The sequence below is a fragment of the Cornus florida genome, unplaced genomic scaffold (genome assembly GCF_030987335.1).
Source record: "Cornus florida cultivar Cherokee Brave unplaced genomic scaffold, ASM3098733v1 CherokeeBrave_3.0.0_Hap2_Chr04, whole genome shotgun sequence".
Lineage (NCBI taxonomy): Eukaryota > Viridiplantae > Streptophyta > Magnoliopsida > Cornales > Cornaceae > Cornus > Cornus florida.
This window is the reverse complement of record NW_026775574.1, coordinates 96,396,388-96,540,566: the sequence shown is the minus strand read 5'-3', so window position 1 is coordinate 96,540,566 and position 144,179 is coordinate 96,396,388. Positions and strand designations below refer to the sequence as shown.

The 144,179-nt window shown below is 34.1% G+C and overlaps 12 protein-coding genes across 20 annotated transcripts; 6 read left to right on the top strand and 6 right to left on the bottom strand.

Annotated features, from left to right (window-relative positions):
- Positions 1-33,082: 33,082 nt before the first annotated feature.
- LOC132304073 (metalloendoproteinase 1-MMP-like) lies at positions 33,083-34,651 on the top strand. Its single transcript, XM_059801584.1, has one exon. It carries the CDS (start codon positions 33,332-33,334, stop codon positions 34,388-34,390), a length of 1,059 nt encoding a protein of 352 aa, XP_059657567.1. The 5' UTR covers positions 33,083-33,331; the 3' UTR covers positions 34,391-34,651.
- A 1,614-nt stretch (positions 34,652-36,265) lies between these two features.
- LOC132302360 (uncharacterized) lies at positions 36,266-38,707 on the bottom strand. The gene is made up of 2 exons (XM_059799197.1): positions 38,099-38,707; positions 36,266-37,788 (listed from the first exon to the last, which is right to left on the bottom strand). The coding sequence occupies exons 1-2, from the start codon at positions 38,323-38,325 to the stop codon at positions 37,698-37,700; spliced, it is 318 nt and encodes a 105-aa protein (XP_059655180.1). The 5' UTR covers positions 38,326-38,707; the 3' UTR covers positions 36,266-37,697.
- Positions 38,708-40,689: 1,982 nt separating this feature from the next.
- Positions 40,690-47,270, top strand: LOC132304072 (protein NONRESPONDING TO OXYLIPINS 2, mitochondrial-like). 8 transcript variants are annotated; one of them, XM_059801576.1, is made up of 5 exons: positions 40,691-42,442; positions 43,621-43,790; positions 44,247-44,329; positions 46,688-46,728; positions 47,020-47,270. In XM_059801576.1, exons 1-2 carry the CDS (start codon positions 42,261-42,263, stop codon positions 43,769-43,771), a joined length of 333 nt encoding a protein of 110 aa, XP_059657559.1. In that variant the 5' UTR covers positions 40,691-42,260; the 3' UTR covers positions 43,772-43,790; positions 44,247-44,329; positions 46,688-46,728; positions 47,020-47,270. The 8 variants fall into 8 exon arrangements, with proteins under 8 accessions (XP_059657564.1, XP_059657562.1, XP_059657563.1 ...); XM_059801582.1 differs by having other exon boundaries at positions 40,693-42,442; positions 43,621-43,739; XM_059801581.1 differs by lacking the exon at positions 44,247-44,329 and having other exon boundaries at positions 40,690-42,442; positions 43,621-43,739.
- Positions 47,271-50,542: 3,272 nt separating this feature from the next.
- LOC132302359 (WAT1-related protein At5g47470-like) lies at positions 50,543-53,587 on the top strand. The gene is made up of 7 exons (XM_059799196.1): positions 50,543-50,745; positions 50,870-50,935; positions 51,536-51,652; positions 52,118-52,358; positions 52,454-52,615; positions 53,000-53,151; positions 53,242-53,587. Exons 1-7 carry the CDS (start codon positions 50,543-50,545, stop codon positions 53,372-53,374), a joined length of 1,074 nt encoding a protein of 357 aa, XP_059655179.1. The 3' UTR covers positions 53,375-53,587.
- A 4,372-nt stretch (positions 53,588-57,959) lies between these two features.
- On the top strand, positions 57,960-59,418 carry LOC132304071 (zinc finger protein ZAT9-like). Its single transcript, XM_059801575.1, has one exon. It carries the CDS (start codon positions 58,114-58,116, stop codon positions 59,113-59,115), a length of 1,002 nt encoding a protein of 333 aa, XP_059657558.1. The 5' UTR covers positions 57,960-58,113; the 3' UTR covers positions 59,116-59,418.
- A 13,200-nt stretch (positions 59,419-72,618) lies between these two features.
- LOC132304069 (protein transport protein SEC16B homolog) lies at positions 72,619-84,371 on the top strand. Of its 2 annotated transcripts, none has more exons than XM_059801573.1 (13): positions 72,619-75,034; positions 75,135-75,455; positions 76,569-76,688; positions 77,588-77,710; positions 77,837-78,007; positions 78,300-78,425; positions 78,561-78,695; positions 81,022-81,149; positions 81,231-81,339; positions 81,423-81,740; positions 81,857-82,003; positions 82,127-82,422; positions 83,381-84,371. In XM_059801573.1, the coding sequence occupies exons 1-13, from the start codon at positions 73,142-73,144 to the stop codon at positions 83,895-83,897; spliced, it is 4,404 nt and encodes a 1,467-aa protein (XP_059657556.1). In that variant the 5' UTR covers positions 72,619-73,141; the 3' UTR covers positions 83,898-84,371. The 2 variants fall into 2 exon arrangements, with proteins under 2 accessions (XP_059657556.1, XP_059657555.1); XM_059801572.1 differs by having other exon boundaries at positions 81,851-82,003.
- A 1,006-nt stretch (positions 84,372-85,377) lies between these two features.
- Positions 85,378-100,679, bottom strand: LOC132304070 (asparagine--tRNA ligase, chloroplastic/mitochondrial). Its single transcript, XM_059801574.1, has 15 exons — positions 100,201-100,679; positions 99,979-100,047; positions 96,750-96,860; positions 94,386-94,490; positions 91,887-92,024; positions 90,821-90,901; positions 89,280-89,357; positions 89,105-89,173; positions 88,875-88,949; positions 88,662-88,745; positions 88,398-88,484; positions 87,936-88,031; positions 87,778-87,852; positions 86,198-86,324; positions 85,378-85,747 (listed from the first exon to the last, which is right to left on the bottom strand). The coding sequence occupies exons 1-15, from the start codon at positions 100,612-100,614 to the stop codon at positions 85,632-85,634; spliced, it is 1,725 nt and encodes a 574-aa protein (XP_059657557.1). The 5' UTR covers positions 100,615-100,679; the 3' UTR covers positions 85,378-85,631.
- A 6,729-nt stretch (positions 100,680-107,408) lies between these two features.
- LOC132304067 (F-box/kelch-repeat protein At3g06240-like) lies at positions 107,409-111,476 on the bottom strand. Its single transcript, XM_059801571.1, has 2 exons — positions 109,930-111,476; positions 107,409-107,856 (listed from the first exon to the last, which is right to left on the bottom strand). The coding sequence occupies exon 1, from the start codon at positions 111,075-111,077 to the stop codon at positions 109,956-109,958; it is 1,122 nt and encodes a 373-aa protein (XP_059657554.1). The 5' UTR covers positions 111,078-111,476; the 3' UTR covers positions 107,409-107,856; positions 109,930-109,955.
- A 2,025-nt stretch (positions 111,477-113,501) lies between these two features.
- On the bottom strand, positions 113,502-115,324 carry LOC132304066 (F-box protein At3g07870-like). Its single transcript, XM_059801570.1, has one exon. It carries the CDS (start codon positions 115,052-115,054, stop codon positions 113,903-113,905), a length of 1,152 nt encoding a protein of 383 aa, XP_059657553.1. The 5' UTR covers positions 115,055-115,324; the 3' UTR covers positions 113,502-113,902.
- An 865-nt stretch (positions 115,325-116,189) lies between these two features.
- LOC132304065 (peroxisome biogenesis protein 19-2-like) lies at positions 116,190-123,749 on the top strand. Its single transcript, XM_059801569.1, has 5 exons — positions 116,190-116,423; positions 116,497-116,545; positions 116,677-116,962; positions 122,506-122,822; positions 123,360-123,749. Exons 1-5 carry the CDS (start codon positions 116,384-116,386, stop codon positions 123,403-123,405), a joined length of 738 nt encoding a protein of 245 aa, XP_059657552.1. The 5' UTR covers positions 116,190-116,383; the 3' UTR covers positions 123,406-123,749.
- A 742-nt stretch (positions 123,750-124,491) lies between these two features.
- Positions 124,492-129,796, bottom strand: LOC132304064 (probable pectinesterase 68). The gene is made up of 5 exons (XM_059801568.1): positions 129,393-129,796; positions 128,320-128,509; positions 127,694-127,900; positions 126,400-126,638; positions 124,492-124,925 (listed from the first exon to the last, which is right to left on the bottom strand). Exons 1-5 carry the CDS (start codon positions 129,686-129,688, stop codon positions 124,769-124,771), a joined length of 1,089 nt encoding a protein of 362 aa, XP_059657551.1. The 5' UTR covers positions 129,689-129,796; the 3' UTR covers positions 124,492-124,768.
- Positions 129,797-136,837: 7,041 nt separating this feature from the next.
- Positions 136,838-142,949, bottom strand: LOC132304063 (putative glucuronosyltransferase PGSIP8). The gene is made up of 5 exons (XM_059801567.1): positions 142,332-142,949; positions 139,497-139,755; positions 138,546-138,747; positions 138,209-138,356; positions 136,838-137,654 (listed from the first exon to the last, which is right to left on the bottom strand). Exons 1-5 carry the CDS (start codon positions 142,592-142,594, stop codon positions 137,114-137,116), a joined length of 1,413 nt encoding a protein of 470 aa, XP_059657550.1. The 5' UTR covers positions 142,595-142,949; the 3' UTR covers positions 136,838-137,113.
- Between the last annotated feature and the right edge of the window lie 1,230 nt (positions 142,950-144,179).

Here is a 144,179-nt window from a genome sequence, read left to right as displayed (position 1 = left end):
ATTGGCAACACATTTGTTTATATTTGAAGTTTTCATCAAGTTGTCATTTGCAACCTCAAATAGAAACAAACATTTTCTTTGTCACACTCTCAATCATCATACATTTGCTCATACCAACTCTGATTTGTGTATCTTGCATTAAAGTGCAAAACTCAAAGACAATTCTCATAAATATAAAACGAGAAAAAGAAAGTGATTCTGAAATCTTACCCTCCTTGTGAAACACCCTGTACTCCATATATAAGCGATTGAGGGAGATTTCTTTTACCGCCATCCATATCAGGATATGCTCATTGCCAAAATTAATTCAGATATATGATTCACTAGAATCTTATAACAATTACCGGGGGCGGGGGTGGGAGGGGGGGGGGGGGAATTTTAAAAATATATAAATAACATGAAACACAATACTTAAACAAAAAATATAATGATGGTATAAATCAGCAATGAAAAGACGAATTTGTCAAAATTTGCTCTTAGGAGGATGATAATGTAACATAGTAAAGCTCCAATTTTGCTTGTTGCCTGCAAATTAAAGGGGTTTCAGAATTCGTGGAACTTCACGAAACCTTGTTTGCCTATTTTTGGTTTGTTGCTTGAGTGCATATTTGCACATTGCAACTTATATCATTAACTACAAGCAGTGATGTCGCAAAGACAGATCTTGATTACCAGATCTAAAAATGCACAGTCCCTAAGGAAGAACAAATTATAAAGCACACATTTAAAACAAAATATATATATATATATGTTATCTTGTCATTTCTATCTTAAAACCTGGTAGTTTCAAGCATACATACTTTACATGATAACTTAAAGCTCCGTATATATTATTTGGATGTTTACTTAAGTTGCCTAAATCTTGTGAACATTATAACCTGCGTCCTCTGACATCAAATTCTCCTTCCAGTTTTCAAATTCAGATCCACCAAACACCACTTGTTTAATTCAAACATAGCTGTTAAGTAAAAATCAAAATATGCTCAATTTATATTTGTGTTACGTTTGTATTTGTGTTGTGTTGTGTTTGTATTTGTGTTGTTTTGTGTTGTGGTGTGTTGTGTTTGTATTTGTATTTATATTTGCGTTGTGTTGTGTTTGTGTTTGTGTTTGTGTTTGTGTTGTATTTGTTTTTGTTTTTGTGTTTGTGGTTGTGTTTGATGTTGTGATTGTATTTGTGTATTTTTTTTTTTTTTTTTGTGTAGTTGGTGTTATGTTTGTATTTGTGTTGTGGTTGTATTTGTGTCAGTGTTTGTGTTATGTTGTTTTATGTTTATATTGTGTTTGTTGTATTGTATTGTGTTTTTGTTTCTATTTGTATTTTGTGTTTGTGTTATTTTGTGTTTATATTGTATTTGTTGTTTTATGTTATATTTGTGTTTTATTTGTTGTGTTGTGTTGTGTATCGTTTATGTTTTGTATTTATATTGTATTTGTTGTGTTGTGTTGTGTTTGTTTTATATTTATTGAGATGTGTCTTGTGTTTGTGTTGTATTGTATTTTGTACTGTGATATGTCGTGTTTGTGTTTGTATTTTGTTGTGATGTATTGTATTTACGTTTGTGTTTTGCTTATATTATGTTTGTATTTCTATTATTGTTTGTGATGTGCTGTTTTGTGTTTGTGTTGTGTTATTTTGTATTTATATTGTGTTTTGTTGTATTTATATTGTGTTTTGTTGTATTTGTATTTTATGTCTATATTTGTGTTTGTGTTTATTTTGTTATGTTGTGTTGTATTTGTATTTGTGTAGTGTTTGTTATGTTGTGTTATGTTGCGTTTTTGTTGTGTTGTGTTTGTGTTGTTTTGTGTTGTGATGTGTTACGTTGTGTTGTGTTGTATTTGTATTTGTATTTGTATTTGTAGTTGTAGTTGTAATTGTTTTTGTTTTTGTATTCGTGTTTGTGTTGTATTTGTACTTGTATTTGTGTTTGGTGTTGTTGTGTGGTTGTGTTGGTGTTTTGTGTGTTGTGTTTGTACTTATGTTTTGTGTTGTATTTATGTTTTGTGCATTGTGATATATTGTGTTATGATGTGTTGTGTTGTATTTGTATCTGTGTTGTGTTGTGTTTGTTTTATATTTATGTTTGTGTTGTGTTATTTTGTATTTGTGTGTTGTATTGCGTTGTGTTGTGTTTGTGTTACGTTTGCGTTTATTTTTTTGTTTGTTTTGTGTTGTGATGTGTTGTGGTTATGTTATTTTATGTTTGTGTTTGTGTTATGTTATTTTCTGTTTATATTGTGTTATGTTGTGTTTTTTTTTATTTGTATTTTGTGTTTTCGTTTGTCATACTAAAATCACAATTTCATCAGAAACATACATACCATTTAAATATATCAAAACAAAACACTATCACATCACTCACTTACCATGTGATGTTGAACAAGATAGCGAACCGTGTCTCAATCACCAGACGATATGAGATTGGAAGTAAAACCCAGAAAAACCTTGCACTTCACCGACTCTTTATATGCCGGGTCTCTCTCCTCCTCGCTACAATCTTCCGTCACATCAGCAAGTCTCCACTCTAACTTTAAAAATTAGAGAAATAAATTCAAAAAAAAAAACCCCAATTTGGGGGATTTTCTTAAAATTAAAACTAACCATTTGATTAACGATGTCAATGGCCTCTCCGAGTTTGGAAGCTTGAAAACTAGTAGAGACCATGGACCTGAGAAGTTCAGAATAGTTCACCCCTCGGGAAATCATAGCCCTCGATCTTAAGATAAGAGCATTTCAGAGTCTCTGATTCTTTGAAAACCACCGAGCGTACACTCTCTAGAAGATGTTTTTCCATTGCTTCAATTACTTCTTTAGCTGTACTGCGAATACAAAGTGATTTGGTGATGTAAAATGGTGCTTCTTTTGTTTCTTTCTTGTCATTTCCCAGCCACCAAATGGGAACTGATGTACCGTTTGATTACCGAGAAAGTGTAAGAAAAATAGGAGAGGAAGAGATAAACTAACCTGGGTTCGGAGCGCAATACCGAAATTGGGGCCTTAATCGGCGACTCAATTGAGAAACACCTTTGATGTTCTCCGCTACACTTGAACTTTTTCCTTTATAACTTTATTTTTTCTACATAAAGTGACCAAATAGCCCTTCTGGGTCATGGTTTGTTAGCCGGTTGAACACCTCTATCCAAGTAAGTATTCGATGAATCTAGTGCATCGTGCATTAGACTAATCTCAGTTGTATGTGCACAACAAATACCAACTCATGCACATCACAGATGGTTCAAATTAATCGAAGCATGATGCTCTCAGTGCACTGAATATTTCTTCCCTCTCCACACCGGATCTATATAAGAAGACCATGACGGCCAACTCATGCACTACAATCCGTTTTGGGCCAAATTTTCTTGTTTGAAATATGCAAATTTCTTGATATGTGTGTAGATTGTAAAGATAGATAAAAGAGAAACACAGAGCAGTGGTTGGTCGAGCCCAACTCCCAAAAAAATATATAGTATATTATATGTATGTTTTTTTTTTCCCAAGTATATTGTAGGTGTAACAGAGCTTATTTCACATGTATCTTTTGTACCTTAAAATGAACCGTAATATAATAACATAATTAGTATATAAAAAAAAAAATACATTAAATTATGAATAATGATGCCTGTTTTATATTTTGTGAAACACTCTTACAATATATTAAAGATTACATTTAAAATCATAATATTTTTTAATTACGGTATATTAATGATAATAAAAATATAATTTTTTAACTGTCATACTAGTATCCAATCGTCGTATCAGTGCATAAAGGGAAACGATATGTTTAGCCTAATTTGTATATAAAATTGGCTACACATTTGTTTATATTTGAAGTTTTCATCAAGTTGTTATTTGCAACCTCAAATAGAAACAAACATTTTCTTTGTCACACTCTCAATCATCATACATTTGCTCATACCAACTCTGATTTGTGCATCTTGCATTAAAGTGCAAAACTCAAAGACAATTCTCATAAAATATAAAACGAGAAAAAGAAAGTGATTCTGAAATCTTACCCGCCTTGTGAAACACCCTGTACTCCATATCTAAGCGATTGAGGGAGATTTCTTTTACCGCAATCCATATCAGGATATGCTCATTGCCAAAATTAATTCAGATATATGATTTACTAGAATCTTATAATAATTGCGGGGGGAAAAAATTTTAAAAATATATAAATAACATGAAACACAATACTTAAACAAAAAATATAATGATGGTATAAATCAGTAATGAAAAGATGAATTTGTCAAAATTTGCTCTTAGGAGGATGACAATGTAACATAGTAAAGCTCTAATTTTGCTTTTTGCCTGCAAATTAAAGGGGTTTCAAAATTCGTGGAACTTCACGAAACCTTGTTTGCCTATTTTTGGTTTGTTGCTCGAGTGCATATTTGCACATTACAACTTATCTCATTAACTACAAGCAGTGATGCCGTAAAGACAGATCTTGATTACCAGATCCAAAAGTGCACATTCCCTTAGAAAGAACAAATTATAAAGTGCACATTTGAAAGAAAAAAAATATATATGTTATCTTACCACTTCTATCTTAAAACCTAATGTTATAATGGTTCTTTTGAGAAGCTATTCTTAAATAAATTACATTGAGATTCCTTCTACAACTTATAATCATGAACTTAGGAAGATCATCTTATAATTGTGTAAGAAACTAAAAATCGATATTAACATCTACTAACTAAATTTTACAACGGAAGCTTGACACGAGAGAAATTCAAAACCCTAGTATTCTCCACTATTTTTAATATCCGCAAACCCTAAGCAAGGTGTTTCAGTCGCATAGTAGCCATCGAATTTTTTTGGACTAGATCTTATCAATGTCAAAGATCCTCTTAACCATGGTTATTCCCTATTACACATAAAGCATGAAGTTAGTTTTATAATCATGTGGCCGGTTTGAACCATGTGCACAAATAATAGAGGCCAGCTCCAATATAGCATTATTGTTATTTCATTAAGAAAATCTCGAAACAAAAACCAGAACTTGAATATTTACCTCTAGAAGTACCTTTGTTTGTGCTTTTGTGGCTTTTGTCATGTGAAATAATAGGAATCTTTGAGATGATGAGTGAACTTTCTAATCCTTCCAATAACTGTAGGCAACAAAATTAATCACTCATTTTTACTCCAAATAGTGGGGATAAGACTTAAGTTGTATGTGTATAGAGTATCATCACAACAACTGTTTGTCAACCATTAAATTGGTAGGTCGTATCAATCACTCACCTATACACTATATTTAACAATGTATTGTAGAATATAGAAAATCACTAAGATGTGCAACGAAGTTCAGTATCAGGAACAAGGAGATAATCAAGGTACACCATCCTTTCAGACAATCAAACAAAAAGATGGGGTGTGATTACAAACAGTCCGCATAATGTCAATCTTCCATCTTCTCATTTTAGGTTTGGTTTATGAATTTAGCGTGGAAAAGGAAAATGCAAGGTTTTCAATTTTCATAACTAGTTAGCAATTGCCATGGAAAACAAGGAACAACAAAATACAAGTGTAAGTAAGAAACTTCGAAACTTCTTTTTATATTTTCTCATTCTATATCATTTTGAGAAATAGTATGGTATACAAGTCAAATTTAGTTTCTTGGCATTTGCAAGTGTTAACCTTGAATAAGTTTGACCATGTTCAGTTAAATTTAGCTTTATCCTAATCCTATATGTCACTAGATTCTTTATATTTCTTTACCTTGGTTTCTAATTATTTACTGAGGGGAGAATCTTATTGGTGAGATCTTTTCAATTGCATAGTTGGTGTGAGGGCTCTATTGTTTGAGCTACATTCTCAAATATGCTTAGGTAAACTTGTACCTGAATGCACAATTCTTATGTTTGTTTGTTATGAATTTTCTATATGTATCTTTTCTTTAGGCTTATTCCATATGTTTCTTATATTTGTTCTAGGGTTATTCTACATTACTTTAACTTAAAATCTAGTATTTTTTTATTAATCGCTTTGTAGGATCTTAAAATTTAATCCCATAGACCCCCTCTTCGATCCAACATAGGATTCCAATCTTGACAACCATGTTGGCCATGAAAAAACTACCATTCTCTGCTTTTTGTTTAATTGAGCAGATAGTAAAGGAGTGTTGCACTCATATTCTTACATATTAAAGGAATAATGTTATTTCAAGGACAAAAACGTAAAAGAAAAGTAAAACTAACAAAAATGGCTCATTCCTTTCCGCAATCATTATTATGGAATCTACCACCAATAACAGTATGAAACTTACGTGGTTACAAGATGCATGAAACTTCGGTATCCTAATCCGAATTTGGGTTCATGGCAGGAAGGTTGAACATGAGACTTGTACAGATAACTGGTAAATTCTTAGAAATAAATATCCTATATAGAGCTATTGCTATAAAGACAATGGAAGCAAGATAAAAGTTTTCTCATTAATAATAAGAGTGCAAGTTGGAAATGTTTGTTCAAGCTAGGGGTCAAGCTAGGCCCTGCTTGAGATCTGGTAGGTTCTGCCCGAGCTTTGGCAGGTTTTGCCCACACCCAACTAAATCCAACCTTCAGCTGTAGGAGTTCAACCTCTCACGCAAGATCAACTTTATCCTATATAAAGCTTGGTTTCATTCAGGAAAGGGAACATAATAAAAAATTTCAAATTCAACAACATATAACTGTTATTCACTTGTAGTTTTAATTTGGGAACATGTAACTTTGAGAAATTGAGGAGTCAAAAAAGACATGAAATAACAGATCAATCAGCAGAATTCCAAGGATGTTGCACTGTGCTTGATAGAGATTGGGGAATATGGTTTCATCTCATGTATTTAAGCTTTATATTTATCCTATGTCAAAGGCTATCGTTTGTTATTAAAATTACTTTGAAAAATAATCATGTGGTTGAGGAGATATATAAACAAGATAATTAGATTATATCCTTCATAAACATATATACACGCATATATTTTAAAATTCATATTTATATTTTCATATATAAGGTTGGATTCGGGTAGGTGAATGCCGAGGCCTCTGGCCAAAGCTGTGTGGGTCAAGTTAAAATTTTCATCCCGGGCCCAATATAGAGAAGGGTAAGCATGAAAAAACTACCCTTCTCTGCTTTTTGTTTAATTCACTTAGTATAATTTTTTAATTATTTATTCTTTATGATATCGTGTTTATTATGTGGTTTTGAATTAGACAAACAAGGGAGCGGTTGTACAGCTCAGGCCAGTTTCTAGTTTAAGCGATACTATGCAATTGGTCAAGGAGTATAATGGAACGACAATTACTCAAGCTCTGGTTTCACCATGTCTAACCCCGAACACAATATGAGGTCGTTCGCCACCATTTGTGGCATCATGGAGTTTCAATTAGAAATGAAAGACCGCTGCATTGCATGCCCTCTACCATTACTTTATATGCAAGTTCAGTAAGCGAAATCAGAGATTTTAGTGCACCCCCACAAACCCGTGTTGCGGTTCATATTGCAAATATGCAGTTGTATGATTCCATGGCTGCTACATCTTTCAAGCTTGGTTTTGACATCGTCAATGGACGACATACCTCTATCCGAGCACAAAATACGAAAGGCAGAAATGGTGATGTTCTTTTCTATCATCTAGTTTAGATTTGGAAATTTGTTTTTTTTTTTTTTTTTTTTTTGTGTACCATTGGTAGTAAAATGATTAAGTGCTGTAAATTGATTACTAATAGTTCTTTCTTTTATTATTGTTAAAAATAGATGAAGTGGAGTTTCTACCTCTTTGTGTTGTCTTAACCGAGGGACTGCTTTTAGCTAGGATGGAGTAAAAGCCAATATCTAGTCCTCTCATCAGTGGACCCCTTGTTTCTATCAATATTGAGACTTTCAAAGCATTTTTCAAAGTGGAGAAATTTGTTATTCGGTATTTGTCATTTTTTCTCTCCTTAGTTAATAAAGAAATATTGTCAGTTATTATTTATCTAAAGATGTTTCTCTTTATATATTTGTTATGTTTATGTTTTTGATGTTTTACAGTTGAAGCATGTGAAGAGTTTCAACTTGAAGCGTCTAATCCCTATGGCAAGAATCTCAAAGGAATAATTTTAAACTGGAATTTTTTTTTTGAGTGGTGCAGAGTGTCATCTAACCATTTAATATTGCAGAATTTTAAATCTCAAAAGGGCTTAGGTAGAAACTAATTGGGTTTATTAGTTCGTGCTTGAATCTTTGGGGTTTTAATTATATGAATGTTATTAGCTAATGGCTACTATTACAATCATACAAAGCATGCCTTGGTCTGTGCTTTAGAAGTAAAAAGGAAACAGTATGGTGTAGCCAATTTCTTCTTCAAATGTTATTATAATAATAATAATTATTATTATTATTATTGTGGTTGTTTTCCATTTTGCCCTGCTTTCCATTTTGTTTTCCATTTTGCCCTGCGTCTCGAATAGGCTGATGAAATGTTCACGTCTACTCTTTTAAGTGGTGGGTCTATTCATTCTTGGACTTATTTATATAATCAAGAGGATTGGGAGATGACTGAAATACAGATCTAATCTTTTGTAATTTTCATATTTGAACTATTGTTTTCATTTTAAGCGATTCAAATTTTTTTATTGTACGAATCAATTGTTTGTTGTTATTATTTGTTAGCTATCTTACTAAAATTTGTTATATTGTCGACAAAAAAATAAACAAATAAATAGTGATATAAATTTATTAATCAATTACTCTAAGCGAGGAAGTATATCGAAGTATATCAACTTAGATAAGGGTTTTTTTTGGCTTGAGTGGTATAGAAGTGTGTGTGTACACAGATGTGTGTGTAATATTTCTGAATTTCGTCATTTTTCATTTTTTTAGAATTTTTCGTTTACGTATAGGCATTTTCGTCTTTTCTCGTTTTGCGTACCAGACATTGTGGAGTGTGCCGGTTATGTACTCTTTGAAATGCAAGGTTTTTCATTTTTGCATTTTTCTATTTTTCGGATCGGACGGTTCCATGTGAGACCTGTTACCGAAATTGTTGCATCCGGGGATTTTGGTTGGATTCATTTGCATCATATTTATTATTATATTTAATGTGATTTAGATGATTGTGAATTAAATGTGCATAAATATGTATTTGGTGTAAAATAAAAACAAAAGAAAAAGGAAAAAAAATAAAAGAAAAATAGGTGTGACCCACTATTGACACACAAAAGGCTATGAGAGCATAATTTTAGTCTCATTTTCCTCTCTTTTCTCGGCTAGCTCTCTTTCACACCATTGCCTTGCATTTTTCTTTTCTTTTTCCATTTAAACTTTGAATCTTGATCTCTTTTTCAATTCTTTGAATTTCTGAGTGCCGTTTGCAGTAAATTGAAGAGCATGAAGAGATCTACGGTTTGATCGAAGCTAATTTTCATTTGGCCACTAAATTGAGGATCTCAAAATTCTAGGGTTTGAAGTAGATTTGGGGCTTTTCTTCAATTGAGGTAGGGGATTCCTAATCCACAACTTCTTAGACATTTTGTGAGTCAATTCTCTATGGATTGTTGATTAACATGTTTAAATTGTGTTAATTTCTTGATGATGGTTTATTTGTTGTCCATGAACCATATGTCTATGTATACTAAGTGATTTTGTGTAAAAGAGCATGCTTATGTGATAAATTATATGCTTATTATGTATAAATTGTTGAAATTTTGAAATATGGAAGCATGTTGGTTTGTGAGTTATGAATTTTTTTTTTATTGGCATATTATTGGAAAGCATGAGACATCCATGCACATCGTGGGGTATGAAATGGGAAAACTTTGATTTAAATGAAAACACAAACAATATTGGGAAAATGGTTTGAGGAAAGGTTTGCGAGAATCCGGACACCTAGGAGGTGCCTAGTGGTCCGTGTTGTTAATGTAATCTAGAGGAAAGTTGAGCTATCTAGACCCAGACGACGCCATGGAGGTGCCATGTGGTCGGGGATTGCTAGCTTACTCTTTCCTCGTGACGCCATAGAGGTGCTATAGGTTGGGTTACATTAACGGTTTTGGAATGATAATTTGTTTTGGAAATGGGGGAGAGACCTATCATGACATTGCATCCCATAGTGTGACATGTTTCATTTGTGATTAAAATTACTGCCATTGTTGTTATGGTTGTTATTCTCCCGGAATTAACATGACCCCATTTTCTTTACTTCTATTCATTATCAGATTCACGGGGTTTTAAGAGGTGTGTCTTAGGCACTTCCTACTGAGCCATTGCATTCATCCCATTGTTATTTAACATTTTTCAAGGCTCGGGAAGAAAGTGGCGGATGATAATCCACCACAAGCTTGAAGGAGAATAGAAGTTTATATCTAGTCGTCTTTTGTATCTTAGCCCATTCTTTTGTAAAGCTGTAACTCATGAATGTATTCATATATGAAACGTAACAGTAATTTCATAATAATACTTATTGTATGTTTGGAAATATGTAAGCATGCTATAATGAATGGGACATAATGATGTATTTTGTGGCAAGCCATTGAAGTTACAATTTTATAAAGTTGAATATTTCTGCCGTGAATTCGAAAAATTAACTTCATAACAGGTTCGGTATGGGTTAAGTATGTATAGAACACAGCCAGAATGTATTTCAGTGAATTCAGGGTTCAGGGGTCTAGTTTCGGTCGGCTGATCCTCACCATCAACCGACCGAACCCTCTCCACCAGCCGACTGATGCACCTATAGTAGAAGTCCCGAGAGTAATCAAGTTCCACCATCATTTCAGCCGGCCGACCCTGTTGGCCAGTCGGTCGACTCAAGGCCAATAGCCAGCTGACTCTTTTCTTATTGAACCTGCACATTAACTAACATAGTATGGTATTCATTACGTGTAGTTTGAACCCCTGGACCGATCCGTATAACATGTATTGATGTAGATAAGACGTTGTTGACCATCGTTAACCTCAGGTTCGGGTAGGATCCGGTTAACGGTTCGGATCTTCGGGTTCGGGTCATTACAGTGTGAGTATATTAATTATTTTGAAATTTTTTTTTACTAAACACGTAAATTCGGTTCATTCAATTGGTTGAACTACTCTTTAATGCCTATAGTTTAAAAAAAAAAAAAAAAACCAAAGGAATTGTTTTTAATTCAATATCCTACCTAAACAACTAAATCTGGTTAAAATGTTGCATGTAGATACGCATACTCAATGTTATATAAATGTGTAATTAAAAACACCAAGTGTAACAGGTGAGTGCTTTGCAATACGATCCAAAAATTTAAACTATTAAATGGGGTTAACACCCAATCCATTTATACTCATTTCACTTTCTATTTGAATTCGATGTGTGATAAGTTTTCTCTTGTAACATTCTACCCCACCCGAACTCATAACGTCCTCGCTGGGTTCGGGCCACCATGCCTACCCGAATAGCTCACCCGGACGCCTTCCTAACAGAGTGCTTGGCGTGACACCGAATTAAGGTTTGGGTCTGGTTCTGATACCAACTATGACTGGTAAGTACTTTACGATCCGACTAAAAAATTTAAGCTATTAGGTGGAGCTAACACCTAATCCATTTATACTCATTTCACTTTCCATTCATATTCGATGTAGGACAAGTATCCCCTTGTGACACAAGGACATTAACTCATCCTCGGTTTATTATACACCAGTAAAGGTCAATTTATTATTTAATTTTTTTTTTAAAAAAAAAAAAAAAAGAAGAAAAAAAGCAATGCGTTTTCCAAAACCATGTTTAATGTCCAAAAATATATAGAACAAATCCACCTGCAGCTAAGAGTAAAATTCATTGATGTTCTCTGAATTTTTTCGTAAATTTATTAACTTTTCTTATATTTAAAAAATGATACAGATCTTATCACGTCATGTCACCTACTGATATCTCATCTTCTTCCAAAATAGAAGGTAGGAAATTCGAGTCGTGTTAACAGTATTTGCGAGACTTACTGACTTAATATATAAATTATCCCTTTTATCTTTAGACTTTTCTTATAATTAAATAAACAAATGAAAGCTAAAGGCAAAATAGTAAAATGAAAGGTTTTCCAAACAAAAATGTATGACCAGAAAATGTGTCATTTTAAAAACTAGATCGAAGAGATGATGCACGTGTACTTTAATATTATCATTATTATTATAATAACGTCATCATCATTTTTGTTACTATCTCCGTCCTATTATAGATGACCGCTTGGAGAATTGTAACTCATAAAAATATGAGTCATAGTTTTTAAAGTAGTCATGTATTTTGAGACGAATGGAGTATTATATATTAAAACTAGAACTAGTGCTTTATTGCCGGGCTAATAGCTATTTTTAGTGGTCTTTGTTCTCAATTTTGTTTTGGATTAAGGTCATTGGCAGCTGGCTATTTTTATGGTTTTCCCCCGCGGAGCCAATTAAGGGTCAGAGGGGGCACGTGCCCCCTCTCACCTTGCTCCAACCTACTATACATAGGTACATATTTTTGCTATATACATGTGCTTATATGGTAATTTTAAATTGTGCCCCCCCTAAAATTTTCAAATTCTTTTAATTTCCTTTTGAAAAAAAAAAGTTACATATATGTCCTTCTTCAAGTATACCCTATATTTTTCCTTTTCTAATTTTTGTTTACTTTTTCAAAAAATTTCATTTTTCACTTATGTACAATTATGTATTTTTTTTTTCCACTTATTTCTTTTTATGGATGCATTTGTGATTATATTTAATTAAAATATTATTAATCAATATTTTGATTTTTATATTTGTAATTATATTTTTTTTACAGTATTTATTTAACATATTATTTTACAACTATTTTTTTCTTGTTTGCCTTTTGATTTAAAAAATTATACTTCATATTTGTCATATTTATTGATTTCTTTTTTCAACAAGTGCATTGTGCCCCCTCTGGAATAAAATCCTGGCTCCGTTCCTAATCACTTTCCCCAATAGCTTTGTAAGATCCCAACATATATATCATTCTTTGTCAGTAGATTCTTCGTCATTTGACATGAGCGGTTCGAGATAAGCTGAAGGATTGTGCATCAAAATATTGTCGTTTTAGTGAACAGATCATAGTTTAACGTAGAATTTTAATACAAGATTCTGCATATGCACACCAAAAAATAATAATTTCAATGTATGTCCGATGTTCACCATAATATTTAGAGATTGTACCATATCATTTTAACGTACAGTTCACAATTTAACGCATAGAACTTTAATATAGGATACCGCCTATGTGCACAAAAAAATATAATTTCGATGCCAATTCATGTCTACCATAATATTTATATTTTTATATTCATGTATATATATATATATATATAAAGTACATATTTTTTCCAAAAGTAAGATCCAAGATGGAATGACATCCAGTGAAAACTTTTTGGAATTTTCATCATCGAAGGGGGTAGACCAATTTGTTAGGAATTATGTTTCAAATTCCCATTATTATTAGTTTCTATTTTAGGGTGTATTTTTTATGGTAATTTCTTATAGAGACATGAATTGGGCTCTAATAAATTGTAATCCTTATCCACAAAGGAATTGGGTATGTGTAATACCCATAATTTTAAAAGGATAGTCTCGGTATTTATTTATTTATTTTTATTGTATTTTTTAATTGTTTAATTGATTATTTGACTAATTGTTTATGTGTTTAATTGCATTAAGTGTTACTTGATTAATTGGCTACTTATCTATGTGTTATTTGTATTTTGTCTAGGTGTTATTTGTATTATTTGTTTAATTAGATTGTGTGCTTAAATGATGTATTTGATTAATTGTAAATTAAATGATTAAATGTTTTATTTTATTTTATTTTATGGTTATGGTTAGTGGGAATGGGCTAACTAATTGGGTCCCATGAACTACTTGGATAGGAGGTTGGATGGATATGAATAATTACCCATGGATAGTTGTATATGTATATATATAGATATATATGTATATACATATATATAAAAAGGAAAGTAATTTATTAATATTATAGTAACTTTAGTATTAATAAATAATCTGATGTATATATTTTATATATTTATATAATAAGGATATACATATATTTTATACGTAACATGTTTTAAGTTACCTTTTTAATATTATGGTAAGTTTAGTATAAATAAATAATATGATGTATATATTTTATTTATTTAATGAGGATATAGATAGATTATATACGTAACATGTTTTAAGTTACCTTTTAATATTACGGTAACTTTAGTATTAATAAATAATCTAATGTATATATTTTATTTAATTAATAAGGATATACATAGATTATATACGTAACATATTTTAAGTTACCTTTTTAATATTTTCATTTTTTTTATTTTTCTTTATTAAGTTGACTTGGATTGGAAAAAGGAATAGGGTTATTATTTAGCCTATAAATACACAACTATAGGTTGAAAAAGGAGTGAAAATATATCACGTAATATATTCTAGAGAGAGAGTTAGAGAGAGAAGGAAAAAGAGGAAGGAATGAGGAGAAAACCCTTTAGAGAGAAGATCAAGGAAGAAGAAGTTAATTTTCAGTCCGAAAATTTAAGGCAAGTTCTTCTTCTATCTCTTTCCCTTTGATTCGTGTTTCTATACATGCCTAGGAAATTTCAGGATTTATTAAACACATAAAATTAAATAATTATGCATGTTTAATTGGATTAGAACATAGGTTTTATGAATTTGGTTCATATTTGTTCTTATGTTATGAATTGATAAATGCATGATTTTGATTTGATTTCCGGTTTGAATTTTTACATGTTTAAATTATGTATATTTCATATTTGTGGAATGATGGAACGTAGAAACATGCCTAGGATTCCTGAACATTAAATAGGAACTAGGTTTGGGTTTAAATAAATTTAAATAGACTCAATCATAATGATGCTTGCTATTTGAATGTTTTAAACAAACGAATGAATTTAATCTTTTAATATGTTTTGACAATTGAGATTAAATGTGTAGGATGAATTGGATATAGAGAATGCTTATTTGATGGTATAATAAAATATCATTGTAACACCCCCACATTTCCCACGCATAAGTTGATCAGGCTTATACACGAAAAACGAGGGATATCAAAAACAATTGGCAATATACAAGCATGGAATACAAAATGATGGAAATAAAAGAATTTAGACAGGAAAGAAACATTAAATAATACAACATCCATCCATCCTTTATTTGATACAGTACTTCATTACAACTTGGAAATCCTACATCAGGGATCCCTAAATATAACCCTGAGAGTTCAACGTCAAAAGTAAATAAAAACTGAAACTGAAGTACTACATAAAACTTCTACCCTGCACTGGATCGTAGGAGTAGATGAGTTCGGATGATGGTCCCACACTGCTAACCTCAGCCTTGAAACGGATACTGACCGTATCCTGAAATAACAACAATGGTGGGTCAACCCCACGAGCAAGTCCTCTCTACTATGACCCAAATCAGAGAATCAAATAAATTAATCATTATGAATCGGATGAGTGCTATATCTGTATACATCCTACGGGAACTATCCGATGTATAACATGACCTCAACCAGAATAGACGGTGATCACTTAGACTCACACTAGGTGGTCAAGTGTCGCCTTTCCCTACCCGGGAAATCAGCTATTATACATGGTGCACGGTACTGACAACACAGACTATAACGAACTGCACAGTGATAACACCTCGCAAAGTACTGATGAATATACTGAGCATATAAATTAGGCAACACATGCCAACAATATTAATAAATATACCGAGAATGTCAATTTAGGCAACACATGCCAATAATATTAATAAATATACCGAGTATGTCAATTAGGCAACACATGCCAATAATATTAAACCACATACCCCGACAGCCACACATCTGTCTATCGCAACGAATGCATAAGGTATAAATGAGTCTAAACTTATTAGTCAGCTCACATGGTTCTATATGGCAACACATCCATATAATATAAATGCGACATAATAAACAGTCCATTTATTCCCTGAAATGCACACAGCATAATAATCATGGTTTATATACGATTAACAGTATAAATATTCCATAATATATAATGGGTTATTTATATGAAGAAAACCAAGCACTAATTAATTTAACATTAATGGTTATTACAGTTTAATAAAATAATACCATTAATAGTCGTTAAATCAATTACATATGTTTACTAGCGATTCGCACTTTAACTGATACAATTAATATTTAGAAATATTAATCGGACAATTATAATAATTAACGAGAAATAAAATAATATTATAATGTCCCGTTAATTCCAAAAATGCCAACCCGAGGCCCCAAAATGTATAGTGAAGGTCCTGGTAATGACAAAACAGTCCCTAGGGGTATTCTGGACTTTTCCAGCAGCCGCAGAGGCCCTTCACGCGCCCCCACGCGCCTCCCAGAGCTCCCCACACGCGCCGCCAAGCTTTCCCACTCTCCCACGCGCGTCTGGCGTCAGCCACGCGCGCACACGCGCTCCCACGCGCGTTTGGAGAGTCCCACGCGCGCGCACGCGCTGCCACGCGCGCGTTGATGGCTTCCTGCTGACGTGGCGTTCTCCGGTTGGTTGGCTGCATCATCCTTCCTACATGCGCGCCACACCGGATCATCTCACCCTATCTTCCCTCCATCCAACGCCCACAGATCCGGGTGTACCGCGGTATCATGGACCGCGATGCACCGGATCAATCAGACTCCACTAATGGCCAGGATGCGCGCGTACACCCTCCTATGGTGCGCCGCGTTGCACCGGATCACTCCGGTTGTCTCCCCCACTGCCGGCGACCGGAAAACTCGCCGGAAGGTCGCCGGAAATTGCAGAAAATGCCCGGAAAAATCTAGAAAATTTCTAGAAAAATCCCTAAAGTCTTATTTAATTATTTTTAGCCATTATTAATTTCATAGGACATTAAATAAATATATACCATCCTATATAATTAAAATTCCATTAATTAAATAAAATAAAATTAATAATTTATTAACCTCCAAACCTTGGCTCTATGCATAAAAATAAGCTAAACAATTAATTTATTAATTCAAAGGGGAAAAGTAGATAATAACTTGCCTTTTTGGATTTAAAATAAATCCGCCGGTCTGCGCGTAGTCGGGTAAAATTGCCTACACCGGTCCAAGCTTCTTTCTCTTTCTCTTTTCCTTTCACTCTTATAAAATAGCTCTCTAGAATTTATACTTTGCTTCTAACTCCCTTTTATTTTTTTCTAAGGCAAGCTAGTTAATTTATACACAAAATATATAATATAAATATTACAAATATCTAATTTATAATAACTTCTCACCCATTTCTCATATTCCTACCTATATGGCTTTAATTCCAACCATAACCATTGATGCAATCCTATCCTAATCTCTAATTTCATCATGACTTTGGTTTAATACTATTATTATTATTATAAATATTATTATTATTATTACTAATATTATTATTAATAAACTTTTATAATAATAATTATTATTATTATATTATTATTATTAAACTAATATAATTATTATTATTACAAAATAATACATTATATCATCATAATACTATATAACACAAATATAATACTTTAATTAACTAATAATGATTAATATAAGCATAACCAACAAATAAAATTATTATTAATAATACATGCATAATTAAATGAATAAATTTACTATTTTAACATACACAATCACTTTACATGCACAATTAAATGAACATAATATAATAATGTAGTATGCACAAATAAATAAAATTAATTAACCTAACACAAAATTAATTTAAATACATTCTTTAAAATTACGGGGTATTACATTCTCCCCCCCTAATAAAGGAATTTCGTCCCCGAAATTCACTACATACCTGTATTAAAAAGTCCTGGATACTTGGCACGGATAATATCTTCCCGTTCCCAAGTAGACTCTGTAGCATTATGATGACTCCACTGTACACGTACTAATGGAATAGTCTTCGTGCGCAGTATCTGATTCCTACGATCAAGAATACAGTAAGGTTGTTCCAAATAGGTTGCATCGGGTTGCAACTCAATCTCACCCACATCAATGTGTTGGTATCGATCTTCATCCCGTAGAAATTTTCGCAGCATAGATACATGAAAAACATTATGTACCCTATGAAGATTATCTGGTAGAGCCAGACGATAAGCTACTGCCCCAATCCGATCTGTAATCATAAAAGGACCCACAAAACGAGGCGATAACTTACCCTTTGACCCAAACCGCATTACTCCCTTCATAGGAGAAACCTTAAGCAAAACCTGATCACCAACCTTAAACTCCAAAGCACGAGTTCGACGGTCAGCATAACTTTTCTGTCTGCTTTGAGCTGTACGCATCCGATCCCTAATAATAGCGATCTTTTCTGACGTGTCCTTAATAAATTCAGGACCCAAAAAGCTGTTCTCACCAACTCCAAGCCAACAGACAGGAGACCTACACGGTCTACCGTACAAAGCCTCAAATGGTGCCATACCAATAGTTTTCTGATAACTATTGTTATAAGCAAACTCTGAAAGCGGCAAATATTCCTCCCAATTGCCCTTAAAATCAAGAACACATGCCCGCAACATGTCTTCTAAAATCTGATTAACTCGCTCAGTCTGTCCATCTGTTTGAGGATGATAAGCAGTGCTAAGATATAGTTCTGTACCCAAAGCCTGCTGAAAGCTCCTCCAAAATCCTGATACAAACTTCGGATCCCTATCTGATACGATGGACAATGGTACACCATGAAGTTTCACCATTTCTGCAATATACAGCTTAGCATACTGTTCTGACGTAAAGTTTGACCGAACAGGCAGAAAGTGAGCGGACTTGGTCAATCTATCAACAATGACCCAAATAGAGTTGTGATTATGCTGTGAAGTAGGTAATCCCTCTATGAAGTCCATGGAAATACTCTCCCATTTCCACTCTGGTATGGGAAGTGGCTGTAACGATCCTGGCGGTCTCTGATGATCAATTTTAATCATCTGACAGGTGCTACATTTAGAGACAAAGATAGCTATATCTCTTTTCATGCCGGCCCACCAAAACTGGCGTTTCATGTCCTGATACATCTTATCTCCCCCTGGATGTACCGAGAACTGAGAAGTGTGTGTCTCTCTCATCACAACATTTCTCAAATTGTCAGCTGAAGGCACAATTAAACGTCCCTTGTACCTCAATCCTCCATCAGTCCCTATAGAATAAAAAGGAACATCTCCGGAGGCTAACTCCGAAACCCGATCAATACACTGTTGATCTGAGAGTTGCGCTTGAATGACCTGATGAATGATAGAAGGAGTTACTACCACACATGCCATAAAAGCGTCTGCTAACTCATCAACAGTCTTCAAAGCATCCCACTCTGTTGTAAACAAAGCTGAAAGGCTGACATATGGTCGGCGGCTGAGTGCGTCTGCTACAACATTCGCTTTCCCTGGATGATACTGAATAGAGAAGTGATAGTCTTTCACGAATTCCAACCATCTGCGCTGTCTCATATTCAGTTCCCTCTGTGTGAACAAATACTGTAGACTCTTATGATCGCTAAACAATCGAAAAGTCTCCCCCAAAAGATAATGTCTCCAAATACGCAAGGCAAAAACCACTGCGGCGAGCTCTAGGTCGTGAGTCGGGTAATTAAGCTCATGAGGCTTAAGCTTCCTAGACCCATAAGAAACTGGTCGCTCTTCTTGCATCAACACACAACCCAAACCCTTCAGAGAAGCGTCGGTAAATACTAAATACTCGATTCCACTCTGAGGTGTGGCTAAGACAGGTGCAGAAGTTAACTTACTCTTCAATTCAGCAAAAGCAGTCTGACAAGAATCATCCCATACAAATGGTACCTTCTTCTTAGTCAGATGAGTAAGTGGACCCGCAATTTTGGAAAATCCTTGGATGAACCTGCGATAATACCCCGCCAATCCCAGAAAACTGCGAATCTCTGTCGGTGAGGTAGGCTGTCCCCACTCCATAACGGCCGCAACCTTGGCTGGATCTACTGCTAATCCTTCTTCTGACACTACATGTCCCAGAAATTTGACCTCTTTCTGCCAAAATTCACACTTCTCAAACTTCGCAAACAACTGATGTTCTCGAAGTGTCTGCAATACTGTGCGTAAATGTCTGGCATGGTCCTTCTCCGACTTAGAGTAAACCAGAATATCATCAATGAAAACAATGACAAACTGATCTAAGTATTCTCTGAATACTCTATTCATCAAGTCCATAAAGACAGCTGGAGCGTTCGTCAAACCGAAAGGCATAACACGAAACTCATAAGATCCGTACCTCGTGAGAAATGCTGTCTTTGGAACATCTTGTTCTCTGACTCGTAGCTGATGATAACCAGACCTCAAATCGATCTTTGAAAAGTAAGTAGCTCCCTTCAACTGATCAAACAGATCATCAATTCTGGGCAACGGGTACTTGTTGCGAATAGTGACCTTGTTCAGTTCTCTGTAATCAATACAAAGACGAAGAGATCCATCCTTCTTCTTTACAAACAGTACTGGTGCTCCCCATGGTGAAGTACTCCTGCGAATAAATCCCTGGCTGAGCAACTGTTGAATTTGATCTTTCAACTCTCGCATCTCCACTGGTGCCATTCGGTACGGCGCCTTAGCAATAGGCGTAGTGCCTGGAGCTAAATCAATAACGAAATCTATCTCTCGACTCGGTGGCAAGCCTGGAATTTCCTGGAATACATCCTGGAATTCCTGTACTACCGGGATGCTGTCAAGAGATACCGCAGTCGCTTCCTGTGAGTCCTCCTCAAGAACGAATAAATAAGTGCTAGGCCCTCTATCAGGTTGTGGTACAACAAGAAGATACATCTCCTGTCCTGGTATGGAAAATACAATAGACTTTTCGTAACAGTTAACCTGAGCATGGTACTGAGATAACCAGTCCATCCCAAGTATAACATCATACGAATGCATATCTAACACTAACAAATTTGCAAGAAATCGAAGCCGGCCCATATCTATAAGGATATCACCGCTATACTCTCGTAAAATTGCGCCAACTCCCAATGGTGTATAAATATTAAGAGGTTGGTCACATAACTGAGTCGTCATACCAGATAAGATAACAAAAGATCTAGACACAAAAGAATGTGATGCACCAGTGTCAAATAGTATACGAGCAGTTCTACCATGTATAGAAAACATACCCTCAATAACCTGAGGAGCCTGCGCATTATGTGGCATGAAGTTATAAACTCTGCCATGATGCAACTGCTGTGGAGGTTGTCCCAGAGGAAATGGTGGTGCTGGAAGTGCCGGAAAATTCTGAACTTGCCCACGTGGCATCGGTGGGGCCGGTAGAGGTAATGGCTGATTAGGTCTCGGCTGCCCATACTGTCCCTGCTTAGCTTTGGGACACATCTTGGCCGGATGCCCAATCTCTCTACAGTGATAACAACGTCCCGTAAAAGGACCTGCCTGCCTTCTCTGTTGATTTCCCGACCACTGTTCCTGTCCGGTCTGAGGTATCCCACCTTGTCTACCCTGATTAGGGACTCCATCCCTCTGCACATCTAGGTTTCCTTTGTTTTTCTTCCAAGGTGGATGTCCTTGAAATCTGCCCCGATCATTGGACTTGGCACCACTGCTGCTTCCTTTCTCCACTGTCTGGTAGTCTCGGTTAGTCCGCTTATCTCCCTTGGACTTCCGGTAATCACTCCTCATCTGGCAGTGCTGTAAGGCGGCATTAACCACCTGGATATAAGTAGTATATGCCGGACTACCTAAGATCACCACTTTAATCGGCCATATTAACCCCTTCACAAAGCGGTCTCTCTTCTTTTCTTCCGTATTGACCTCCTCTGGTGCAAATAATGACAAATTTATGAACTTCTGTTCATACTCAGCCACAGTCATCTCTTCCTGTTGCAGATCCAGAAATTCGGTCTTCATCGCTGATCTTACTGACATAGGAAAATACTTGTCGTCAAAGCGAGTCTGAAATTCAGCATACGTCAATCTGGTCCTCTCATCGACAGTAGTAATAGACTCCCACCACTGCAATGCATTGCCTATCAGCATAAACGTAGCCAGCATCTGTTTCTGCACTTCGGTACAGATTACCATCCGAAGATGACGCTCGCTCTCCTGTTTCCACTGATATGCTAACAGGACATCTGTGGACCCCGCAAATGTCGGTGGATTTCCCCGGATGAACGAGTGACGAACTTTGTCCCATGACATTGGCTGTGCCACTGGTTCAGGAACAGGTACTATCGGAGGAGGTTGCTGGTTTCGTAGAGCAGATGCTACTCCTGCTGCCACAGCTCGTGCAATGATGTCAGCAACTTGAGGAGAAAATTCCTGATTCTCATTTTGAGTTGGGGAAATACTGCGATGACGGTTCGCATTCCTTGTCCCACGCCGAGACATCCTTCTTTTAAATTCAGAAAAATCTAACGTCAGTACATTATAATGGACCGACTAAAAGAATACAAAGAACCCTAATACTTAGGCTCTAATTATCAGAATACACAACGCGGAAGTATAGTAATCACAGATCCCTAAGACACTCGAACCTGGAATGCTCTGATACCAACTGTAACACCCCCACATTTCCCACGCATAAGTTGATCAGGCTTATACACGAAAAACGAGGGATATCAAAAACAATTGGCAATATACAAGCATGGAATACAAAATGATGGAAATAAAAGAATTTAGACAGGAAAGAAACATTAAATAATACAACATCCATCCATCCTTTATTTGATACAGTACTTCATTACAACTTGGAAATCCTACATCAGGGATCCCTAAATATAACCCTGAGAGTTCAACGTCAAAAGTAAATAAAAACTGAAACTGAAGTACTACATAAAACTTCTACCCTGCACTGGATCGTAGGAGTAGATGAGTTCGGATGATGGTCCCACACTGCTAACCTCAGCCTTGAAACGGATACTGACCGTATCCTGAAATAACAACAATGGTGGGTCAACCCCACGAGCAAGTCCTCTCTACTATGACCCAAATCAGAGAATCAAATAAATTAATCATTATGAATCGGATGAGTGCTATATCTGTATACATCCTACGGGAACTATCCGATGTATAACATGACCTCAACCAGAATAGACGGTGATCACTTAGACTCACACTAGGTGGTCAAGTGTCGCCTTTCCCTACCCGGGAAATCAGCTATTATACATGGTGCACGGTACTGACAACACAGACTATAACGAACTGCACAGTGATAACACCTCGCAAAGTACTGATGAATATACTGAGCATATAAATTAGGCAACACATGCCAACAATATTAATAAATATACCGAGAATGTCAATTTAGGCAACACATGCCAATAATATTAATAAATATACCGAGTATGTCAATTAGGCAACACATGCCAATAATATTAAACCACATACCCCGACAGCCACACATCTGTCTATCGCAACGAATGCATAAGGTATAAATGAGTCTAAACTTATTAGTCAGCTCACATGGTTCTATATGGCAACACATCCATATAATATAAATGCGACATAATAAACAGTCCATTTATTCCCTGAAATGCACACAGCATAATAATCATGGTTTATATACGATTAACAGTATAAATATTCCATAATATATAATGGGTTATTTATATGAAGAAAACCAAGCACTAATTAATTTAACATTAATGGTTATTACAGTTTAATAAAATAATACCATTAATAGTCGTTAAATCAATTACATATGTTTACTAGCGATTCGCACTTTAACTGATACAATTAATATTTAGAAATATTAATCGGACAATTATAATAATTAACGAGAAATAAAATAATATTATAATGTCCCGTTAATTCCAAAAATGCCAACCCGAGGCCCCAAAATGTATAGTGAAGGTCCTGGTAATGACAAAACAGTCCCTAGGGGTATTCTGGACTTTTCCAGCAGCCGCAGAGGCCCTTCACGCGCCCCCACGCGCCTCCCAGAGCTCCCCACACGCGCCGCCAAGCTTTCCCACTCTCCCACGCGCGTCTGGCGTCAGCCACGCGCGCACACGCGCTCCCACGCGCGTTTGGAGAGTCCCACGCGCGCGCACGCGCTGCCACGCGCGCGTTGATGGCTTCCTGCTGACGTGGCGTTCTCCGGTTGGTTGGCTGCATCATCCTTCCTACATGCGCGCCACACCGGATCATCTCACCCTATCTTCCCTCCATCCAACGCCCACAGATCCGGGTGTACCGCGGTATCATGGACCGCGATGCACCGGATCAATCAGACTCCACTAATGGCCAGGATGCGCGCGTACACCCTCCTATGGTGCGCCGCGTTGCACCGGATCACTCCGGTTGTCTCCCCCACTGCCGGCGACCGGAAAACTCGCCGGAAGGTCGCCGGAAATTGCAGAAAATGCCCGGAAAAATCTAGAAAATTTCTAGAAAAATCCCTAAAGTCTTATTTAATTATTTTTAGCCATTATTAATTTCATAGGACATTAAATAAATATATACCATCCTATATAATTAAAATTCCATTAATTAAATAAAATAAAATTAATAATTTATTAACCTCCAAACCTTGGCTCTATGCATAAAAATAAGCTAAACAATTAATTTATTAATTCAAAGGGGAAAAGTAGATAATAACTTGCCTTTTTGGATTTAAAATAAATCCGCCGGTCTGCGCGTAGTCGGGTAAAATTGCCTACACCGGTCCAAGCTTCTTTCTCTTTCTCTTTTCCTTTCACTCTTATAAAATAGCTCTCTAGAATTTATACTTTGCTTCTAACTCCCTTTTATTTTTTTCTAAGGCAAGCTAGTTAATTTATACACAAAATATATAATATAAATATTACAAATATCTAATTTATAATAACTTCTCACCCATTTCTCATATTCCTACCTATATGGCTTTAATTCCAACCATAACCATTGATGCAATCCTATCCTAATCTCTAATTTCATCATGACTTTGGTTTAATACTATTATTATTATTATAAATATTATTATTATTATTACTAATATTATTATTAATAAACTTTTATAATAATAATTATTATTATTATATTATTATTATTAAACTAATATAATTATTATTATTACAAAATAATACATTATATCATCATAATACTATATAACACAAATATAATACTTTAATTAACTAATAATGATTAATATAAGCATAACCAACAAATAAAATTATTATTAATAATACATGCATAATTAAATGAATAAATTTACTATTTTAACATACACAATCACTTTACATGCACAATTAAATGAACATAATATAATAATGTAGTATGCACAAATAAATAAAATTAATTAACCTAACACAAAATTAATTTAAATACATTCTTTAAAATTACGGGGTATTACAATCATCATATGTATAAGATTAAGTTTATGTAGGACATATGATATAGGAAACTTAAATAAATAATAAGTCATTCCTATTTTGTGATAACTTGATATCATATTATCATAGTTATTTCTGGATTGTTTGATGTATTTCCTTAATCGTTACATCAATTGTTGAATTGTGTGATTTAATGCACCGGTATGGGACGGTGGCATTCTAGGAACGGATTAACTTATCAGTTAAGTACTACCTATTTTATATAAGGGAATGGATTAACTAAAATGTTAAGTCCTACTTATATTCAAGTCAGGTCAGCTGAACAAGTTGAATGACTTATGGATGATTAATTTATTATATAAGGGAATGGATTAACTAAAATGTTAAGTCCTACTTATATTCAAGTCAGGTCAGCTGAACAAGTTGAATGACTTATGGAGAATTAATTTATACCGGATAGGATGGTTACTAGATTTTATATATATAAGTATGGTGTCATGATATGAGCTTGAGTCTCAGGATCAGTGGTTAGGGTGCGTATATCGCCAAGGATGTGTAGCTAGATATAGTGTAGTTGTGTACCCTGGTAGGTCTAGGTATTCATGCCCACTATATGTGCGTTTTGCATGTTGCCTACTATTCAGGTTGAGACAACCCTATAGTCTAGTAAGGTTCCTTTAGTGTGTGTATATATATATATATACGGACTACTAGTTACTGTTGGATTGACTAAGATGTATACGTGTATCGGATCTCTGCTTGGACTGTAGTAGAGTAGAACTTGTTTGTGGGCCTGACCCACCATTATTTTTCAGGTGTTCGTCACGAGTAGAGGTTGTTCGTGCTGAGCAGGGTTCAGTCTACTTCATTCTTCCGATGCTACATAGGAGTTCCTTTATGATTCAGTTTCCTGTTTTTAGATTATTGTCATTTGTTTAGTTTGGATTTTCTAGGGGTCCACACAGTATGGATTCCCGAGTTGTATTTTGGAGGATCAGTTGTATAAGAAGAGTTTATTAATTAATGGAAATATATTATAAGGTTTATTAGTAGATTATCATTTTAGTTTCTTGTCAGCATTTTATTTATTCTTCTTTATTCTTTTGTACTCTGTGTTCGTTTATTATCAATTTGTTTTGATATTCTCGGTATTCGGGCGTGGGCCTGGCCAACCCGCATTCGGAAATCCAGAGGTATCATAGTATGTGACTCTATAAATAGACATTTAGGCTATTGTTGAGAGTTATAAGTTGAGAGAGATGTAACCTCACGAGGGAGTACGTTGTTGGTAAGGGTGGGTTACGAGTTTGGTAGAGTGAACACTGATGGCGAGAGGGAGTCTCGTGGAGTACACGGAGAATTCGGTCAAGAGTTTGTGTGCATGGTCCGGTGTTGAAATTCTCTCCTATTGTAATATCTCTACATATATAGTGAATCTCTTCTCATCTGTGGATGTAACACTGATTTTGGGTGAACCACATGTATATCTTGTGTTGTGGTTTGAATTGTTGATTTCTTTCTTTCTTTTGCTTCTGATGTGCCCCAACAACTGGTATCAGAGCCAAAAGGTGAAGGAGATCCAGAAAACACAAGAAGTCTCAACATGTGCTACAACGGGCTTCAGTTGTATGTAGAGTCAATCGGCTTGGTTACATGGCATGGAGCTTGAGTAGTCAAGGTGGAGCCTTGGGGTTTTAACTGATTGAGCAACGTATAGTGAGGATAATCCGAGTTCTACAATAAGATCAAGAAGATTGAAGTGGCAGAGAATTGTCCAGATTCAATTGTCATGAAAAACGATGATTGACGTAATGAAATTTGAGCCAAGGTGGAGATTGTTAGGAATTATGTCTCAAATTCCCATTATTATTAGTTTATATTTTAGAGTGTATTTTTTATGGTAATTTCTTATAGAGACGTGAATTGGGCTCTAAGAAATTATAATCCTTGTCTACAAAGGAATTAGGTATGTGACTCTATAAATAGACACTTAGGTTATTGTTGAGAGTTATGAGTTGAGAGAGATGTAGCCTCACAAGGGAGTATGTTGTTGGTAAGGGTGAGTTACGGGTTTGGCTGAGTGAACACTGGTGGCGAGAGGGAGTCTCGTGAAGTACACGGAGAACTTGGTTAAGAGTTTATGTGCATGGTCTGGTGTTGAAATTTTTTACTATTGTAATATCTCTACATATATAGTGAATCTCTTCTCATCTGTTGATGTAACCCTGATTTTGGGTGAACCACGTATATATCTTGTGTTGTGGTTTGAATTATTGTTTTCTTTCTTTCTTTTGCTTCCGCTGTGCCCCAACACAATTTGGCCTATTTTAACCTTAGAAAAGCGTGTGAGAGAAGGTTATTTCCTTGAAGCCAATGAATATATATAGGGTACGCATAATACATGATGGACACTAGTTGTCCAATTAAGGTGGAGTGATTGGATGGAAAGAGTAGGAAGGGAAAGAAAAGAGTGGAATAAAGGTTGTACCTTCCTTCTTGGCCCACTGCCATATTTTTTCTGCTTGGAGGTTGAAGGAAAGGATGAGGGAAAGGAAGGAGCCTTTTTTGTTAGTAAGAATACGAGTGTTACACTTATTTTCTGTACACATACAACTCAATTCTTATCCCAACTGTTTGGAGTAAAATGGAGTGATTGTTTTGTTGCTTACAGCTATTGGAAGGATTACAAATTTCACTGATCATCTCAAAGATTCCTACTAGTTCATATGATGTAAAGCCACAAGAGCACAAACAAATGTACTTCTAGAGGTAAATATTCAAGTTCTGGTTTTTGTTTCGAGATTTTCTTGATGAAATAGCAATAATGCTATGTTGGAGCTGGCCTCTATTATTTGTGCACTCGATTCAAACTGGCTATTTGTTTTGAGGGGATGATGATTATAAAACTGACTTCTTGCTTTGTGTGTAACGGGGAATAACCATGGTTGAGAGGATCTTTGACAATGATAAGATCTAGTCCAACGAAATTCGGTGGCTACTATGCGACTGAAACACCCTACTTAGGGTTTATGTATATTAAAAATAGTGGAGAATACTAGGGTTTTGAATTTCTCTCGTCCTAAGCTTTCGCTGAAAAATTTAGTTAGTAGATGTTAATATCGATTTTTAGTTTCTTACACAATTATGAGATGATCTTCCTAGGTTCATGATTATAGGTTGTAGAAGTAATTCTCAACGTAGTTTATTTAAGAACAACTTCTCAAAAGAACCATTATAACATTACATTTCGCAGCTTCAAATTTATCATTTTTACTTCTTTTGGTATATATTCTTTTTTTGCTATGTGGGTTTGGCCTTAGTTGGAGAAAACTTATTAAAGGTGTAGTTTACTGAGCGAAGCAACCCTGTTTGGTGATTCACTTACCAATTAAATATTTTTTTATGAGTAATGCTATTAAGAGCCATGAGAAGACTTGTTAAATGATTTATTTGACTTTTTGTAAATCTCAAATAAAAAAATAAAAATATATATATAAAATCTCTTGAACCAGTGGTAGCATTACTATATTTTAAATGAGTAAATAAATCTCATGTAATTTTAAAATCGTATAAAATATCATTTTATGAGAGGTTGCAAAAGTATTAGACTTGAGTACATGAAACGTGAGGCGCAACCAGTAAAATTTAAATCATACGGAGTGGGAACTAACGTGAGTATGCGGAGAGACATCAATTTTGAAGAATTGTATGATTTATGTATTAAAAATGTTTCAATTTTAATCGGTTTTTAAGTATATTAATGACATCATAAAATAAAAATAAAAATAAAAAACTCGTCATTATTAAATACATTGTAGCATAGACTAGACCATAAAGTATTTTCAACCATTTCCATATTTTGATCCAAACGGCTAAGAAAAAAAATATATATAAATTGGAGCACGTGTAGGATTTTGCGTAAATGGCTCGAATATGTACACTTAAGATTCCAAGAAGCAAAGTCATCCTCAAATTCCTCCTTGAAATCAAAAGTAGTATAGGTTGGTAAAGGACTCCACAGACTTCTCGCGGGCTTTTTAGAGTGGTACAAGTACAAAGAACAATTAGATATATAAAAAAATAAAACAAAAGAGTCCAGTGCTTCAGCGTCTTGTTGTCATGCGCTTTATTTTAAGTGTTATATTTTTATTTAAAATATAAAAGGGTTTTTTTTATAGAAATATTTTAGAAAAAAATGAAAAGTATGTTTAGAAATGATATTTTGTTGTGAAAATGTTAGAAATAAACACATAAATAGTTATGATTTTGGACCATGAACAGTTATAGTTTTGGGTCATGAACAGTTATCAAAATATAAAAAAACATTTTTTTAGTACTTTAGTTTTGAACTACTATTTACGAAGTGTTTTAGTACTGTGTAAAATAAAATAAGGACGCGCCATACATGCTTTTGTTGTCAAAATTGACAGTGTAACAGCCCAAAAACAAAAACATCAGAAACAAAACGCATGCTAAACGGGACCTTAATTTGCCCACGAGAACTAAAGAACAAAATAAAATTAATTAATCAATCGGCTCTACCCATGGTATAAACTCTTAGGGTGCACTATTCAATTCGGTACGATTCATAAATTTTTTAAATTGATACCGAAATTGTTGTGGTTTATAATCGAATCGAATCATAAACTATGTTTAAAAAAAAGAAAAAGAAAAAAAAAGAACTCAATAATTTACTACTGGATTTGATTTATCAAGACAAATACATATTTATACTGCAACAAATGAGCAAAATAGTAAACCTTCCAATCAAGAAACAAAATATATTTGTAATTTAAAACAAATGAACACTTATCCTTTTTTTGAAAACGAAACTGTAATCTAACCGAAACAATGATACGGTACAGTTCATACCTACTTCATGGTTCCAACTATATATAAGCAGTTCATTTCCATCGAACAGTGTCGAACCCTACAATGTTGCTTCCACACCCTGCAAAGTCCCGTCAAAACTACGACCAGTTTTTTAACGTGTAATTTAAAACAAGTTGTTCTTTTAACTTCATTTTTATTTTATGACTTTTCTAAAAATAACACGTGGCGTAGACCCATTTGCTGGTCAACATTTTAGGAGTGTACCTGGTAGGCTCTACTCATTTTCAGTGACATCAGCATTTCAGTCACCAATAGTTGAATGCCATCTGCTGCATTCCCTTGTTCAATTGGACCCAAGTAGTTCCCAGTGTTTCTTTTGTTGTTAAAGCTCCATCAAGGACCATGACATAGCTTCTCTATTATTATTATTATTATTATTATTTTGGCCTGCTTTAAGTGGTGGGTCTAAATTATATAAATTAATACATTATTCATTCTTGGTTTTATATTAATCCAGAGGACTGAGAGAGATGGATCAAACACAGATATATGAGCTAGTGTTTTCATGTTTAGCAATCCTAACTTTTATTATTGTACGAATCAATTGTTCAAATTTCTTTTATCCCATTTTGCTAAAATTTGTTATATTGTCGAAAAAAATATATAAATAGTGATATAACTTAGTTAAAGGGTTTGATTTGAGTGGTATGTCCTCCATTTGCCCAAAAAAAAAAAAAAAATTTGAGGCCTTGAGGGTTCAATCTTTGATAAAAGTATGTGTGTCTTAGTATATTTATTATTTTAAAAAATTGCTTTTAATAAACTAGTAAATTTCGTTCATTCAATTGGTTGAACTACTCTTTAGTTGCCCACAGTAAAAAATAATAAAATAAAATAGGTGTAAATGTGAACTTAATGCTATATAAATGTGTAACTAAAAAACGAGGGCATTAACTCTTTCTTTGTTTATTATGCACCAGTAAAGCACAGTTTTTTTTTTTTTTAGTGTGAAAGCTACAAGTTTTCCAAAACATGTTTAACGTCCAAACATATATAGAGCAAATTAATCCACCTGCAACTAAGAGTAAATTACACATATGTCCACTTTTTCGCAAATTTATTGTATTTTTTTTTTTAAATGATGCAAATTTTATCAAAGTCTGTTGCCTAGTGCTATTTCATCTACTTCCAAAGTAAAAGAGAGGGAGTTCGAGTCTCCTTAAGACGACATTTGTGAGAGTTACTAACTTGATAGATTCTCCCTTTTGTCTCTCGACTTTTCTTAGAAAAAAAAAAAGAAAAAAAAGAAAAAAGAAGTAAAACTAAAGGCAAATTAGTAAAATAAAAAGTTTTCCAAACAAAAATGTATGACAAGAAAAGGTATCATTTAAAAAACTTAAAGAGATGATGCAAGTGTAGTTTAATATTATCATTATTATTATAATAACATCATCATTATTTTTGTTATTATATGTTAAAACTAGTGCTTACCGGCCGGGGCTAAAGTTTTTTTTTTTGTTGGTCTTTGTTCTCAATTTTGTTTTGGATTAAGGTCATTGGCAGCTGGCTATTTTTATGGTTTCCCAATAGCTTCGTAAGATCCAAACATATGTTGTATCGAAAAATACAGTTCAGAGTCTAAGACAGAACGTACCAAAAAAATATAATTTCGATATAATATTATTTTAACAAACAATTCAGAGTCTAACGCATAAAACTTTAATACAGTATTCCGCATATATACACCAAAAAATTATAATTTTGATGCACATTCGATATTCACCATGATATTTAGATTTTTATATTCACGCGCGCCCGCACACACATATATATACATATATTTTTTTTTCCAAAAACTTTTTGGAATTTTTCATCATAGAAGGGTAGACCAATTTGGCCTATTTTGACCTTAGAAAACAATTGTGGTGTGTGTGAGAGAGAGAAGGTTATTTCCTTGAAGCCAATGACAATATGGGGTACGCATGATACATGATGGACTAGTGGTTTGTTTTTAATAAATTTCGAAAGCGAAATTGAGCAAGACTTGGACTGAAAAAAAAAGACTTAAACCTCTATCTTTTTCAAATTAAAGAAGTTTCATAATACCTTCTTCTAAGTGAATTGCACACTCTTTTAAAGGCTTTAATTTATTAAATAGACACCTTTGATATACCATAAAAACTACCTATATGTTTGTTGACTTCACCCAAAAGATCTATCATTACTTGTGTTTCAAAGAGTCCATATGTATTTACCCAAAATATATGTATATATATATATATATATATATATATATATATTGAAAAGCAAAAACAAGAAGGAAAAGACATTAACTTCTTAGATATTTATATCCATGCACATAAAAAGTATGCCTTTTTTCTCTCCTCCTTTATTATTCCATATATATAGAGAGAGAGATTGAGCACATATATAGACCACACACACATATGTATTTGATTGATGACCGTAGGATTTTAAATTCTGAATCATCATATCCTCTCTTTTTGTAAGCCATACCAACACGCATAGATTAGTAATGCATATATATAACTAATACTTCAGTGGAGACAGTGTGTGAATTTCAATTAGGAAAAAATAAATAAATAAATAAAATAATGCATAAATATAGTTGCATATCCTAATTCCTAACATCTAAGATCAAGTGATTATCTTGTATAACAAATTAAGTTGGACCCAAACAGACATCAATAGACAATGATATCAAATAAAATTCTAAAAATCACCTAATTTGGTCAACAAATTAAAGGTTGGTTCCATTTAACTTTAAAATCACCTAATTTGGTCAACAAACAAAGGAAGGACTATCTGAAGTTCTGAACTCTAATTATTTAAACAAAATAAACTCAAATTAATAATAAATACTCTTTGAATTAACCTCAAACCCCCAATTAGTCTTCAATTAAAATTAAAATTAATAAAAATAAACCGAAACAGAGCCAGTGGTTCACCCACCATTACACCATCAAAAGTCAGAATCTCAAATAGAAAGGTGCACACGGAAGAATCGTCTTAACTTTCTCTTCATTTCTTGTTCATCGATCTTATCTATAGCTAAGTTACAAACATATAATATATGTATATGTATATACATATATTATATAAATATATATATTTATACAGAAATATTTCTTTGTCCTAATAAAGCTTGCTCAATCACTGCAATCCCAAAGCCCCAATCCCAAAATAACTAACCTGGCCATGTTTCAGTTTATCCGTTATTACAACTCTGCCCTCTTCTTTCTCTTCCTTTTCCTTTCCCTCCCTTCCTTTCCCGCCAGAACCCTAACTGACCCGTCAACTGAATTAACCGTCGTTACCCAAAACAACACGTGGCACGATTTCACGAGGTTCCTCGATGCCGGGAAGGGCAGCCACGTCGCCGGCATGTCGGAGCTCAAGAAGTACTTCGAACGTTTCGGGTACCTCGTAATCCCCGAAACAAACTTCACCGACGTGTTCGATGGTGAATTAGAATCGGCTGTCATCGCGTACCAGAAGAAACTAGGCCTGACCGTGACAGGAAGGCTCGACTCCGATACCATGTTAACCATCATGTCGCCCAGGTGCGGTGTCTCCGACGCCGCACATGTGTTACACACGAAGCGTCACTACGCCTTCTTTTATGGTCAACCGAGGTGGTACCGATCATCGCAGTTGACTTACGCCTTCTCGCCGGTGAACACCATCGATTACATAAGCTCATCGGATATAAGGACGGTTTTTGACCGGGCTTTTACGAGGTGGTCCAGGGTTATTCCGATGAACTTCACGGAGGCCGAGGAGTACGAGTCGGCCGACATCAAGATAGGGTTTTACCACGGCGATCACGGCGACGGAGAGCCGTTTGATGGGGTGCTCGGAGTGCTTGCACATGCTTTTTCACCACAGAATGGGAGGTTCCACCTTGATGCAGCTGAAACGTGGGCCGTAGATTTTGGGTCAAGTAAGTCAAAGGTGGCCGTTGATTTGGAATCAGTGGCGACCCATGAGATTGGGCACATACTTGGGTTGGCTCACACCTCGGTTAAGGAGGCCATCATGTACCCGAGTCTGAGTCCGAGGACCAAAAAGGTGGATCTAAAGCTTGATGACGTGGAAGGGGTCCAGCTCCTGTATGGGTCAAACCCGGATTTCAAGTATAGTTCTTTGTTGGAGTCTGAGACCTCTTCAAGTTGGGCCCTTGGATTGGAAAAAAGACCATCCAAGTGGGCCCTTGATTTGGCAGTGGCGGTATTGATATTGTGTTTGTGTTTATGACCAACATTTTTTTTTGGTCCCCACAATTATTAAAAGTAGTCACACTCAAAAGGAAATATAAAATTCTTTTCATACCATTTAGATTCAGAAAGTGTTTCTGCATTTTTCATTTACTTTTAGTTCCAATTTTTTTTATTTTGGGTATTTGATCATTCCAGTTTTTGTTCTTTAGTGGTTGAATTGATAGCACTAAAATTATTGAAAGGGGTCACTGCTTTTTTGGCTACTCAATAAATAGCTGTATTTATTTATTGAGAAAAATTACAATACAACATTGATATGATATACCAACGATTAAATATTGACATGTAATATGAAATTAACTACTTATTTGATATAATAGTGAAGTTGCTCCACCAAGATTTGAGTTCGGGAACAATCTCTTGATGCGAGAAGGTGTACATTTAAATTTTCTAACTTTTAAATTTTGTGATGATGAAAATGCGATGTCCCTATTACACCAAATTTTTTCTTCTTATGATGATAACATAGGGAGATTGTTGATTTGAGTTTGGTATTTTGCATAAATGTGTCAAATAATAGGTTTATGACTAGTTTGACCCTCCCAATATTGGCTCAACAGTTAACATTTTATTACTTTGAATTTATAAAATCATTGAGATAAGACATTAATGGGAAAAAAAGCTTGAAGCAAGTCAAACATAATGATGGGTTTAGAAGTGAGTTGGGGCCACTTTTCAAGTCTTCCCAAGAGTCTAAATATTAATCTTCACCACTATGAATTGAAAGTGAAAAGACATCTAACACTTGCAAGAGATACATATGGTTGAAAACTATAGCCAATGCTACGAATCATTATAGCTAATTTTAGCACATTGGAGAAAGACCTATGACATATCCATTGTAAGCACAGTGTTCAAAGGCTGACAAGATAAATTTATCAAATGGGGAAACATAGATAAATTTATCAAATGGGGAAACATTTTTTTTTTAAGTCCAGTTTGATATCGCTGTCTTGAATTTTTAAAATTAACGTGTTGGATAAGATTTAGATTATCATTTAAAATATTATACAGTAATTTAAAATATGCCAAAATTTTAAGGCACACGAACTTTACTTGACGCTTATTTCAGAAGACAATAATAAATGATTTCAGATTTTAAAATATTTTGTTAATAACAATGTTACCCTCACATATTATATTTTTAGATTTTTCATCCCTTATTCTATTCTTGAAATTAAACGTATTGATGCTACTCTCGAAATTAAATAGATTAATGTACTTTGATTTTTTATTTTTAGTTTACTCCAATTTCTCAAATATTTCATTACACTTTTCTTCTCAAATAGTGTAAATATAAATAATATTCAACAATATATATATATATATATATATATATATATATAGTTCACTCAAGTTTATAATTAATAATCATGCAATGAAACCCTCACGCCATTGTTATGATGCAAATCTACTATATAAATAATATTCAAATAATTAGTGCGTGAATTCTGATCTCCTTCTCATAAATTTTTCATTTTCATAAGTTATTCATTTTATATGTTAATTTTGAAATTTTTATGATAATTTTGACATTAATATCCGTTGTTAAATTGATATATTTCTTTGATGAAATTCATTATTTTATATATATGTTTATATTTTAATATAGTATCTTTTATAATAATATTATGTGTAGAAGATATTCAAAGCTAAAATGTAATATATACAACATTCAGATTTCAGTTTTTGCATTTAACAAACAATCTTAATAAATTAAGTGCTTAAAATTAATACAATATCAAACAAGTTTACAGATTAATATATTCAGTACTTAAAATTTCAGAGCTTAAAATTCAGTACTTGAAATTTTCAGTACTTAATTTTCAATTTTATCAAACAGCAAAGTTAATGAGTAGTCGATAACACTATAGTTCGCAGTTGCGGTATCGATTGCAGTATCAATTGTGGTATAACAAATTTAAACGAATATCGATGTAAATTAATGAAATCAGTTAATTCATAAAAGTGTATAATAGCTTTGAATCCTTAAAAAAATATTACCAATCAATCGACAAATCATGGATAAGGCATACGGTCTTGATGAGCTCCATCTCTTTTCGGTTTTTCTTGACTGGCTGGCTACAATGACATCTCCCCTTTATCATTTTCCAACTACATTCATGACTTATATATATATTGGCTTTTGGTATATAAAGCGTAGACATAATTGTATTGAAGTGGACCGAAGTTGATTTTTTACGACTAGATGCCTTACGCTTTCCAGGCCTTTCGTATGACTTCGGACTAAGAGAATGACAAGTCAACATTATGCAAAACAATATGTTCCATGAGGTAAAAGCCCATAATCAAGGGGCCATTACGGCCCATGATTCTTAGGTACTAGATGGATGCTTGAGCCCGCTCATATTCTTAGTTTCTAGTGTCATGAAAAGTCACATAGAGCGGCTATCGGAGCGGAGTTCAAAAATGATAAAATTTAAATCACATATAATAAGATCGGGAGTAAGAGTCTATGCAGATAATAAGAGTAAGAGCGCACATAGAACGTGAGAGTGACACTCACTTAGATGAATTCTGTGACTTACGTCATGAATTCATCCAAACAAAGTAAGAAAAAATAGAATTTGGTGGTAATATTAACCACGCTTTAAAAATAGCTAAATATGAGAGTGGTACCCGTTTGACCGTCATCTAAATAAAATAAGACAAAATAAATTTTGATGATAAGTAGTAACCAAGCTAAAAAAATAATTGCCAATAAATAACCATGAAACCATATAAAATTGAATATCCAAAATAACCTTCTAATAAAATTAGGACTTTTTGAAAATTAAAATTCCTAATTTTCGTTTCTTTCTATCTTTGCAATCAACTACTGAGCAAATCATGGAAGACCCAATCAAACAGACTCTTTCACCCAATAAAAAAAATCCAAATATCATCACAAGCACTTTTCTCGACTTTATATCACTTTAGAGTAACTTTTTTATTTATTTTTTTATTTTTTATAATTTTGATCACTAAAATTTTATTTTTCTTATAAAGTAATAAAAAAACTAATTTGGTTAAGAAAAGTATAAATTCCATTGAGTTGAGAAATGGACCATTACCTCTCCTTTGCAAATACTAAATAACATACAAGATCTTTCTCTTGCAAGTCAAAATATTGGGGCAAGTGCAAGAAACACATAACTTTCATAGTACTTTTACTCCTTATTTAAAAAGGTGTGCAAAAAATACCCATATTTTTTTGAATTTGTGCAAAAAATTCTCAATTAATATAATGCCCATTTTACTCTTTTACTCTTTCAAAAATACCCCTACCATACTTTTCCCAATCCCAGAGGTGGAGGTTGGCGAACGGCCACCCAAACCATCACCGCCATTAACCCAAAAACCCGGTCCAAAGATCTGCAAATCAACCACCACCGAATTAGCTTTATGTTAGTGATTGCCCGAGATCAAGAGAAACAAAACACCAAACGTAGGTCGGCCACCCCCATTGGGGTCCTCTGACGCAAATAGGGAGAAATAAAGATCCGGAGCTATTCTCTAAGCGGAGTAAGAAGTCTACAGAAAGAGGCAATAACAAGTCTGTCGAAACAATCTTCAAAACAATCTTCAATTCTTTCTTCATATATATAATTTATAAATTTTACCTTCAATTTCAATTTTACATATATACATATAGAGAGAGAATGAAATGTAGAAAGGTACTTACTTGATGGTCTGGTTCAGAATCGGAGGCGTCTTCGTTGTCAGCGATGGTGGAAACTGGGGTAGAGCGGTGTTGGAGGGCTTTGGAGATCTTAAAGTCGATGGAGGTGGTGCTACAACGGGCGTGCTCATCGGTGACTGATTCCGAGAAGGAAGCGAAGTCCCAGGGAGATTGCGATTTACCCAGGGTTTCTTCCTATTCATCTTCTTCTTCATGATTGTATGGTTCATTATCGAGTTCGAGTTCTTCGTCACTGGGAGCTTCGAAGAAGAAATCTGAACCCATGAGAGAGAAAACACAGTCGAGCTCCTCTCTGTCCGTCACTTCGACCATTGCTGTTGGAAAATCGCATCCCTCACTGGACCCATCAAGCTCACTGCCGATTCAGTTCTTCCTTTCCTGCCGTTTCTCTCACTGCCGAGCCCTCCCTTACTCGCCGGACGCCGTTCCGCCCTCTCTGTCACGAACCGTCCTTGTCACCACCGCCCGCCAAATCCATCAACACCGAGCATCTCCTTTGCAGCTGAGACCCTCACCGCCAGCAGGATCGAGACCTTCCTCTTCGAGACTCGAGTGCATCTATATATATATATATATATATATATATATAGAGCAGTGATCTTGCTGTCCATGGAGTAAGAATTCTTCTACACTTTTTACTTTTTATTATACTAACCATTAAATCTAGTGGTCACATTCTAAACCTACTTATACGTTTTTATTTTAATACAAAATCACTATCATTATTTATAATTTTCAAATTTAATATTTACTAATACAATTAATTATAATAATAAAAAGTAAATACTAAAAAAATAAAAATAGGAATCTCTTCGCCTCTCGAAATCACGTCTCACCAATACTAAAGTTGACATTGTTTATTTGAGTGTGCAAAATAAATTAAAATTTACACTGACATACAAAACAATGAAACATCGACTAAAAAAAAATAATAATAAAATTAAAAATAAAATCTCTATTTTTTTATCCACTTGATCAACTTAGTGTAATCTATGATTTGCATAAACTTCACCCATAAAAAATTTAATAGATTATAATTTAAATTATTACATACCTCCCCAAATACATGTTATTTTAAACTAGAAATTCAATCTATTTTTCTCTGACCCATCACAAATTCTAACTACTTGTAAACACATTTCAATTACTCATCATAATAAGTCGCACAATATTTTTTTTTCTAATTATACTATAATAACAAAAATTTATTGACATAAAGACGAGATTCACGACAAAACATGCTATTATTCTATAAAATTTCATATTTCCTTTGTAAATTAGTTGTTTTTCTTAGTATTTTCTTTAATACGGCTATTAGTATACTATCATTATTTTTATTTTTTTAGTAATTATCTTTTATTGTTATAATTAATTGTATTGGTAAATATTAAATTTGGAAAGTAGAAATAATGATAGTGGTTTTATATTAAAAGGAAAGCATTTAAGTGGGTTTGGGATGTGGTTATTATAAAAAGTGCGGAAGATTTTTCTTACTCCATGGAGAGTAAGAGATCAGTACTCTATATATATATATATATGCTCGACGAGTTCTTCATCCCGCCGGAGCTCCCTCCCCTGCCCGCCGTAGCCCCGCGGGCGGCCGCCAAACACCCCAGTATGCTCCCTAAATTGTATCACACTTCTTAAACCAGTGGAAAATGAGATCAGTGAGTGTTGTGATCAGATACCCAATAAAAATACCTATCGTGAATTTGCTCACTCCATGCCCAAATTTTTTCTCCTTTGGTTTTAAAAGTTGAATTTGTAGCCATTCTTGTGAATCAACATTGGGATTGCGTACCAATCAAGCATGCAAATGTAAATGGGATAAACAGATCCTAAAATAACGTGTGTGTATATATATATACTTTATATGTATTATAAAATGTATTGCTAAAGGCATTTTAGTCCATTTTTTTTTTTATAAATATGACCTATTTGCATAAATATCATAGTTTAAGGGTATTTTTTGCACGGAAAGGGTGCAATATGCACCGTAAGCATACTATAAGGGTATTTTTTGCACTTGACCCTCAAAATATTATAACTTTATGTATGTAGTGAAAAATATTTGACCCATCACTTTTAATTAATCATGTTTAAAAAATATTAAACTAATTACTTTAATTCATTCGTTTTAAAAATACATATTCTAATCATTTATTTCCATGAGTATTTAAAAAAAAAAAAAAAAAAAAAAAGTTAACTTTAGTTATACCCCATGAGATTTGTCCAATCTTCAAGGAGACCCTCTCATGTTTGCAAAAATTCAGTCAGACCCACTACTTTTTCAGACACACATCAGTCTCCCCCTTCAGTCAACGTTCAAAGTTGGTCAAACATGCTTTTTGCTGACATCATAAAAAAGGTAAACAATAATGCCCAAATTGCCCTCCAATGATCATGTTTGGCTAAATTGTATATATCACATTTAATTTGGATATAGAATTACGCTATGCTTGTAACCAAACAGGGTTATATTTTATATAATATATATATATATATATGTTTATATTATATATATACGGTAGTTTCCAAAATAAATAAATAAATAAATATATATACATCCACCTTCTTCACCGATGACGGCGCCCAATCCCCATGCTTTACCCCTTTCAGTGCCGGGAATAAATGATTCTCAATGGCTTTGGTTTAGATGGGTGGATCAGATCCTCTGTGGACACGAGCACGGTTCGCGACTTCTCTCGCTGGAGGCGTTGATGGCTCTACTGCTGAGCATGAGATTTCGGCGACAGAGGAGTTGGCGGCGAAGACTAATTCGACGATTGTGAATTCGTTCCAGAAGATTTCTCTCCTAGTTCTTCCACGGAGAGAATCGTACGCCGATAATGATGTCAAGGCTCAGAGCTCCGGGGAGGTATCAGAGGCTCTAGGGTTTGATTTCCAACCGGAGGAGAAAAAATCGGCGAAAAAACTATCACATGAGCTCGTGGAGAGAATCATCTGTTCGTAGAGGTACGGTCGGCGACGGTCTGCATAAGTCAGCCACCCCATCTCTGTTCCCATCAATTCCTGCTCTACCGGCGGAGGAGGATGTCGTGTCGTCTTCCCTTCGGGCATCTACCTAACCTCATCATCTTCCTCATATAAACGTCGTGAGTTCAAAATTTTATTTAATTCTGATCCTAAATCCAAATCACCGTTTCGAGGCTACCAAACATTGCAAGATTTTTTTTTGCTTATCCAATAACAGTTTGCCCATGGAAGAATTTTCGTTTTATTTTGAAACCATTACCCATTAAAACGAATAAATGCAAGATCACAAACATATAATAGTCACAGGTGAAGATCCCAGTCCCAGGAACTTCAAATCAAACAAATTCTTCCCCTTCTAAATTTCAACTATCTGCAGATATGTTGTTTGGTCAAAGCGTATTCGGTGTAGACTTCAACCAAAATCGATGTCTTCACATACGAACGCAGGGTTATATCTCTCTTCACATACGAACGCAGGGTTATATCTCTCTGATATCTCCTCTCTCTGCCTCTCTATCTAGGGTTAGCCGGCAAAATGAAATTGCAAAACCTGAGTTTGGGTTGACGAAGTAAGTGGAATGAAGTGTTTGGCCACTGTGATTACACGGTGTTTGGTTCACAAGATAAAGAAAGCTTGGGTTTAAATTATACAAACTTAGGTTTGGTTAAGTATAGATAGGAAACGACAAAAGGGCAATTTAGTTATTTAATTCATTTATTTGTTTTTGTCAGTCGACAATATTTGATAGGGGGTCTGACTGAATTTTTGTAAAAGTGGAGGTGACCTTAAAAATTGAACAAACCTAAGGAGGTGTAACTTAAATTAACCCCAAAAAAAAACATATTGTTAATAAATCAAAACAGTCGTTTCTTTTAAATTTTGAATATCAGTAATTCGAATAACCAATGAATGAGTACTGCCCAGTAAAAAATTACTCAGAGAGAACAATTAAATTACTAAAAAAATAAATTAAATGGGAGCCGTAATTTAAATAAATAATATAGAGAACAAATAAAAAAGGAAAAAAATAAAAAGAAAAGAATGAGAAAGGTGGTTGGCTAAACCCTAAACCCCAAAAACACAATTGCGCCTCTCTCTCACACATTTTGCTACTCGAAACATATTTTCACACTTCGCAGTGCTTCAATGGCTTCCAAATGCAGCAGATTGGTCAACAGATCGTCTATTTCGTCTCTCAAGTCCGCCATTAAATCGAATATTCGAACAGCTTCGCCTTCAATTGACAGATCTGCTACTTCATCATCTTCAAGGTTTGCTCTTCCCACCAGATCCACCTCATCACCACTCCGCCGCTTTTCCTTGTCCAGGTTACTCTCTATCTGTATATAGTATATGCATATACATATTTATACAAATGTGCAATTTTGTTTTGTTATTATCTCTGAATTGAGCTAACTAAAATTTTGTGTGTATATATATATATGTATTTATATATTTATCTCAATTTTTTCTCCGTTATCTAGATCTGTGACTTATGTCTAACCCCTGTCACAGTCTCACTAGATTGTGATTTTTTGTTTTGGTTTCTAGTCTTGTTCCTCTCAATATATTATATGTGGTTGATTTATTTGTTTATTTATTTTTTTATCTCTGTAACTAAGTAATTAATCCATCTTTTCCTGAATAATGTGTTCAATCCAAAAGCAGAATCATCTCTCTCCGAGACTCTTTTCAATTTTGTTTTCCTATCATTTCTGCTTTGATTTATTTTATTTTTCATAGGAATTTGTGAGAGAAAGGAGAAAAAAAAAGTCAGTTAAAAGAGAAAAAAAAAAGTCAGTTAAAAGAGATAATCCTAAATCAAATAACTAATCATAGGAGAAAATTGATCTAATAAACACACCTAGGTAATGAGCACCTACTCAGATCATGAGATAGTATATGGGGGTTCGTTGAGCTTGGTGCGTGGCTATGACATGTTCCTGTGAGTATCCGGGGCACAAAGCTCAAGGGATCACAGCTGTGCTGTAGCCCAGGGATTCGACTCCGATCTAAGGAACTAGGGGATGCGTTGACCCTTCAGTTCCGGAAGTGTAGACCTGAACTCTAGATATGTTCATATTATCCTATTGTGGACTTTGCATTACAATGCAAGTGTATGCACAATAGTGATGAAGTACGCCATGAGGTAGTAACACTACAAGTGGCCTGATTTCGGGAAGCAAAGGATTCTTATGGAGTGTTGGCTTGAATCAAGGGTATGTTAAGGTGTGACTTGGGACCATGTATGGATATCAAGAATAAGGACACATGCCCTGGTTCTCACCTTTCCAAGAGATATTGGTATCCTTGATAAAGCTTAGTTGTTTGTTTTGTCAAGGTTCTCCTTCCAGATCATTACTGAACCCTCAACAGCATTTAATTTAATATGTAAAGTTTACCGAATTGAAAGCAGATCTCTCTCTTTCTTCTTTTTGATATTCTAGATTTTTAGTAGATTGTTGTGTTGTCACCAATTACTGATTTCCTTTTGTTTGGTCAATAGATCTCCATCAGAGCTTGGATGTGTTCAGTCTATGTTGCCTCTACACAGTGTGGTAGCTTCAGCAAGGATGACTTCGTGCCTGAGTACAACTTCGAGGAGTTGCAGAGCTCTTTCACAGGGTACACTTTGTTGCACCTCTCCCGGCCTCTAATATTTTTTGTTGTTTGAGTGTGAGTCACAGCTTCTCCTTCTATAAATATGATATAATCCTGATCTAGCTTGGAAAGTTTAATTTATGGTTTCATTTGTGTCTATAGTGTTTGTTTAAAACGTGTTTGAATTTAATATTTAATGGTGCAGTTAGGTGCCTAGATTCATAGGTGTAGTAGTTTGTGAAGGCTCTTAGAATATACTAGCTATATGCACTCCTGTGGCTGTTGTACACCCTAAAGTTGATGCTTAAAGTCATGTGCATGAGTCATTGTTTTCTGCGAGCCGTATTGCCTAATAATATGTGAAATGTTGTATGATAAATTTAGTAAAATCATAAAAAAAAAATCAATCATTGAAATTTTCCAGTGAGACAATGAAATGGGTATCATAATTTACTAAAAATTTGAGTGTAAAAGTAGGGAATTTTCCGGGGTGAAAGTGCATTAATCTGACTAGAATATTTGGTTCTGCAGGCACATGAGTTTCCCTTTTGTTGAAAGAAATATACTGGGATTTGACAAGACCTACCAAATATGATTCAGTTCGTCATTCTCAAGTATGAATACTCTATTAACAGCCTTAAAAGTTTTCAGTTACATGTCTGGGTAGATTAAATAAAAGACTACTATAGAGTTTCCTTCAATTTTCCATATATTTTGACTGTATACACCATTACCCACTTATTTATCTGGATGTTAATTGAGCATCCTCTAAGTTTGAGATGTTAGTTTTTTTTCTTTTCCTTTCATGGGAATTAATGAAATTTCATAAGGAATGGTACTTTACTTCATTGTTTGGGTTATCTGATTCCTGTTATACAAGCGTATTGCTACTCTGGAGTAGTTCTTTCCTTTTAGCACCTGATCAAACCATTGAACTCCTTGAATGTAGCCTAAACTTCTTTATAGACCATAACTGGATATTTCTTTTCTGATAGTATTCTGGCAGGATTATTATTTGGATGATTGTTTTTGTAGTGCTTGGATAGCAGAATCATTATTTGAAAGAAACAGGTCTAGGTGGCCAATGGATTTTCAGTGAACTCAGAATTCTTTTATAATAATAGATTATCAAGTGCCTCATCAAATCAGTTGGAATAGACCTATCTATAATAAGAAATATGTGCCTGGATCTGAATTCATGAGAAATCATAAGTTGTCTTCTATTAAAAAAGAGAGGATAGTTATAGGCTAGGAAGCACGGACACTCCAAAATGGGCGAAGAATCCGTGTCCGACACGTGTCGGACACGCCAAAAAACGTGTCTGGAATTTTTTTATTTTTTTTAATTTTCGGACACGGCTCGGACACGGCTCAGACAGCTCGGACACGGCTCGGACACACTTTTTTGGAATTTTTTTTTTTTTTTTTTAATGCTGATATGTTAATTTTTTTTTAAATTTTTTTTTTTTTTAATGCTGATATGTTCTATTTTTTGTTTTGTACTACCCTAAAGATGCTGATATATATATATACTAACCTAAAGATGCCACAATTCGCCGTGTCCATGTCCTAAAGATGCTGATATATATATATACTAACATATCAGTGATATATATATATATTCCAACCTAAACATATCAGTGTTTTTTTTTTTAAATTATTAATGCTGATATATATATACTATTCGCCGTGTCCATGTCCTAATTTTTTTGGATTTGCCGTGTCGCCGTGTCCGTGTCGTGTCGTGTCGTATCCGTGTCCCGTATCCGTGTCCGTGCTTCTTAGGTTATAGGGTTTTTTTTTTAAAAAAAAAAAAAATCTAAAATACCGTCATTGTAATTTACTAGCTATCTTATTCGTCAAAGTCCAAATGTTTTTAATTTTTACGAACTTAAATGTGCACTTAGATGTTGTTTTGGGGTTGAGAGGGCTTTAGGAGGGAAGGTAGACTGTTTCTTGACAAGCTTGCTTTGCCTACATTTTACATCATTATGTCTACAATCATTATGCACCATGTGACCTGCTTGTGGTCAGACTTGGGTATGAAGCATCCGTCATGCTCTGTTGCAGCTGATCACCAATCTTGTTCTACAAATTGTTCTTATTTTCTCAAGTTCAAGCCTTCAAGGGTATTTAAGAATTTTCAAGGCTTTAGAAATTGTGCTTCGCCTGCATTTGAGGAAAAGTCAAACAGACAAGACTGTTCCATATATCTTCAGACCAAAGTAGTAGAGTAATTTGATACTACTTTTTGAAGTCACCGAAACATCTTTAAGAAGTTTGGTCCCTTCTAGCTCCGGCGGGAAGAGCTTTCAAAAGCCAAAAGCTTTTCAACTGAGCAATCCAAACACTTTCCAAAATGGTTTTTTTGGCTCTAAAGCCTAAAGCAACGTTTGAAAAGCCATTGCAAAGAGTAACTATATAAAAGAAAGTTAGCAGTAGGGTAAACATCCCATTAGCACCTAGGAAAAAAAAGCATCACAATATCTTCCATAGCCTTTATTCACAATTGTGTAAAATGGTGTCGGCATGCCGTGAAATAAATCATCTTAGGATTATGCCTTGTTAACTGTGCACAGAGAAAAGTAGAAAACTTGATTGGGCTATCATAGTTGTCAAATACGATGCGATATGCTTGTGCCACGTATCCCAGCCAAATTCAACCTATTCCTTTGAGTTCAGGACAGCACATTATAGGTGTTAAGCTGAGTCATTTTCTCTGATGATGCCTCGATATAATCACGGAGCTGTGTGGTTTTTAAGCATTTAGTTCATCTGTATCACGTGATTTTCCTTTTAAAATTCATGATTCCTCTTAGTTGGGCTGATGGGGCATCTATACAGGAGAGAAAGAAAATGAGAGAAGCAAAACCAGATTTCTTTAAGTGTCCATTTTAGTTTAAATTTGTTGTGTTGAGTGATTATATATAGTAATAAAAATAGTATGGTAACGAGACTGCTCCTTTTCCCAGATGAAATTGATGGAACGTGAGAGATTGTGCTGTTTCTGGAGGTGGGTCACATCATCTATGCTCCAACTTGTCTTGAAAGGATTTTCACACTACTCATAGATCATGTCTCGAGATGCATCATTAATTGAATACATATTTAGCCATTTGTGCAATATCTTGGAAGCGAAATGATTTGAATGCTGATAAAATGAGGAGCGGGTTTCTATCTTTCTTTTCCTATTTTCATTGATAATTATCACATAGAAGCTGCATTTGTTGAAATTGCTTTAGTCAGAGTGGTTTTTTACTTGTATTGGTTTTCTTACACAAGTATCTTTTGTTTGATGAATCAGAGCTTGGTCTGTCAGTTCCTAGGTGATATTGTTGTTAGCAGATCATCTCATGAGGAGGAGAAATCTTCAATTGATTGGAAAATCAAGGTTTTGTAATTCGTCCCAGGAAAATTCTGTCAATTTATAGAAACTGCTCTAACATTTTACATAGCAGTAAAAGTAATGTTGATTCTTTACATCTCAGATGTTGTTTTGTGAAAATAAGTATGAAGAATTAGCTTATTATTATTAATTTTATATGCTTTCTCTTACTTCGTGGGCTATTTTTTCCTCGTCTGAAATCCTTCATTGCCTGATCACTTCAACTATTTGAATTGGCTTTCATATTTGTCTAGTGTTAATCCTGCAATGGATTAACAAACTCCATGTTAGAGATGAAATACCGGCAATACAACTGAAGTGACTTGACAATGTGAACCGTATCCATTTGGGTTTTTTTCCGGATGCATTTTACTTTTAAAAAATCCAGAGCTTCTCTCTGTTAGATACTTGTTTGCATATCTTCTAAGTATCGAATTCCATAAGGAGTGCTAAGCATTGTCGAGCAACCTTCACTGTTCGATCTTGATCGTCAGAGCATGCAGGTTTCACAACGAAGTTCATGTGATTCTGCGACTCCGATCACACAATTGCAACTTTGCTTATCATTTCTCTTTCAACATAGCCACTTTTCCTTGCATGTCAATCAAGTAATTTGTGATGAGTTATAACACAAGCGAGAGTCCTTATCATTAGATTATTTCCTCTTTGGGTTTGATAACAGGACTTTGAACTCTACTCACTAGTGTAGGGACTGTTTGGTATGTGTTTTTATTTTTGATGTTCTTACTTTTTGTCGGGTAGTGTAGCATTAAATAGTGAAAAAAATGCATTTGGTAAAAAATATTTTGTTTTGCACAATGCCGAAACGTTTCATGTTGCCAAAAATCAAAACACTAATTTTTGAATTTTTACGTGTTGAAACACGTAGCAATGGATATTGTAGTGATGAACAGTAAAAAAAATTAACCATTATATTTTTCAGACTTGCAATATTTTTTTACCAAACATATTTATCTTGCAACATACGAAGGTTGCCGAATATACTTTGGATGCCGAATATACTTTGGATTATTGTTCAAAACAATTGCAATACTTGTTTTTGTTGCTACCATCATTTTGATTGACATAACAATAGACTCTGTTTAATAGGCCCAATCTACCAATCCAGATTCCACTGTGTTGTGGGCCTAAGACAATCAGCGTACAAACTGCACAAGACATTTTCTTTTGAGATGATACGGAGGGGGTATCATTGTTTTCTTGATTAAGAAACATTTGGAGTGGAAATACTTTTCATTTTTCAGAAGTATACAACAAGATATTTTGACACGTGGTATCATCTTAATGAAAGCTCCACATTTATCTTTAAAAGGGTAAAATGTAAAAAATCCCTCTTGACCCCCCTAAATTAAAGATTGTCCCTCTAAATTATTGATTTGTTGCAATTAAGGACAAACCCATCACAAAAGCCTATTTTATCCTTTGCTATTAAATTTGCTATTTCTTATTAAATTATTTTTTATTAATTTTTTTCTTATTTAAATATTAATTATACCATTTACTTTAATTTTATAATTAGTATCAATTGATTATAAAAATGAAAAAATAAATAACTCGGTAGCTATCATTTTTTAAAATGATTAACTTATTATAATAAAACTAATTATACTCACTTTAAAAAAATTTAATATAAAAAAATATCTTCTTTTTCAAACAATATTCATGAAAAATTAATAAATTATGTAAATAAAAAATATCTTCTTTTTAATGCAATATATTCATGAAAATTAAGAAATTACTTAAATTGTTTCAAAATTTTCTATTTAAGATTTTTATTTAAATAATTAATTTAAAAAATTAAAGGCAAACTTATGCAAATTTAATGGAGAATATTTCATCAAATTAGTATGAATTTTTTTATAATTTATTTTAACAAGAAAATATATCAAGTGTAATTCAATAAGAAAGGGTATTATGGTTATTTAATGAAAAATAGATAAGACAATGTGACATTTTGCAACTAAATGTGATAGTTTAGGGGATTTTGTGCACAAAATATAGTTGAAGGAGGTTATTTAAAAATTTCGACATAGTTGAGTGAGGTTTTTTTGCACTTTACCCTCTTTAAAATCCCTACTTCCTATCACCAAGAAAATTGAGAGTCCCCGTGTCAACATACTCCCGAAATATTATATACTTTCCCCTCATTTTGTTAGTTTAAAATGGTAAGATATGCTTGTAAAGAAATTCAATAATTCCAACATCAATACCACAATTATGTTTTTCATTTCAAACTAAAGCAATTACAAAAAAATATACAATACCCCATAAATATTTTACACATGACATTCTTATTCAATAAACAATCATAGAAACTCTCAATTTACCATTTGATTTATTTATACAGGAGAGATGGTGCAATCTTTATAAGAGAGAGAGTGCAATCTTTGTATGTGTGTAAGGACTCATGCCTTGTACAACATGGACATCTTATAATTGAATTTGTTCCTTATATTTATGATTTTTTTTTTTTTTTTTTCCTTTTATCTAAATAATGTCTGATCAAGCTTTCAAGCAAAATACTTGAAAAACAGCCTCTTAGGGAAAGTGCAAGTTAACTATTGAAGAAACTATACTTTATTTTACAAGCAATACACCCAACAAACTTACAAAGTTTGGGTGTGAGTTCGATTCTCCTCTAACACTGCAAGTTTTTGACTTACTTGTTACTCGGTAGCCGGGGATTTACCTGATAGCTACAAGTCCAAAGGGCTAGTTGCGAGGGTTCCCACGTCATCACACACACACACACCAAAAAAAAAAAACTTTATATAGCTGCAAAAGCTGCAAATTGTAGCTTCCTATACACACACATTGAATGGTGGTGTGTGTTTTCGGAACAGAGTGTGTGCCTTTAATTTATAAATAACCATGTACTATTTATAGCACACAATTAGAAATTAGGAGAGATTTCCTCCGAAACTACTGGTAACTGGTGAGGGAGACAATATTGGCAGCAATTAACTAGGAGATAGACAAATTGCGTTCATGACACAGAGACAACCATTCAAGTTTTAGTCTTTCAAATCAAAGCAAAACAACCATTTAATAACCCTCTACAAAATTAATGCTGATAAAGAAGTGAAGAAAAAGAGGTTTGTAACCAACAAAATGCCTACCTTATTGACAATTGAATAACAACACATCTTTAAAGGCCAATTAAGGGTCAGTTTCCTTCTGAAAATGGCCAGCAGAAAAAAACTGGTATATAGAGAGAGGAATGAGGCTTTACCATTGGAATATAAGCTGAATTGAGGAAAAACGCACACACAAACACACACACACACACACACACACACACACACACACACAAACAGAGGAGTGAATGATATCTGAATGCAGAAAAGAGGGGAGGGAAATAAAAAGGAGAGGGAGAGAGGGTTTCATGATCATCCAAAAGCCTATCTTGGAGGAACAAATAATGGGAGGAACCTCAAAAAGTGAGGTTGTTGTTGAAAATATAGTAATAATAGGAGGATTGATAGGGGTGCAATTTATATATGCGGGGAACTCAGTATTGCTGAGTTATCTCATGTCCTTGGGCCTCAAACCCCATTCTCTCATCATTTTGACTACCTTTTCCACCTTCCTTGTTCTCTCTCCTCTCTGCTTTTATTATGAAAGGTTCTCTCTCTCTCTCTCTCTCTCTCTCTCTCTCTCTATATATATATATATATATATATATATATATCCATCTTGTTTATGGGATGGGAGACACAAAAGTTGATCATTTCTCTATGTGTTGCAGGAGTAAATGGCCCAGACAATTCACCATAAAGTTGTGGATTCAACTGGTTTTAATATCTTTTGGAGGGTAAGCAAAATTATATATATATATATATATATGTATATATTCAATATTTTAACTTAGTTTCTGTATGAATTCATTTTTATTATTCATGTTATGGAAAAAGTGGGTTAAAAAGGAATTACATTAGCTACTTGTGTTGCTTTTCTCTGTTTCGGCATAATGCATGAGTCAAAACACCTGTTGGTGCCATCATGGCTAAATATATCTGACCTATGCGCGGTGTTGGAACCTTATATTTGGTATTTATTTTGCACAAAGCGACCACTCATAAACTTGAAATCACGATCATTGCACAGCAAGACTACGTGCTATTCGTAGTAATGTTGAAGTTAATTAAGAGATCTCTTTGAAAATGAGAGAAATCAAAGAGTTGAGTAGGTAAAGAGTTAACAGCAGCTAAATGTGGAGGGCTATGGAGAATAAGAGTGCTAAGTGTAAGAAATGAAATTTTGGACGTTCTTGTGACCATCAAATGAATTTCACTAGTTATAGGATTCAAAAGTTTCAAGTGTTTCATTGTTAAATTTGACCCAAAAAAAAAGGGAATTATAAAAGATAATTAATCAATGAAGTAATATTTCTTTCATGGTGTTTGTTTCTCAGGGTAACAATGTTCCAGTCTTTGTTCGTAAAGGGGATCAGTCTAACTTCACCAGCAGTGGCAACTGCTATGCCAAACCTTGCCCCGGGGCTCATCTTCCTCATTGCCTGGACTTTTAGGTACAATGTGTTACTCTGTAGTACTCTCTCTTGTTACCAAGAAAATTAATCAATAAAGTAATATTTCAGAACCTTTAATCTAACATGCCTGATAAAATTATCTAAACTTAATAGCCCTCGTTAGGGTAATTGTATCATTCAGTTTAATCAGGATTAACTTTCAAGAAAATTTAGTGACAGTTGGAAATGTCAAATTGATTTAATTTAAAATGTTTGGCAGTTATCAAAATTCAGCTGCACATTTGGGAAGTCCTATTAGTTGGTTAATTAAAAATCAAAACAGAAAATCCAATGTGTGTTTGTGTGTGTACCAAATTCATAATTTTTTTATTTTTCAGAAAGGACTATTTTTGTTTAAGTTTAGTTTCAGAATGTCCTAATTGACAATACACTATCATTTTCTAGATGTTAATTTCCCGGGAAAGCTAAAGTCAATTCATCTATCATTTTCTTTTCCTGATGCAGATTAGAGAGAGTAAAACTAGCTTGCATGTACAGCAGAGTGAAGATTGTAGGCACACTTGTGTGTGTCATGGGTGCTATTACAATGAGCATTATGCACAGTGCCACGGACATTTCTGCAGCGAAAGAGGCTCAGTTATTGGATTCTATAGCTCGTGATGACACGTTCGACGAAGAAAAGATCATTGGCTGCGTGTATCTAATGGCAGCAGTCCTTATGTTATCGAGCAACGTGGTCTTGCAGGTAGAATCTTAAACGAAGAAGTGAAAGATCGTGGATCTTGTCTTGAAGTTTTCTTTGTTTTTCCATTGTTTTTCTCTAATTTTGATGCTTTGCAGGCTACTACACTAGGCGATTTTCCGGCACCAATGTCCTTGTGTGCAATAACATCTTTCATAGGTGTGATTTTAATTGCAATTTTACAGTGGATTCAAGAAAGGAGAATTGAAACTGGTTGGCCTATTTTGAGTGTTCCACAGTTGATTGGCTATTCTTTACTGGTACAATACCTTCCCTCCTTTTTTTTCTGTTGTTCTTTCTTTTTTTCAAAAAATTAAAAAAAAAAAAAAAAATGTAAAAGAAGAGAGTTTTTCTTGCAATAGTTGCATGAAAGTAGGAGAGAATTCATCAGATTGTGTTTGGATATAGAAATACACATTTATATACTTATACAAAGACAAAATTGCAAATATATTGTATTGTGTGTTATGTCTATTCATGGTTATTGTATGCATGAAGAAGATGGAAGCAACAAACTAAGTTTTCAAGCTAGTGTTAATTGGCATACAAATTGACAAATGAAAAGAAGTGATGAATCTAAAATGATATTTAACCAGTTATCGGTTTTATCTAATCGAAAATTCTGTAATTTTTTGGATGAACAGGGGGGCATGGTCAATGGGACTTGTGTAAGCTTCATCGGATGGGTAATGAAGAAAAGAGGACCGGTGTTTGTGTCCATGTTTAACCCCGTTGCAACTGTCATCTCTGTACTCCTCTCTCTCTTTACCTTAGGGCAATACATTTCTCTTGGAAGGTACATTAACTAGTCTTCTTACCAATACACACACACACTCCTATATGTATAACTTAGAATTCTTATGGCAATTAGCCTCTCTTAATGCAGCATTTCTGGTATTTTCCTCATGTTCACCGGTCTCTATTCCGTGCTATGGGCTAAAGGGAAAGAAGGTTACTCCATTGCAGATGAAGGTGACTTTGATAGTGAGGGCGACGTGGAGAAGCCTCTCTTGAACTAATTTAATTTGTATATATGAATTTTTGTCATTCAGTTGGTATATTCGAGAAAAAAAAAAAAAAATTTGAAAGTTAGAAGAAGCTAAATATAGCTTGTTGGAGCACATGATTTGTTTGTGTGTTGATGGTATAGCTAGTTATAGTGCACCATATAAATGGTGAATGATGCTTTTATAGAATGTCTGTAAACAAGATAGGAAATGATCTAATGAAGAGAATAGCTTTCGACAGTGACATGTTTTACTCAAACTTCCACATACTAATGATCTGTTTGGTGGTGTGGTATGGCATGCTAGATTCTAATATGAAAACTTACTTCAAAGCTATGTTTGGGACCACCGAATTCGCGCCTTGAATTTGGAATTGGAAGAATTTAGTTTAGTGCTCCCAAACGCAACATAACTGTATTTGATGACAAAGAAAAAGAAAAAAAAAAAATATATATATATATATATATATATATATATAGGGTACTTTTTGGTGGCAGAGAATTTAGGGTTACAAACCTTTTGGTTCAAAGTTGGTGCTTTCTGAACTGTATTTGTGCTTTAGGTATAAAATTGAAGCAAGAAGTTCATTTTAGAGTGTCTACGAAACTTCCTACAGTCAGAACATTTCTTATAGTTTTATAGTAAAAACTAGTAAGTGCTTCACAAGAAGTTACAACATCAAACAAGCATACACACACACACACACACACACACACACCTTGGGGGTCACTCTCAGGGATTTTTCTTAGTAATTGTCCGATATAATGTGTGACGGGGGATTGCATGTGTCCGATGGTGAATTATGGAATGCTCTAAGAGGGCCGACATCATTATAGTCCAGAAAGAATATATATATATAATCTAAGAGGCCCGACACCATTATAGTCTAGAAAGAATATATATATGTGTGTGTGTGCGTGTGTGCGCAATGCAACAAAATATATATTAGTGTTAAGGCGGTAACATGTTGAAATCTGCACATCAAATCATTGATATTGAAGTTGTATAGTTTGCTCCAAGAGGAAGAAGTCTAAAGAAGTGGAGCAACTTTTTGTTGATCGTATAAATTAAAGTTTGATTCAGAGCAAGTACTTGCATGCAGATCAATCCCCTAAGCCAGATTGTCCAAAATGGTGTTTAATGAAGAGAATAGCTTTCAACTGTGATATGTTTTACTCAAAGTTCCACGTACTAATGATCTGATTGGTGCTGTGGTGTGCCATGCTAGATTATAATCTGAAGCTATGTTTGGGAGCATGGAATCCGCGCCTTGAATTTGGAATTGAAGGAATTTAGTTTAGTGCTCCCAAACGCAACATAACTGACGAACCAAAAAATAAATGAGTACTTTTTGGTGGCAGAGGATTTAGGGTTACAAACCTTTTGTTCCAAATTTGGTGCTTAGGTTAAAATTGAAGCAAGAAGTTCATTAGAGTGTCCACGAAACTTCTTACAGTCAGAACATTTCTTAAGTTTTATAGTAAAAACTAAGAAGTGCACAAGAAGTTACAACATCAAACAAGCATACTTATACACACACACACACACATATCTTTGGGGACACTCTAAAGAAATTTTCTTAGTAATTGTCCAATATAATGTGAGATGGGATTGCATGTGTCTTGTGGTGAATTATGGGATGTTTTGAGAGGTCTGACATTATTATAATCGAAAAAAAATGTATGTGCATATATATGCAAAACTACAAAACAGATATTAATATTAAGGCAGTAACATGTTGAAATCTGCACATCAAATCATAGATGTTGAAGTTGTAGAGTTTGCTCCAAGAGGAAGAACTCTAAAGAAGTGGAGCAAAATGGTGTTTAACTGTTAAATTGGCCTGACTTCATATTTAGTTGGTCTCACAATTTTTAAGCAAGTCTAATCCAACAAAAGCAAATTACTACTGGTTTACTTTACAAGATTCTACTAGTTGAAAAGGGTTTGATTCTTCATGAATTCATCAGGTATTTTAGTTTATTCTCTAAATTGAATCAAATCAAACCATGTACTTATTATATATAACAAGTTTTTAGAAAAAGATACAACTGTTTTCTGGTTAAAACTTCGATTAATTTGATTGAACAGTGCACAATATTAAAGTAATATTTATTTTAGTGTGTGTTAAAATTTTGGTTTAATAGGTTGATCTTTCTTGAGATTTGGACAAATTGCATATGGGTATAATATTTTAAGATTATTACTTTGACGTCTATTAAAGTCGTTCGTTTACAACCGAAAAATAACTTTGATTATAAAAAGTTAATAATGTCCTTATATTATAATGATCTATTATATTGCATTTTATACGAGGGAATGACAAAATATATATATATATATATATATATATATATAAAATTTGGTCAGTTGGTTAATTGAAAGAAAACGCTAGAGGTGTCATTAAGCACGCTTGTCAAATTTTTTGGGAGATCAAAATAATAAACGCTAAATTATCCACTATATGTAATTTGTCCAAACCTTAAAGGCTCAATATAATTTACTTTAAAATGTTTGGTCAAAAAAGTGTTATTTGTAAAATCAAATAAATGTCATAAGATTTCAATTGAATACTGCAAAGAATACATTAAAAATAATAATAATAATAATAATAAATAAAAAAAATTGCTTATGAAAAAAAAAATACATAAAAATTAGTGGTTGTAACTTGTAACAAAATTAATAGAGGGAAAGGTAAATTTAGTGCACGAAATTTTTGTTGTTACAGTCTAAAGAGGGTCACAATAGAACAATTTTATCTAAAACTTACCCTCTTGTAACAAAATTAATAAAAGAGAAAATTGATTCAACTTCTCGCGGCACATGTTTTTATCATCATTTATGAATGCTCACTTACGTAATATTTCATATTAAGTTTCAAACGTCCATCAAGATCAATAGTCTAAATAATATCTCCTCAATTTTTTAAGATAGTAAAAAGCAAAAAATTCAAGTCTGGTTAAGAACAAAATATGTGTGAGAATTTCTCATTATATATATATATATATATATTTTAAAAAGAAAAGTTTCGAAACTTAATTTAAGTGGCCCTGCCTTCCCTTTTTAAAGCTCTATTCAAGCTATAAAATCCTATACTTTAGTTACAACAAACCCAACAATTTTCTTGACTTTCACTAGTCAACCAAGTAATATTTTGATGATATGAATTTATTCAATGAAATCTATCCTTCATAAATGTTATTTATTGAATTTTATTGAAAGTAATTAATTACCTGGCTGAAGATAAGGACACCTGATCTGTAAATTCCATTATTTATTTAGTACTTCAACAAGTTTGTGAAAGTGATTTAGTTTAAGCACAGTAACTAATTAATTGTTTATAAAAAATATAAATACAAAAATACATGATTTTGTAAAAAATAATAATAATAATACAAAATTGATATGCAAAGTGTTGAGTAAACACAATGCTAGAAAGAAAAAAATATTAGGTCATTGCACTAATGTTGCATTTGGTGTGCGAGATTGTTCATTTCAATCATTTCTTTATATGGTGTGTAATTTAAAGTGGGAATGACCCTTTTATTGAAATGAAAATTCATTACATAACTAAACCTATGAGATGATCATTCTATTCTTAAATAAATTTAAATCAAGTTTATGTTCTAAGTTCAAAAACCACCACCAACCTCAAAACCACTGTCACTGTCACTGCCTTTCACCACCACCGCTACCTCCATCGCCTTCCACCAACACCACTGTCGTCCACCACCACCACATACACCACTAATGCTTTCGATCTACATCTACCACTATTTTCGTCGCCATCAAGCAGCACCACCTCCTCCACCACCACCACCACCATTTCTTTTACAAAAAAAATTAAAAAAGAATGTTATTTTATTAATTTAATTTATTTATCACTAAGAGATACATTTTGAAGAATATAATTTAAATTCATTTCATTCTAAATTTTAAATTGGTACAACCAAATATTAGAATGATTATTAGAATATAATTTAATTCCTACACATTTCATATTTGCAACCAAATAATAGAAAGAGAATGATCATTCAATTCCATTTCATTCTCATTCCATTCCCACTTGTATTTTATTTCATTTCAATCATGCACACCAAACAATAATGTCCCCACAAATTAGTGATACTCCTAATTTGGAAAAGTTAAAATTTATACTTTCCTTTTATAACAAGCTTATTCTAATTTTAAATAAAGTGTTCAAAAAAAAAAATCCCATAAAATCAGTGGACTCATGAGTGTTGATTAAAAAGGCTAATTTTAGTGCCCTCATTATATTTTATTAACTATCATTATATTTATCACTCTGGAAATTGTACAAAAAAATTTGAATGAGTGAAAAGGAACACAGTACAAAGTTAGCGTCCCCATTCAAAGAGCAATAAAGCTGTGAAAAAATTTAATTAAATGGGCAAGATTTGCATGTTACTTGTCTCTCTTTCTCCGCTCATAGTCACACTTTATTAATTTTTATTTACTAGTTTGTTGTTTCTAAAATAAAAAATAAAAAAATAATTTATTATTTATTTATACATTAATTAACAACCACTATATGTACCAATTTCATGTACCAAAACGTATTTTTGGGTTGTGTGTGTCTTTTGGTGGAGGAATGCTTGTCACCTACTCCTTTCAAGTTCCCACTCCTCTGTGCTTCTCAGACTTCTTCCTAGAGAGAGAAACAGAGCTAGAGAGAGAAACAGCTTAAAGCTTTGATCTTTAGGTTGTTTAATCTTCTGGGTTGTGAGTGAATGGAGAGACACAAGTGTAAGATTTGTACTAGGAGTTTCTCTAATGGTAGAGCTTTGGGTGGTCACATGAGGTCTCACTTGACCCTCCTAACTGTACCACCAAAGATCAAGCAACACCACCACCAACTCAGTGGGTGTACTGAGTCAGCTTCATTTTTGGTATCTTCTTCAGAGGAAGAGGAGAGAGAGAGCGAAGATAAATCTTTGGCTTATGGGTTGAGAGAGAATCCAAAGAAGAGTTTTCGGGTGGTAGATCCTGAATTTTTGGATGCTGGGTTGGTTGTTCAAGACAGAGAGAGCGAGACCGAGTCAACCCGGAACCCGACTCGGCAGCGATCCAAGCGGACTCGGAAGGCGGGCGTTGAAGAAAATCAAGAATTGGAGAAACCCAAGTTGAAAAAAGTAAAACCCAGTTCAACCGAGTCAATGGCCGAGGTGGAACCGGTGAGTTCCGTCTCCGACACATCCCCTGAAGAAGATGTTGCTCTGTGCCTCATGATGCTTTCAAGGGATTCGTGGAGCTCTGACCATGACTCGGGCGAGTTGAAGCCGAGTCAGAAGCCGGCGAGTCAGGAACCGAGTCAGGGTCTGGGGAGGTACCAGTGTGAGACATGCAACAGAGTGTTCAAGTCGTTTCAAGCACTGGGTGGACACAGAACGAGTCACAAGAAAGCCAAGAATGGTGAGTCAGGGGCAGTGAGACGTGTTGGGTCAAGCAATGTGGATCAGAAAGTTCATGAGTGCCCATTTTGTGGAAAAGTATTTGGGTCAGGTCAAGCCCTAGGTGGGCACAAGAGATCACACTTCTTGGGCTCATCATCAATAACAACAGCCAAGTTTGGTGACAGTTTGGTGGTGGACACAAGTAATTCTACTAACTTTGGTGACAGCAATTTAATAGATCTCAATTTGCCAGCTCCAATGGAAGAAGATGAAGATTTTAACCAACTAGACATTTCTGCTATCTCGGATGCTGAATTCATCAATCCCAACAAACATTGACCACCCCATTGATGATTGATCGTAACCATTGACAAAGTTGAGAGGTTAAATTAGTACCCTTTTCTCTCTCTTTCTTGGTCTACACACATTGGATATGTGATTTTGGACTATTTTAGGGTATTATGGGCAATTTGGTCAATTGGGTTAATTGGGTTACCTCTATTTTATAGAATTTTTTTTTTTTTTTTTTTTTTTTGTTGAATAGATCATTCAATGTCTTGTAGCTTTTGGAGTTGTTGTTTCTTTGGTTGTTGTAATACATTGCATTGAAAATTTCACAAGTTGGTGTGTTAATAGTTAAAAGTACTAGCTGCTACAGTGGGCCGCATCTATTAGTGGAAGAGACCAATGACCAGTAGCGTAGAACTTATTCAAAGTTCACTCCATTTCTAGTAGAGTAATATATATATATATATATATATATATATATATTTGGTGACTCTGTAGATAAGGGATCTCTTACCCTAGACGAAAAATTCATATAAATTAGAGTTTTAGAATTGAAATCGAAATAGGTGAAATTAAAGAAAATGACGGGAAAGATGGCTTCTCAACAGTGCAGTTGCGGTATAGTTCTCAAGTGAATATTGGTTTAAATATAGGTCACGGATTCAAGTGAATATTGGTTTAAATTGACTTATTTATGAAAGTTTGTAAAGGTATTAAAGATTACGAATTCGTATTGGCCAATATGACGAACTATAGCAGAAACCAGATTGTATTGAAACCTGACCTGACATGGTTTGGACAAGTCTAATTGTTAAAAAAACATATCCCAGATTAAATGATATGGGTGTCAAAGTTGGTGTTCAAAGGGTTTGGATTTATATATGTGTGTGTGTGTGTGTGTGTGGATTTATGTGTTTGAATAAGTATTTCGAGCTTTGCTTGTGGCACAAGAACCTGACTCAGAAAGTACTAAAGGTTCTGTTAACAGGTTCTGTTTCCTGTCTCCAGCTTTTCTTTGTGAACTGTTTTATGTACTTGTTTCCTCTTTTATTCTCAAAAAATGCTTCAATTTATTTGTTTATTTACTTTCCTATTATCATCCCCTTTGTTTACCAGAATCTTATGAAATGACAAAAAACAACCTCAAAGGGCATCAAATTTACTGTTCTGGAGTTGGCCGGTAAATAAATAAAAAATTAATGGCCTTGAACTCAACGAAGAAACAGGCAAAAGATTGTGTCATGCAACTCTTATTGAGGAATCAGTCACTTTTATTAAATTCTCTAATGAATGAAATAAATGAATTTTCTATTATTTTCTTCAGTTCATATTTGTTGAATGGTGTTAGAAGGGCATTTTAGTAAAAAAAAAAAAATAGTTTTAGGTCGTTTTCTTTCGTACTTGTCTATTATTGTTAAAAGGCAATTTTGCTTTGTTATGGTATTGATTAGTGCTCATTAATTGTCCTCCATTCACTGTTAGGTTGGTTGTGTTTTTCTTGCCAGTATTTAAGAGTAGAAAAAAAGTGAAAATGAGATTTGACCTGAGCAGTCAATCATCACTTTTTACTACGTATAAATACTGAGACATGATTTACACTGTCACTATGTCTTTTGATTCGTAATTACGATATTCCTGATTATAATGTAACGAATTTGAATAAATATTAATATAAATTGATTCATAAAAAATTGTAATAGTATCACAAAAATATTTCGAACTCATCGATATGTCACGTATTAAATAATATGACGATTGACGAAACATGTTTCATATCAAATTTTATTTTAGATTAATTTTTCCACCTCCATTCCTCTCAAACTCATTAATAGCTTGTTTCGGTGACATATCAAGCGCCCAATCTTGAGGCGTCCCACTAAATATCTCAAAGAAGACAACAGTATAACCCAACTGTAACAAGTGCATTGCGAATTCGACAAAACAACCTTACACTTATCTCATAATAAACCTACAATAAAAATAAGTAATAAAACTTGACAAATTATAGGAACTAAATAGAAAGTCAATGTAGGGATTGGAATAATGTCCTTTTCAAACTCAATATATATATATATATATATATATATATATAAATAATTTTATTAATCTATTGAATTAAGGATAGTTTTCATCAAATTAATAATATTCAACTACATTATTTTTTACTGAACAGTGATAGGACCTATACAAAATACAAAAGTCGCCACACTAGTTTAGGCACAGTAGAGCAGCCGAGAAACCACGAGATGGTGACTTGCCTAGTTACCCGTGCTTTGGGCCTTTTGGCTGCTTGGAGAGAGAGAGATATATATATATATATATATATATACATATACAAATTCATAATTTTAAAATAACAATTACTATCATTTTAATTTAACAAGGATATTCTCATTATGAGTTCATATTGTTACGATTTGGATTAAAACTTAAACAATAAGGTCTCAAAACACTCACCGTGTACACCAACTTCTACACGCGTTCATGGACACTGTGGGAGTGCCATGTCACGAAACTATAAAAGGAGGTTAACTCACCCCCTAATGTGCATGTCAGGCCCCCAAAGTGCACAACAGCACCCCCAATGTGTGTCGCTGGAACTTTTATTTATACAGATATACTGCGTAAAATTATTATTATTTAGTTATATATTTCTAAAATATTACTATTACTCCTTGAAATTACTGTTTGTACTTTGGAACCTCCTCTTTGTAGCTTTTCCTTTATTCTTTATTGAAAGGCTACAGCTTTGAATCCATTCTTTTGAAAAATTGCAACACTGTAACATTTTTCCACTCCATTGAAAAAGACCTTATGGGACATGTAATTTGGAAACTGAAAGCGCAAGGAGGGTAAAGTGGTAAAAAACCAAACAAACCGATGCGCATGCCACTAACCACTAACAACCGGTACGTACGCAACGGCGACCTCCTCAATTACAGCCGTTAAATTTGAATTCTATTGACTCCCCACTTATCATTTTGCCCTCACTTTGATTGCTCCTCCACTACCCCACCATTTTCATGTGTTCCATTCATCAACATTAGACAAAGCAGCAGCATTGACCTATGATTCTTTTAGTGTACATTACCGTAATCACACCGGCAAGAGATATGGCAATTGTTTGGTTTGTTACTCAAAAAATTAATTTTTATATTTTTTCATATAAAGGAAAACACGGAAAACAAAATTTTTCAGTATGCCTAAGTAAAAGATCGTAAAATTACAAATATTTGATTTTTCTCATACCATGTTATTACGGAAGTATCGTGCACGGAAGTATCGTGCACTGGATTACATATTATTACGAAAGTATCGTGTATCGGATTAGTGTATTGGATTAGTTTATTTTTATAGTATAGCCGGGCTCGGATGTGGCGTCAAAGAATGGACCTAAAAGTTGAAATGGCAGTAACTTTTGGTCAACATAACCAAAGGGGTTTTTCTTGGAGACATGCCGGTGGGATGGGACCAAAGCAATCTAAAATTGCAAATTTATTCACTTTTTAGAATTTTTTTTTCTCTAAAATGAGCAAAATCTAACAAAAAGATTTCAAATTATAAGCAAGACAGCACACATCTATGATTGGCGGGTTATATGGCTTCTCAAAAAGCTAAAGTGAAGAAATAAAGCTATTTTCTAATTCCTATGGGTGGCAGTTTTTGTGAGCCAGATCTTCCAACTTATAGGCTGTAAATATGGACGGGAACGGGGTAAGGTTAGCTAAACCCTATCCTATTGGTAAGAAAATTCGTCATACCGATTCCGATTCTAATTCATAATGAATTTTTAATTGGTATATCATTTCCATCCTTACTCCGGTAGTCAAAGTACTGATTCCGCGTTTAATTGTGGGGCGGGATGGGTTTTGCAACTTTTATTATGTAGTAAAAAAAAAAACTAATTCAATGTGTTCGCTGATAAATAAACTAACCTAACTTTTAAATTACTAAGTGGTGAATAGTAATATATTAACTTACACTTTCAGCAAAGTAACATGTTTCTTAAAAAAATTAAATATATATTTTATATGAATATATTTTTTAAAAGGTAAGTATATAATAGGGGTGGGAGGGGTTCATCACTAAATTCACCCGTCGCAAATCAGTTTTGGGTTTTTAATTATTTTATCACATCCTTCCAAATTCATTTAGGGATTATCAAATTCGCCCCAAATCTATTTAGCGCTATCAAATCTGCCCCATTAGAAACTGGACGGGGTCTTGGGCAATTCCCATCCGTAGCTGTAAAGGGAAATTTATATGGGCATTTAATACATTCTTAGAATTCAGAATATCATTTTTTTTATATTTTTAAATCATTGATCTTCAGAAAAAATAAAAAATAAAAAATTGTTTAATTCTTGCACGTTCCATGATTTCTTTCTTTTTCAAAGGACATATTAGCTTCAATTTAAGGAGTCACATGAAGGATTTAATAGGACCAATAGACAACTGTGCCGTCATTTTTTTATTTTTTTTGTCTTTTGGTTAACAAGGGGGAAATTATACTCTCTTTTTTTTTTCAGAAATTGAGAGAGAATTTTTATTTAGAAAACAACTCCGTGAAGATAAGAAATGAGAATATATATATATATATATATATATATATATATATATATATATAATTTGACTGAACTTGTAATTCCGTTATGCTGGCTATGTTTAATTTTTAGTAAATCAGCAATATAATATAGACACCGACGGACTACAGTCTAGAGCTATGGTGGCATCTTATAGAGCCGGTCACGGGTCCATTTTTTTCCAATCTAAATATGTATAAATACACATATATACATATATATACACTAACGTGAATATATCAACTCTCTGGAACACCAAAATTTATATATATACACACACACTATATATATATATATATATATATATATATATATATATAAATACACACATATATATATATATATATATATATAAATACACATATATACATATATATATACACTAATGTGAATATATCAACTCTCTGGAACACCAAAATTTATATACATATACACACACACTCATATATATTTTTATAAGTGCGTGTGTATATGTATATAAATTTTGGTGTTCCAGAGAGTTGATATATTCACATTAGTACTTAAGCAGTCACAATATATATATATATATTTATAAGTGTGTGTGTATATATATAAATTTTGGTGTTCCAGAGAGTTGATATATTCACATTAGTACTTAAGCAGTCACAACCAGTCAACAAATTGGCAGGCTGAGGAGATTAGAAGAAAAGGAGCAATTAACAAAGAGTACTCAACGCCGGCTAAGACTTCAAAGTTCAAACTTCAAAGTAAATTCAAAAGGGAAGAGTCAACAAATGTAAATTCTCTAACTTGGAAAAATAAAAAAATAAAATGTAATCACTCTCTTCAAAGGCTTTACCATGATCATCATTATCATTCTTATTACTTTCTTCTCTCTCCAACTGTTTGAACTAGGAAATTTATTCAATCAATCATTCTATAATTATATTATTTGTCAATTCCATTTATACAATTCTTACAAGAAAAAAAAAAAAAAAAAATACACTGCTATTCTCCTCTAATCTCCCCACCCTCAGTAGTTTGAACTTTGAACCCTAATGTGGACAAAAAGTTTGTGTTTTTTTTTTTTGTCAAGGCATAAAAAAAAAAATTAAAAAAAAAAGGTGGAAGAAAAAACAATTAACCTATTTTTTATGACACTTATTTAAATGAATAAAAATTTAGAATTTATTGTTAGTGTCTAGATTCACCTTTCAGACTATCAAAACACCGAATGACAAAAAATTTCGGTGCAGTTTTATCGAGTTTGATTCATTCTATAGAGATCGATTTCGATTAGAAATGGTTTGTGTTTCATTATTAGAAATTGTTGTTGTAAAATTATAATATTCAACTAATTTCACCATTCATCAATAATAGAACAAAATCCTTCCTCTGAATTTTGTTGGTTCAAAATTGTTCCATATGGGAGGAATTAAAAGAATGCAACAAACCTAATCTTTGATATATATATATATATATATATATATATATATATATGATCCTTTCAATTCAAATCAACATCCTTACACTTGTTGATATGAACTAATTTTGATGAACATTGCACCCGTTTTTGTTTTTTTATACCTAATTAACCAATACTAATACCTAACATAGGAGTAGTCTAACAACCTTAAGATCATTATTGGAATACTATACAAGGCTATTGGCGTTTGCGTTTAATATGATGTCAAGAATATATGCTAATCTTGAGACCTAACCATGAGTGACTCATTCCAACCCTCCATTCTTTTGCTTTACAATTGTGGACGTCTTTTCTCACCACTTCAGTTCCCTCTCTCTCTCTCTCTCTCTCTCTCTCTCACACACACACACACACACACACACACACCCACCAATTGTTTAGACATTAGCCTTGATTCACGGTAGAAACACCATGATTCTACACCCCCAAAGTGGCTCATTGAAAATACTGATCATGGTCCAGTCATGCCAGTAAATGTTGTCTCACATGCATGTGACATAGAAATTTGACCTAAGCTCACATACCTATAATGCACTCTCCTGCTAAAACCACACACACAAAAGCTTGCCATCCACTAGATGATCCAATATTTGAACCATGCAATCATTAGGGCAAAATCAAACTAAATGATCAAGCTATCTATATCACCCTCAGTGTTTCATTCATTATAAATCATACACTAATCCCTGCCATACAAATACAACAAAATATATTTTAGGAAACTTATATACTCACATATAAAACATTTGCAACGTTAATAATAACCTATAATGTGTGTTGGGATGGAATATCTAATTCAAAAGGTTAGGTCATTAGGTGAAGTAATCCTTAATCCATATGAGTCCCATATTTTCTTCTTCACCAACCACGTGGGACTAGTTCGACTGGCCAATAATCCCCCTTAGCTAAGGGACATTGAGTCCACATGCGAATCTTTGGGACTTGGCTTTGATATGAGTTGTTAGGTTGGGGATATCCAATCAAAAAGGTTAACCCTTTAGGTAAAATGACCTGAGCACCATATAAGTCACTGATTTAATTCCTTCTTCTGATAGGGGACTTGTTGACTGAAGAGTAATTTTGTAGAGTGCAAAGATTATTTCCTAACTTACAAATTTGACTAAATTGCATTCTTATCCAATTCTAGATATGTTTGCATACTACTTGTAGCTATGATTTTATAAAAATCAGGACAAATTTAGTATTAATAACAAAACCAAAAGAATCATATCTACACTTTGTTGGAGTGAAGGCACTACATTTGTTGGCAAGTCGCTTAGAAACATTGTCATGACATATGGTTCTACTCTCTTTTCTCACACAAAGAAAAAGAGAGGGTATAATTCATAGTAGTTGGAAGCTTGTTGGGCCTAATTAGTATGATGGGCCGGCCTACTAAGATCGTAAGCCTTATAAGTGGGTCAAATGAATTGGACTAGGGTAAATATCATGGTCCTACTGAAAACTTGTTCTTTAGAAAAATAAACCGTTATATGGCCCGATCAATCACAACATAATACGCAATCAAAAATCTAAGTAAAATTAACACATTATGTTACATGTCGAGTTTGTAATCGGCCAAAAAGAGTCTCAAGGTAGAAGTGCCCATTGACCTGGTGTACACCATTTGGTTGAATACTATATAACCTTATGAGGTCTTGAGTCCGATTTCCTTTTACTAGGACTAGTCTTCTTGGACTAGAGTTATTCTCGATAATTTTTATATATTCATCGATGTAAATTACTAAAGACTTGAGAAAGTAAAGACTTGTTTGGTTCAGTTTTTTAAAAAGTAGTTATCAAAAAGTCAAAATAAAATGTTATTTTCAGATAATTATAAAAAAAAAATTATCTAAAAACAAATTTTTTAATTGAATTTTTATAAAATGGTTCTTAGAAACATTCCGTTAAACATGTCTTTGAACAAATTTTTTTTTTTTTCGATTCTTAAAAAATAGAAAACCATTCTTAGAAAACTAAATCAACACGTCCAAGATTATGATAATTTTTTGGAGAAACATATTAAACAATATAGATACATCATAAATTAGTAATTAGAATTTTTAGGTCATGTGGAATTGACTTTCATACAACCATATCAAGCATCTTGTCTAGCTCATTCTTTTGTACTTTTATTCTTTTTCCTTTCCAAAAGATAAATCCATATTTAAAAAGATTTGCAAGGCTGATTTTCTACATAGGAATAAGAAAATGCCATCCTACATAATGACAAACCCAATATCCTGCATAATTTATTGTCCAACAACTACCGTTTTTTAATTTTTATTTGTCCATAAATTTTTTTACTATATTCCAAGGAGGAACTTGTTGAATGTTGGCTCATTCATTTGGACATTAATAATAATAAATAAATAAATAAATAAAAGTCGCACCTAATTTCATTGTTTTCTAACTTGTTGCTTCCAAAAGACTTTTTTGTCAATCTAGAAGAAATTCCAACGCAATTAGAGGGAATGGCTTCAAGTTATAGCAGAACAGTAACACATTCTTGAGATACACACTTAACCAAAACTTTTTAGACATTTAGGTTGACACTTTCAAACATTTCCAACACAATTTTACCCGGTAATCTTAAGAATAATATAAACACATTCTAAAGTGCTCAATTTTTTCCTTTAAAAAAATTTGATATTATATACATATGACCACAAGAGAAGAATTAAATAATATTTGTTCATTTAAAATAAAAAACATTATTATGACAAAGTAGTGGAATAACTATATGTATGATATAAAGTCATTACAACTTTTAGTATAAAAATTAGAAATGAATTAAAATTTTATAATATTATTAATCAATACATGTGTATAAATAAAAATTCATATTTATATTTAGTGTGTTCAAATCGTATCAGTGTCTTACTTTTTAAAAATTTAACGTGTCAATGTATCCGTGTCGTGTCGTGTCGTATTCGTGTCCCGTGTACGTGCTTGACTGAGATTGAGATATATAATAATAAAAATATAGGTGCATTTTAAATGGATTTGATTTACTTGAAACCTTAGTCTAAGTTCAATGCAGAATTGATTTGTTCTAAAAATTAAAATTTTAATATAAGTTCAATGTAAGAATGATTTGTCTTGCACATGAAAGGAACGCAGCACTAGGATATAAAAATACTACTACCTTTGTTCTAAAAAGGAAGTCTTTTTTTGTGAGTCACGATTACCAAAAAGTAATTGTGAGTCACGGTTCCCAAAAAACGACATTCTTTTTAGAATAGAGGGAGTAATTTGGATAAGCAGGATGTTTTTCTGTTGGGCCTAATTTGTCATCGGGCCTTTAATCTTTGTACATTCTTCTCTTTAATTTTTCAATATAAAGGCTAAATTGCACTGACACTCCCTAAGGGCCCTCCCAAATTTTGCGAATTAACTTGTTCTATCCTCCATCTCCTCCACCACCAGTTACGTTTCATTCTATCGGCTATCGATAGCTCCTCCACCAGCGAGAAGAATGAGGAGGGGTGCAATTTACCAAATAAAAAATAATAATAACATGGTGGCTAGGTACTAAAATGAACAAAAAAAAATAATAATAATAAAAAAGTTAGAGATTAGAATAAAAAAAAAAAGACTTAATTATGATGGTAGTTTTGTGGATTAACAGGGCTCATATTTTGTTAATTAATTGAATTAAATGATCAAGGGTAAATATGATATTTGAATCAGAGGGGTGTAATTGTTAAAAAAGTCATTGACCTGCGTATAAATGACATTAACCGAAACATCATGATGTCACAATTTATCCCAAAATAAAATAAAAAATAAATTATCTACCAAAATTGAGCATACGTTAATAACACAGTACAATAAAGGGAATTTTTAATGTTCATAATTTTATCACCTGATTCTGTGAATCACACGGTTAAAGATTATCTCTATATAAAGGGATATATACAGAGTAATACTAAAACCTCTTTTATTATTATTAGTATTTAAAATAAGATATGCAAAATATAGTAGTATATTAGTTGGTCAAGGACAAATAAGATATGCAAAATATACTAAAATCTTTGGCTTTGTTTAGTTAGATAGAAACAGCTAGAAAAGAAAATAATTTTGAAATTTTTTTTTAGAATTTGGATAGATAGAAAGAGAGAACTAAAGAAAAATTAGTTTCCCTTATTGTGAAAATTTTATTTTCACGTGAAAATAACGTTTATTTATTTGCAATTCCAAAACAACTTCTATTAAACTTTTATTATGAGGTAAGTTCGTAAGGCAAATTATACAATTATATATACAGAATATCAATAATAATTTGGGTAAAATTACGTTTTTTTATTTGCAATTCCTATTTTACCCAGTAACTTAATCGTGCAAAATTTTCTCCAAAACAACTTCTATTATGAGGTAAACTTTTATTACGAGGTAAGTTCGCAAGGCAAATTATACAATTATATATACAGAATATTAATGATAATTTGGATAAAATTGCTCAAAATATATCCTGATTATTTATTTATTTTTTAATTGTTTGTTTTATGTTGCAATTCTATCAACTCATAATCCGGTATGGATGTATATTTGATTTTTCTCCTAAACAGTAGTATTGCCTCTTTATCTCTAATTTTTTTTGTTTTTTTAAATTTGTTTATCGTAAACTAATAATTAGTTTTATTTAAGGAAATATTATGAAGCCTTATTCTAAATATAAAATAAAAAAAATGAATGAAAACAACTATATATTTGAATTTAATAATCCATCACTTTCTTTTCACTTTCACGCTATTAATATCAAAACTAACAAATTAATATTTTTCTGCAATTTTCTTGAATAAATTTTCATACTAACCATATACATATTAGAAAATATCTTTTCTTTTTATTCACTTCACTTTCTATTTCTTTTCTTTTCTAACTTATTTCTATCTAACCAAACAGAATCAAGGGTTTAAATCACAAAACCCTCTAATACTATTAAATCATATAAGGTCAGATTGTAACGAAATTATTAGTTGCAATGTTAAGCGAAAAAAAAAATAATTATACTAAGGTTCCGTTTGGTTAGATAGAAATAAGCGGGAAAAGAAAAGTAATGGAAAATGAAAGAAAAGTGAAGTAAATGAAAAGAAAAATTATTTTCTATGAAACATTTGGTTAGGATGAAATTTTTTTCAGGAAAATTGTATTAAAATATTAGTTTGTTAGTTTGGATAACATGAAAATGAAAAGAAAGTGATTGTGCATACCAAAATTACCCTTTTGATTTCAAATACTAAAAAAATAAATAAATTTGTGTTTGATGATGTTTATTTTATTTAAAGTTTTAATAAAATAATGAATTATTAAATTTTAATAATATAATTATTTATATTGTTTAAATTAAAACAATACTTCAAGACTATCTATTCATTTAAGAGAAATAACGAAGCTTAAAAATAAAAATAAAAATAAAAATTTTTAAAAAATTTGGACTCATGGGCTTTCAACCAAGAACATAAAAAGAAAAAATATATATATTATTCTCTGTCTATATAATAGAGGTGTATAATATATATGATACAATGTATATATTTGGAAAAAAAAAAAAAAAATCGTCCAAATAGTATTGCAAGAGAACATATTTAGAGAGAAGTTACCTTCTAGAATCCACTAAAATATAAATTGTTAAAGAATTTGCCTCTATTAGAAAAGAAACTTAGTTAGAAAATAAATAAATTAGTTATTTTACATGGTTCAGTTATTGGACAAAATAGGAACTTTAAATAAAAAGAAACAGTTTTCACGAGAAAATATTATTGTGTGAGGAAAGTTTTGGAACAAAGTAGCCTAATGTGGGAAAGTATTTTTTCTATTACGATTCTTTTTCTATCTATCCAAACTCAAAAAAATTTAAAAATTCTCTTTCCTTTTTTTCCTTTTTTTTTTATAGTTGATTCCATCTAACCAAACGCAGCCAAGAGAGAAAAGATGAAAAAGAAACATGAAAAAAGAAGAATTTAAAGAATGACCGAATTTAGAAGGGAAAAAAATAGAGTTTAATTTAAGAAGGAGAATATAACTTTTTTAAATTAATAAATAATTTTAGAAACTAATAATTTTAGGAAGTATTACCAAATTTTCCATAATGTATATTTAAAGAATGACCGAATTTAGAAGGAAAAAAATTAGAGTTTAATTTAAGAAGGAGAATTTAACTTTTTTAAATTAATAAATAATTTTAGAAACTAATAATTTTAGGAAGTATTACCTTAAATTTTCCATATATATATATATGTTTAATGGGTGGGCCAACCGGGGGCAAGTGTTCCCTGGGCAGACACCGGACCCTCCCTGAGTGTGTGTCCACAATGCGGATCACATATTTGGAGCATGAGGCCACATTTAAAGTACCATTTAAGCAATGCGTTTTATATGAACTGTATTTTATATGAAAATGTAAGTAGCAAAGGGTCAAATTAAATGGTAACTGGTAACCATCCGTTGTGTTATATATACATATATATATATATATATATATATATATATATATATATATATATAAATTAAAGGCTAGAAGAGAGCTTTGGGCGCTGAAGGGCTAGTAAAATTTGCATGCAAGCTCGAGTGCACGTAGGGTGAGGAAAATCATACAATGGCAATAGAAAACAAATCGAATTTCTTTCGATTGGACATTTGAAGAAGACAAAGGAACGAGATGACTGTAGTGTGTGAGTACTTTACGTACCGACGGCCTGCTCTATATTTGGAATTCAAGGATATTTTGGTCATTTAAAAGTATTTTAGTCTTCATGGTTGCAATAGTTGACATGTGATATTCACATGCTACTTTAACATCATGTTTTAATGACAAACTAACAAAAATAGGTTGGTTTGTTGACTTTCATAGTTTTTCACTTTTCTTAGTACATGTGTGTAATATGTTAATTTGGAGCATAATATGACCACACTTAAAGTAATATTTTTTTTTTACAAAATTTATTTTAAATTTGTTTAAGCTTGAATTGTTTTTGCTAATATCCAACCCGATCATAACTCGGGGTAGTGTAAATTTGTGAATAATTTTTTATCATTCGTGTGACTGGAAAGGAATTGTCACATCCCAAACCGGTTTAAAAGGTTATTTATTATGAAAAAATAACAAAAATCACTTGGTACTTTTGTGGTTGGGAACAATTTTATGTGTTGTAATGTGACCATTGTATCCCATATTTAAATAGGTTTAAATGTGCTTTACTAGTGTAATAACTTACCAGAACAAATACTTTCAGGATCTACAAAACTTTTTTGTTTTTTATTTCCAAATATAAAAATCTAATTACCGATATTTTTTTTTCTAAAAATCTGAGTCTAAATGTTGTAAAATCTATAATGCTTTATTCAATAAAGACAAAATATTATTACGAAAAGCCGCGAAAGGAGCAATACAAAACAAAAAAAAAAAAAAAAAATCCATAAATACAATACTTGTCTCTGGCCGTAAAAAATAAAATTAAAAGCAATATGGTAAGAGAGAGTAAAATATATATAAATAGCAAATTAAATAACAACGATACACATATAGTCCACCATAAAAAAAAAAAAAAGAGAGAGAAAGAGATCGCGAAAACCAACATTTTGGTGGGTTGTTGGCAACTCTGGTGCGCGAAATCGAGGGCTTGTCTTTTGTTCATTCCCTCTCTCTCTTCGATTCGATTCGATTCGATTCGCTTCACAATTTGGCGATTCGATCTGTAAGTTATTAGGGTTATCCATAGTTTTTAATTCCTCTTCAATATGATGTGTTGAATTCAAGCTCAATTTTGCAAATTTTTGGGTTTTTTTTTTGGTATTTATATGGTTGTAGAATGGGGGAGATCTGAAAATCTGCAGATCTTGCTTTTTTGTGCTCTGTTCGCGGTGATCTAGGGTTAGTGTGTTAGAATTATTTTTTTTTGCTTTGGATCTCTAGTTTTTGTTACGTTACTAGCTTGAATTTCGAGGTATTGGGTTCGGGGAGGAGCGATTTTCGAAGGATTTGAGTGATTTTGGTGGTGAATTGAGTGGGATCCAGAGGGGTTGTTAGGGTTAGGCTTGGCCGATGGCTTCGAATCCTCCATTCCAGGTGGAGGATACAGATGAGGATTTCTTTGATAAATTGGTCGATGATGATGATGAGTACAAGGTCACTCCATCGTCGTCATCGGTGCCTAATTTTGCCGATGGCAATGAATCTGATGAGGCAAAAGCGTTTGCGAATTTGAGTGTCGGTGAGACTGGGTTTGAAGATTCAGGCGGCGAGGGTGGGATTGAAGCAGAAGGAGGGGCTATTACTGGGCACGGCGAAGGTGGGATTGAAGCAAAAGGAGGGGCGATTACTGGGGATGTTAATAAGGTGTCGGTGGATGCTCATGTAGAACATAATAGTTCCTTAGTATCATCCAATTCCTTTGCGTTTGATGGTATAGTTGAATCCCTCAATGATGTTAAGGAATCAGAGGTTACACCAGATTCGGCAATAAGCAAGAGTAATGGATCTGTGGGTTCAGGTGTTAAGGAGGTGCAATGGAGTGCATTTAGTTCTGATTCAGCGCAGGATGGATTTAATGGATTCGGATCGTATTCGGATTTTTTCAGTGAATTTGGAGATGGTGCTGTTGATCCTCATGGAAAGGTGGTAGATAATTTGAATAGTGAAACAAAGACTGTACCTGGCAATGAAGAACTTAAAACTGCTTATACTGACAACGCCTATAATTATGCACAATATCAGGAGAATCAAGTTTATGGTGCAGCTACAGAACAAAGTGGTGCAGCTACGGAACAAAGCACTGAGGTACAGGATCTAAATAGTAGTCAATATTGGGAGAATCTATATCCAGGGTGGAAATATGATGCAAATACTGGGCAGTGGTATCAAGTGGAGGGTTATGATGCCACAGCAAATGCACAAGGAAGCTTTGACACCAGTCTAGTTGGCGATCATGCTGTTTCTGATGGAAAGTTGGATGTTTCTTACATGCAACAAACTGCTCACTCTGTTGCGGGGGCTGTAACTGAGAGTGGTTCGACAGAAAGCGTCACTAACTGGAATCAGGTGTCACAAGAGAGTGGCATCACTGGGAGTGTTTCTAATTGGAATCAGATGTCACAAGGGAACAATGGATACCCAGAACATATGGTTTTTGATCCTCAATATCCTGGTTGGTATTATGATACAATTGCCCAAGAATGGCGCTCGTTGGAGACCTATACTCCATCTGTTCAATCAGCTGTTCAATCAACCGTTCAAGCTCATGATCAACTAAACCAAAATGGGTTTGCATCAACTGGTAACTTATCTGGCGGTAATGATCACAAAACATATGGTGAATACGGGCAAGTCAGCAATTACAGGTCTGAAGGCTTTGGTAGCCAAGGGCAAGATTACAACTGGAACGGATCCTTCAGTAATTACAATCAGCAGGGCTTAAATGTGTGGCAACCTGAGACTGTTGCCAAGAGCGGTTCGAATGTGTGGCAACCTGAGACTGTTGCCCAGAACGAGTTTAGTTCAGATTATGGTGGAAACCAACAATTGGATAATCATTATGGTTCAACTTTTTCTGTTGCTAACCATGTCAATCAATTGAAGTCTAATGATTCAAGGGGAACAGTTCCATCTTATGAGAAAGCAAGTCAGGTTCATAATGACTTTTCGACAATTTCTGGGTCACAAAGCTTTGTTCCTGGTGGGAACTTCAACCAGCAGTTTAATCAGCCAAGAATGGAGCCAAAAGAGCAAATGCATGCCTCAAGTGATTACTATGGCAATCAGAATTCAGTAAATTTTTCCCAACCATTTCAGAGTAGCCATCAATACTCTTATGCTCCCAGCGCTGGTAGGTCATCTGCAGGCCGTCCTCCACATGCTTTGGTTACTTTTGGATTTGGTGGAAAACTCATTGTGTTGAAAGACAATAGTTCTCTCAATACCTCATCATACGGAAGCCAGGTTAGATAATGAGCTCTTCTACCTAAACTTTTCCATTTTTTTTTCTTTTTTTTTCAACATCATTGTGAAAAATGTATTTTTTTCCTCTTTTCATGTGAAGGATCCTGTAGGAGGCTCAATCTCTGTTCTCAACTTGATGGAAGTTGTCACTGGCAAAACTGATGCATCAAGCACAAGATTGGGCGCTCATACTTATTTCCATACACTTTGCCGACAATCTTTTCCTGGTCCGATGGTTGGTGGTAATGTTGGTAACAAAGAGTTGAACAAGTGGATTGATGAGAGGATCACAAACTGTGGATCTACTGAAATGGATTACCGAAAGAGTGAAGTTTTGAGGTTGCTTCTCTCATTGCTCAAAATAGCTCATCAGCATTATGGAAAACTTCGATCTCCTTTTGGCACTGATACTGCATCAAAGGTAAACATTTTTTGTGTTGTAAACTTGCTTTCAATTTCAGGTTGGGCATTAATTATAATTGGCATTGTGATAACGGATAATTACCACAAGCCGAGCCTTGTTGCATCTGTTATACGTATCAAAAATTTGCATTTCAACTGATTCTGTATTTTGCTCATGGTTTTATATGGCAATTCTCATTTTTTCCGAAATTTATGGCCATGCTCCTTTGAAATTGAATATTGTTTGGAAAATGTAATTTGATTATTGCTCATATATGGCTTTCCTTTTAACTAGGGGGTAAGTTTACTTGCAACATTGTATAATATGGCATGAATGTTTTAACTGCCATTTTAACTTCATATCTGTGTGTTTGTGTTTGTGTTTGTGTGTGTGTGTGTTATATTCTGATAGGTCACGGTTTCAACTTATAGAACATAACTTGCTTTCCATACATATTCGTCTTCTTAGGCAATATACCTTGGGTTACAGTTGGAAGATTTGCTCATGAACTTTTAAGGGAAAATGGGTGTAAAATTGCCTTTCAAAGTGTAGCACTTGTACAGTTTTTGTTTTTTTCCCAGTAAGTTGTAGAGGCATTTTGTTATAGGACTTGAAACTAAAAATTATCTGTTAACAACTGATAGCAGAGAAGCAATGGCTGCTTCTTATTGTAAGAATGATGTTTAGCCTCAACATGGTGTTTAGTACGTGATGTAAGCAAGTATACACTGGAAATTTTAGGAGATGTCCACATACTCACTGAAATAAGCATGCCATGCATAAATAGTTACTTTGTGGCTACACAATTGAGAATTTTTGAGTTCATTATCGTAATATTTGTGGGAATTGTCATTCCCTTTCTGCTTGGTTCTCCTAGAAGGTCCTTACTTTCTCACCTGGTGGTCAAGTAGCTGCATTTTGTCTGATGAAGTCATCAGCCTGAAACATCCAATCATCTTAAAAGATTTTTTTTCCTGTAGCAACATCATTCATCAAGAGCTGTCTACTGATTTATTTATTTTATTTTATTTTTTGATAAGTAAGCTGTCTAATGATTTTCACTTCTGGCACTCTGTGTTTTTATTTTTTTTTTATTTTTATTATTATTTTTTATATATATTCCTGTAATAGGAAAGTGATGCTCCAGAATCAGCAGTTGCCAGACTTTTTGCATCTGCCAAGATAAATAGTGCGCAATATGGTGCTCTTGCCCACTGCTTGCAGAAGTTGCCATCAGAAGGACAGATGCAGGTATCCATAGACTTATCCTTTGCATAGTTATCTAAGGCTTAAAGTATACTAAGGCGTTAAGATTTCTTGAAATTGAAGCGCAAGCACAAAGGTGTGAGGTGCATGTGTAATATAAATGCATATCAAACACAAACTAATCGAGATCAAAATGAAGGAATTTTCCAGCATATCAATTCAATGTTTTGGCTAAATCTATGTAAATAAGTCCTTTCAGATTACATATTAATTTACTTAAACCAATATAATACTGAAGCAATTCAAAATGTGCAACATAAAACTTGTCTTTCTTTCTTTCTTTTTTCTTTTTTCATTTTTTCATTTTATTTATTTATAAAATGGATTCTTTGGCATAGCAACTTAGAGGTTCAGATAATAATAATATATATATCTTCTTCATACACTGATACATATATGCTTTGACTAAGTCAAATACCATTATGAATATGCAACAATAAAAAGTTATAATCATGTTAATTTTACACATATGCTATTTCATACATTTAAAAAAAAAAATCAAACACTGGATGCATCTAATGCAAATAGTTAAAGCTCACGAGTTCTGCGAAATACTCGATTAAATTGAATAATCTGATTTTAATAATAAAATCACGATATGATATAAAGCATGTCAATGCATGGTCATTAGAGTAAAGTAAACAAGTACGGCTTAGTAATTAGAAAATTAAAGCGCAATTTCTTTTAAATTTACAGCTTCTTAAAAAGCGTGATCCTGAATGTTTTGTGCACCTGACTGAAAGGGCCTATCCCTTTGTAAGTTGGCACTTTGTGGGCCTTGGCGAGCTTGAGGCTTTTTGCAGCCTAGGCATGCCTTTAACAACTAATTCATTGCCAATATTTCTTCTAGTAATGGGTATTGATATAAAAATATATATATTTAGGCAACTGCTGCTGAGGTACAAAGTCTTCTGGTCGCTGGTAGAAAGAAGGATGCTCTACTTTGTGCACAAAATGGTCAATTATGGGGGCCTGCACTCGTTCTTGCTGCACAACTTGGTGACCAGGTTTGTCTTGCTGTGTCTTTAATCCCTTCTATGCCGTGCCCTGTTATTTTACCTAGTGTTTGACTCTCTTTCACTATCATTTTACGATTTTTTTTTGTTTGTTCGGATGGGGGCCTGTTCATGCAGTATTATGTTGATACCGTGAAGCAAATGGCACTTTACCAGCTAGTATCAGGGTCACCTCTGCGGACATTGTGCCTACTAATTGCTGGTCAACCAGCAGATGTGTTTTCTACAGACATTACAACTGATACTGGAGTTCCTGGTGCTTTAAACATGCCTCAACAGCCTGCACAGGTGATGCGTTCCGTTCAATTTGAGATATTGATATTGTAATTTTATCTCACTAATTTGCTTGTGCTATGGTGTGAATCATCTGAAATTTTCCAAGACACAATTTTGTGGCCCTTGTTTGTAGAGTTCAAATATAGAATAAGATTCTAACCGAATCTTGTCAGTAGCGCACATTATTGATATAGTTCCTTGATCCTATTTCCATGCTTGTTTTCTGTTTCAATTTTTGAGGAATATCTTTGGCCTTGCAAGCTCAACTCTTTTTTTTTTTTTGGTTCCCTGTTAACAACTTCAGTTTGGCACTAATGGTATGCTAGACAATTGGGAAGAGAACTTGGCATTGATAACTGCTAACAGAACGAAAGATGATGAACTCGTGCTCATTCATCTTGGTGATTGCTTGTGGAAAGAAAGAAGTGAAGTATGTTCTGCATGTTATATATCTTTAAGAGTTCTTAACTGTACTGATTTCTTTTTTCTTTTTCTTTTTTTTTTTTTTTTCCTGAAATTTTTATTCAATAATTGGGTTAATGGATAAATGAAAATTATGATTCAGATTATTGCGGCACACATTTGCTACTTAGTTGCAGAGGCAAACTTTGAGCCATATTCAGACAGTGCTAGGTTGTGTCTTATTGGTGCGGACCATTGGAAATTCCCACGAACATTTGCTAGTCCAGAGGCTATTCAGGTGTTATTTTACTCCCTATGTCTGCATGCACTATTTCTTTCTAAAGAAATTAAGAAAATATTGCTACTATTAGTTCTCCTTTAGTGCATGCCTGTGTACAATTTGCGAGGTTAGTTTTAGTCTTTAGACATCCGGTAGGCTCATTGTTAAAAAATGATTTCCTTTTGGCGGTTGAACGATTTTATTTTGGTCTCCCCCCTGTTTATATTTGTACAGTGTTTCTGTGGTATTTCATTTATAGTTTCTATATGATTTTCACGTGTAACTCAATTGAGGATTGTTTAGTGGAAGTCGCCTTCAACTGCCACTGTGGGATGTTTTCTTTTGTTTTGAAATACTGAAACGTTTCCCATCTAATTCCATGCTTCTTCCCATTAATTGTTGGTATTAAAATCTACGAGGACTTTTGCATAGACTGCATTAGGTATCTCTGAAATTTGGTTGTAGAACCAAATTGGAAGTCAAGAGAATGTTGTATACTTTGTGGCCGTAGATGTTCAAAATTGGAAGCTCAAAATAATGTTATATAATGTGGTCCTAGGTGTTCATATTTTATAAGGCATTAATATATGCTTTTGTATTCATAGGAGCCTTATATAAGAGATGGACACTCTATTTGTGGATTTTTGTCATACTTGTAACGTTCAGATCAAATATAATAATGTAATCTAAGCTTATGTTTATATTATTATAATTAAGGTATTGAGATTTTTGAAAGGTTTATTAAAATTTTATAATGCTGGATTGATGTTGTTATAAATGCTCATAAATTCAATCCTATGTCAATTTAGTTATTTATTTTTTAATCTTGTGGATTTGTAATGCTTCTCGTTTCTGCTATTAACATATTTGAGCTGGAATATGCATTACCTGGTAAACTATCCCCTCTACTTATGCATGCATATATATATATTCTTTTGGGTAATAACCTTAAGGTCATCGGCATTGGGACCTACCTCCACCAGTCATCTTCGTGAAAAAATATATATGTTAGTCAGTCTTGACCTGCTCTATATTCTTGCAAAGAACGCTAGTAAAAGATTTGGTAGTCTTGGATCCATTTATTGAAACCTTAGCCAAATCTTAGTCATTATTATGATTAGTACTAGTGGTAATGCATTTTCTATTTCTGGGGAAGCCTTCTTAAAATTCGATTTGGTCTGATACCTTCTCTGAAAACCTGATGGACTCTGGGTGAGCACTTGACACTTTCAAAACATGAGAGGTAGGCCTAAAAAAATGCACTATTATAAGATAATCAACAATTATAGTGCGTACTTACATGGTGAATAATCTATTGATTATCATGTAGTTGGATGAGACTTTGTTTACTTGAGTGACAATTGACATTTATTTTTTTAGTTGTGGAGAAATAGAAAAACTAGTAAAATTACAAGTAACATTCATTTTGTTATTTACCAAGATTCACATATACATGATTATAACCAACGCTACCAAAATGACTTAAACTATATGGTTTAGGCAGTGTTGTGCACTTAAACGTGCAGAGTGGAAATTATGGTTCAAGTCGTGTTGAGCACTTAAACGCGCAGAGAGGAAATTTAAATGATTCACCTTTCTTCCTTGTTCACAAGGTTTCTTTCGGTTATAGGAGACCAGTAACTGTTAGTTTGAGTGGTATCTGCCGCCACCTCCAGAAGTAGACATTCGGGTTCAAGTCCCATTTGGGACGTGATTGTCAGAAAAACAATAAAAAGTTTCACAATAGATGGAAATGTTTGCCAAGGTTTCAATATGGTTGGGTTTCCATGCTTTGCTTCTAGTTGACAGGCTGAGCATCAGCAAACCCTCCACTATTTGGCACTTATGCGGGAAGTGATAGTGAAACATGGTTAAGAGTTAAGACCATTTAGGTAGGGTGCTTGAAAAACCTTGAATGATTAAAAAGAATCCTAATGATGAAGCTGTCTTCTGCATATACTATTTTGTGCAAAGAACATTCTGACTGCAAGTGCAAGTAGTGAAAAAACCCAGCTGAGCCTAAATTGAGTAAATTCGCATCACGAGTCGTCTAGGCTGATCCTAGCTTGGCTCCTTTACTCTCTCTATCTCTCTCTCTCTCTGTGATACTTTGGAGGAGAAAGAAAGCCAGCCATGTTGTTTTTGACAAGTGTATAAATTGAAAAGAAACAAAAAAAAAACCGCCTGTTTTTTGTTTCCCTTTGAAAGTTGTCGTCATCGTCATTTTTGCCTTAGTCCCATATGAATTCTGTTTGAAATTGATGAATGTAAATCATTCTGTGATATGTTAGTTGTAGATTGTAAAGGAACATTACTAAACTGGCCAATTGGGTATTTTGGACAGAGGACAGAGTTATATGAATACTCAAAGGTGCTTGGAAACTCTCAGTTTATCTTGTTACCTTTTCAGCCATATAAGCTTATATATGCGCACATGTTGGCTGAAGTTGGAAAAGTTTCGGAGTCATTGAAGTACGTACGTGAAACCTATCTTTTCCAATGATTAATGCTATTTAGCCTGTTGGTTCTCTTAGCATAGTGAGTTTAATTCAGGTACTGTCAAGCAGTATTAAAATCTCTAAAGACTGGTCGAGCACCTGAGGTGGAGACGTGGAGACAGTTAGTGTCATCTCTCGAGGAGAGGATCAGAACTCACCAACAGGTGTCTCTATATCCTCCAATTTGTATCTTTCTAAAAATGTTGTTACCTTTTGTTATCTTTCTAAGCAGGCTTTATGTTTGCAGGCTGGATACTCTACAAACTTGGCTCCAGCAAAATTAGTGGGTAAATTGCTCAATCTTTTTGATAGCACCGCTCACCGTGTCGTTGGGGGACTACCTCCACCTGTGCCTTCTACATCACACGGCAGTGCACAGGGTAATGACCATTATCACCAAACTATGGGACCCAGAGTATCAACTAGTCAATCAACTATGGCAATGTCATCATTAATGCCTTCATCATCGATGGAGCCCATAAGTGAATGGACAGCTGATGGCAACAGAAAAGCAAAGCATAACAGAAGTGTTTCAGAGCCAGACTTTGGTAGAACTCCAAGACAGGTTGGTGATTTCTGTCCTTACAAAGAAATACAATTCTCATCACCTATTGTTTGTTTTGTGCGGTCTCATGATCTTGGTGGAAAATATGATTTATTGCCAACTTGATATAGGATCAGGTTGATTTATCAAAAGAAGCAACCTCATCTGATGCACAAGGCAAAGCAATCTCTGGGGGAACGTCTCGCCTTGGTCGCTTTAGTTTCGGATCACAGCTCTTTCAAAAGACTGTCGGATTAGTCTTGAAGCCCCGCCAGGATAAGCAGGTCTTTTCTTTAGTAACTTCTTTACATAAGGATTTTCATTTTATTTTTGTGTCGGAAGAAATTCAAAGAGTTTCTTTTGGTTTCCCTATTCACTTTTTCTTCTTCATTGTGTTGATATTGAAGGCGAAATTGGGTGAAAAGAATAAATTTCATTATGATGAAAAGCTTAAGAGATGGGTAGAGGAAGGGGCTGAACTCCCTGCTGAAGAAACAGCCCTGCCACCTCCACCAACTACATCGTTCCAGAATGGAACATCCGATTACAACCTGAAAAGTGCGTTAAAAATTGAAGGGTCTTCTGGAAATGGAAGCCCAGAATTTAAAAGCCCAGTTCCTCTGGAACATAGTTCTGGAATCCCACCAATTCCACCCACCTCAAACCAATTCTCTTCTCGTGGACGGATGGGTCTCCAATCAAGGTAACTTCAAAGATTTTCTCTTTCTTGTGATGTCGGCATGTGACATAAGTTCTCTGCAAAATATAGGCATTGGATAGTCTGAAGAGGGTTGTGGTATAAAGTTTTGCATAATTGGCTAGTTATTGGACAGCTGGTAATGTTGCTGCGAAAAATAGTTGAGGTTTATGGGTTTGTTCTACCTAACCTTCACCTTTCCATTATCTAGAGTATAGTTAGTGATAGTAGCAGGAGGACCCGTAGTTGTAGTAATCATCTGAAGGTTGATGCATGTAATTTTAGAGGTTTCTAGGAGAAAATGGTGACAACTTGGTAGTTAGCTGACTTTCTTTTTTTGGATAAATGTAGTTAGCTGATTTTATTACTATTATTTGGGGTAAATGTAGTTAGCTGACTGACTTCAAAAAAAAAAAAAAAAACAAAATAAAATAAAATAGTGTCATAACTTCAGAAATGTGGGAAGTGATCTTTCTCCAATAGTTATATTATATATGTATAATAAGGGAAAAGGAAAGATGGGAAAGGACCTATTCAGAGACATTATGGATCATTTAATAAACCATGTTGGCATTTGGCATCAAGTCTTTGGACTTTTCTCATTGCATCATAACAATTATAATGATCGGGGGCTGTGGCAAAAGTTCTGTTATCAGCTCAGCCATTTGGACTATTTGCATGGTTTTGAATGTTGACAAGTAAATTAAGATAGATCCCTAAAAACGGGTTAGTTTGGCAGAAGTTTTTGGACAATTTAGAGCAAAATAAGGATTCAAAAAATAGACTGGTAAGGGAAGAAAAATGCATTAATTGTGTCTTCTGCATTCTGGCCAGGCTGATTCAACCACAAGGTTGGAGGACTATCTGGAGTTCACAATCTGGTCCTTGCTTGTTGCAGAAGTATTTTGGAAGTTCTATTAATATGCAAAACCTAATGACACGTTTTTGTTTAATCTTTTGGCAGGTATGTTGACACTTTCAACCAAGGTGGTGGAAATTCAACAAAATTGTTTCAATCACCTCCTGTCCCATCTGTTAAACCCGCTGGCAGTGCCAATCCAAAATTTTTTGTTCCCACACCAGTATCCTCTAGTGAACAGGCATTTGAGACTATCTCAGATAGTAGTGTGCAACAAGTTGCTGCAGTTAACGAAAATCCTTCCACATCTGTTATGAATGACTCGTTCCAGTCTCCATCACCTTCATCATCAATGACAATGCAAAGGTTTCCAAGCATGGACAACATCTCAAAGAAAGGGGTGATGACGAATGGCAATGGCCCCTTTCCATCTCATTCACGACGTACAGCGTCGTGGAGTGGAAGCATGAATGATGCATTTTCTCCTCCACAAAGGACGGAATTGAAACCTCTGGGGGAAGTATTGCGTATGCCCCCATCATCGTTAATGCCTGGTGGCACTTCCCACCTGCCAATGAATGGTGGCAGTTTTGGGGATGACCTTCATGAAGTGGAACTTTAAGTAGGTAGTAGATGTAAATGTCAAGTTTTGCTCCTCCCCCACAACTAGTATATTCAACTATCATGCCCCGGTGCCTCCCAATGCAAAGTGATGGTAAGCAACAAGATTGGTTTGAGGGAAGAAACCAAGAAATTTCTTTTTTATTTTATTTTATTTTTTATATTTCCCTTCGTTGTAATTTGAAAGGCAGTTGATTTACATAAATGTTTACTGTTAGAGATAGGTTTCGTTTAATCTTGAGGAGTTAAACACCGTCTGATGCTCAAGGAGCTGGTGTTTTTACTATAAAAACAAAGAAAGCTGAGGGTAGGCATCGATGTACAGTCATTTGTTCATTTATTGCGGAAAGTAAAATCCCTTGAAGAAGTGGAAGAAATACTTTGAAAGACTTCTAGAGGGAAAAAGAAGCAAGTGTATCAAGATGGAAAAGAATAAGATGCCTTTTTTTTTGTTTTTTTTTTTCTTTTAATTGAATTCAAGGGCTTTATAAGTTCTAATTATGTTGAGGCGGTTTTCAAGAAAATTGTATTAGCTCACTTTGCCAACATACTTCTGCCCTCTATTACGGTGTTACAAATGAATTTTTTTTTCCATTTAGACATTCCGTCTACCTTCCAGAATTTCATATTTCATATATAAATATCGTATGCATAATGTCATACAACTCTTAGAACTCTATGCTCTTCTAAACAATTCTCTACACACTACAAATATTTACAATCTATCCAATATCTTCAAAATTTTAGAACCTTCAAACTCTCTCCGGCACACTAAACACTCTCCCCATTAATCATGCAGATGCCTTCTCAGCACTAACGTGCACAATTATGCTTTTGTTGGGGAAAAATTCAATTGATTTCGTTATGATCAAAACAAAAGGATGAGTTTTCAAGAATTTTTTTTTTTTTGAGAATTTATTAATGGTTCAAGACCGCATACAACAAAATTAATCCGTTTATTTGCATATCGCATGCAATTTGTGATTGAACAAGATCATTTCAGTTCCAGACCAAAACTGATAGTGATACCACAAAAAAATAATAATAATAAATAACGGTTTTGATTTAAACGGCGGAACAACAAATTCTGAGAGAACATTGGTATGGTTGCGCATGTAAGACAATTTTAAAGCATAACTAATGCACTGCTTTGCAAAGCCCAGTCATAACTTTCAACCAGACTCCTCATCCTCATCTTCGTCTGCTCAACAATACTTTAGCTAAATCAGGAACATAAAAAAATGCTTTGATCAGACCCTTCAACCTTTGATGCCAAAATAAATAAATAAATAACTCGAACAATTGCGGAAATCTTCCTAAAGATTTCAGTGGATAAACTCAAACAATTGTATATACGTAGTTTTTTCCCCTTTGTAATGCGTATTAATGCTTCTCAAAATGCAAAATTTTATGCTGTCATGTGGAAGTTTTCAGTCGTAACCATACGGTAAATTTTGCAAACGATGTAATCCAATGTAAAGTGTACACGAAACAAAAAGTAAATTACTACCATTACATAATATACAATATTTTAATTTAATTATGAACTCTACATAAAATGTTGTGGTTCCAATTTAAGGGAAGCTAGCCACCTTGAGCCTTAAACAACTTTCACTCGCCTGAAACAAAAGCTAGGATAAAAAGAAAACCATATTGCGAGGACAAATCCAATGAGAAAAAATGAATAAGTAAAAAAAGTTGGAACGGAAATTTAGTGCACAACTGAGGTCAAGCATCAAAATTCAGCTGATCCAGGGCTCCGAGGGAAAGGTATTACATCTCTGATATTCTCTATTCCAGTCGCAAATTGCACAAGCCTTTCAAAACCTAGTCCAAAGCCCGCATGAGGCACTGGCAGAAGGAAAACAAGAGAACATAAATCATAATCGAAAAAATTCCAGGAAGTCAACTCCAGTGGAAAGAAAGGAATTTCTTTTTGACAATTTAGAGAAAAAGAAAACTACCAAATCACTTGAAATATAGAAGATCTCGCCAAACTACAGTATCTGGCTGCCTCCGTTATTGTCAGGAATTACATACAAGTTTCGAGTGTTAAATCAACTAGTAGCTTAAAAAGGCATAATATTCCTAGTTTTGAGTGTTAAATCAACTAGTAGCTTAAAAAGGCATGATTTTGCACGGAGACTATAATTTAAAGACCAGAGAAAAGGCCACATGCCATGATGGCTCTGAAAGCCATTTTGCAACTAGGCGCAAAAGGCAAGTAATGCTTCCAAACAGATTGATGTGCAGGAACTACAACATGAGAGAACAAAGTTGGGTAGCAGAAAGAAGGCTGACCTGAACCATAGCGCCGCAGGTCAATATACCACCAAAAGCTTTTCTTGTCGAGCTTTAAATCATCCAAGCGATCTTCCAAATAGTCAAGACGTTCTTCTCTTTGGCTTCCACCAATAAGTTCACCAACCTGACAAACAAGAGCAACTTTGAAGCATAAGGTATAGAGAGAGAGAGAGAGATCCATTGTGGACCCCAAGCAGTAGGATAAGGCTTTGATGAATTGGTTTCAATTGTATTAAGTTGTGGGTCAGGATAACCATGTTTCGTATGCAAAATAGTGTAGAAGTGGCTAGAACGCCATGGGATCACATCTTAGAAACATAACAAAGCAGAGAAAACATTAGAGGGCAATAGATACAACTAATTTATATACGAGAGAAAAAAGTTGATAAAGAATAGCACCAATAGATCAAAACTCCTAATTTGTAAACCCATAAGGCAAACACAAGGCACATGAACCTCAATTTATGATATCATCCCTCTTCCCTTCCCTTCATACATTTTCGGTTACCTTACCGTGAGGATCCGGAGTAACAGAACTAGTGGATGAATTAGCCAGGAATGAATTATTTGAAATTATTCTCTTCGACCGAAAAAAAAAAAAAATTTGGCATGGTTATCTATTCAATTCACCCTGTACATCCATGAGGAGAGTTCTTTAATAAATTACAGCAGATACACACACACACACACACGTTCCACAAGTGCATAACACATGCATAATTACATAATGTGTATATGCATACATATAAATCCCTTTTTTTATGTATAATTTAATTCACTATTTGTCCTTTAGTTGAGTCGGGGAAGTGATAAATAATGTGTATGCATGATGTATCATATATTTAATTGCAGATCAAATATTTGATATGATTCTACGTCCTTCTAACTTCAGCCCCACTAATAGAAATGAATCAAATAAAATTATTTAGGGAAATTATCGATACATCCTACTTTTTTCTTCTAAAGACCAATAAGTCCTATAAAGTTTCAATAACACCATTAAGTCCTACTTTCAAAACATTCTCTCACATAAACTTTAAACCTCTCAATATTCCGTTTATTCCGTTCTTAAATTACTAAATTAGAGTAAATTTGGCAACTATAATTTTTGTCCAGAAATTGATTTGTTCTTCAAGCTATTTTTTTATTTAACTATTTGAAAATGCAAAATGCTTTCTCAGCAGTTGGAATTTTTTTTTTTTTTAATCAATTTATAAATTTTTTACTTTTAAATAGTTAGTCTACTTTCCAAAAATATAAGGAATGTATTCAAATTTTTTGATAAAAATTAAGAAACTATTTTCGAGAATAAAATTGACTACGAATTTTCAATAAAAAGAAAAGTATATAAATTACAAATCATGAAGCGTAAAGTTGGAAGTTTGCGATATTTAGAACTAATATGGAAACCATTACCAAAAAGCAGGACCTAATAGTCACATTAAAAATTGATAGGATTTCTTGGTCATTAAAAAGAAAAAGTAGGACTTTCCGGCAATTTTTCCATTTATTTATTAGTCATTATCTTCTAGGCAAGTCTGAAGTGGCAACAACTTAAAAATGAATGCGGGAAGTACCCGAGGAACCAACATATCCATGGCTGCAACAGTCTTTCCATCATCATTTTGCCGCATATAAAATGCTTTGATCTCCTGAAAGTTTCATATAAAGAAACTTCAAATCATTCTGCTACCAATTTTCTATTGTCGACATAAATAAAAGTTAAAATCCATACCTTTGGATAGTCTCTTATTATTACAGGGCATCCACCAAAGGCCTGTTCAGTGATGTAACGTTCGTGCTCACTTTGCAAGTCACATCCCCATTTCACCTGTTAAATGTAAAAATCGAAAATTGAGTAGTGTAACTTTTAAATTTCTATATATTAATAACTTCATCAAGAAATTTTCAATTTAAATTCTAAAAATAAAGGCAGGCATGTAGTTCTTCTAATCGTCATAGTATCAAATATGACGATTCAGTAAAACTAGTTATTGATCATGCTGCAAGACCATTCAGTAAAACTAGATTTCCAGATAATCTGATTTTTTGAATTGATTATCACAAATTCAACAGGGAAAAAACATTTAGAATATGGCATTAATAACCCCCTGCATTTAATTCAAAAAAAAAAAAAAATTGAATAGATAACCAACTCTAGTTGTAGAGGTACGAAAAACAAGTAAAAGTCAAGTACTGGGAATTCAAACTTCTTATTTGCTCTGAGAAGAAGTTCGACTGCATCCGTGTAAGTCAACTGCACAAAGTTTTTCTCAGCCACATCCTGTTGATTGGGACACATGAATTAAGAAAAATCACAAATTCGCACACACAAAAGTATCTATGATGCTGAAAAACACGGTCTAGGGGGGAAAATAAAGACCTAGAAATAATACAAGATTGCTGGAAAATGTTTAATTATGTGACAGTGTTGAGGAAAAGTTACGCTGTAAAATCATACACTCAGTCGGTTGATAATTCCTTTCTCTATCCAAGTGTCGAAGAAAGCCATATCTTCCTTGCAGTTTTCAAGGATATATTTTACCTTCAAAGCATAAAAGTTTATATTACTCCAGGAGCCCACCATCACAAGGAAAATACACACGAAATGAGAAAACAAGTGCCAGAATATATGGCATTGTGAATTGATTAGAGAAATGAAAAGGTAACATACTACATACTGGAGATAGGCAGTTGCACAGGCCATGTCATCATTCAGGTCAGCAAATGCAAGTTCTGGTTCAATCATCTTAGATAAAAGGAAAAATAATGTGAGATTATTGTTCACGTCACATGAAACATGAAGCCCTAAATTTTAGGAAAAAAAAAAAAAAAAGGAGAGAGAGAGAAAAAAGAAAAGAATTGAATATCAAAATAATTCAACCGTTTAACAATCAACAATACCCAAAATTCAGCCAAGTGTCTAGAAGTGTGAGAATTTTCTGCTCGAAAAGTTGGACCAAAGGTATACACCTGGAAAAAGTAATCTAATCAAACATAAATACAAAGAACTAGGCTACTAGCACAATTATAGACCATTAAGTTAATTTCAAGACAAAACGGGGTTAAGAAGATATACATCAGAAAGAGCAGTAGCATATGTTTCAGCATTAAGTTGGCCAGAAACGGTTAAGAACGCTGGTTTCCCAAAAAAATCCTGGCACATGAAGAAAGAAAGGAAAATTGTATCAATAGCACTTCGCAACTACAAGTTTCGTACTCATTTTGTACAAATGATGATTTGATAAACTGAATATGCTTCAATGATGACAATAACCAGCCAAAAATAGTTCTTTGTTAATCTTTGAATTTCATAGCAAAAATAATTTTTTTATAAAAAAAATCTAATATTTTGGTGGCAGCTTAATATTTTTTTATTTTCGGAAAGTGGTGGCAGCTTAATATTGTTGGTTTATAGCTGATGCAGGAGGATGTACATCCATCCAGGATAACCCTGCTTCTCTTGCTCATGCAAAGGCAAGTTGTAATGACCCACTCCACCACATGGTACAATATTGTCGGCTTTGAGCCCAAGCCCGCACGGTTTTGCTTTTGGGTTTTACCCCAAAAGGCCTCATATCAATTGGAGTGTACAAATCCTACATATATAGCACTTCCCCTTTTCACACCCAGGCGATGTGAGATTGTGCATCTGTAGTTTATTCAATGTGGTAGCCTGCCAGTGCCTCTTGCACCCGCTCACAAGGTTACCACAATCTAATGCAGGCAGAATCAGAATTTCAAATTTTGTCTGCATCACAATCACCTCCCCTTAGGGGCCCTACGTCCCTGTTGGCCACACTTTCAGTTGGGTCAAGCTCTAATATCATTTGTAACGACCCACTCCAGCACATGTACAATATTGTCCGCTTTGGGCCAACCTCGCACGGTTTTGCTTTTGGATTTTACCCCAAAAGGCCTCATACCAATTGGAGTGTACAAATCCTACATATATAGCACTTTTCTTTTTTACACCCAGGCGATGTGGAATTGTACATCTGTAGCTCGCCCAGTGTGCACCCAGGCAATGTGGGATTGTGTATCTGTAACTCGCCCAGTGTGGTAGCATGCCAGTGCCACTTGCACCAGCCCACAAGGTCGCCACGCAAACATTATTCAAACTCTTTTCAACATTATATTAGTCGAATATGGAAATCAAGCAAAGCAAGTGATTTCAATGACACGGTCCACCGTGCTCCTTTGTCCTCCAATTCCCAAAAAATCCTAACTGGATGTTAAACTGCAAAATGGGCCACTCCTCGATTCATCAACCCTGCCCACGATATTTGGAAATTGAATAGAGTAAGAGAAACAACGAAATCCTTATTTTAACCAACAGGCTAGTAGCCTAGCGGTACCAGGATCCTACTTCCCAAAGGGAGGTCAGGAGTTCAAGTCTCGGTGGAGGCATGCGTGTGTGTGAGTACCAACTAAGAAAAAAAAAAATTAAAAAATTCCTTACTTTAAAGTCTAACTAATATTTTCAATGTCATTCAATATAGATGAAGATATAAGGAAAGGTTTAGGTGAAAAACAAGTAAAAAATTAAATAAAATAAAAAAGTAAAACAAATGTGGGAAAAGAATACAATAATTGCACCAAACAGACCAACAGACTGACCTGTGACCAATCAATGACGCCATTTTCTGTTTTAGGAATGGCATCCACTGTAGAATCTGTAGCTTCTCCAGAACTTGGAATCTGTTAAAATTAGAAGAAAAGGAGGAGGAGGAATCAGAACTACCACAAGATGTACAGGGCAACTGAATGCAATAGTAATTAGTAAAGTAATTCGACCAGATTACACTGCTAACCATATGCTTATCATTTTGAAATTGCAAAAAATCTCTTTGCACTGCACCATTAGTGCAAGTAAAAAATGTTTTTATATTTTTTAAGCCACCCATTTCAAAGCGGGCAACAAAACAAACACAGAATTGAGAACAAGAAATTGTCCTTGAGAAATACAAAAGTATCACTCAATGGAGGAAAAAGGGAAACTGGTATACTATTATAAAACCTGCATGCCCATTAAGTATATACATTTAATTTCTAGTATATAAAAGAACAGAAGAGAGAAGAAAATATAATAAACACACCCATACATCATCAAAAGCCTATAGAAATCTATATTCTCTAGTCTATAGCATATCAGATGTAACCTGCAACAAGACCCATTCTGGATACTAATCCACAAAAATTGCAGCTTTAGTGAATTCTGCTTTCAAAATTATAAAGCGAAAAAGGGAGTTTGAATCCCCTTGGGGCCACCCCCAAGGAATTTTCTCAGTACTTGCCTGGTGCATGCGGGACTTGGGGTGGTGGATTATGGGGTGCTCTAAGAGGTCCAGACCACCATCATCGTCAATATATATATATAGATATAGATATAAATCAAAATACCATGAAAATGTTATCTAATCCCAAAAACAACCAGTGAAAACCCCACAAGAAAAAAGATAAGGAAGAAGAGATATGAGAGGATGCATATCCTCCGATGAAACCCATTCAAGATGCAATTGGCATAAAAGAAGTCAAAGAGGAGGTATCGAAAGTCAGCATCACGCACGCAACTCAAAAAATGCAACCATGCAGAAATGTAGTATCATGTTTGAATGGTCAAACATAAAAGATGAATGAGACATTATCCAAGGAATGAGGGAAATTGCGTTAAGACAGACCATACCAAAGTGGTTACGCAAAACTGTTCACCAGCTCCTTCACAATCCGAAGCAGTAATGATTGGACTTGAGATCCAGACAAAGCCATTTTCTTGGAAAAATTTGTGAGTAGCATACGCCAAAGCATTCCTCACCCTTGCAACCTAAAACCATCTTGCACCAAAAAATATATATATAAAATAACTAGATTATTGATCAAAGGAAGTTAACTCTCCACATAAGTTATTACAACGACAACAATGCAAGAAATAATTTACCCATCAAATATGTCAATTTCCATTATTTAACATCATAGTAGGTAGGCATCATTAAGGGAAGTGGTATTTCCTTCTTCCAAATGGAAGCTCAAAGGTTTAAGTCCCCAATGGGAATGGGCAAAGGTGTGTGATTTACCTACTGAACAGGGGGAATAAAAATCATAGTAGGCCTATTAGCGATCATATTCATTTAAAAAAAAAAAAATCATAATAGGCCTATTAGTGATCATATTCATATTTTATAGCAATCTAAAAGTCCAACCATGTTTACATGAGAAGATAAACTTGAGATTCTTGTTTTTAGGGTCGAGTAATAAAATGATTAGTATATAGAGAGTAACTTCTTTTCAATGCTATATAACTAGCAGTCTAAAAGTCCAACCATGTTTACAGGAGAAGATAAACTCAGGATTTCTTGTTTTTAGTGTCGAAATCTGAAGGTTCTAACTAAGGTTTGCCATTAACATCCAGCGATTGGTCACCGGCTCACCGCAGATAGTAGGTTCTGTGGACTTGCTCTCTCTCTCTCTCTCTCACACACACAAACACACACACACACACACACACACAATATATATATATATAGGAGCTCTAAAAATCATATCCAATTTCTCTTAGATCGCAAAACGATTCCTACTTTAAACAATTTTGTATCATTCGCTCATTCTTGCATATTCATGTTAAAGATCAATTTTGGATCAATTTATTTGCTTACTTCCGAAATTCAAATATGAACAGGTTCTAGATTTTCATTTCTCTCCCTCTCTTTGAGAACTCTTTCGTTTCATTTTTTCATAGTTGACTGATTTTACATCAACAAATTATTCACAGTTGATGCATTGTGTGTCTGTATATTTATCTATGCATATTTATATATGTATGTTTTATGTATATTACCATGCTTAGGGATGCGCGGCTACATTTTAACAATCCAATAATCCCTAGAATATCTTCTTTATATGTACATAGCCAAATTGGATTATCAGAGTGAAGATCCATCCATTAACAGATTCAGATATGATTTTAGGTGTCTACAGGCATACTGCAAGTAACTCTAACATGCCCCCTCACACGTGGCCTTTTTATCCAACACGTGTTTCAATATTAATTATCAGACTGATAAAGAGGTTCAAACTCAGACCTTGCCTGCTTCGATACTATGTAACCACCATCTACTCTAAAATCTAAAGCTCTTAAAGATGTAACTTTTAATATTTAAATCCTCGAACAGAAATCCTAAGAGCTCCTAGCTCAGAAAAGTAGATTATTTGGATTCAACTTCAAATGGTATTAAAAGTGGATCCCACATAATTAGACAAAAATGTTTGAATTGGTGGTTTTGGTCCCAACTGATTTTGGGATGTTTTATCATTCCCCCTGCAACATGAAGGCTCTTTAAGGTGCTGTCTAAGTTAATAATATTTTGGACCACTTTAGACATAGAGCTGCCTTAACAATTTGGAAATTTTAACTCAGAATAAGGTCGTATTTGAATTCCTTATATGCACTTAGATGCCAAAAAATAAGTGAAGATTAAAAAATATATATAAGATGTCTGGCTATGAACATCAAGAGGTTCTGTCGTCCAGCTTCAACCAATCATTGAACCAAATTCTGTTTCATAAGGCAGTTTTAATAGCACATATAAAATTCTCTAAAACAATTGAAACCACCATAGAACAAACCACTTCTTTTTTATGTCAAATTCCTTTCAGAAAAACAAACTCATTTCCTATAATGGTTATTGTTGCAAATAAAAGAGAATAAGTGCTGATCTAGCTCTAGTACTGAAGAAAAAGAGAGTGATCAATTGAAGTGATTAAACAAATGAAGCTATGAACATGAAAAAATATAAATTAAAAATAAATATATGTAAAATAGAACTGCAATAATAAAAATAATACAGATTCAGGGCACTTATTTTTATATGTAGGCACAGTGAAAGAAATATAAATTCCTTGCATGTAACCAGTATGTTATCTAAAATTTACATTAGCTCCACAAGTCAAGTCAGACCAATCTTCTCAAGAGCCTTTCACTATTTTTAACATCCAGGTGAGGTGAATATAAGACTTTTACAAACTCAATAGTGTATATTGCAAATTCAACCAATTGAACCAAGACTTTTTGTACCAAGGACCATATAACAAAAGAATTTTGATCCAAACCTAACTGATTCAAATATACTTAAAAGGAATTAACAGAAGAAAATATGTGATGTGTACCAAACAAGAAGCAGAATCATACCGCACTGAAAGTATTTGTTCTAGGACGAAGATGAGCCTTCGTTCTCAAAAATTCTCTGCTGACTCTTTTCTTTTGGATGGGAAAGGAAGGATCACTCTTGCCAACCTGTAAGAAGAATAATATACACGATAAGTTCAAAATTTGCAAATGATCACTATTAGCACAAAAATTATGATACAACTGACAGTGTTTTTTTTTAATTTTTTTATTTTACTTTTGCCATGCCTAGAATTTATATGTCAACATAGGGATGAGACATTAACCAACAATGGGAACTGCATCATAAAATTAAAGATTAAAAATCAATGAGTCCATTATAAATTTTAATTCTAGCCACGAAAGGACGAAAAACAATGATATTTATGTATAACATTTGCCTGTATAGAAGAATTACAACTTTCTTTTTGCTGCCAAACAAAAATAAAAAAGAAAAAGAAAAAAGAAAAGGAAAGAAAAGTAAAACAAGAATTTATGATGTTATTTAAGCATCAGCCCCTAATAGAGCAGAGTGATAAAAAGGAACTAACCAAAATAAAAGAATGGAGAAAAAAAAAGTTCATGTAGCCAACCCAAATAGTTGAAACAAGGCTTTTTGTTGAGTAGATCTCATAAAAGTATAACAATGTCAAATTGCCAAAGCCATTGTAATATAGTGGTTCGAGCAAGGAACGAATACAAATAAGTGGGTTGATATAATCCAGCCCTTGCAATAATTTGCTAAAATGTGTTGTTGGCAAATAAGCAATGCTAATTTCAGTTTTATAATACAAGAAAACAGACGCATGAGGGAGAAAAAGAGAGAGAATATACGAGAGACAAGTGCAACAATAACTTCAAGGCATCCCAAACATCGAAGGAGAGAAATGGAGAAAAGGGAACATGGAAAGATAAGAAAAGAAGAGATAGGATAAGGAATAAAAAAAAAAACTGGAAAACAGGAAGGAGAGAGAGAGATAGAGATAGAGAACAATAACTGTCTTAATTAGATCAGAAATTCAATCATCTTCAAGTCTACCACCCCCTCTCCCCCACCCAAAGAGAGAGAGAGAAGGGAAGGGTAGGAGAGACTTTCTGGCTATCCCAAATATTGCTTACACTCTTCATCTTCCATAGGTCCAAATACTCACATTCATCATTGTCCTTGAACTGAAATGTCGATACCATGACATGCCTCTACTAGGTGGCTAAATTATTCCCTTTCCACCTACCTATATGCCTCTTAAGTGATAACCTAATGAAAACTTCTCTGAGCATCAACATTCCTTGCTTGAGAAAAACAAGGGTCACTTTGTATGAATGCTACATGAACTCGGGTGAGTGTGTCACGTGTAAGATTCAGCCTGCGCAAGTCCCCTATGACCCTATCGCATGCAATATCCACGATGTAGAATTCTTCTAGAACACTGCTTAATTATAGAAATGTTTAAAGAAAAGTTCCAATACTCTTACAAATAAAATTTAAGAGGAAGGATAGAGGCACACAGTTTTTAACTCAGTCAGGGAAATGTAAAAAACACATTATATATTTGGGTTATTTTTTAACATTATAACAAAAATGAGGAGCAAATTTTATTTTGGACAAGCGTACCGATTTATATGCCAACTCGAAAAATATATAACAATCAGGTTATGATTTTAACCACAGGAAATCTTAGACCCTGAATCCACCTCCAAGAACCTCTTCTGCCTCTGGCTAACCTATCCAACATGCTTTTCCAGCTTCAGTGACGTCAAATTTCATTAAAAAAACAAAAAAATCATCATATTGTTGACGGTAAGTATGATTTAGAAGTCCATGAATACAACAAGAAGGATGGATGCAAAAGCTAGTAAGGAATCTCAGCCAAAGAGGGAGAATGTGTTGAAGTAGTTAAAGGAGAGTGAGTGGCTGTAGACCAATATATTAAAGTTGGTCAGATAACCACAGGAAACGTAAGCGACAGATTGGAGATAAATTTTGTGTCCCAAGGCTTTGGCATTACTGAGATCATTCAAAAATAGAAAGGAAAAAAAGAGGGGGGGGGGGGGGGGGGGGGGGGGGGGGGGGCGCGTGCAGGCGGATATACATATACACACACACACACACACAAAGTAAAGGAACAACTAAATGATAATTAGAAAAATTGCTACTCTTGGAGAACTCCGAAATTATAAACAGATTAAAATGACTGATAAGCAAGAAAAGCCATATAGTCTGAGAACAACAGATGAAGAGCAGACAGAAGATGCACATGCCAATAGATTGAAACAGAACCAAATTAAGCTATGCAAAATTACCTCAAGCTGCAATATATGAAGAGCAAAACTATTTAAATTGATACAAAGAAATTGCTCAGTTTGATGAGAATAACAAGAATTTCTTACCACTACAAGTTTATCAACCTTCAATTCTACTTTCTGCTTTGATCCTTGGCTTTTTACGATAAGCCCTTGGACCCATACTGATGCACCAGTTGTAATCAAGCCACTTTCCACCTATTAATAAGCTCCCAAGCTTAGAATTATGAAAGAATATTTATGCTATTCTTTATTGCAAGAAACTTCAGGAATGATTACACCGTGAATTACTTTCATGATGACACCAACAAAGAAAAAAGCTTGCAAAGTATATAAGCAAGATTTATAAACTGATTAAACATGCCTGGACAACCCACAATGCAACTTTACAAATAAATAAGCCCGCATGCTCATGGGAATTCAAAGTATATTTTCATATGCAAGAATGTTTACCTAAACCTTTGCACTATCATCCACTGATCCATAAACTAATCAAATGAGTGCTTGATGCATTCATTAAGGAACTTAAGAAAAATTCAAAAACAATACTATCCACTTAATAAAGTCAAGTTCCAACTATTTAAAGTTGTATACATTTATCTCGTTTCATCATTTAACTCTAAGACCATAATTTCAGTCGAATGCACATTTTCTGATTTTTCCTTACCATCTCAACTCATATTAACTTCAATCTAATCCTTCCACTGGGATTAACCTCAATGAGAACCACATCAGTTTTCCTCGATGGTACAATTATTTTATTTATTTATTTTTTTTGATAAGTAAAAATATATTAGAAAAACGTTCAAAAGGGGAACGCATCCCTAATACAAGAGAAAAGATCTAAGGAGCAATAGAATCCAAGAGATCAAAGAAATCATCAATCGAGGAGCATGTACTTCCTCTAACATAAAAGAATAAAGAACGACGAATATGAATTTTTAAATTAGCTAAGGACGATTCTTTTCCTTCAAAGGATCTGTTATTTCTCTCACGCCACAAACACCACCAGACACAATGAGGAACAATCTTCCAATAAGCACGAGCTTGTTTCTTAACAGGACAACTTTTCCAAGCGTTAATCAATTGAGAGGAGTGCTTAGGCATTACCCAAAAAATGCCGAATATGCTGAAAATAAAACTCCAACAACCAAACGCCACAGGACAATGCAAAAGAATGTGATCCACGGATTCACAATCATCTTTGCATAAACAACACCAATTAACAATGATGTTGCCTCTCTTTCTCGATGGTACAATTATTGATCATGGCGAAACTATCTTAATTGACTTTCTTTCCGATGAACTACTATTTCAATCGTATCATGAATGTTCTCAATTCTACTATTATCCTTTCTTGTCTTGCCACACATTTATGGTCCATCTAAGCATTGCATTTCGGCCTCACTTATTTTATGAATTTGTTGTTAATAACAGCACAACATTCTCTCCCACAATGTATAGTTGGTCTCATAAACATTTCATAGATTTTTTTTTTTTTCCTAGTTGGTACTCACACACACTTGTCTTTTCTGAGACTTGAACCCCTGACCTCCCTTTGGGAAGTATGAGACCGATACCGCTAGGCCACCAGTTGGTCGTTTCTACTTTTCAATTTTAGAGACACAAAACAAGCATAAAAAATGCTGGAAACAATCCCCTATTTAACCTATCCTGATTAACATTATCCATTTATCCCTCTTTCTGAACACTCGAGTTTACATAACTTTGTGTGCGTGTCTTGACCCATGATCTTCACTATATCCTCATTTGTATTTCTAGTTTTTCTAAAATTACATTTTATATATTCAATTTCAATTATACTTATCTTAAACTCTTTTTATTGTAGAGCTTCTTTCTAGACCTCTAAGGCTCTAATCAAAATGTGACGAGAAAAAGAGAAAATAGACTTAGGTAGTATGGACATATCCAAGGAAAACCTGCAGATACTCTAGTAAGGAGAGGGGGACAAATTTACAAGAAAGGTAGAAGGCAAAGTAGGGGATCGAAGTTAAAATAGGATGAACTCGTTAGAAATCATTTTGAAAAGTTAAATACTGTAAGAGACATGACTTGTAATAGGAAAGAATGGACAAATATAATTCATGAGGTCAATCCCATTCATATGGGGTTGAAGCAATAATGATGATGCTGATGATGAATTTAACAAGCATATTCAAGAATTGGCACATTCATCAATAATGGCATACATCATGAAGCTTCAACTTGAATATGCCAGTTCTTTTGTTACTAAAAGAGGGGGGAAATGAACATAATCCTGATCTCAATGTAAGCCTGCAGTGATTGAATATATGCTTATTTCTCATTGTCGCTCTAACTAAACATAGTTCCACCACATATGTCCTTTCTCATATTGATATATCTCTTTTAATTCTTTTGTTTTCTAAAACCAACCATATTATATTATATCTCTAGAAATCTTGTCATACACTTTCTCCACTTTTGTAAGAACAATATTAAGAGCTTTTTTCCCTCAATGTCTCCCCAAGTGTATCCTCAATAAGTAGCTTCCATTATTAAGTTGAATCATATTTCATTTTTGTGTTAAGCTAGTGTGCATTAGTTCTACTTACATTACTACCAAAAGGTCCAAAACCGTCCTTTGATCCGAGAGATGGAAATTTGGAACAATCGGATGGTAGGATGATTTTTCCTATGACTTGCCCGGACGATTAATTATTATATTTATAAGTGAAGCGCTGTATTGTCAATGGCGTCGCCCGGACTTGAACCAGATACCTTCAGTGTGTCTGGGAGATTAATTATCCTTTAAGTTTTATTACAATTGCCATTTTTTTCTTTTTTGTTTGTTTTTATATTAGGGGGATTTTCACAATTCTGGTTCAGGGTTCAAGAGTAGACTATCATGGTGGCTTATAGTTGCAGGCTTACACGTTTGGTGGATTCTGTAGGTTTCATACAGTCCGCCTTTCAGTCTTACTTGGCCACCATGTTTGCCTTCCACTGTAACTGTAAGTTCCCGTGGTTTCCCAGCTCTAGTCCTCTATTTTCTTTTTCTTTTATCTCTCACTCTTTTTTATATTATATATAAGTATTTTCCAAGCTCTAGACCTCTATAAAGTGTTATGTTAAATAACTTTCTGCATGCAGAAGTATGAGAAATAACAGGAAAGAGAGAAATTATCTTGTTAACTTCACAAAAATAACAGGAAAGAGAGATATATATTGTTGTTTACTTAATCAAATTTTAAAAGCAAAATAAAAATAAAATAAAATATCTTCAATAGACACAGACAAAAGAACATATAGAATCAGATTTTGGTAGTGATACTACCTGATCATAACCTTCAGCATCGGAGTTCATCACACATTGCATGTTTGAAAGACAAGATCCATCATTGACCTGTACATTCAAAACAAATACAGAAACAATTAACACCCAAACAATAAAACTTCCAAGATAAATTACGAACAATTCAATACTTATTTCCCACCAAAAAAAACTCAATTCTTTTTCTTCCTATATGAACTGCTTGTGTATAATCATTATTGATACCTCGATGAATGTAATACTGCTCTGCACCCGAAGCGTCCGAACCCAACCTTTTACCAACAAAGTCTGCCCTAATCGGTCCAAACCCTCGTCAGGTCCTCCCTTGATGTCGACAATCCTCAACCTCTTTCGAAACTCTCCAACTTTTTCGATGCCCTGGGTTTCGAAAAACTCTCTCTTGGGCTTCTCTACGGCCTCGCCGGGGGAGAGAACGCATGAGATTGAAGTGCAAAAAGGTCTCCGGTCGGGAAATGGTGAGGGAGTAGAGAGAGGGTGAAACTTTGGCGGGAGATGAGAATTGTTCTTTAGGGTTTGGGGTTTTGTTGGGAGGTTTGTTTGGCGGTAGACGGCGAGGAATCGGACGGTGGAGAAGGGTCTGAGGCGGAGAGAAGAGGCTGAAGATAACGCAGCAGCCATTTGATTCCCAGCTGCTCTCACTGTCTTACCGCTGCGTTGGTTTGGTTGTGTCCACTGCCACCGGCTCGGTTCTTAAATCCCTTTTTGTCGTAAGTTGGAAAGATTTGGTTCAATTATTTTTTATTTTATTTTTTGAAAGGTGGCTTGGTTCAATTTTCCTAAAATAATTTTTAAAATGGGCAAAATAATAATAATAATAATAATTAAATAATTATGATAAGTTAAAATAAGTTAATTTCATGGGGAGGGGAGGTGTACTATACACTTAAGCCAAATTGGTAAGGGAAAATTTTGTTTAATTTGAAATTGATGTGTGGGATCTAATATAACTTTAGTCCCAGTGATTAAGTGTTGTAAGGTATACTCGTCTTGCATAGGATTTGAATGAGAAGTTAAATGAGTGTGTATATATTACTATTTAATAACTTAAATTATTGGTAAATGGACAAACGTCACCCGTTACAACTAGTATTAGAGTTAGACTCAATCCTTGATTGGATATCACGTTAAGCGCTTGGCCCGAAAAGAATCTTGGTGAGCCACCCAAGAAAATAGGTACCCCAATCACAACTAGTCCCACATCCGATCCAAGTAAAGATGGAGATTTTAAGTTTGATTTTTCTCTATTTAAATAAATAAATAAAGAGGGCTAAAATTGTCCTCAACATTAGACCTCACATGTTGGGAAGGAGGTAGTCTAATATGTGGAGTAGGAATACACCCATAGTCATTTTAAAAGTAAAAATAGTTATTTTTCTTTTATTTTTTATTTTTGTGTGTGTGTGTGTAAGAATTGTGTATTTGTGTAATTGAACATTTTTACATTTTAGAAAGAGAAAAAGTATATAAATAAAAGATTATCTAAAAAATTAAGTTAGAAAAACAATAAATTTAATATAACTTTTTCATTTTCACTTTGTTATCTCACGGCAAAATCTAATGAACGGTTTAAAAAAATTTCGTAAACAAAAATTTGAATGGGATATTAATACTTTTATTATGCAAAAAATAAAAAAATAATTATTATAATCCAAGTTTCGTGTTAAAGAACACTAGAAATGAATCAAATTTAATCCAAAATATAATATAATCCAAATTTCATTTTATTTAAACTTGAACTCGGATATTGATTCTTGATCATAAATTCAATCCAAACTCGAAACATATTTGAATCTTTTCAAAATGCAATATTCATATGGAAAAAGATTGTGACATTTATCTCACCAACAAAAGATACATATTTTTTTAAAAAAAAAAATTGTCATTGCCGTTGAAATTGACACAAATGCCTCTTGCTAGGAATGACAACAGTGTCGGTCCCGCTTAACTTTCAATTCAATTTTTTTTTTTCTTAATTTTCTCACTCCAAATAAAAAAACTCACGTTTAAGAATATAAAGCAAATAAACATTCGTTTAAAATTTACACAATTGTACTAAATTAACAAAATACACAATAATGTTTTAGTATGTACTACAAAATAATTTATCATCCCAGAGCCTCAGTGCTTTAAGGCCATGGTAGAAACAGACTGACAGTGCACTCCTCGGAGTTGGGAGTTTTCGCTCAACTGTAATCATCAAATCTCAACCGTCCATCTTGATTACTGTTCCACCTGTGGTATTGTCACGCCTCTTCGGTTCCCTGCCGATAGGCTCAACTTGCAGATTCCTTTCACCCTGAGATGGAGAAGCTAGAGGAGAGTGATTATCGAACGATAACAAAGAATGCAATTTGATATCTCTAATAATGAAAATATCGTTTGCTGTGTGTGTTAAGGTTGAATCAGGACATACAATTTTGAATCTAACACAGTTAAAAATTGGGATTCATCTGTGAAGAAGCCAAATATTATATTATGCCGTAAGTTTCAGCAACTGGAATCTTTTGCCCAATTGCTAAAATTGAGCTCATCTTTTAGGGTTTTCTATCTACTTTCAACTGAGTTTGAATAATGCACATAAAATCAAATATTTTTATTCTCTCTAGATAGTTAAAAGGAATGCCACACAAACAGAAAGGTAAAACTTGGGCTGCTCTGATAAACTACTATATATAATAGTATTTGTAGCATTATTGCAGCCTTGATCTGTTACATGTCCACCTCCACATGCAGCTAACATTGGTGGCAACAATTAAAGATAAATAATGGCAATAAAAGAAAAAATTCCTTCAGCTTTTTTGGTTTCTATATGAAAGGAAAACGTAAGTTTCGATACTGGAATTTTTTTTACATTTTTGCAATAATTAAAAGAAATGACCTATATTGGGCTACCATTCTTGAAAGGTACAAAGGTCATAATTGCAGCTTAGTTACAAACCGAAGGCTGTAACTTAGTGCTACTTCCTTGCCTTCTGAGATAGACCGTCGAGGGTTCAAGTCTCCGTAAGGATATATGGGAGTGTGAGTGTGTTTTTTGTCAATGAAATGAAATGAAAAGAAGAAAAAAAAAAAACCGCAGTTCAAGATTTGGGACTTTTATTTTCTGATTCATAGAAAAGCATCAAAGTCGAAGTTCAATGCAAGTGCACACAAATTATATAAAAGGTAACGATATCTGCAACAATTTAGAACACACAACAAAAAAATCATGCTGGAAAATGGCATTAGAAAAAGAAAAGCGGGGGAGTATGAACAACTACATTTTCAACATGGCATCTAGAAGTGGAAGTAATTCATCCTAGCCACTTCTATAGTATACAATCATATTCCCATTTAGAAGAGAATATAATTCAGGTCAATTCTCAAATGAGTTGAACATCAGCCACAAATGAACCATTAGTCGTGTTAAGTACATCATCGCTCTAAAGGAAGTGCATTTTAGATGCATCACTGTCCAATATACTAATGATACGAAAACAAGTAGTGAAACCAAATGAGGTGACAGATACGATCAACATCGGAACCATAGCTATTACTCCACCAAGAGAACTAAAACCCACTCTTTATTTCTCTTTACTTGTAGACATACATGACCACTCAAGGCATTGAAAAAAAGAAAAGAAGGGGAGTATGAATAAAATACGTTTTCAACATGGTATCCAGAAGCCATGGAAGAGAGAAAATGGGTGTCTTTTTCCATGCAAGTATAAAATCATTCCCGTTCAGAAGAGGTTATAATTCCGGTTAAGTCTCAAATGAGTTGAATATCAACCACAAATGAACCAATAGTTGAGTTAAGTACATCATCACTCTAAATGACGTAACAAATGAGATCAACATCACAAATATAGCTATCACTCCATCACAATATGAGATTCAATATTTCCTGAAAAAATTGCTCTATTTTGAAAACACATAAATTTAGCAAACCAAGAAAAAAAATCCTATGACTTGAATTATTAATTAATTTTAGTTTCTAACAAATTTAGTGAATTTTATTTTTCATTTTTACTTTTTTTATTAGACAGATACTCACACATGAGCTAATGCCTTCTAAAATAGGTGAGGAGGTTTAATAAGTCGATTATTAATATAATCATAATCATCATTCAAATATTAATATAATCATAATCGTCATTCAAATATGTCATTGCAACTTTTATTTATTTATTTATTTTGTACATTGTTAGATACAATAGCTTAAATATTAATGAGTTTAGTGAGACCGATTGTTACAAATCAACTCGATCTTATCTAATTTGAGTATCAACTCATAGATCTAATTTTAGTATCAACTCATCTCCTATTTATAAACATTGTATCTATTATCTTGTATGACAATATACTTTTACCATCAATTGCTACTAAAGTAATTGTTGTATAGGATTTTCTCACTCGTGATCACTCCTCATTCACTTGTAAATTGTTTGTTACAAATGAACTCATCTCCTATTTATAAACGTCCTGTCTATCTTTTAGAATTTCCTATTAAGTAAATTTCCTACAAAATTTAAAAACTCTATACTCTTCTAAAAACTTTTATCCAGTATTCTAAAACATTTGAAACCATTTCTAAGACACTACACTCTCTACATTAATCTGGAAGAGTTCAAAACTTCACTCTACTCTTAAACATGGCACTACGTGATGCCTACGTCACGTAACCTCTATGCACAGTTAGACAGGCTTGACGTTAAGCTCATCTTTTTACATGTCAAATATGAATTTTTGTAGAGAGGGCAATTATAATAATTTATATACAGATGGTGCATGGCCATAATTAAAAGTAATTTGTGTATAGAAAGCTCTTTTATATCATAATTGTACGAGGAAAAATTAATTATTATTTGTAAGTGTTACATAATAGGCTAATCAAGCGGTGTCATTGACTGAGATTTTTCAACTCACTTTCTTGACCATATGGGTGAGGGTCAGTGGCCCCCGTGCCTATGCTGCCCTATTATAATTTTTTTTAATACATAAATTTGTAAAAATTAATAAATTACCTCCCTTGAAATTATTAAAATGATCCCTCTGCCCCTGATTCTTTTAAATTTTATCTTATTTTATGCGTATAATTTGTAAATATTTATAAAACACTCTTATAAAATTTATAAATTATCCCCATAAAATTATCTATTTCTAAAAATGTTTTTAATTCTTTATTCCTTTTCCTTCTTATTCTTCAAATTTCTTTTTATCATATTCAAAAACTTTTACATTCTCTTTCTACAATTAAAACCTGTTTTTTCTTTCAAAATTCTCCTTTTTTTTTCTTTTTATTTTATTTTCTTCTTAAATTTTTTTTTTTTTTTTGCACTCGTGCATAATTTATGTACAATAACCCTTCTTTTTCTTTTTTATCTTCTTATTCATTTTTTAGTCACTTATTCTAATGCACTATTGTTACACTATATTTTCGGTTAAATTAAAAAAAAATTATTTTGTCAGTGTTAACATGCCCCTAAACTAAATTCTTGGCTCCACACCTTGGTGAGGGTGGCAACAAATTTTGGACTTCTCACATGAGTTGAAACGTGACCTCCTAGCATTCCTCAATAATGTTCAAACCTAGAAAAGTTTTGTTTCTAGACGTTTTATTTTCTGAACCCAAATTATTATGTGAAGCACACTTGAACAGTCATAGGCATACTAGTCTGGCTAATCTTTTCTAAGGTTTGGACTAGGGGAACCGTGGAATCAGGACCTGTGTCCAACGTTTCGATTTGATTCTTTTACAATTGAATTTCGATTTGGGTTCCAGAATTAGGAATCGGCTCTAGTTCCGGTTCCAAATTCAGTAAACTAAATATACTTATATAAATATATATATATTACAATATTAATAAATAATAATATAACAACATATGTCACAAAGATAAAAACTAGTACACAACAATATATTTTCTTAGACTACACACAAAAATAAGGTTATTGTGATTTTTTACTTCTAAATTTTATAGTATTTATTTCACAAAAATAGGATAATATCTCATTTACTTTTATATTACAAATAAATTTTAAATACTTATTAGTTGAGAGGTTTATTATTGCCCATTTGTATAAAATAACATTTGTTTTGATAAGCCAAATCCACGTGGTTTGTGTTTTTGAGTTTTTTCATTTTTATTTTTATTTTTAGGAAAGGTAAAACAAAAAAAAAAAATCGTGGTTCAAAATCAAACCGAACTAGTCTTTAACGGTTCGGTTCAGTTCTAAGCCTCAACAATTTTGGTTCCAATTTTTTGAAACTGTTCGATTTAGCCTAAAAGCGGACTAAACCAAATCGAGTGTAATCCTAGTTTGGACAAATTACATATGTTTGTATGAAAACATGACTTTTCTTCTTTAATCATCACTAAGTTACATAATTTTTCTAAATTAGTTTTGCTCTCATGCTCTGTGGCGCTCTCGCTCTCACGCTTCGTGATTCTTACTTTGCGATTTAAATTTTGCAGCTTTTGCACTCCCGCGCGCCCTCATACTCTCGTTTTCGTTCTCACTCCCTCTTTATATGACTTAGATCGTCACTTGTATAAAGATGTCATGCCAATTGTCTTCCTCAATTTCTTCACTCTCCTCTTCCCACACCTCTTTTCTTGGAGAGAAAAGCTTTGTGAAATAATTCATGTGGTCGATTTTATTGGGTATACGACAAGAATGATGGTGAATCACCTTTGAATTGTTTCAGACTCTCTAGATGATTTCCAGAATCCCAATGTCACTTCGTCCGCTGCAAGGTCAAAATGCACAATTTTTTCACTAGCTCAGCTCACCAAGCACGATGTAGGTTCAGGCTCAACCAATTCCAAAATCAAATCTCCTCCATTGTTTGTACGGTTTAATTTCTTTGTTTTTTTAGCTTCAAAGGTCCCAATCTAAGAATTAGACACAAAACAGAGAAGATTAGAGGGGAGAGTGATTATCAATTGATCGGATAACAAAGAATGCAAACTTGGCACCTCTAATAATGAAAAAAATATACTGTTTACTTGTATCAGGGATTCAGGGTATACAATTTTGAATCAATGGTGCCTTAAAAATTGAGAATCATCCTTGAAGAAACCAAACTTCGATCAGTCTTTTTAGTTTTTGAAAATAGTTGCCTGAGAATTGAAACAGAAAATAGTGTCACGTTTTTTTATTACGAAAATCCTCCTGCAAAATAGTTTTCAAAGAACAACTCAGAGTATCTGTTTGGTTGAGAAAACTAACAAAAATTCTTACAAATCTGTACTTTTATTTTTTAAAAAAGAAAAAAGAATTGCATAAATACAATAACACAAGTGTGAACAACGCTTTACTCTTGTAGTTTTAGTGGGTACAATCATTTAAGTTGTAGAAAAACTGCATAGAATCTGTAGATAAATCTATCTTCCCCTATAGGCTTTTTGTAAAGCAAAAGCATGAAATTCACAACCAACAAGAGTTTAAATGGAACTTAAATTAAAACAAAAATAATTAAATCCCAATTTGTAGACACAAAAGAGAGCGAGAGCAGCTATATTCATGGTTCAAGTTTTGCAAGTATTCAACGTTATCCTCTTTACAAACAGAAAGAGCTAAGAAAATTTGAACAGCTTTCAGCATTATAACTCCTTCCAAAAAGGATCCTCCGGTTAGAAGAACAGCAAATTCTACCATGTTCAGCAAAATCCAAGCCAGTGAGGCAACCTATTCAATTCTATCAGGTCAGCTTTTGAAGAATGATTGGGGCAGCAACAACGCTCCCAACTGAAGTTCTTCTTCACCAGTACTCGCCATCAACCCTTCTAACCTCTGGAGCTGTTAAATTCCCAACTAAGCGCTTCCTCTGCTTCAACACGTGTCTAGTCTGTAAGCTTTTTATATACAAAAATCCTGCTAGTATCCACAAGCCACAAATAAAAAGGAAAGCCTCAGAATTTATGAAATACGACCATGAAATTAAACCATCATAAAATGAAAATTTGAATGTAGGCATTGATGATTCAATTTCTCGGAATTCCATTTCACTAAAAACATTTCCATTGAACATGGTATGAGGACGAAGGGTCTAGGTGCCCATTTGTGTCCAACAGGTGGATGTCCATATATATTGATATAAAAGTTGATCAATTGCATTGTACAATAGTATGATACCCATGAGTCCAAGCTATGGAAGGGTCGTATATACTGAAAAGAAAAAGAAAATATAAATACTGACTTAAAATAATAATAAAGTTGAGTGGGGGCAGCTGCCCCCATTAGTTCCTAAACTCCACCATCTGTTGCAATAGTGACCTACTGCATTTTGAAATAACATATATGTATGTAAAAAATCTAAAAGAAAGAAGAACAAAACAAAAAAACAGAATAAAATTGTATGTCAAACAGAAAATTGGAAGATTCTTATCATAATGCATGACTCTTTTTCCATTCACAAAATTTGAAATTAATGAAACCTGCACAAGCAGGTGAGTTGGCTGAAGCAATTATTCTTGATCAAATGTCTCGACAGACAATTCGGAGTCTACATTTGTTTGTGGGTTTTGACAAAACAACTCCTGATGTTTTGACAAAAAAACTTCACCGTTCCTCCTCAAGCCAAGAACTTTCACAGAACCTCCTTTCTTCAAATCAAGACTGAACAGATTGGTCCACGACTCCACAACACCGTATTGTTTCATCACCACGCTTTGTCCTCCCGACAATCATTTAGAACACACAAAGTGAGTCTTGAAACACTCCAACGGACATCCTTTGTAGTTCTCCCCATCTCTGACCTAGACTCATTGGTAGCTCCATCAAGGAGAATACCTCACTACCCAATTTGAATGACACGATGCTCGGGCGATGAACTCCAGAAAGCCAATGGATAGCTCCATTGACGAAAGCATTACATCCATCAAATCGAACATCAGGTATGTCACCAGTAGCATTGATCTGTCTCCAACAACCCTCCTTGAGGGAGTAAATGTCAACCTCAGGACCACCAGAAACATAAGCAAATCTAACCACCTTATAGTCATTAGTTGTGGAATCAAATCCATATCCATAAGAACTGAGCGAACAGAGGGGAATGCGAGGCTCAGGAAGTACTACTAATTTCCTAATAGTAGGGTTCCATAGATATACAGCATCGCTCGTTAGGCAGTCGATCGGGCATACCAAGCCATTGCAAGAACCAAGATTGTCGAAATAGGGGTGAATTCGTGTGATTGAACGACTTTCGAGATTCAAATGGTACTCAATGATTGATTTGTTATCGAGATACAAGCAATTCGTGTGATAGATGCAAATAGTGAATGACCGGAAACCACTGATAAGCAAATGACTCCCTTTGCCATTATGTATGGATCATCGGAAGTATAATTATTACTCCACCAAGGGAACTAAAACACACCCTTTACTTGTAGACATACATAACCACAAAATTCACACTGATCATGACCAACTCAGGGCATTGAAAAAAGAAAAGCAGGGGAGTATGAATAAAGTACATTTTCAACAAGGCATCTAGAAGCCATGGAAGAAACAAAATGGCTGTTTTTTTTCCATGCAAGTATAAAATCATTCCCATTCAGCAGAGATTATAATCCAGGTCAAGTCTCAAATAAGTTGAATATCAGCCACAAATTAACCATTAGCCGAGTTAAGTACATCACCACTCCAAATGAGGTAATAAATAAAATCAACATCACAAATATAGCCATCACTCCACCAAGAGAACTAAAATCCACTCTTTACTTGTAGACATAATTTAGGTCAAGTCTCAAATGAGTTAAATATCAGCGACGAATTGAACCATTAGTCTAGTTAAGTACATCGCCAATCTATAGAAAGTATCATTAACATACTAGTAATAGGAATACAGAAGCTATCTGGATGCAAACTGATATTGACATACTATTAATAGGAATACTGAAGGTAAGCTCAAAAACAGTGAATGATAATTGGGAACGTATATCTTGCCTGCTGTTTCGATTGTTTCTTGCTTCTTAAAGTGCCTGCAATTGAGAAGACCATGCTGGCTCCCCAAAGCCTCCATTTACTTTATTGATTAAGACTAAGCTCTCTGTGTAAGTATTGACACAAAATGCTGCATCATCTCCACTGATCCCAAGAGACTTGAGATTTCTAGTATCTATGTCAACGGAAAACAGCTCCTCATCTTTTGTCAAAAGAACTTCACCATTCCTCCTCAAGCCAAGAACTTTCACAAAATCTCCGTCGGAATCAAGATTGAACACATTGGTCCATGACTCCACAACACCGTATTGTTTCATCACCCAGATTGACGCTACGCCCTCCTCCACACAATCATTGTGGAGCACACAAAGCGAGTCTTGAAACACTCCAATGGACAACCGATGTACTGGTACTATCAATCTCTGGACTAAACTCCTTGGTAGCTCGATCAAGGAGAATTCCTCACTACCCAAATTGAATGACACGATGCAAGGGCAACGATCTCCGCAGAGCCAATGGATAACTCCATTGACAGAAGCATTAGACACATCAAATGGAATTATAGGTATGTCACCAGCAGGACTAATCAGTCTCCAACAGCCCTCCTTGAGGGAGTAAATGTCAACCTCAGGACCACCATGAACATAAGCAATTCTAACCACCTTATAGTCATTAGTTGCGGAATCAAATCCATATCCATAAGAACGGAGCGAACAGAAGGTAATGCGAATCTCGGGAAGTACTACTAATTTCCTAATAGTAGGGTTCCACAGACATACAGAATCGCTCGTTACGCAATCGACGAGGCATACCAAGCCATTGCAAGAACCGAGAATGTGGAAATAGGGGCGAATTCGTGTGATTGGACGACTTTCGAGATTCAAATGGTACTGGGTGAGTGATTCGTTATCGAGATACAATGAAAAACGCTCTTGTTTCTCATTATCTTCAGTGAAGTGCCTAATGAGAAGTAGGTGAGTGTTGTTGATGTTGTTCAAATGAGTTGTGCGATTGAGGCGAAAGGTCACGAAATTATCGCTACTGATTAGAGAACACCAAGATTTGCAGACGCACCTGATTTGCAGAAGAGTTGTCACCGGTAGTCTTGCCAGAATTTCCATCATCAATTCGCTGGATAAGTAGTCCGACATTGTAGAAACCCTAGAAATAAACCAGGAGAGAGAGAGAGAGAGAGCAATCAGTAAGGAAGCTCTCTCTGAAAGACAATCGTTTATCTAGGTGAACAATTTTTTTTTATTTTTTTTTACTGCGGTTAGTAAATTTTGAGCATTTTTACGTAGTTTTGAGCGAGGCAAAAAATTTAAAGAAGAAAATAAAATAAAATTATTTCAAGCATCTAATAAACACACTAGTCCGACTTAATACAGGCACGATTTAATCTGAAAAAAAAGAAAAGAAAAAAGAAACAAAACATGGACTCTACAGGTACATCAAAAAATAATAATAATAAAAAAATATTATTATACATAAAAATTCACTTTTTATGTTTTTTCAATAATGTCATACACATTTCATCCCTACTTTTTGTTCTATTTTTCTTCTCTCTTCCATTTCTATTATTGAACTGATATACATTTTGACATGAGAAGTGAGAAAAAAACGTTTGTAATTTTGAAAACAGTTTTCTAAAATTAGAAAACAAATTATTTTCTGTCTTTTATTACTCTCTCAAAATAGTTGAATTTTTATGCCCAATTTTTACTTTTATATTTTTAGCTTGCTAGATTTTGAAAATTAAGTTGAGCTGTATGGAATTGGCTTGGCCGTGTCTTATGTACCGAGCTAGATGGGATGAATAGGCCGTCTTGCGTTTCTAGTCTTGTGACTCTTTTCTGTCTCAAAAAAATATATATATTTATTTAAAAATGTAGACGCTTTTAGCTGTAATAAACACATCTTCTGGTTATATAAAAATTGAAGAAAGAGAAGATAAATGATATGTTTTTTTGACGTTTCAAGAATTTAGTTAGCAAAGAAAGAAAATTTTGTGAGAAAACAACTTTCCAATACCACCTAATTTTTCCATAAATATTTCTTACAAAAACACAATTTGCTCTCTCTAAAATAAGCTATGTTTATGCAAACTTTTTATAATAATAATAGCCTTTCTAAATGTTTTGCAAAATTACCAATTTAGATTTTTATATAGCTTTTATTTTTACTATGCAAAAAATAAAAATAAAAATAAAAAATTATAATCCAACTTTCGAGTTAGAGAACACAAGAAATTAACCAAATTTAATTCAAAATATAATATAATCCAAATTTTATTTAAATTTGAATTCGGATATTGGTCATAAATCTGATCCAAACTCCAAACATATCTGAATCCTTTCAAAATGCAAAATGCATCTGGAAAAAGATTGTGACATTTTTCAGTAAGTCTCAACCAATTCCAAAATCAATTTTCCTCCATTCCTTGTTCATCTTCAAAAGTCCCAATCTAACAATTATATATAAGATGGAGAAGACTAGAGCAGAGAGTGATTATCGAATGATACCAAAGAATGCAAACTTCAAACCTCGAGGAAGAAAATACCGTTTACTGTGAAGAAGGCAAATACCACATCATATTATGCAGTAATGTCATCTTTTAGGGCTTTTAATCTACTTTCAACTGAGTTTGAATAATGCACATAAAATCAAATATTTTGATTCTCTGTAGACAGTTACGAATGCCTAGACAAATAAAATGTAAATTAAATAAAGATAACAATTTTTTTTTTTTTTTTTCCTATATGAAAGGCAAACATTAACTGCAGCTTAGTTGTATAAATAACACTTTGTTGTGATACTGATTATCGCTTTCATAATGAGGCCAAACACAAAGTACATGAAAGGTAACGATATCGGCAACCATTTAGAACACACAACAAATTAATGCCGGGAAAATGGCATTGAAAAAAGAAAAGAAAAGCAGGGGAGTATGAACTCTAGAAGAGATGGAGTAAACAAAATGGCTGTCCTTTTTTTCCATGCTAGCCACTTCTATCATATAAAATCATTCGAAAGGGAAGAGAATATAATTTAGGTCTGGTCTAATTCTCGTATGAGTTGAATATCAGCTAAAATTAACCATTAGTTGAGTTAAGTACATCATTGCTCTAAAGAAAGTCATATACTAATGATATGAAAACAAGTGAAAACAAATGAGGTAACAGAAAAGATCAACATCACAATTATAGCTATTACTCCAAAAAAAAGAACTAAAACCCACTTGTAGTCTTGTAGACATACGTAACCACAATCAGTGAAGTGCCGAATGAGAAGTAGTTGAGTGTTTTAGTTGTAGACATACATGACCACAAAATTTATATTGATCAAGACCACTGAAGGGATTGAAAAAAGAAAAGCATGGAATCATGAACAAAACACATTTTCAACAAGGCATCTAGAAGTGATGGAAGAAACAAAATGGCTGTCTTTATCCATACGAGTCACTTCTATAGTAAAAATCATTCCCATTCAGAAGAGAATACAAACCAGGTCAAGTCTCAAATGAGTTGAATATCAGCCACAAACGAACCATTAGTCGAGCTAATATACCATCAATGTAAAGAAAGTGTTATCTGCATCCCTGTCCAATATACTTGTGATATTAAAACTAGCAGTGAAACCAAATGAGGTGACAAATAAGATCCAATTCACAACTACAGCTATTATAGTACACCAAGAGAACTAAAACCCCACTCTTTACTTGTTGTAGATATACATCACCACAAAATATATATTGATCATGACCACAAAGGCTCAGCAGTATCATTAAACTATCAATTAAAAGAGGTTTTTTTTTTTATTTTTTTTTTATTTTTTTATTTTTTATTTTTAATGCAAGACTGATATTAACATACTAGTAATAGTAATAGCCTAATAGGAATACTGAAGGTAAGCTCAAAAACAGTGAAGGATAATTGGGAACAATATCTTGCCTTCTGTTTAGATTGTTTCTTGCTTCTTAAAGTGCCTGCACCAATTGAGAAGACAATGCTTGCTCCCCAAAGCTTCCATTTACTTTATCGATTAAGGCTAAGCTCTCTATGTAAGTATTGACCCACAATTCCGCATCTCTACCATCTCCACGCATCACAAGAGACTTGAATTTATGAGCTTCTGTGTCAACTGAAAACATCTCCTTATCTTTTGTCAAAAGAACTTCACCATTCCTCCTCAAGCCAAGAACTCTCACAGAACCTCCTCTCTTCGAATCGCGGCTGAAAACATTGGTCCACGACTCCACAACCCCGTATTGTTTCATCACCCATATTGACGCTTTGCCCTCCCAACAATCATTGAAAAACACACAAAGTGAGTCTTGAAACACTCCAACAGACAGCATTCGAACTTGTACCCGTCTCTGACCTAGACTCATTGGCAGCTCCATCAAGGAGAATACCTCACTACCCAAATTGAATGACAAGATGTACGGGACACAATTACCCGCTCTGTATAGCCAATGGATAGCTCCATGGAAACAAGCATTAGGTGCATCAAATTGCATTTCAGGTATGTGACCAGCAGGACTAATCTGTCTCCAACCGCCCTCCTTGAGGGAGTAAATGTCAACCTCAGGACCACCACGAAAATAAGCAATTCTAACCACCTTATAGTCATTAGTTGCAGAATCAAATCCGAATCCGAGAGCACGATGATAAGGACCGTGTGAATGGAAGGTAATGCGAGGCTCAGGGAGTACCACTAATTTCCTAATAGTAGGGTTCCACAGATATACAAGATCAGTGTGAATCATGATGCAATCTATGAGGCATACCAAGCCATTGCAAGAACCAATAATGTCGAAATAGGCGCACATTCGTGCGATTGGACGACTTTCGAGATTCATATGGTGCTCAGTGAGTGATTCGTTATCGAGATACAAGGAAAAACGTTCCTGTTTCTCATCATCTTCAGTGAAGTGCCTAATGAGAAGTAGGTGAGTGTTGTTGATTTTGTTCAAATGGGTTGTGCGATTGAGGCAAAAGGTCGTGAAATTATCGCTACTGATGAGAGAACACCAAGATTTGCAGACGCACCTGATTTGCAGAAGAGTTCTCACCGGTAGTCTTGCCAGAATTTCCATCATCAGTTCGTTAGATAAGTTGTCCGACATTGTTAAACCCTAGAAATAAACCCAAAAGAGAAATAGAGAGAAAGCAGTAGTGAAACTCTAACAGAGTCTAGGGCTTTTCAAAGCTGCCATTAAACCCTAGAAATAAACCCAAGAGAGAAATAGAGAGCAAGCAGAAGTGAAACTCTAACAGAGTCTAGGGCTTTTCAAAGCTGCCATTAAACCCTAGAAAGAGAGGGAGCGCAACCAGCGGTCCAGTACACTCATTGCAAAATTTACCTTGACTTACATTTTGCAATATAAATTTGTTTATTTTGTTTTTGGACTTTTAAATCTAGATTTTACTTCTACATTTTTAATTCATTAGATTTTTTTTTTTTTTTTTTTGTATTTGTTGACCAAGTCAAAGATTAAGATAATTGTTTTTCAAATAGAAAATGTGTATGGTGGCTTTTAAACCCCCCCTAAATGTAAATTAGTATGTTGACAGTCCCCAATTCAAATTTGAAGGAATGTGATTATGTGGGTATAATTTATCATAAATTTTAAAAAAAAATTACAACTTTTAGACCATTGTGTGTCTTATAAATAAATAAATAACTTATTTAAAAATGTAGACAGTCCTATTCTCAGCATCACTTGGTTAGATCAAAATTGCAGAAGGTGAAAGAAGTGAAAAATATTTGAATATTTTAAGAATTTAGCTAGTAGGAAATGGAAAAATTTGCAAGCAAGATTGTGTTTTGGGCCCACGTTTGGTTGAAAATAAATATTAGGATATCAAAGTTAACTACCATATGAGAAATTAAATATAAATTATTTGACACGTGATTTTAACAACAAAATTATGGAAGATTAATACACCACATCACATAATAATGAAAACAATAGTTTTACTATCATCATTCGGATATTTGGTGTTTTTAATGAAATTTTATTAAATTTCTCAATTTTGAATAAAAAACAATACACCAAATTTATTTCTATTTTTATAGAAAACAAAATCTATACAAAAATAGTATGGTATTAAATTCATTAAAATGAATTCCTTTTCTTTTCGTTTTTTTCAAACACAATTCAATTTTTATTTTTTACTGTACCAAACATAGTCCTAACCCCAAGCCAGAAACAGAATACAGAATGACAGTGCCATTGGGAGTTTTTGGTCTAGTGCTAGTCAAAGAGTCGATCTCATTAAATCTCAACCGTCCATCTCGATTCCTGTCCCACCTCTGGTATCGTCAGGCCTCGTCGGTTCCCCCGCCGATAGGCTCAACTTGCAGATTCCTCCACCTTTTTCCTTATCTCACACGCACAGATTCTTAGAGAGAGAAAGTGAGAGATTTGTAGAGAGAGAGATTGGAAGCATCAATGGCTGATCACTCCGGCGATTTAGACCAACTCCTTGACGGTAAAAAACTGATTCTCTCTCCCCCTCTATATCTCTAACAATTGTTTTCTGAATCACATTCGAATTGTTTCAGACGCTTTGGATGATTTCCAGAACCTCAATCTCACTTCTTCCTCTACTAGGTTTGCTGCTCTCTTTTGTATACATATACACACATATATATATTCTTCAAGTTGTGGTATTTGATTTCTGGCTAAGAAATTCTTAAAAATAAAGTTTTGGGTATGAAGAAAAGGGTTAACTATGCTTGTAGGACTGGAGATGGTAGAATTAACAAACAAGAGAGTTCTTCTACGCCTGGTGAGGTTCAAGGATTGGGTATGGGTTTGCCTGATTTGAAAAGTAAGAAAAAGGGTAAGCAAAAGGTTTCCAAGGAATCACATGTTTCGGAGGCTCTTGATAAGCTTAGGGAGCAGACTAAGGAGGCTGTTAAGGGATTGGAATCCATGAGTGGTGCAAAACCCAGTGGAAATGATTTGGGGAATGATCCTATGATTGAGGATTGGGTTAAACAGTTTGAGGAGCTTGCTGGGTCTCAGGTATTTATTCCGTTAATGAAATTGGGGTGCTGGTTTTCTTTTATTGATTTTCCATTATGCTTTTGTGGTTTGAATAACTATGATGTTGTGAATTATAGTTGAAATTTGTTGTTGTTTGGTGCTTTTGGATCATGGTTTTGCATGATTAAACCTGGTGTTCATATTCATTTCTCAATTGGGTTGTTGCCTGTAGCATATGAATCAGAAATTAAAGAAAACAGTTGATATTCTCTTATAAATCTTTTGTTTTACGTTTTATGGCAGAAACACGCAATAATTTACTTGAAAAAATCACGTTGATTTGATAATTAATTGATTATCATGTGAAATTGTGGCAAAGTGTTGAATTGGCCTAATTATTGTCCTTAAGTAACCTTGCTGGTCAGTCTTCCAAGGGGATCAAGAACTCATAGTTAAAGCAATTTTAGCTGGAGTGGCCGAAATGTAGGCATTTAACCGTTCTTTTTGGTATAAGGGATGGATTGTTTGAAGGGAAGAATGAGGTATGGAAAACTTATCCCGGTGAAAGGAAGGATGTTTCTATCCTTTTTTTTTTTTTTTTTTTCGGCCGAGCATGAACTAGTTCCATGGATTTGATACCCTATGTATTGAAGGAAGGTGTTATTTAAAGGTAAAAACATATAAAAAGTAAAAAAGAGAAGAAAAAAGGAGGCCCTTTCCCTCCTCTCCACTCACTTTTGGGATGAAAGATTTGGTGGGCTCCAGGAAAAGACCTCCCCCTATCTTCTTTTCCCTTCTGCTTCCCTTCTTACCAAACTATGAAAAGTGAAAACACCGTCCATCTCCCTCCTCCCCCTTCCTCGTACTTGTCCCTCTTACTTAGTGGACCAAGGTGAGTGTATTATTATATATGTATTTTTTGTTTTGGTTTTTTATTGGATTTTAAGAAGAGAGGAGAGAGCAATAGTAAGGGGATGGCTCGGAATGTGTGGATCTGGTGGCAACCCAGTTTGCTTGTTAATGTTATTTCAGTATCTCTCACACCTCTTTGACTGGTGTTCCTCATTTTTGGGAGCTTCAACAGGGAGGATCTTGACCCCCTCTAAATTTGTGACATAAGGATGAGTGGCGAGAAACAATAGCACGACGTTGAATGGCTTTACACCAAGTTTGATAACTAAGTATGCATCATATTACTTATAGAAAAATGTCAAACATGAGCTCTTTGCAGTGAAAAATCTAATAGCTTTATGATTTAGAGAAGCTTGTGATTGGGCAGTCTGAAAGCTCATTAGTTTGGCTGATGCCATCTAACTGAGTTGAACGGTTTCATAAGTTATCAACTATTTATCTTCTGGAATTGTCCCTCTTATACTCTCACACATTTCTCTAAATTTTGTGGCCTCCTTTTGTCATATCATCCATTCATCCCTTGATTAAGTGAGGTAGTGGAAACCTTTTTAGTTCGCACGATTATGTGGCAGCTACTCCTGATGCGTATTGCTTTGACACTTGTGTTAGATAGCATGGATGTACTTATTTGCAAAGATTCTCCAGGGTCCAGTTCAGTATTGTTTTAATGTGCTGAAACTGTGTAATTTCACCTTTTCAATGGGTAGTGAGGGGACTAAAATCTTTGTTGAACAAAATGCCCATTTTCCCCCAGCTCATCCATTAGTATTGCTGTCACTTCTTGACAGTATAGTTTTGTTATTGCTGCACTCAATTGCAATGCTGACATTTTTTCAAAGGAATTTTGTTCCCAGTCAAATGACATGATTGTTTCTGAATTAAATGAAATCACTCTAATATCACTTGAGGATGCATATAAATGATATATCATGCTTTTTGGTAAGTACTACACGCATATTTGTGTCCCAAGTTTGACTTGAACACTACACGAGCCCTTTCAAGGTCCGGGGTTGGCAGGAGATACCACTCAAGCTAATAGTTCAATTTTTGGTGGTTAAAAATGATATATCACATTAAATAGCCATTTAAATAAATATCTAGCTAATGGGGTGATCTTTCTAAGAAGTTTAAGATATGCTCTCCTTAAAAATTAAATGCATTGATTTCTTTTAGTTTCTGCACATTATGTTCTTTAAAGTGCAGGTTGTCTTACCCTCTCCCAGCCCATCACCCAAAAAAGAATAAAAAGACTTGGGAAAACTTTGGATGCCAACATGGTTCTTGGATTTCGCAATTTGTTGCATGGTGCTGGCCAAATTTGGTCTGGTTAGGGGGCATGGATTGAGCTTCAACTTTGGATAAAAAGCGCACAAAAAAATTTAGTCAGCAAAGTGAAAATTTGAGAAAAAGGGGCTTGTGTCTTTTTCTGCCTCTAGTAATTAAGGCAAAAATTTGGGGGAAGTCTGAGCTGAATTCTATCCCCCCCCCCCCCCCCCCAAAAAAAAAAAAAAAAAAGGAAATGGCAATTTTGAATCTTCTGATTGATTGCTGTTAATTCATGAATTAGAAACAATGTTTGCTGCTCCAGCTCAAATGGAATGAAACAACTGGTTAAGCTGCCTTATAGAATACCCTCCAGCGGCAAAGACTTCCCTGCTTTTATGTACCCAACTCGACATTAATGATTATTGTTGTTGTCTTTTTTACTGAACTTTTATGAAAATACTGTGAAATGTAGTAAAGCTACATCCTAGAGCCATCTTAAGGTATTTTTTACTGCAGAATATTTGGAGGGAGAAGTGTTTCATGAATTCCTTCCCCCCCCCCTAAAAAAAAAAAAAAAAAAAAAGGTTAAATAAGCTTTCTTTCGAGGAACATTTGTGGGACTTCTACTCATGAGGGACAAGGTTGGTGATCAGGTGAGGAATGCTGGAACATGATCATGTGCTAAACATGTTAGTGTAGTAATTTATTGGTTTGCATAGAATATTATAAGCACACTCTGCCGTTGTGTATGGTGTTTCTGTTGCATAGAATGAGGTGTTATAATATATTGGTTTGCATAGAATGTTATTGAAACACTCTTCCGTTGTGTACGGTGTTTGGGTTGCATAGAACAAAGTGGCTTGCAAGAACCACTTCAGGATCCAAGAATCACTTCAGATCATTGGAAGGATCGCGATGACTACTTCAGTTAGAATATATACAGCCGTGTAATATTATGTATTATCTCAGTCTGGTTCTGACAACTAGACTATTTGACAGAGTTTTTGACAAAATTGCGATTGCACTAATGAAATATTATTTTGATTGAACAATTCAAATGTTGTAGTTTGTGAGTTGCAGGCTTTTGACTGATGACTTAAGGTCGAGTAGTATGGGGCTGATCGTTAGACGCCTTAGTTGATAGAGGTTGAAATTTCAGAAGACGGGATTAGGATTCTTCTATGGCATAACCAAAGGGAAAAGAATAATAACAAATATTTTATTTTATTCTTTTTCCCCTGGCAAAAATTACTGCAAGATAGAGCACATTATTAGGTTTGTTAGTTTGCCTGTTTATTTTGATGGTTGATAAAAATGTAGGTTGTGGGGATGTTATTTTTAAAAATGATCATACTTTAGTGATGGATGTGTAACTTATCTATTCTAGAATTCTAACTAATTGTTATTTAAGCAAAAAACATTATTTCAGCAGTTGATTCCCATACACCAAGGTCCAATTGTCCATGGCAACAGGAGCTATACCTTTTGAATGGAAATACTTCGTTATAACAGCTGGTTATTTTCTAACCACGGATGTCGAAATTTAACCTCTTGGTGCCACTAGTAGAAAATGGGTCTAGGAATTAGTTGATCTAACTTGGCCAATTAAGAGAAGTCAATGTGATGAAGTTTTAAAGGCTTTTTTTGAGGCATGCCTTAGAGTAAGATTGTTCAAAAGCCCCTCAAAGCTTTGAACATTAAGTGGGTTGTTTGTCAGGCAGATGACCACCTGCCAAGACATCGTCATATCAGCAGCTTTCTTCCTTTCAACTCTCGTCTTATGGTGTATGGCTCAGTTTACCTTCTTCCTTGCTAGCAGCACTGTTCTCTTCTTTTTATCAGTTTTCGTTAAACAATTTTATAGCCTTTTTATTTTATTTTATTTTATGTATAAATCTTCCCTGTTTGGACAAATATTCTTCCGAATGTGATGTCTCTTCAATGAATCTATTAGACAAGGTTTTTTACTTTCCTCCCTGCCCTTAGTGAGAGAATGTTGATGATATTTGTTTGTTCAACTGTCTCTGTGTTCTAAATAAGTGTGCAAATTTTGTTGTCACTCATTATCTCTCTGTTTCTTCTCCCACTATTTTAAGATTATTCATATTCTTGGTACTAAAAGATAACCAAAAGGATATGCCTCGAGTCTTTTGTTTCACCTTGAAGGAAAACTCAGCTTAAACTTTTACCCAAAAAAGGAGAAGCGGCGTCATCTAGTTAGTACTGGATACAGCTATAGTGGAACAACAAGTCGTCTCCTTGATGATCTATCTTCATATTCGTTAATTGATTCATCCACTCAATCCCCCCACAAGGGAATGATGGCTGAAACAATTATCAGTACACACACACACACACACACATGTATTTGTGTTTGTTCATGTACTTGTTCCTTGTATTCGACAATTTCAGGAATTTTATGTTAACACGCTACCTAGAAGAAAGTTTGTACCCCTGATTATTTTTATGGCTCAGTTTATCTCTCTCTCTCTCTCTCTCTCTCTCTCTCTGCCTTAGCAAATTAATGTTCAGCAGCAGAAAATCATCTTAGGAACATGCTTTATTGAGATTTTCTTTTCATCTTTTAATTTTTGGGGCAATCAACCATGAAAACGCAAGGTTGAGAGTAGCTACTTTGTTGCAAATAATGCAAAAGGTTAGCTTGTACCCAGCCTTCCCTCCAAGCACTCACCATTAAGTAAAGGCTTTCTTCAATCATATATTCATCCTTATGTATCTTTTTGTTCTTGAAATTTTGTCAAAGGAAACCATAAATGCTAGGTTGTGGCATGCATCCTCATTGGCCACATCTAAACGTTTCATGTGCTTAAGGAGATCCAAGTGCACAATTTTAGATCCCAACAGTTTTAGAGTTGTCATTTATGCTGAAAACTGGGAATATTCTTATTTGGACTAGGTACTCAAATCATATAGAGAAAATCAATTGTTTTAGAATTTAACCATCACTTGCTCAATTTTTAACTTTCTACTTTCCGGAAGTTGACCATCATTTTGTGCATGTTTAGTATTTTTTACCTTCCACAAAATTTGGCTAAGATTAAGCAATGGAGAAGTGAAGCAGGTCCATTCCTAGTTTTGGGTGATTGCTCCCACAAATGTACACACAGAAAGGAATATTTCTTTGTAAAATTGTAAATTCGTGTGTGGTGTATGTGCTTGTGTGTTTTCCTTTTAGGCAATGCAAAATGGGATCTACAGTGGGCCAATGGCATATTGCCTTTTTATCTACCAGCAACAGCAATAATAGTACTACTGCCTTCTTATTTGGTTTTAGATTTATTGTTGTATGATATAAGGTGCTGGTTTCCTTGTCCATTTTTTCTCCACTAATACAATCTATTAAGGAGCAGGGGTATTTAAAAAAATTTCTTCTCTTTGTCCAGAACATGGAGTCCATTGTAGAGACCATGATGCAACAGCTCTTGTCAAAGGAAATTCTTCACGAACCTATGAAAGAAATTGGAGAAAGATATCCTAAATGGTTGGAAGAGCATAAAGCTAGTTTAAGCAAAGAAGAATATGATCGTTACTTCCGCCAATATTTACTCATAAAGAATCTGAATGAAGTTTATGAAACCGAACCTGATAATTTCAACAAGATTGTCGAGCTCATGCAGAAAATGCAAGAATGTGGCCAACCGCCTAATGACATTGTTCAAGAGCTCGCTCCTGACTTTGATCTATCTAGTTTTGGCCAATTGTAAGTATTCTAATCTATTTCTTTTCACAGCCTAAATTTTTAAGAAACGTGCATAAATTCTTAGATATTTATTGTTCAAGATTTGATATTTTACGAAAATGATGATATTAGTAAAGTAGTCTTGGATGGAGTCATTGTCAAATTATTAGAATTTACTTATCAATTTCGATTCAATATGTAATAGAAATTGCTAGTTTCGTGGTGGATTATTGGGAGAAAGTCTAGAAAGACGGTGCCCTGTACGACAAGTTCTCCCTTTGAGCCATTAATTGGATTCTTTCTTATATCATTCTTAGAAAGGTTATCACACTTAATTTGATGGCTCTGAGAAAGAATTAATGCATGATCTTTGGGCTGAGATGATTATTCATCTTATTAGCTTCGTGTTTAACATGAAATTATTCTTTTACATTTAGCAGAATTAAAATGTTAGAAAACATCAAGTAAAAAGTGTGAAGCAGTTTCAAGTTATTTTATTTGTTTAATACCACCAAATAATAATAATAGCTGAACTGGCGATTTATCTTCCTCTTGCAGATCTCCGGAGATGCTCGAGTCTCAACAAAATTGTTGTGTAATGTGAGGCAATATCTCCGACATTGTGGCTGGTCTTGCCTGCAATCTCTCTTCATTTCTTGCAAATAAAGTAGTTTCGTCGGAAATTTATCTCAAATTATTTCATCCCGACACTGTAATGGTTTTAGATTCTCAATTTCATAGGCTTTTGGGTGGTTCATGGTATACGTGTTTTTTTTTTTTTTCTCTAAATCATGGTTTGTAGTGGCTGATGCCTTTGATTTGCACTCACTAGGGTATTCCTCAGGTAAGGTGGTGTCATATTTCTGGCAAAGTTGGAAGGGTCATTAAATGGGATTGTCGAATTTTTTTCAAAAATATATGCATAAGGCTATTATTATTGACTGTAAATGCTATTTCCTTTCATTTTCCCTTCAATACATTCTCTTTTTTATTTTTCCTTTCTATATGCATAGGTTGGCTTACAAATGGTTCATTTTTTTGGAGAATTGTCAAGTGTGATTGTTTCAATTTTTTATTTTCAGAAAAAAGAAAATCAGAAATCAGTATGAAAATTTTGTATGATTGACAGTTTTTTGAATATATATTTTTTTTGGAGAGCTTATAGAATAGTCTTTCTATTTGTGTTTTTGAATTCTTGAGAATAGTTTTTTGAAACAAGTATTCCGTAGTTTCTTATGTCCATTACAAGTCATCTCTCGCTAAAATAGCCATATATATATATATATATATATATATATATATATATTTTCTTTTCTTCTAGTTTGAAAGATTCTTAGAACCATTTTATTTCATTATGCAGGTGAAAACCACTTAGGTTTACTGTTTCTACTCTTATATGTAGGAATTTGCCTTAATTTAATATGGTACATTATTTTCCTTTGCTTTAAAAGGTAAATATTATATTTTCTTAGATATTGGTTATCCTTTTTATTTTTATTTTTTGGGTGGTGGTGAAATAAGTACATTTTTTTGACTTGAAAATATATAACATGACATCTATCAAATAAAATCATGTTGAAGCTCGAGTATGAATGGCAGTCTCCTAGTAAATAACTCCATCATTGATCATGATCACATCGGATGATATAATGGTCTTTAAATATCAATGGATAATAATGAACGAAATTGATTTGTGAATTCCATAATCAACTTATTTCAAATTCGAAGTAATTAGACAAATACAGTATAATATTTATATGGGTCAAATGGACATCAATTTACTGTAACAATGGTGTGTGTTTGATCGAACTTCCAAAAAAAAAAAAATTTACAAAATAAAAATTTCTACAACAATGGAAATGGTACTATAACGATTTTTTTGAGCTTATTATATGAAATTAAATAAACGAATTTTCTGAATGAAAAAATGGCAGTATAGTTGTGAATATGTATGAGATGTGTGTTGCTCAAGCATCAGATGGGGCAATCCAATGTCTTCCATTAACAAAACTCTTGGCAAGGAATGGATGGGCCAACTCGTAATCCAGTTCTCGGGCCCACGATACGCCCCTCACCGCAGCAACTCCAGGCCCATAGCACTTGTAGACTCCAAAAAACACAGTCCTGTGTGTAATGAGACAAGCACTCTTAATCAAATCAAATACTCCACAGAAATTTGAATACAGAAAGTGCTAGCTATTGTATCTGGTGAAGTCTCTCTATGTATCTCAGAGTTTTTTTGTTCTTTGTCACGGAAAAAAAAAATCATTGCTTTATTGGGCATTGGGTTGAGTTTGGGAAAGTAGAGGGCTTTCTCCAATTGGACCCAATTATTGGACCAAAAATGGAAGAAGTTGGATTATGACCGGATCACTGGGTCATGACGAATACGAGCTCTGTTTGGCATATTTTACAGAAATGGATCCTAAATAGTGAAAAATACTTTAGTGTTCTCGAAATTTCAATAACGTGAGATGCTGACTAGTGATATGACTTACTGAAATAGTGAAGTAAATGTATTTTTATTTGTGTAATAAGATATAATTAGTTGATGACACCAAATGGTGTCATAATCATAAACTATGTGCGTTCATAAATCCAAGATTTATGTAAAAATGGGTTTTTATAACAAAATAAAATAAAACTTACTTTTTTTTTTTTTCTCTCTCTAGCTCTAAGGATTTTTAATAGGGGTGGCAATTTATGTTTAATTGTGTCGTGTCGATATAAGGGTATTTTACTAAATATTTTAATCCGAATACGACATGTATAATAATTTTGTCAGAAACCCTCAACACTAATCTGACTTGTTTATTAAACGTGTTACATGTGTAACCCGTTTAATGACCTGTTTAATAAAATTAAATATTTTATTTTTAAATTATTAATAATACTCAATCAAACATTAAATATTAGAAAAATATAAGTTTCAATGCAACCAAATTACTTAATATTCTCTAATCTATAAAAGAATAAAATATAAGTTTAGATAATTATTTTAGAACTTAAATAGAAATTTACTTATGACGCGTATAGTTAAGCGATTGTAAACAGGTTACACGAGTTAAATCTCTCAACCCAAACACGACATGATTAACTAAACGGGTTAATCGTGTTGACCTAGTTACGACCTAAACTCATTTAAGGTCAATCCTAACATGTTTAACTCGTGTTATTTTTGAATTGTATTAACAAATTATGTCAAACTTTACCACCCTTAATTTCTAAGAACTACACCACCAAACACCAAACAGGTCCTCTGTCCTAAAGCAAATGGATTAGAGCTAGATTTAAGAATTAAATAAAATAAATCAAATAATGGACCCTTTTTTGGAAATCGTGAACCATTAGATATGAATCATATTTGTTTCCTTTTCAGTGCTACTCATATGATTCATATCATTATCATACAAGCATTGAACACTTTAAGCTTTAATGAAGATGATAGAATTGACTAATTACTAAAGCCACTAATATTGACTTGAATTTTGGGTCTGAAAGGTTGATGCAGAGGCCCATCACAACTGGGCCCATTTGGATGGGAAGTGGGGTCCAGTGTCATTAGTAATGAATGATAGTTGAGGAAGTGGGGGCTTACATGTTCTTGTTGCTGGTGTGGTCCCAGTCATCCCAACCTCCATGGGCCACCACGTCATCGAAGTAAGTGTAGGAAAAGACTATCCGGGAGTACTGGCCCATGGCCCGGCCCACATAAAGTGGTCCCGTCCCAGTCACCCTACAGCGCACGAAAGCGAAACCAGTCTTCTCATTCGGCGTGTTTCTATCTTGCGCCGCGATGGAACCGAACTTGGAAGCTATCGAATGCAGTTCGCAGTCCTACACAACTCATCAGCAAGTCAACCATTAAAACGGCAAATAAATGTTTATGTGTGTGTGTGTGTACATATATGCGCGTGTATGTGTGTGTGTGTTTATATATATATATGCGCATGATGTATACTGTACTTACATTATACTTGTTTTTTGAAGGATGAAAATGATAATTACATATCCTTGAATAAATATTTATTATTATTTGAAAAAGTAATCTCATATGGTGCTTTATTAGGGATAATTATGTCATTTTATGTTTTTTTTTTTTTGGTTCCCAACTAAAGAGTCAATGCATGGAATGCAAGAATAGAAAACCAGTTCACATGTCACATCTTATATAACCTATGTAGTCAATAGTCATCAACTCATACAAACTAAGCCTGACAAGCATGCCTATACATAGAATTATATATGTTTATGTATACATATAAACACATACATAAAGTCGATAGAAATTTGTTTAGATATTATGATCTCTTTTTTAATACGAGGTAGAGTTTACTAGGAGTAATATTATGAATGTGCACGTTTTGCTTGAATTGTTTTAAGGAAAAAAAAAAAAATTGTTATAAAGCATATATTCTTGGATGAATACTTGGGTTCAAAATGTGTGCATGTGAAAAATCATAAAATATAGATATATACATATATATATATATAATTAAGTTTTAAAATACAATTGTTGATAAGGATTATTTAAACCATAATTAGATATAAGATAAGGGCTTAGGGATGGCACTATCCCCATTTTACAAGGTATCGAGCAGGGAGTAAGCACTCCAGCTGATACATACATCTAACATATATATATATACACACACACAACTGTGTCATCGTAGAAAAAGCTGCCTTCCTTTTTTGCTTTTTGACACCCACAGGCATAAGAACAGACAATTGCAAGAGCCTTTATAGAGTTGAACAAAGTGTCCATGCTTTTATTTACTTTTAAAAATATGCTCATGCACAGCATTCCAACAACAATTATATAAATTTGTAATTAAAGAGACTTTAGGATAATATATATAATGAAATAAAATTGAAGAGGGTTAATTTATTACTTTGTACATGGACCGTCCATTGCCAAAAATGAAGTCGATAGAGCCCTCAATGTAACACTCCTTGAAGTAATGCCTGCCAGCATCATCACAAAGTGTGTCCTGTGCACCATAGAATCCACATCCTGAAAAGAACGCCTTGTCGCCGGCTATCCTAAATGCCACCGCTTGCCATCCCTGCATCCCTGGCATCGGTGCCGGTGCCGTATTCTATGCAATACATCCAAACAATGCAGAAAGGTTTTCAAAATTATGTTATAAAATTCAAAATTATATTACGTCAGCTGAACTCTTAGAATTTAACTATTTCGTTAATTATATTACAAATGAAGATAATTGTATCTCTTCAAAATGAAGATAAAGATTTTGAGTCAATGTCTCAATAAGTAATATAAGAGTTCTTTGTCATGAAAAAAATTTTAAAAATTAAATAAAAGACTAAATTTCCTTTATTTTTTTCACGAGAATAATAAATTAATATACTGTACTACTAGTCTTGACCATGGAATATATTTGTGCTTGAACTTGGAGAAACAAAAGGTCGGAATGGCAATATAGTAATACCTATTTCAGTGCAAGGGCATAAAGGGAAATTTAACAGAATAATAGGGAACTGTGACTTCACGTACCTTGAAGCTGATATTTCTGGCAGAGAAATAACTGGCAAAGACAGTGACTGAAGCAGTATGATAAGTACGCAGCTGTTGGCCGTCGGGCCCACGATCACTGGCTCGATCATGCCACTCGATCACCGTCACGTCCCTCCCTGCACCTTGAAACGTGATGTAGGGTTTTGATGCAGGCACCACAACCTTCTCTCTGCTCCGCCACCATACCATATCAGTCACCATAACATCCAACAACACAGAAAAAAAAGGAATACAACAAAGAGAACAGAGACACAAACAAATACACGGTGTAAAGTTTCAAGCTGTGAATTGTGTGACCCGTGAACTATGTATGTCATCATCTTCAACGCATAAACACCTTTTGTGTACTTGTGTATGCCTTTTAATAAATGTCTTATCTTTCTTTTTCTTTTTTTCTTTCTTTTTTTTATAGCAAGAATATATAGAAAACATTTTAAATAAAATTAAAGTGTGGTTACACCAAATGCTTCAGTTCATCAATATCACATAATTTAATTTCACATAATCTAATGATACAAAATCTAAATCTTAACGAATGTGACTTATTAGCCTAAATACTATTTCATCATCCTTCTAAATAGTAGAATTAAAGTTCGAGTCGGCTGGGGACAAATGGGAGTGTGTACACCCAATTTACATATTTAAAATTAAAAATAAAATAAAATAAATAGAAAACCTAATTTTTTTTTTTATATCATTTACATCAAGTGACTTTTTTCAGAATTCATACAACACCAAACAATATATATCTCATCCTCCTGAGTCCCTCTACATTGGAGTACTATTATTTTATTTATTTATTTATTTATTTTTTTGGAGAGTGCTCAATATTCATCTAAATGTTGGGATCCGTTAGATGGGGTACAACATATATGTACCACACACCGTAAAGGATCCGAGTTCGTTTTTCTAATCATTGTGTAAGCATCATCAGGTGCACTAGACCAATATAAATAAATAAATAAATGTGTGTGTGTGTGTGTGTGTATATATAGGACAATTGTATTTAGGATATATTCAGCTGACAATGCATGAGCAATGCTGAATATTACATGTAATAACCAGCGCCGATTTGGATGAGGACATTCTTTCTATTGTTTTCGGAGACCGAGTCCACAGCAGCTTGAACGGAACTGAATTCGCCATACCCGTGAAGGTCCACAGTGATGAGACGGTGGCCGGAGGGTCCAACCCAGTGGTGGTGGTGCTTGGTAGAGTTGGAAGTTGCCGTGGTATTCGCCGAATTGACCTGGTAATGATGAGAACTCGTTACTAATACTGGTGCAATTAATAAGAAAAACACAGAGAAGTACAAGAATAACTGTGATAATGAATTAAAGTAAGCCATTAAAATTAGCTTTAAATGTTCAGAGAAAGAGAATGAAAGACTGAAATAGTAAATATGCAGAGAGAGAAAAAGAGAGAGAATGTCTTCAGAGAAAATGTGGGCAAGTAGTAGTAGAGTACAATGTCGGAGAGAAGACATTTATATGTGACAATTTTTTTATATTACTAGTGTTTCGTTATAATAGTTTCTCAAACAGTTGATGTGTGTCATCCCAACGGTCATATTTTATGTTCCCTCGCATTTTGAGACATGGTGCTCGGCTCGGCTCGGCTCGGCTCAAAATGGAATGGCTGGCTTAGTACTGTGGTGTTGTACACTAGCAATTGCATGATATCAGGGTTTTATACACACACACACACAAAGTCAACAATAATGCCTAGGGGATTTGATTCATTATGCACGATATAGAGTTGTTACTGTTTATTCTTTTTCTTTTTTTCATTTTTCTCATATTACACTTTTGAATGCGAAAGATTCACCGTGTTAATCATTGATGTTGTGCAGTCATGATTGCATATTACATTTTTTCATATTATTCTTTTGTTTTGAAGCCGTGACAAAAGAAATATTTTACCATTACAATAAGGTTTGCATTTAATTTCTTTGCCATATGATCGAAAAATATATATGCTAAAAGAGCAAAACAAATGCTTATACTATAGAGAGTTTTGATGACAGCATTTGATTGTCTATCAAATTTTAAATTGACTAGTCTTAATATGTTAGTTCTGCATATATATTATGAAAAAAAAAAATAAAAAAAATAAAAAAATATGCTACCCATTACAGAAATTTATTACGAACCAATCCCATCTTATTGCAGTACTATATATTTGATTTTTTTTTTTTCCTCACTATATATTTGATTTCATAAAGTAAAATTCCTTCATCAATGATCCAACTTATATATTAAGTTCTAATATAAAACGCTACGGTGTGTTAACAGTGATTATCAAAGCTGAAGTTGCGTTACATAACGGTAATATATATATATTTATATATATATATATATATAAGTTACCAAGATATTAAGGGGAAAAAAAATGATTTGCCAAATGAGCTATTCCATGCCAAGCCAAGCCGAGCCGAGCTATATATTACTGGACTCGTCCTCAAGGTGAATCTCCATCACAGCCCATAAAAATTATGATGAGATTTGGCAATCGAACGGCCTGAGAGTGAAGCTCACTGTTCTTAGCATAAGTACACTGGTACAGAAAATTTTCCTTAGCTATATATAGACTCGTAGTGTCAAAACGGTCATCTTTGTCCAGAATCGGAAGGTGTTGATGGTGGCGTGCATGAGGGGATCAATGATGGTCCAGGCATGGGTTAATAGCATTTTGTATTGTAGCCTATCTCTGTCATGTTCAAATGGGCCCCACTTGTCCCAAAAGAGCCAGTAATATTTTCGAACGTTGGAACCAGAACCTTCAGCGTTCTAGCTCGGGACAAAGATGTCCAAACTCGTATACAGATGTCTTTTTTCCATTTCTTTTTTAACCGCGACAAGAGTGCTTGGTAAGATCAGAAGATACGACAAAAAATTAGTTTCTTTGATTATTTGATGAAAAACAAAGAAAAAAACGATAAGAAAGTGAAATACAAATATTTTAAACTTTTACATTTTCTTTTTTCCATAATACTTAATTTTCCTTTTTCATTTTTTCACAAGTATATCTAAAGGTCTTCAATAGATTTTTTTTTTCGTATTGTTTTATTTTATAATGCAAATAAATTTAAGAAGCACTAACTTAAGCTTCAACTGAAGAGTCATTAGAAGCATCAATTAATTTGAGATGTGATGTATGTTAGGAATTGCACACGCTATTAATGAATAGAATAAATAAAAATACACACAAACAAGATAGATTTATCTTTAAAATTTTCTAAACTATCTTTCCACACTTTTCCTCTTTTTACACACTCAATTCACTTTTTATCTTTAAAATTATCTCTCTCTACCTTAATTTCTCATATTTATCTTTATTTATAAAGTTTTCAAACTCAATTCTTTATTGGTCAATAATTTCACAACTGGCTTAAAACTTCCCAATTTGTTTGTCAACAATTCCTTTTTGTTCCATAACTTCCCAAATTGGTATAGAATACTGATGTACCCAGGTTCAAAAGGACAGTCCCCAGCATTTTGAATTTAGATATATTGAACCGTAGACCATTGACCGATCTAACTTTTCCAAAACACCATATTCGCACAAAATTTGAGCCACAAACCTAACAATCTTCACATTGGCTCGAATTCGATCTTCATCCATTCCTTCATAGCTACACATTGAACCTAATATCTTCTTTCTTCTTACCGTTCTTTGTTCCACCACACTTTTCCATTCCTAACAAATTCAAAGTTAAAATAATTAAACCTAGAATCGATTCTCGCATCACTAAATCAAACTCTTTTTGCTTCTCTTGCTCAAGATGTTAGGTTCAAGGTAGAGTTATGAAGGAACGCATAAAGATTGTTACTCTTACAATTGCCAAAACTTATTCCTTTTCCTGTTACTCTTGCAGTTGCCAAAACTTATTCCTTTTCTTGCTGTTCTTGATCGTCTATGCTAGTAGAACCTAACCTAGTATTTTTCAAAAAAAATATAGAGGTTATTGACTTTCCTTCCCAAAAGCATAACATGTGCACCCATTCTAATCTCCATCAATTCATTCAATCTTCAATTCACACCAATAACTCTTGGAATCCAATGCTCCCATAGAGATCGATAACATTTCTTTGAACAGTTGGAATATGACGTACATTTGTCATGGTTCTCATTAAAACATTTGTTGTCATAATTTTAATTGTTCCAATTCCCATAACATCACAAGAAGTAGTATTATTCTCCATAAATATCTTACCACTGGCAAGTTTGTAGGTAGTATACCATTCTTTATTTACATGACTCACCAAATTGTGTAAGTCTATGCGAGAAGAACGTCGACTATCTTTACTTCCATAATGTTGTTACACATTCTGTCTCTTTTCACAAATTCAACTCACATTCTCTCAATTACCTCTTTCTACCTTAATCTTATACTTATCTCTATTTATGAAATCTTCAAACCCAATTCGTTATTGTACAAAAATTATACAACTTGCATACAAAGAGTTTCCATATCAATCTTGCTCCACAACTTCCCAAGTGAAAATAGGACACTCAGGCATGCACATGTTTCACAGGTGATCGATCGGTTCATAATCGGTCCATAATCTTTCAATCAGTCCAAATAAGGCAGTTCCCAACCTATCGATTTTAGTTTCTTAATCTGCAATCCATTTTGGACCGGCTCACATAAATTGGGTGACGCTTCCAAAACACTATACTCACACAAAATTCGAGCCATAAACCTAACAAAGTATTTAAACTATAAAATCACTAAACAATCGGAGATCATGCCATATTCCTAATCCCATCAAATGTGATCATGTGCACAAGCGTATTAGTAGTACAACATATTATATCACAATCAACACGCTACATCACAAGATGTAACATTAATGTAACAACGATTTAACACTCAAACAACATAGTAAATTGTGTTATATTGTGACTTTATAGTTGTTCTATTAATGGTTTAAAATTGTTACATTATCAATTTAAAATATTATATATATATATGATAAATTATCCTTTTCATCTCACATGGACAGCCTATCCATCTATATTTTATTTTTTATTTTTAAAGTTCATTTATATCTGTACCTTATATACATTTATGTATTATGTTTAAGCTGGTTCTCAATCTTACTAGCTATACTGTGATCTTATTTATAGTCAGAGTGTCAGACCATTTTTTAACAAATTGCAAATTTGAAAGTTTGTTCTTGGTTCACTTAATGCACCACGCCACTACAACGCTTACAGGACACTGTTGGATTTGGATTTGGATTTGGATTTAGAGCTTTATAAAGTTTTGTAAAAAAGTATGGAAGATTCTAAAATATAAAAGAAATTCGAAAAAAATATAGACATCTAACATATTTTGGTGCAATCTTGTAGACTTTTGACATTGAGCATCAATTATAATGTATCTTAAGGGTGAATTGAAGAAGTTCAGGCTTATAAAAGGAGTGACCATCTCATCGATTTAGTAAGCCACAAATAATTGGGAGGTGTGGACAGTGACAGAGGAAACAAAGGATATAATGGGAGGACAAATCAAGGATATAATGGTAAAACAACAGGGGAGAAAAAGGTTGAAAATAACTCTATTAAAAGAAAGAAAAGACCACATAAGACGCTGAGCGGGATGGGTTGCTCCCCAATTAAAAAGTGTAAATTGCACTTCAGTCTTCAGAAATAAAAATTAAAAACTTGTTTATAAGTTAACAAAACTCTCAAAAGACATAAAAAAATGTGTATGTATATATATATATAAAAGTTCCTGACATTTAATTTTGAAACAAATAAGAACCTAAATATTGAAATCACTAAAGGGTCCCTTTATACCTAAATAAAAAAATAAGTAAAAAAATTAATTAAATATGAAATTACTAAGTTGTTCATTTTCTCTTTTTCTTTTATAATTTCTTCTCCATCATCACCATCGTCACTAATGAAACATATGTATACATATATAAGGGTAATATATATTAGGGTATTATTGAAAGACAAAATGGCGTTTTTGAAATTTTATATCTTAGTTGTGACTTCAAGCCCTTTTTTGTTCATTTTTCAAACTTCAAGGACTTATATACACAACATAAACCCTTCTATACAAAATTGGCTAATTAGCATAAAACCTCCTGATTTATAAAAGTTGCATATAACGCCTTGCAATTAATCAACCCAATCGGTGATCGACAAGTTGAATTTGACCGTTTAGAAGCCACGTGACAACCAAATATTTTTAAATAACCATACATCCCTTAATGAAGCTAAAAGACGATAATGGCCCTTTTATTACTGTTAAATCCCAACCAAACATTGCCCTGTTTATGGGATCCAGAAACCCTAAATTCCTCATTCTTCATCTTTGATCTATCTTACTCGATCCGTCATAACTTGGGTAAGAAATCTATATATATATATAACATTTAATTGAGTGTGCGACCCGTTCCCACAATCCCACCTCAATCTAGTACCACCACGAAGCAACTATGAGGACGAACAGTCACATAACACAAGCGGGCCAAGTGACGATAAGGACGAGGTGTTGAGTATTGTTCAAGATTTCTTGATCTCTCCTCTCTATGTAATTTTCGTTGCTCAAATTTCTTCAATTCGTCTCCCATGAAGAAACAATCAAATTTTGCAACCAAAAAAAAAAAAAAAACCTCTTAGCATAACCCAATCAAAAGAAACTCAATCGGAAAACCCATGAATATTGTGATTACACCCCTCCATGTCATTTACTTTATTGAAACTAATCCGAAACGATGTAGTTTTTTTATAGAGGTAAAATTGTCTTTAACTATTTCTGTTATCACCAATTGCCCGAGATGTCACTTCTGTCCTTAATGCAAAAATTTAATAGTCAATGAAGTAAATTGTAGTTCAGGGGGATTAATTGCAAATGACTAATACGTCAAGATGATTTTTTATATTTTACCCTAAAAAAAATTATGAATATTATTTATCCAAAATACTCGTCTCATATTAATAGTTCATTATCTCATTTTTTTGTTGTCCTATTTTAATTGTCACATTTCAAAAATTAATACACTATTTTTTATTAATTTCCTAATTTACCCCTAAAAGATTAAACTAATTAAAATTTTAAAATAAGTGGAACTCATCTTCCATGCTACTACTTTTGAAACCCAAAAATAAGTGGACTCCATTAAAAATCAATACTTTACTTTTTAAGAAATGATAAACGTGAAAATGCATCTTTTGTCAACCTAATAAAATATAATAAAAATTTTCTTAAAAAGTGTAAAATGTCAAATTAAAATATTATTAAAGAACAGAGAGAGAGTATAAATATGAGAGGTGTTTTATCCACTTTACCGTTCACATAATAATCTACCATTGAGAATACTGTATAACTAGAGACAGTCGTTTATGTGGATGATTGGCGGGATCATAGAGTTTGGGGGACAATATTTGATTACGATTGGCGTGATTAAAAATTTGGGGCCCACAACAATGCAAAAAGATATTTTGAGGGCCGCAGCAGAGGTCAGATAGTCAAACGTGTTTTGAAGTTTGAAAGAGATTGAGAAGGTGTGTCAGCTAGATTGCAGATAATACAGGCCAAGTTGTCGTAAATCACGGGTCTAACACGAACATGGCTCTAGTGTGGCATGTACCAACTCCATTTCCTGTATACACTAACTCCTCCTCCAACCACTTTACAAAATCTTAATCTAATTGTTCCATATAATGTAACGAAATAATGTTCATGTTATATAATGTCAATTCGTTTATTTATTTTTCGGCAATTCATTTATTATAAAAGGAAATAATTACATGAGTGGGCCTGTTGGCCTAAAACCAAATGATGGAAAACAAAAGCCAAAAAATTGGCCCAACAAGGGAAAGGCCCAGGACCAGTTTCACTCTAGTAAGCGTAATTAACGGCTTGTTCGCCGTTAATTGAGGGTATTAGTGAGCAATCCAGTAAGTAGCTCTAGAGAAGATGATGATCGGTGGAATTATCAATCTGGCGGCCTAGATCAGACCCGTTTAAGTAATCTTGTAAAAAAAATTACCCACCTACACATGTTTTAACCTGTTTACTAGAGCCATTTTGGTAGTTATAACGTAAACCCTAGAACAAAAGGGACATCAGCCAAAAAAACACTACTCCGTATATATTAGAGATTCTCTCAAATCTCTCTGTAGCAACCTCTTGATAACTTATTAATTTTTTTTTTTAAGTTACATAAACAGATTCACAAAAGTTGCATGGCATCAAATCAAATAATCAGTTCTCTACAATCAAGTTACTCTAGATCTTTTCTACATATTTATGCTAAAATGCAACAATTTTAATTATCCCCCCAAAAAAAAAATGCAACACTTCCACGACATAAAACTACTTTTTATGTTCTGACTGCTACTCTTAAAATTGTAAAAAACTAGCTTTCATATTGTAAAAATATATGAAATAAAAAGCTGTCACCCATGCCATTCAAGATCTTCACTAGTATTACCTTTTTTTCACATCACAAATGGCAAGAAACACCAGACCTGAGAAACTTATATATGATAAATTAAAGTAACAAGCGATTAATGAATATCATTTTTGAAGGGATCTCATACCATAACATGTGACAGTGAGAGTAATATGAGAGCCCCCTCTTACTTCAATCAATGAATACAAATAATTTGGTAGCATGGACAATCAAAATTTCCTGCTCATTTTCTCTCCCCAGCAGAACATAATCAGCTCCGACGTTTGTCGCGAGAACTCAGCATACCTTTTCTTCCCTGCATTTTACACAGTGAGTTCGATTTCGATTTTGTCTCAGTATAGCTTGTTAAACCTTTGAGGGGATGTAGGTTCACCCAATCTAGGCAAGAAAGATTCCCTTTCCAGCGAAACCTGAAGAGATGACATGATCTTAGCAAATGAAATCCAAAGTAATGGCGCACAACAGAAGGCATAGGCAAACACAGCTAGGGCTCTCACAACCCCGTCCCCGTACCAAGGGCATGCCATGACCAAAAGTGTTCCAAGTATCCCAACCCATGGGAATAGAACAGGTAGCATTGGCAGTAGAAAAGCATTAACTGATATAGAGGAAAACGCGAAAGCCCCTAGTAAGTAGAGTGTCCAGCCCAGTAGTGGATGAATTGTGTGGGGAATGAGGAAGAAGGGGATTATGTAGGCAACAAGAATGGACCATATGGCTACCAATTTGAGGCCAATCTGTATGATAGAGATACTCTTGTCTGCACCGCGGTAGCACAGCTTAGATAGATTGGGACGTGCTAGACGAGTCATTGCCAATATTCCCAAGTAGAAGATTGACTGGATCAGTACGACGGGCATCTCTGAGTTATACCTGTTGAATCATGAACAACCATGAATTATATAGAAGAATAGACATTAGCAGTGGTGACAAAAATCAGAAGAAATTTGAAAGCGGTTTGGTTAAAATATTAAAATTGAAGGAGAACAGAAATGAATATTGGACTGAAAAAATTAGAAAAAGATTTACTATATTTTTTTTATAGACATGTCTACTAATGGATTGCACAACTCAAGATTTGGCTTCGGAAGGTCCTTTGAGAATTAATATAAAAAACAGCAGGAACATCAAAAATCCAGGAAATAGCTTGGAATAGTCTAGAATAACACATTCAAATCTCCAATAAATGTGCAGTATTCATGAACAATTTGAGAACTAGTGGATGAGATGATAATACTAAGTTGCACAAAGGCTTGACTTTTTTCTTCAAATGGCTTTCTAAGAATTGTTAACCATGGTTGGAACTGATAAATGCTTTGGGTGACAATAACTGAAGTTGAACTAGAAATTATTTACTTGCATCTCTAGTTACATAAACAAATAGTCAAGAAAATAATGCCGTATAAACTAGGTAGAAATAAATTTACCCAAGAGTGTGAAGACGTTGTTCATGCCATTGGACGCCTAATGGCAGGACAGGCCAAGACCACCAGTACCATGGTTTCAACCATGGTGCGCCTGGGAAAGTAATCACGCTGTTAGGCCCACAGGGTACACTCCATCTGAGTCTGAGATCTGGAGCAAACAAGGAAAGAACATGGTTGAGCACAATTATTCCTCATGCCCAAAATGGGAAAAAAGAAAAAGAATAGTTTACCAATCTTTATGAACTTGTAATCCAATGAGAGATTTCCAAGGTGCTTATAGATTTGCAATTAAGAACACACACCAAAAAACTAAAAATACAAAAAAATTGTTACTAACAGTAATAAGAAGCATCCATTTGGTATCCCAGTGGAAGTCTGTAGTTCCCATCAAGCTTGGTGCCATTAGGGGGCGGATGGAACAATGGCCGGTCAAGCAGGTCTGGGAAGTAACCCCCAATAAAGCCCTGGTCCGCGCCATCCGGGTTCTCTCTCCCAATCTCCAACTCATGAAGCATGTTTTTGAACACCTTTGTTGATGGCTGCAATTCCATATTCATTAAGGTACCAATGAAAAATGTCAGAAGACTTCTTGCATTAACCAGTAATGAAGATCTCAGTAACTGTTTTAAAGATCCTTAACAAAACCTAGTAATGGCTGTAATAATCTATAAATGACTATTTTTATGATTTTTTAGGGGAAAACCGAAAAAATTTGAATGAAGTTTAAAGAGATATAGCTGCGGCAATTAAATTCAGTGATTTTTCCAACAATTCATTTTATACTTATTCAACGGAGAATGTAAATATATTTTCTTTGAAGAATCACTTCTTTGTTTTTTTTCTACTTAATATATATTACTGAGGCTTGCCGTACGAAAAACTTCAAGATAGAATAGCTTCTGAGGAATTTTAACATTGGCTCTGTTAATTATATTTCTAGATTATGTATGCTGGTAATAAGGTCATTGGTAAACCAAGAAAGAAGATGAAAACTTGAAGGCCTTCAATGAAATTTGTGTCTACTAACTTATAAATTTATTAATTACCAAAAAAAAATATCATATATATTAATCTCTGAAAATAAAGCCATAAAGTTCATGTTAGGGGCCACTAATATTCATTCTTCTATTAAATTGTCTCCATACAGACCTAAACTAGAATTTGATTGAGAAACAGAAACTCATGTATGGATTTCTACGTAAGAAGTGAGGTTTCATTAGAAGTCAATTTTCATGGAAGTTGCTTTAAGAATAGCTTGAATCAAACATATGAAACAGGTAACCTTTACCTGCAACACAAACAGGCCAGTATGGAAGATGCAGGGGTTGATAAAGACTGCACAAAATTGGCCACATTGGAACAGCTCATCCGGTTTTCGAATGAAGAGGTTGTCCGAATCCAGCATGACCACTCTGTCATAGTCCACTAGGCTCCATGCATACAGTTTGTTCAGTGTTAACTTGAACCTCCTGTCAAAATTTGCCTGGTTCTTGTATGGATTATTTAGATTCTCCACTCTCACTACCTTTGCCCCATCTTCCTTTGTCCTGAACCAAAAAAACAGATCAGGTTAGTTCTAAACCGGTGCAAGTAACCTCATTTTTCCTTTTTTGGAGTTAAGGAAGCAGCCAAAGTGACATTCACAGTAACAATACTAGTATGCATATCAAAATATCTTCTTTTTTTTAATATATATATATAGATATTATAATTCTATGCATGTCACAATTTAATGAAATTCATGTAGACCCATATTCACAGGGTGGCAATTTTATTGATATCAATTGGCTTACATCAATGTTTAGTTTGAATAATTGTGGTCCAAGTTCTAACATTGTTGTATATGTATTGATTTTCAAATTTTTTTTTTTTTTTTTCAAGGCAAGAATGTTAGTGATTAGAAGGGAGAGGAAGGGTACAAGGCTCAAGGCTCGATCATGGGCTCCCAAATTCAGGGAGCAACAACCCAACCACTTGGGCAATAGCACTTGAGATTTTCAAATATCACGAAACAAAATGTGAGATTTTGGAAAAAAGAAAACAAGACAAGGAAAGGACTACCTACCTACTCCTAAGTCCTAACAGTCAAAAGTGTACCCTTCCGTTTTGAATTTTTATTCCAGTTGATTTAGAAATCCCAAACAGGACTTATTTAAACTTTTATTTGCTTGCGGTTTTCATGCTCTCTCTCAATTTTCCATATATATTTCTATAATTTCATGATATAACCCGCATGCTATTAAGTGTAGTTAATATTATACTCAATTTATTAAATTAAAAGTAATTACTGTTCCCAATCTTAAGATTTTTTACCACACTAAAGATTTCCAATGATAGATATAGACACACAAAAAAAATTCTGTATAAACCATTCTGAATATTATTATAATTAATTACTTGCAACTGTTGACAGGTAAATAGATAAGGCACATTTATGTACCACCAAGCCCTTTCCTACTATAACACCATATCAGTATGACACTAAGTATCACAAATTATTCCTTTTGGTTATTTTAATAATGTAATGGCTCAACTTATAATGCATATCCCCAATGTTGAATATGTTGAGCTAAACCAAAGGCACCCTCAAAGGTTTATAGCATATTTCTCAGTTTTTTTTTTACAGATTTTTACGTTGAGTTGATTTAAAGTTCAAACAATTGCACACACTCACAATATTGTTTCTAATAGAGCTCGAACACTCAATCTCGACAAATCATACTATCTGAGCTAAAGCTGATTGGTTGCGTTGACTTGATTTAAAGTTACATATCGTCTTAAGCTACTTAATTTAACTATTTGGAAATCGTAGGCTGAGATTTGTGAGAATATTGTAGGTCTAAATGCAATTGAATTTGGGTAGGGGTGAAGAGGGTCAACGGTCAATCTACTTACACAGCAACTTAAATGGTATGTACCACATACAGAATTATACATGTATCGATAATATCTACAAGAAATATATGGATAAAACCGTCCAGAGCCTTCACAGAAACAAGACAAGAAGAAAAAGGCAAAAGAAATTAAAGAGGGCTGGCAACAAGCACATGAGGGGCTATGACTTCTGAGGCATTTCTCTATCACAATTCACAAAAATGTCAGAATTGGCCTTTACTTTCTGGACCAATTCAGCTTCCTATGAGAAGCGACCAATGCACAGCTTCCTATGAAGCTGTCTTTTGCCCAACCATGAAGATATTATCGATAACAAATATGCTAAACCACCTTGTATAGTTCACTAATTCAACTTTACATTTTTAAATATTAAGCTGACTTTAATATTTCACCTACAATTTTGGTTTCTATTATACAATTTTTTCTTTGTAACCACACTTAGTATCTATAAAAGCATACAAGGGGAATTAAAATATTCTCCGATACACTTTTTCCGCTACATCGGTAATGAACCTCACCACATTTATTTTAAAATTTTCATATGAATTTAGCTTTTGTAATGATGAAATTCAGACAGTATAAAGAGAAAAAATTATTATATAACATTGAACCATCTATTACTATTACTCATCAAAATTAAGGCTTAAATGTCTTCATAGCTTAAAATGAACTCGATCATGTCCAGAACTATCTAATAATTACACGTTTAAGCAATAAAAGGAATGATTAGCAAGGCACATTTTGGGTCCGTAACAATTTAATTTTATCCAATAAAATATAGTAGTCCATCATTAACATGTTAACTTGGGACAAATTATTTTAATTCTCTATATGCTATTGTATTCGATTGAAAAGGTCAAATTATGCCCATCGACGCTAACAGTACCAGAATATCTTTCCCCAGAAGAATTCAGGTGATCCAAAGGTCACCGACTGTTGGTGGTACGAATCACTCAAACCACCATCGGACTCCAAAAACCTAGATCTCAAAAGTCTTAACACTCGTCATTTTCCAAAGGCTAATTATGTCTTAAGAGAGTACCAAAAGAAAGAGCCAAAAGGTCTTTTCAAACAGCACTTTTTGTGGAAAGCCAAAAGGCCTTGTTCCGGGTCCAAATTCCGAAACTTCCAGGGAAAAGGCCGAAACTTCCTAACGCGCGCCGACGCACACAGCGCACATTAGCAAACAGGAAAGGAGATAGAGAGAGAAAGAGAGAGAGAGACTTACAGAGCTTCGACCCAACGGAGAGGGACGTCGAGGGAGGCAATGACGACGAGATCGGCTTCGACTCCGAGCTTAGCGAGGGATCTGAGCATGACACGTGTCGCTACATAGAACTCGTAGTCCCTCGGCGTCCCCATGTACATCATCGTCGCGTAAGCATTCCGGTACGACGGCGTCGTCGTCGGTTCAGACACGACCATTGAAGCCGACCACAGCCACAGCAAGCTCAAAAACCCTAACCACTTCGCCTTCTGACTCCACGCCATTACTCTCTTTTCCACCAAACCAGTTCAACAAAATCTAATCTCTCCCTCTCGCTATACTTATACACACACACAAACACATACACATATAAATCTATAAGTCGTTCCTTTCACCGATTTTATATGTCATTTCAACATTTTCCGACCATTCTATGAATTTTCCGGCCACTCCGGGAACGGTGGTCTGACCAGAGGTCGCCGGCCAAACTTCGTCGGGAAGTTGAGAGAGAGACTTCCGTTCGAATAGATGGACGAGAAAAACTTCCGGCGGACTCCGGTGACCGGCGGCGGCGAATGGGAATCGAGAGACCCTTTTGGGTTTTGATTGCAGAGCAAAGAGTCAAGGGAGGGAAGCACTTAGGTTAAATATATAGCGGCATTTGTGTAAGTTGTAATAACATGCTATAAAAAATAAATTGATAATATTTGGTCAAAAAGAGGTTTATGTTAAAATAAATATAAAAAAAATTGACAGCATAGGATTATTATTGGTAATTTGGTTGGAACTAGGTGTACGTGTACCCTTTCTAAATTGGCGCGTAGTGCTCTCCACGGCAGTTGTTCTCATCCTAGTATCCGGCAGTATAATTTATATGCAGTAAAATACTATATTATTGTGCGTACAGTAGAAAAAAATTAAAAATATCTTGCATATAATATAAAATTGATGTCTTAAAATTATATAATTATAATGAAGAGTGAAAATGATCAATTTGTCCAAACCTACCTTATATATTTTTGGATAAGCACCATCTCCTATACTTTTTCTTTCCCTCATATTTTGTGATAATTAATTTTATGGTTCATAATGTTAATTAATTTTTGTCTTGAAATTTTAAAAATAAAATACTATTATTTGATGAAATTGATGCATTCTGTATCATAGAATTGACATAGAGAAAAAAAGTAACCGAATTATCTAACTTTTTATGGTGATCATATATGAAATAAATTTGTATACCGTCAAAATTTCTAATCAAATTTCATTTACAAATAGAGTATTAAAATGTGTCGAACCTTTTATTTTCTTTCTTTCAACTTTAGTTTACCATATTAATATGTTATATTTTCCGTCTTGTATAATTTTATTTTATAACATTTTGAACTGATTATATTTATTTATTTATGTATTACTCAAGAAAAATACTGTAATAGAGAAACTGTGGACTGCAAAAAAAAACAGGTCACCAATACAAAAAGAGAAACTGGTCATCATTACAAGCTTTATATAGCCTGCCATCTTGTCCTAATAAGATTCTAAACATTAAATGCATTAAAAAACTGCTTTATATTGTTTCTCATTTAATGCATTAATCTTTTTCTATTATTTAAATCACGAAAAAATACCATTTTTTTAAAAAAGTAAGATAATAAATGGAGAGACGAGAAGAGGTTTTTTTTTTTTTTTTTTTTTTTTTTTTTTTTTTTTTTTTTTTTCATGAGAGAGGGGGATAGTTAGCCCCATAAGTCCCATAACCTTAAATAATGTCTTTATTATCTTCAATATTTGGGAGGGTGAGAGAGGGGGATAGTTAGCCCCATAAGTCCCATAACCTTAAATAATGTCTTTATTATCTTCAATGAGAGA

Bases quoted from the DNA above. Each gene is read 5' to 3' on its own strand.
- LOC132304067 (XM_059801571.1), bottom strand. From the start codon at position 111,077: ATGTCGGACTACTTATCCAGCGAATTGATGATGGAAATTCTGGCAAGA.
- LOC132304070 (XM_059801574.1), bottom strand. From the start codon at position 100,614: ATGGCTGCTGCGTTATCTTCAGCCTCTTCTCTCCGCCTCAGACCCTTC. The intron at 88,485-88,661 runs GTATGATTTTAC...CCCAATCAACAG, and splicing joins GAATTATCAACCGACTGAGT to GATGTGGCTGAGAAAAACTT. The intron at 85,748-86,197 runs GTCAGCCTTCTT...TCCTTCTGCCAG, and splicing joins CCTGCGGCGCTATGGTTCAG to TGCCTCATGCGGGCTTTGGA.
- LOC132304065 (XM_059801569.1), top strand. From the start codon at position 116,384: ATGGCTGATCACTCCGGCGATTTAGACCAACTCCTTGACG. The intron at 116,546-116,676 runs GTTTGCTGCTCT...CTATGCTTGTAG, and splicing joins CTCACTTCTTCCTCTACTAG to GACTGGAGATGGTAGAATTA. The intron at 122,823-123,359 runs GTAAGTATTCTA...TTCCTCTTGCAG, and splicing joins CTATCTAGTTTTGGCCAATT to ATCTCCGGAGATGCTCGAGT.
- LOC132304064 (XM_059801568.1), bottom strand. From the start codon at position 129,688: ATGGCTTACTTTAATTCATTATCACAGTTATTCTTGTACTTCTCTGTG. The intron at 127,901-128,319 runs GTACGTGAAGTC...TGTATTGCATAG, and splicing joins CCAGAAATATCAGCTTCAAG to AATACGGCACCGGCACCGAT. The intron at 126,639-127,693 runs GTAATAAATTAA...TGAGTTGTGTAG, and splicing joins ATGGACGGTCCATGTACAAA to GACTGCGAACTGCATTCGAT.
- LOC132304071 (XM_059801575.1), top strand. From the start codon at position 58,114: ATGGAGAGACACAAGTGTAAGATTTGTACTAGGAGTTTCTCTAATGGT.
- LOC132304073 (XM_059801584.1), top strand. From the start codon at position 33,332: ATGTTTCAGTTTATCCGTTATTACAACTCTGCCCTCTTCTTTCTCTTC.
- LOC132302359 (XM_059799196.1), top strand. From the start codon at position 50,543: ATGGGAGGAACCTCAAAAAGTGAGGTTGTTGTTGAAAATATAGTAATA. The intron at 50,936-51,535 runs GTAAGCAAAATT...TTTGTTTCTCAG, and splicing joins GTTTTAATATCTTTTGGAGG to GGTAACAATGTTCCAGTCTT. The intron at 51,653-52,117 runs GTACAATGTGTT...TTCCTGATGCAG, and splicing joins CTCATTGCCTGGACTTTTAG to ATTAGAGAGAGTAAAACTAG.
- LOC132304072 (XM_059801579.1), top strand. From the start codon at position 42,261: ATGGCTTCCAAATGCAGCAGATTGGTCAACAGATCGTCTATTTCGTCT. The intron at 42,443-43,620 runs GTTACTCTCTAT...TTTGGTCAATAG, and splicing joins CGCCGCTTTTCCTTGTCCAG to ATCTCCATCAGAGCTTGGAT.
- LOC132304069 (XM_059801572.1), top strand. From the start codon at position 73,142: ATGGCTTCGAATCCTCCATTCCAGGTGGAGGATACAGATGAGGATTTC. The intron at 76,689-77,587 runs GTATCCATAGAC...ATATATATTTAG, and splicing joins CATCAGAAGGACAGATGCAG to GCAACTGCTGCTGAGGTACA. The intron at 78,426-78,560 runs GTATGTTCTGCA...ATTATGATTCAG, and splicing joins TGTGGAAAGAAAGAAGTGAA to ATTATTGCGGCACACATTTG.
- LOC132304066 (XM_059801570.1), bottom strand. From the start codon at position 115,054: ATGTCGGACAACTTATCTAACGAACTGATGATGGAAATTCTGGCAAGA.
- LOC132304063 (XM_059801567.1), bottom strand. From the start codon at position 142,594: ATGGCGTGGAGTCAGAAGGCGAAGTGGTTAGGGTTTTTGAGCTTGCTG. The intron at 138,748-139,496 runs GTAAAGGTTACC...ATGGAATTGCAG, and splicing joins CTGGCCTGTTTGTGTTGCAG to CCATCAACAAAGGTGTTCAA. The intron at 138,357-138,545 runs GTTAGTAACAAT...TGTTTGCTCCAG, and splicing joins AATGGATGCTTCTTATTACT to ATCTCAGACTCAGATGGAGT.
- LOC132302360 (XM_059799197.1), bottom strand. From the start codon at position 38,325: ATGAACCATACAATCATGAAGAAGAAGATGAATAGGAAGAAACCCTGG. The intron at 37,789-38,098 runs GTAAGTACCTTT...GTTGATTTGCAG, and splicing joins ATTCTGAACCAGACCATCAA to ATCTTTGGACCGGGTTTTTG.